This window comes from Schistocerca gregaria, chromosome 1, assembly GCF_023897955.1.
Source record: "Schistocerca gregaria isolate iqSchGreg1 chromosome 1, iqSchGreg1.2, whole genome shotgun sequence".
Lineage (NCBI taxonomy): Eukaryota > Metazoa > Arthropoda > Insecta > Orthoptera > Acrididae > Schistocerca > Schistocerca gregaria.
This window is the reverse complement of record NC_064920.1, coordinates 828,387,251-828,531,429: the sequence shown is the minus strand read 5'-3', so window position 1 is coordinate 828,531,429 and position 144,179 is coordinate 828,387,251. Positions and strand designations below refer to the sequence as shown.

The following is a 144,179-nucleotide window of genomic DNA, read 5'->3' as shown; positions in this document are numbered from 1 at the left end:
TTTTTCCTTATTTTGTTATCTGAAGATATGACAGTCCTGTGTCTTTATATATTGTAATTATTTTACTATTTGTACATATTGATTTATGCATTTATGTCGATGTATAATTGGTTTATTTGTAAATATTATTTGTATTTTTTCGCTGGACCTGGCCTAGCGAAAACTATGTTATCGAACGAAGACATCGTTGTGTCGTGTGGAGGATCAAAGTGTTTAGGATCTTTGGTAGTGTGAACTCGGGAGCGTGGAACGAGGGCAGAGAGAGTCTGGCTGGAGTAGGGCGCTGGAGCAGGTGTGTTGAGCGACGCTTCCGCGAGTTGCCGCGCTTTCGGGGTTTGGCAGCATGTAATTGCGCTCAACTTGCTATGATGTTTCTGATACGGTGTCGCGGACGGGAAACATTAGCTGGCGCACATCAAATGCCCGTTTCGCCTGGTGACCATGTTGAGAAGAAGGCGCGGCAACATCCAGCTTCTAGCTTCTGCAACAGCGACAGCCGACAATGAGTGACTGTCGCCAGCTCCTCGATCGACGACTTCAAACCTTCAATCAATCAACAAGGAAGACTAAAAACACGTCAAGTATTAGAACTGTATGGCAGACCTCAGCTTTTCAAACTGTTCCATATGCCGTCCAAAATTACAGCAACTTAGCTTGAACCTTTGTTGCTCATTCTCCCAATTGCATTACCAAGCAGGGTCCCTTCCTTTTCTGGAGTGAATCCGAGTGTCGTTGAAATTCAAACGCCAGTATTAAAGTAATATCATTCGATTTCACTGCTTTAATTTCAAAGTTCAGTTAAGGTATTCATAGCAGTCTGCAATATTTAGATTACACAAGCACAAATTAAGAGTGCAAGTTTTGTTACCATATTTTAGGTTACCTGTGACTGCAGCTCAGCTGGTATGTACTAAATTTTACTATTGTTAATTGTTCAGAATCATTTAATCCAAGTTCAAATTCAAATCTCTTATTTCTAAATTGCGTAGATTCAAGTAGCTTTTGAAATGATTGTTGAGGTAGCCCAAGACAAACCTTATTTTATTGAATTTCGTAGTGCTTCAGAAACAAAGTTCACTATTAATTTCAGTCATTAAATTAAGTTTCAATATTCCGGTTTTATTAATTCTTGTGCTAAATTAAGTCAGAGTGTAGCGAAATTTATTACTTCTGACAAACATTCAGTTTTCACACAACACATGTCAACCTTCAGTTGCCACGCTTTTAGTGCTAATTATATGTGCATTAATTTTTCATTTTCACTTATTATAGTAGTTGTCCACAGGACTGGCGATCGTAATTTTCCCCAAATCTCAAATACCTAATTAACGCCAGTTAACTGTTAACGTAAAGACCGCACATTTACTTTCTTTATTAACTGTACCCCTTTTCAAAATTAATTTCCACCAGTTTCATTTGTATTTTTCCTTTAATTTAGATGTAACCCTTTCCTCCCTCTTTACTGACAGATTGACTTCGGTGACGATTGCTTTTCCCAATTTTCCATTCGGTACACGCGGTTTAATTTTTACTGTCATTAAGGTCAATAAGTGGGGGGAGAATACACGTGGCGACCTGGTGACAGGACTATCTTCGGATTTGAGGTTGCTTTGGACACGAATTTTCCATTGTGCAAATCTCGTAACAAAGTACTGGTTACGAACAGGTCGATACGTGAGCGAGAATAAGTATTGGGAGCAATCCTAATGAGATTTGAGATTTGGCATTTATATTGAAAATAGGTAAAAATGAGTGAAGGCAACAATTACCAGAATTTCGTAGACTTGGGTACGGAACAATCGGTCGAACAGCGGGGAACGCGCACCGTGGAGCCCATTGTTCAGGGGCAGGCGGCTAGCATTAAAGACGCTATCGCTGAAACGCAACAAAGAGTGAAATGGAATTCCAAACTTTAGAAAATGTTTCGCAATCGGAAATGAAATCAAATCTAAACCAATTGATGAGGAATTGGGGGCACAATTAAAGAGGAACCCGCTACGGAAGTAAAACTGGTAGTTTCCGGGAAGTTGACTGATTATTGAATGTTTTGATTAACGAAATCAAGGCTCAGTCTGCCAAGCAAGAAGCTCAGTCTGCCAAGCATGAAGCTCAGTCTGAAAAAAATTGACAGGAAGCTAGACAATCAGAACAAAGCTATTAATGTTGTTAACAACAATGTTGGAGTTGTTAACACAAAAGTTGATAAAATCAAAGAAGATATTGTTGTGATTAATACCGAAATCGGTAATCATAAACAGGAAATGATAGGCCTTCAGGCGGAAATTGCGAGCATAAATACTTGTTTTGATTCCGAAATTAGCAGAATCGAGAAAAGTGTAGGAGAAGCAGTTGCTCCGATCATCGAGAATAAAGTGACAGAACAAATCCAATTAGTGAAAAACAAGGATCAACAGAAGGTGGAAACCTTAAAAGTTTCAGTGTCGGAAGTAGATACTAAATTGAGGAAGCAGGCTAACACCTGCAAAGAGAAAAAGAGGGAAGTGGAAACGCTTGCGACAACCACTGGCCAAGTAATTACGAGCATGTCGGAATTAGAAAAGAAACTTGACGAAAAACAGAGCTATGTGCCAATCTGTGCACATAGTTCGGAATGGTTGACGAAAGAGGAGCGGTTCGACCCCTTGAAAAAAGGCCGTATACACGCGACGGATTTCATTAAAAATTGTGAAAGAGTTTTACCCAGATCATGAACTAATGACAGAAAAATTAATGCGGTTATTGACGTGTTGGCTGGTGATGCCAAGCGTTGGGGCTTAAACCTCAACATTACGAACCTGACTATTGATTAGTTTAAAAATTTGTTTCTGGCAGAATACTGGTTAGAGCAAAAACAACAAAGTGTCTGGCGCGAATTTGTCGTATCGAGGCCTTTCGAGGCGAATTCGCGTGGCTCGATGAAGGGGTTTTGTGAGGGCTGGATCCGCAAGTTGGAATATTTGCGAAATCGCCGCACGGAAGTAGTCTGGGAAGTCTACAAGAAGCTTCCAGATGATGCAAAACGCTACGTAGGAAGCAATTACAAGACAATCAATGATTTCCTGGAAAGAGTCGAGGATGAGGACAATTTGCGCAATAATCGCGACAGTGGTCGAGGCCGTGGTAACAACAACGGTTAGCACAACAACGATAACCATGGGAATAATGCATTCCGCAACCATGGCAGCAATAACAATAATGGTTCGGACCGTAATGACAATCGGTACAATGCAAGTAATAACAGGAATGTCGGAAACCAGTATCATACTAACGTGATACGGGCTTCACAGAATAGTAATAACGCCAGAGGGTGTGATAAGCCACCTGAGCAGTATCTGGGGAGCAGATCTGCTGGGACGAGACTGGGAAACCATTAGCCGCGCCGGTGAGGGGCCGACCGGGTGTGGAGCAAATGTGGCGGCCCAATAACAGGAGAAAAAACAGGTGTCGTCGTTGTGAAAATTCCGTATGGAATAATCAACGGCGGGAGAGTGTGCCAGAGTTAGTAGAAAGGAGTGCGCCCACAAATAGTAGATCAGCTGTAGACACGGCAGTAGAAAATACATTCACTTCAGTGAGAACAATTTAAGTAGTGTTCCGGAAATCGATTATAAAGTGGCAGCTGTAACACTCACAGCGGAACTGGAGAATGAGTTTAAGAATGATTCCCAAGTGTTGAGAGAAGATTAGATGTCGGATAACACGTCCGTCATCGAGCGAGGGGATGCTGAGAGGGATGAGGTCTGGTTAAGGCAGTTCGGTCGCTTGTACGACGAACTAAGAGGTTATAGGGGCCTGTACGGGAGAAGTGTTTATGGGGAGAGCGGGCAGGATTTGCCGCGTCTCGTCCCTCTGGAAGATAGTGAAGTTATAGAAAGTTCTGGCCCGAACCTGCAGACTTTACCAGAAATAGTTGATGTTAATGGGGAGCACAAGCAAGATTCGTTGTGTTTCGTCCCGCAGGAGTTACATCATGTTGAAGTAGTAAAGGAAAGTTCTGGCCCTGACCGGCAGACTTTACCGAAAGCTATAGTGGTGTAAGTGGCCGACCCATCCGACGCAAAACTCCAGTTTAGACATTTCGAAAGTATTAAGGAGAAAGAGTACGAGAATTTTAGTGATAGCCGGACACGATTGGTAGAAAAGCACGCAGATTACAGCGTGTATGAGGTTAGAGCTGACGTTGTACGGTCGGTCGGTCGGTAGCAGTGTGGGTTGCGCAGATCCAGAGGAAGTAATTGCAGGTACAACTGCGCACATTCCTCCAGGTAGATTGGCAAATGAGATCAATCTGACCAAACAGGAATCAACGAGGGTGGCAATTAGTGAATTGATAGCAAAGCAACACTCACTAGTTGACGAGTTACAGGAAAAGGTTTCGGTATTGGAGGCGAAGCTACAGACTAAGCCTCAGGACAAACGTGTTGAAATCAAAACCGTATGTGAACTGAGGCTGAAAAAGCCGCCAGATAATCCGGATTTAGGATCGAAGCCGGATGGTTTTTTCTGGAATGACCTGGATATAGACGAGGATTTATTGTGAGAAAATAAAGAAACAGCCCAGGACAAGTGTAGACAGATAGCAGTGTCTGTTAATATGCACGGCCTACAACTAAACGTGTTGATTGACACCGGTGCAGAATTGAGTGTTGTAAAAATGGTTCAAATGGCTCTGAGCACTATGGGACGTAACATCTATGGTCATCAGTCCTCTAGAACTTAGAACTACTTAATCCTAACTAACTTAAGGACATCACACAACACCTAGTCATCATGAGGCAGAGAAAATCCCTGACCCCGCCGGGAATCGAACCCCGGAACCCGGGCGTGGGAAGCGAGAATGCTACCGCACGACCACGAGCTGCCGACTGAGTGTTGTATCTGGGAAAATATTTCAGTTACTGAAAGACAGACCTGGTATCGTAGTTATGCCATTAACAGGAGTGAAAATTGTCGGTGCGACTGGGAAGGCCAGTAAACCGGTCACAAAACAGATTTTTGTCAACTTCGAGATATGTGGGGCACGATTTGAACAAGAGTTTGTCGTCGTTCCAGACATAACTACGGAATAAATTATCGGGTTAGATTGGCTATTAAAGTACCGCGCAGTGATTAATTGCGAAAGCAAAACTTTGTCATGTACGTCACAAGATAAAACAATAGTAGTTTCGACGAGGCAGGAGACGGTGTGCATAGGCTATACCAGCCTATACATATTGTTAGCTGGTTGGATGCCATTGACGTAGGCATGAATTTGAACTACTGTAACGTGAGGAAATCGTGTTAGATGACAGAAGTAAAAGTTTAGTGGAAGAGATAATCAAATTCCCTCCACGGATTGACATTAGTATTGGCGTGAAAAAAAGATCGTTTGCAAGAAATAATGAAGCTGAAAACCGATGCTCGCATACGTCGTCATGACGGTAAAGCGCGTTTTGTTAAGTTTGCAATCGGAGACTTAATACTTGTAAAAGCTCATGAGAAATCGAGGGAGATAGACAATGAAATCTCTAAATTTAAGTTTGTTTATAATGGACCATATAAAGTCATTGGTATACCTCACACAAATGCTTACTGCTTAGAGCATCCAAGGTCTGGAAAACTATTAGGTATACGGAACATTGTAGACTTGAAATTGTACCAACCTAGGATTGATTAATACCACAGCTTGAGTAATTTGTACAGTATGTAAATATAGAGTGTAATATTTACGATTTGCTAGGTTGCCATGCTTTTGCCTGACCAAGAGGTCATTAAAGAAGTTGTAATTAATAAGTAATTAATTTTGATTAAATTATTTAAGAGTAACTGATTATTAATTGAAAAATCCAAGCTGCTAGTTTAAGTTTTCAGCTGAGTTACAGCAGATCAAGGAATGTAAATATGATTGTGTAACTAGCTGTAAGATGTCACGAATGTGTGTTTTACTAGTCATTGCCGATGTACTTAGACGCTGTTTTAAGTTTCAGACTAGTACATGCGTGTGATGATGGACAGTGTTGCGTTATCCACTGTGATAGTATTAATGGACTCCTTGGGATTACTCGGAATGAGTTTTTCTGAAAGAATCCAGTGAAACGGAAATGCCGTTACACAGGCGAGTGAGATCAAGCGTGCCGCACAGACGGGCGCAACAATACTGGCGAGGCGGAGCCGCTGTCGGCTATTGTGCCGCTCTCGGAATTCTTTGTACTTGCGAGTACGGAAGGCGGAGTTGGTTTTTCTTCCCGGACAGCTGATGTGAAAGAATTCTGCTGTCAATATTTATGTTTTTGTCGATTTGCTGTATATTATTTTCTTGTTTAGCGTTAAGTGGACTCTCATTACGAGAATATTAATTATGAAAAGGTTATATAAAAATGTGTATTCTATGTAATTAATTATTAAATTACCTATTTTGATATACCTGCTTTTTAAGACCATGTACTCTGGTGAATTTTGTAAATAGAATTCCATATCTCGATACTGTTACGAATTTTGACGATTTTAGAATATCTAAACATTTTTTTATGTTTTCTATGAATTTTAATATGTTGTCAACCTGTTTTCTTTTGTGTAAGATGACAGAGTGGAATAAGGTTAGGAGTGTCTCGACTCAATTAGTATGATCTAAAACTCTGGTGTGTGGTTAATTAGCCTAACGCTAAATTTTCTTGGTGCTTTAAGCATATGCATTTCCGCTGTTTTTTTTCTTTTTGGGACATTTTCTGAGTCTGTTTAGGTTACACGGATATCCTCAGACAATGTGGGGCACGTGTAACGTCGGCAATGCATATCCTTCTATTTCCATCTATTGTACTATAGTTTTTTTCCTTATTTTGTTATCTGAAGATATGACATTTCTGTGTCAATATATATTGTAATTGATATATATATATATATATATATATATATATATATATATATATATATATATGTGTGTGTGTGTGTGTGTGTGTGTGTGTGTGTGTGTGTGTGTGTGCATTTATGTCAATGTGTAATTGGATTGTTTTGTAAATATTATTTGTATTTTTACGCTGGATCTGGCCTAGGGAAAACTATTGTATCAAACGACTACATCGACAGGTCGTGTGGAGAACCAAAGTGTTTAGGATCTTTGGTAGTATGAACTCTGCCGCATGGAGTCTGGCTGGAGTAGGGCGGTGGAGCAGGTGTGTTGAGCGACGCTTCCGCGAGTTGCCGCGCTTTCGGGGTTTGGCAGCATGTAATTGCGCTCAACTTGCTATGATGTTTCTGATACGGTGTCGCGGACGGGAAACATTAGCTGGCGCACATCAAGTGCCCGTTTCGCCTGGTGACCATGTTGAGAAGAAGGCGCGGCAACATCCAGCTTCTAGCTTCTGCAACAGCGACGGCCGACAATGAGTGACTGTCGCCAGCTCCTCGATCGACGACTTCAAACCTTCAATCAACCAACAAGGAAGACTAAAAACACGTCAAGTATTAGAACTGTATGGCAGACCTCAGCTTTTCAAACTGTTCCATATGCCGTCCAAAATTACAGCAACTTAGCTTGAACCTTTGTTGCTCATTCTCCCAATTGCATTACCAAGCAGGGTCCCTTCCTTTTCTGGAGTGAATCCGAGTGTCGTTGAAATTCAAACGCCAGTATTAAAGTAATATCATTCGATTTCACTGCTTTAATTTCAAAGTTCAATTAAGGTATTCATAGCAGTCTGCAATATTTAGATTACACAAGCACAAATTAAGAGTGCAAGTTTTGTTACCATATTTTAGCTTACCTGTGACTGCAGCTCAGCTGGTATGTACTAAATTTTACTATTGTTAATTGTTCAGAATCATTTAATCCAAGTTCAAATTCAAATCTCTTATTTCTAAATTGCGTAGATTCAAGTAGCTTTTGAAATGATTGTTGAGGTAGCCCAAGACAAACCTTATTTTATTGAATTTCGTAGTGCTTCAGAAACAAAGTTCACTATTAATTTCAGTCATTAAATTAAGTTTCAATATTCCGGTTTTATTAATTCTTGTGCTAAATTAAGTCAGAGTGTAGCGAAATTTATTACTTCTGACAAACATTCAGTTTTCACACAACACATGTCAACCTTCAGTTGCCACGCTTTTAGTGCTAATTATATGTGAATAATTTTTCACTTTCAGCTATTATAGTAGTTGTCCATAGGACTGGCGACTGTGATTTTCCCCAAATCTCAAATATCTAATTAACGCCAATTAATTGTTAACGTAACAATTGTGCTCCCTGCCGCCGTTGGATAAGCAGCTGCAGCAGCAAGTCGTATACCCCTAGCTTACTTATTTGTTAGATAGTTTAATTAATTTCTTTGTGTGTTTTTGGGTACTTGCATTGTTTAATTCATATATTTCGGGCGTATTATAGTATTTGAGGGTTGTAGCATCGCGCCTTAGTACCTGAATAGTGCAAATTCGCGTAGTCGTCTGTCTTCTGTTTTTGTTTTGAACAGCCATTGTCGGTTGGTCACAGTCATTGTGCTCCCTGCCGCCGTTGGATAAGCAGCTGCAGCAGCAAGTAGTATAACCCTAGCTTACTTATTTGTTAGATAGTTTAATTAATTTCTTTGCGTGTTTTTGGGTACTTACATTGTTTAATTCATATATTTCGGGCGTATTATAGTATTTGACAGTTGTAGCATCGCGCTTTAGTGTTTACTTCGTAGATTCTTATTTAAATTGTTTGTGAGTTTCGTATAGGAGGTGCAATTTCGAGTTTTAGTTACTGTAATCGTAAATTCAGCAGATTGTAGCGCAGTCGTTAGGCATTTGTACAGGTTAGTTGATACATTCTTTGCGTGTTCTGCTGGCGTTATCTAGGCACGGACTCGTGTTTCGGTAACTGTTGTTAAACATCGATTAGAATGGACAGGGACTGCGATTTCTGTGTTCGGATGAGGGCTGACTTGGCATCCCTTCGCTCACAGCTGCAATCGGCGCTGACTTCGGTCGCGCAGCTTGAGGCTGTTGCCAATGGGCACCACTGTGGGGAGCCGGACTTGGGTATCACGGGGATGTCAACCTCGTCCCGTCTGTCCCCAGATCGGTCTGCCGCTGTGGTTGCCCCGGTTGCTGCCCGCAGTGGGGCTGAGCCCTCGCCTGTGGTTGATTGGGAGGTCGTTCCAAGGCGTGGCAGGCAGCGAAAGGCGTCCCCGGAGGCTGATCAGAAAGCCTCCCCGGTGCGTCTGACAAACCGGTTTCAGGCACTGTCTCTGGCTGAGCCAGATGCAGCTGCCTGCCCTGTTTCAGAGGATCATTCTCAGCCTTCAAGGTCCGGGCAATCGCAGAGGGTGGGCTTACTGGTAGTTGGGAGCTCCAATGTTAGGCGCGTAATGGGGCCCCTTAGGGATACGGCGGCTAAGGAGGGGAAGAAATCCAGTGTGCACTCCGTGTGCATTCCGGGAGGAGTCATTCCTGATATGGAAAGGGTCCTTCCGGATGCCATGAAGAGCGCAGGGTGCAGCCAGCTGCAGGTGGTGGCACATGTCGGCACTAATGACGTGTGTCGCTTTGGATCTGAGGAAACTCTCTCTGGATTCCAGCGGCTATCTGATTTGGTGAAGGCTGCCGGTCTTGCTTACGAGATGAAGGCAGAGCTCACCATCTGCAGCATCGTTGACAGAACCGACTGCGGACCTTTGGTGCAGAGCCGGGTGGAGGGTCTGAATCAGAGGCTCAGACGGTTTTGCGACCGTATTGGCTGCAGATTCCTTGACTTGCGCCATAGGGTGGTGGGGTTTCGGGTTCCGCTGAATAGGTCAGGAGTTCACTACACTCAGCTGGCGGCTACACGGGTAGCGGTTTTTTAGGTTAGAAGGCCTCGGGAAAGTGCGGGATGGGCTGCAATGTCAAAGGGTGCTTGGCAATTACAGGACGTGCTTGGATCAAGGAACAGTCGGAATTATAGTTGTAAATTGTTGTAGTTGCGCTGGAAAAGTCCCTGAGCTTCAAGCGCTAAAAGAAAGCACAGAAGCTGATATCGTTATAGGTACAGAAAGCTGACTAAAGCCTGAAATAAGTTCTGCAGAAATTTTTACGAAGTCTCAGACGGTGTTCAGGAAAGATAGATTAGGCAGAATTGGTGGTGGAGTGTTTGTGTCTGTCAGTAGTGGTTTATCTTGTAGTGAAGTCGAAGTAGATACTCCGTGCGAATTGGTATGGGTGGAGGTTATACTTAACAGCCGAATTAAGTTAATAATTGGCTCCTTCTACCGACTCCCAGACTCCGATGATACAGTTGCGGAACAGTTCAGAGAAAGTTTGAGTCTCGTAACAAATAAATACCCCACTCATACGGTTATAGTTGGTGGGGACTTCAACCTACCCTCGGTATGTTGGCAAAAATACTTGTTCAAAACCGGTGGTAGGCAGAAAACGTCTTCCGAGATTGTCCTAAATGCTTTCTCCGAAAATTATTTCGAGCAGTTAGTCCACGAACCCACGCGAATTGTAAATGGTTGCGAAAACACACTTGACCTCTTAGCCACAAACAATCCAGAGCTGATAGAGAGCATCATGACTGATACAGGGATTAGTGATCACAAGGTCATTGTAGCTAGGCTCAGTACCATTTCTTCCAAATCCATCAGAAACAAACGCAAAATAATTTTATTTAAAAAAGCGGATAAAGTGCCACTAGAAGCCTTCCTAAAAGACAATTTCCATTCCTTCCGAACTGACTATGCGAATGTAGACGAGATGTGGCACAAATTCAAAGATATAGTAGCAACAGCAATTGAGATATTCATACCTCATAAATTGGTAAGAGATGGAACGGATCCCCCGTGGTACACAAAAAAGGTCCGAACGCTGTTGCAGAGGCAACGGAAAAAGCATGCGAAGTTCAGAAGAACGCGAAATCCCGAAGATGGGCTAAAATTTACAGACGCGCGAAATTTGGCACGTACTTCGATGCGAGATGCCTTTAATAGGTTCCACAACGAAACATTGTCTCGAAATTTGGTAGAAAATCCGAAGAAATTCTGGTCGTATGTAAAGTACACAAGCGGCAAGACGCAGTCAATACCTTCGCTGCGCAGTGCCGATGGTACTGTTATTGACGACTGTGCCGCTAAAGCGGAGTTATTGAACGCAGTTTTCCGAAATTCCTTCACCAGGGAAGACGAATGGAATATTCCAGAATTTGAAACACGAACATCTGCTAGCATGAGTTTCTTAGAAGTAGATACCTTAGGGGTTGCGAAGCAACTCAAATCGCTTGATACGGGCAATTCTTCAGATCCAGATTGTATACCAATTAGGTTCCTTTCAGATTACGCTGATACTATAGCTCCCTACTTAGCACTCATATACAACCGCTCGCTCACCGATAGATCTGTACCTACAGATTGGAAAATTGCGCAGGTCGCACCAGTGTTCAAGAAGGGTAGTAGGAGTAATCCATTTAACTACAGACCTATATCATTGACGTCGGTTTGCAGTAGGGTTTTGGAGCATATACTGTATTCAAACATTATGAATCACCTCGAAGCGAACGATGTATTGACACGTAATCAGCATGGCTTCAGAAAACATCGCTCTTGTGCAACGCAGCTAGCTCTTTATTTGCACGAAGTAATGGCCGCTATCGACAGGGGATCTCAAGTTGATTCCGTATTTCTAGATTTCCGGAAAGCTTTTGACACCGTTCCTCACAAGCGACTTCTAATCAAGCTGCGGAGCTATGGGGTATCGTCTCAGTTGTGCGACTGGATTTGTGATTTCCTGTCAGGAAGGTCGCACTTCGTAGTAATAGACGGCAAATCATCGAGTAAAACTGAAGTGATATCAGGTGTTCCCCAGGGAAGCCTCCTGGGATCTCTATTGTTCCTGATCTATATAAATGACTTGGGTGACAATCTGAGCAGTTCTCTTAGACTGTTCGCAGATGATGCTGTAATTTACCGTCTAGTAAGGTCATCCGAAGACCAGTATCAGCTGCAAAGCGATTTAGAAAAGATTGCTGTATGGTGGGTCAGGTGGCAGTTGACGCTAAATAACGAAAAGTGTGAGATGATCCACATGAGATCCAAAAGAAATCCGTTGGAATTCGATTACTCCATAAATAGTACAATTCTCAAGGCTGTCAATTCAACTAAGTACCTGGGTGTTAAAATTACGAACAACTTCAGTTGGAAGGACCACATAGATAATATTGTCGGGAAGGAGAGCCAAAGGTTGCGTTTCATTGGCAGGACACTTAGAAGATGCAACAAGTCCACTAAAGAGACAGCTTACACTACACTCATTCGTCGTCTGTTAGAATATTGCTGCGCGGTGTGGGATCCTTACCAGGTGGGATTGACGGAGGACATCGAAAGGGTGCAAAAAAGGGCAGCTCGTTTTGTATTATCGCGTTATAGGGGAGAGAGTGTGGCAGATATGATACTCGAGTTGGGATGGAAGTCATTACAGCAAAGACGTTTTTCGTCGCGGCGAGACCTTTTTACGAAATTTCAGTCACCAACTTTCTCTTCCGAATGCGAAAATATTTTGTTGAGCCCAACCTACATATGTAGGAATGATCATCAAAATAAAATAAGAGAAATCAGAGCTCGAACAGAAAGGTTTAGGTGTTCGTTTTTCCCGCTCGCTGTTCGGGAGTGGAATAGTAGAGAGATAGTGTGATTGTGGTTCGATGAACCCTCTGCCAAGCACTTAAATGTGAATTGCAGAGTAGTCATGTAGATGTAGATGTAGATGTAACGACCGCAGATTTACTTTATTTATTAATTTTACCCTTTTCTCAAAATTAATTTCCACCAATTTCATTTTTCCTTTAATTTAGATGTAACCCTTTCCTCCCTCTTTACTGACAGATTAACTTCAGTGACGATTGATTTTCCCAAATTTCCATTAGGTACACGCGATTTAATTTTTCACTGTCATTAAAGTCGATAAGTGAGGGGGAGGTTACAAACATTTAAATATTCAGTAATAATGATAATAATAATATGTATTAAAAGTATGTGGAATATAAGAAAAGAAGTCTCATTAACGTTGTTTTAACGATTTTCTGGTTATGTTCTTAGCGAATGTGAGCAATGACATCTAAAAGATATCTGTGGCTGCAGTACAGAAGGAATCAATGTGGAGATGAGGTCGACTGGTGCTGCAGGATGACCATGGGGCTGGAAAGTGGCTGGGATATGTACTGGCGTATACTCTTAACCAAACACAAATCAGTTTGATTAAATAATATAAGAAATTTAATAAATCAGAGTACATGCATGGAAAACGACAAACCAAGAACTAGTACTCAGTTCGTCAAATGATTTCCACACCTAGTATGATAAAATAAGACGCTACAAAACTCTCACCCCTCGGAAGTCATCAACTTTACAAAACGGCCACAAACGTACAACATCAGAAAACTTTAACCTAATAAATAGCATCAAATGTGAAATATTTCGCCACACTGAAACAAAACTTTACAATCAAGGGGCAAGAATTATGATATAAACAAGACACACATCAACAGGAGATCAAGACACTCAGTCAAGGTTCACGTTTCAGAACCAAATCATAAAATGCATCCACCTAAGGTTGACACCTTAAGAGATAACGCAAACAGACACAATCTAAAGTAACAATTACCTTGTTAAAATTATTGTGGTGTTTAAAAATCTCTATCGCCTCTCTATACATACGTGCATGATAATGCGATGTCTTAGCTAGCACGCTTGTCTCGCTAACAAGAAAGAAGAAGGTTTGAAGTTAGATAAAATATGGCGATCAACCTTGCATCAAAGATGTGACAATCGATTACCTTCGATCGAGAGTAATGACGCCAGTCAGAGATAGTTTTTACGGTTGACAACACGTGACGAGTGGTGGTGCCCTCTACCCGCTCTATATATACAGGACCTCCGCGGCTTGGTAGCCAGTCGTAGACTCGCCTCGGAAGATGTTGTCCGCAGCTGGCAACGAAACGTCAGGGAGAAGAAGTTCTACTGTTCGACCACGGCCTCTCAGCCCGGAAGTTTTAACTACTGACGATGCCGGCCGTGAAAGCCTACACGCTATGAATGGAAACATATGTTTTGAGACGCGCTTTGCAGTAATGGTGTCCCTGTATGAGTAACTTGGTAACAGCACAGCTTCGCATTTTGGACAGAGACTGTTTCACATTAATTTGTTTCACAGTGTTGCCACTTACTCACTTTCTGTAAATCGCTATGCTTAAGACAAACAACGTTTGGTCGCCCTCTGTCTCAATATTACTTTGAAGACAGTCCGACATTAGTAAACAGAATGTTAAGCAATTTTCGTTAAATTAGTTCAGTGGTAAAACTGTACTTTAGGAATTATGTCTTGAATCGTTGTACTGGGGAAAACAGGTTGATACGTACACCAGCTCGATAGAAACACAAGATTTGCTCGTCCTGTTATCCGAACCACGGAGGTATAATAATGGGAAATGATACTGCTGTATGTCTCTTTGAAGCCGGCGCTGCCATGTTAGATGTTAGATGCCCCAAAACGTGAGCAGCCTATTGTTTACGACTGTTTCTCGTTCTTAACTTCTGTCGTGTGCACACAACACTTCTTTTAAATATAAAATGTTACAGCGCTTTCGTGAATAGCACAACTCCAGCAAGGCATTTTCACGCGTTTGTCTCGTCTTACATGCGTATTTGATCAAGTAATACTATGCATATCGCCTCGTCAGTATACATGTTTTTGTAATACGTTTCGAACAACAAAGAAGAGAAGCATGTGATATGAAAAGGCAGCTTTCGTAATGCAACTTGTTTCTTAATACAGATTGACGAAACTGATGTTGGTCTACATTTTCTTGCCGAAAATGATGATTAATTTAGTTAAGTTAGTTACACGTTCCGTATATCATTTGGACGATTATTTTATCGTAATCATGCGAAATGAGTCAGTTTACACGATATGTATGCACGATTAGTGTTAACAGTAATGAAGATGTTTTTCGCCCTACTCATGCTAGTATACTTCAAAAGAAGAGTTTTATTTTATTTTTTGTTTCTATTTATTTTTTACTGACAACGAGTTTTTATATATAAATTCGTTGGTGCAAAAGAAGTTGTCCAGGAGAAATGTTTTTAAGTTAGATCTAAAACTTGCTGTGTTATGTGTCAGACATTTTATGGTTTTGGGTAAAGGATCATAAAATTTTCTGCTGCGTATTTTACTCTTTGGCAGCCGCTGACGAATGCAATAAATGGTAATAACGCTAATTTTTCTCTCTAGCGTTGTAGACATGAACATCATCGTTCTTCCCAAATTGTGATGGATTAATTATGAGGAATTTCTATTCTTACTGTTCGCTTTTGTACAATCAGTACTTTCTTTCTAAGTGACAGATTTACCACAGAAAATCTGTAAGACGTTATCGAGTGGGAATATACGAAATATGTCAGAATGTTGGTACGTTTGTTTCCAAGATTAGCTCCGGCCGCGGCGGCCGAGCGATTTTGGGAGCTTCAGTCCAGAACCGCACTGCTGCTAGGTCACAGGTTCGAATCCTGCCTGGGGCATGGATGTGTGTGATGTCCTTAGGTTAATTTGATTTAAGCAGTTCTAAGCCTAGGGGACTGATGACATCAGATGTTAAGTCCCATAGTGCTTAGAGCCATTTCTAGATTAGCAGTTACACGAAAAGCTAAAGTGGCTGAACTTAATTGTTTGGGAGGCTCAGTAATATACTTTTTCCGGTTCAAGTTTTCATCAATTACTCCACCCACAAACTTGTAGCATTCTACCCTACTTTCTGACTCCTTTTTTTGTTTCAAAATTTAGAGCGAGCCCGTTTTCAGAGAATCATTCGACTATTCTTTGGGGAACCTCATTTACCATCTCTTCTGTTGCTTTCTCATTAATGGGATTTATTATAACAGTAGTAGTGTGCTTGTTGAATGTTAAGTGGAAGGTCATTCACATAAACGAGGAATAGAAATGTATCCAAAATTGAACATTGTGGAACTCCCTTTGTGATTTCTGCTCAATCACTTAAATTTTCTATCCTTCTAAAATTGTTTGAATTATCCAGCACAACTTCTTGTATTCTGTTTGTTAAGTATGATTCAAAGCAGCTGTGTGTAAAACCATCAATTCCATAAAACTTGAGTTGGAAAGATCACAAAAATGCGAACTGGCAATATTTTATTATTTGAGCCATGTACTATTTTATGACTGAGTGTATCAGTAGCATTCCAAATTTCAGGTTTTACTTCCCTTCATGGACAACTCAGTGGTCGAGACTTTCGCTTAATGCTTTAGAGCAGCAACTTCTGCGTAGAGTTGTCACTGAGACAAGCAACACTGCGTGAAATAACAGCAGAAATCAATGCGGGATGTACGATTAACATATCCGTTAGCACGGTGTGTTAGTGAGGCTATGGCAGCGGACGATCGATGTTAGTACCTTTGCTAATAGCACGACATCGCCTGCAGCGCCTCTCATGGGCTCGTGACCGTAGTGATTGGACTGCAAAACGGTGACCTGGTCCGATGAGTCCCGATTTCATTGGTAACAGCTGATGTAGGCTTCGAGTGTGGCGCCGACCCCACGAAGCCATGGACCCAGGTCATCAACAAAGCACTGTGCAAGCTGGTGGTGGCTCCGTAATGTTGTAGGCTGTGTTCACATGGAATGGACTGTGTTCTCTGGTCCACCTGAACCGGTCATTGACTGGAAATAGTTATGTCCGCTACTTGAAGACCATTTGCACCCTTTCGTGAACTTAATTTTTATGGGTGACAATATGCCATGACACTGGGCCACAGTTGCTCGCGACTGGTCTAAAGACCACTGGATAATTCGAGCGTACGATTTGGCCACTCAGATCGACCGACATGAATCCCATCGAATATTTATGAAACATAACACGGAGGTCAGTTAGTGCTCATGATCCTGTACCGGTAATACTTTCGCAATTATGAATGGCTATAGAGGCAGCAGGACTCAGTATTTCTGCGGGGGGCTTTCAGAGACTTGTTGATTTCATGCTATGTCGTGGTGCTGCTGGACATAAGAAGATCCGACACGATGTTAGGTGGTATCCTATGATTTGTCACCTCAGTGTATAATCATAATGATTAGTACACTCGTAAATAATGCGAGCTTTTATTTTTTTGTCAAACACTTCCATCAGACGCTAATGTTTTGAGCAAATAACGCGACGGACGACGGCTTCGAATTTATGACGGTGCCCGCCGTGTTGCTTACGCAGCAGCCGCGGTAGACGGAAAGTGGAGATCTCGATACATTAGCGTCCGCAGCTCGTGGTCGTGCGGTAGCGTTCTCGCTTCCCGCGCCCGGGTTTCCGGGTTCGATTCCCGGCGGGGTCAGGGATTTTCTCTGCCTCGTGATGACTGGGTGTTGTGTGATGTCCTTAGGTTAGTTAGGTTTAAGTAGTTCTAAGTTCTAGGGGACTGATGACCATAGCTGTTAAGTCCCATAGTGCTCAGAGCCATCTGAACCATTTGATACATTAGCTTTCTTCCCAGTATACCGTCACGTAGCAGAACGCCGGCATCAGCGGACCAACACGTGTGCTGCTAGCGACTTCAGTTACAGCTATGTAGGCAGAGATCACTCTGCACTACGGCTTTTTACAACCTAACTGTTACAGTGATAATTTGCACACTTCATGTACTGATGAGCTTTCAACGCCACGCATACAAGATGCTCTAAAAGTAATTTGTAAGTGACTCGTTTTCGAACTGCGGTCATGCACAACATAAACCTTACAAAAGTACAAGGTCTGACGCACAGGTAGTGAAGAACACCCACTCAGAAATTTAGTGGGTATGCTCCCGTTCGCCTAACCCCTCTCTCTGTGCTACGCAACAGGGAACGAAGTTGCAACAGCGAGGAGTACGTCATCTACAGAAAAGTGAACAACCGTGCAATCAAGACATACCTTCCAGACTGAATTTATGACGAACTGCGGCAGCAGATCGTCTTTCACTTTACTGTTTAAATATCATTCTCTTCGTGGGCAAAGCTGGCTCCATTACTGTCACGTCTGGGTGCAAATTAATCCTCAAACAGTTACTGCGTCACATCAGCAGCATTTGCCAGGAGTAATCAGATGGTGTGACTGGACCTTCTCGAGAGCCATTGTTGTTACGCCTGAACACGTGGTTTTTGTATGATGGTGCATCAGTCACTTCTCATTACAGTATGGTTCACCACATACAGGGACAGCAGGGCGCACTATGGACAGGTAAAAGTAGATATCGTGGATGTTTGTACGACTTCATCTAAAATGTCTCATATACGTGATCGACACTATAACACTGGGCGAATGGCGATGATGCGCCGAAAAATCCTTCAAGAAACTGAAGGAAGACGTAGAGTCCAAGAGAAGATTCATAGTTTACTTCATTGAGGGGCCTAATGTTACATTCCGTGACAATGATGATGTATCTGTTGCTTTCTGTAATGTTACGTTTGATAGTATGATTAAAAATTTCTACAGATTCTAAAACATAGATGATATTTTACAAACGATTAACTTACGGATCACTGTTCAGAGGTGCTGCAACTATTTTGCTTGTTCGTACCTTACTTTTTAGTTTGTAAGTAATCACCCAGAATCTTTGAAACGTCAATTAAATTTGTTATTAAGATTTGTTAATAAGCAGAGTACTTTAATTTAGTATTCGTTTAGAGTTCTCCATCCTCTAAAAGGGTCTACAGCGGAGCTTACATCGTTCATCTATTTACTTTGTCAGTGCATCATCCGTTTTCTTTTTGTTTGTTGCCCTCCACGATTAGTCCTGCGTCTGTTACTGTCGAGGGCACTCACGGACCATGACGTCGCGGCTCCATGACGTTGCATGAGAGCCGTTCTCCGTGCACGGCCAGGGTGTCACCGGAATTTCTCAAAATTCTTGTGTTATAACCTCCTATATCTGCATTAGTGATAAAGAAATTAATCGATCTTCTCGCTCGTGTTGATGCGGCCACTCCAAGCGGTCACTGCTAATGTTTCTGATGTAGTTGCTTCGATGCTATCTTCCACGAGCATTTTTACTTCGTACACACGCCACGACAAATTGTAACACAAACCAGCGACTCTCTTAACCTCCAGTTGGAAATATTTGTTGGGGTCATAGCAAGTCTTCTCTACTATTCTAAAATTGAAGATCGAAGTTGGAATGAGTGAGTGACTAATAAATATACGTTTGTTTAAATAAAGTGAATCATTAAATGTAACTAATTAATACTGTTATTTAAGCACGTCTTCTAATGCTGAATATACACTCCTGGAAATGGAAAAAAGAACACATTGACACCGGTGTGTCAGACCCACCATACTTGCTCCGGACACTGCGAGAGGGCTGTACACGCACGGCACAGCGGACACACCAGGAACCGCGGTGTTGGCCGTCTAATGGCGCTAGCTGCGCAGCATTTGTGCACCGCCGTCGTCAGTGTCAGCCAGTTTGCCGTGGCATACGGAGCTCCATCGCAGTCTTTAACACTGGTAGCATGCCGCGACAGCGTGGACGTGAACCGTTTGTGCAGTTGACGGACTTTGAGCGAGGGCGTATAGTGGGCATGCGGGAGGCCGGGTGGACGTACCGCCGAATTGCTCAACACGTGGGGCGTGAGGTCTCCACAGTACATCGATGTTGTCGCCAGTGCCCGTCGACCTGGGACCGGACCGCAGTGACGCACGGATGCACGCCAAAACCGTAGGATCCTACGCAGTGCCGTAGGGGACCGCACCGCCACTTCCCAGCAAATTAGGGACACTGTTGCTCCTGGGGTATCGTCGAGGACCATTCGCAACCGTCTCCATGAAGCTGGGCTACGGTCCCGCACACCGTTAGGCCGTCTTCCGCTCACGCCCCAACATCGTGCAGCCCGCCTCCAGTGGTGTCGCGACAGGCGTGAATGGAGGGACGAATGGAGACGTGTCGTCTTCAGCGATGAGAGTCGCTTGTGCCTTGGTGCCAATGATGGTCGTATGCGTGTTTGGCGCCGTGCAGGTGAGGGCCACAATCAGGACTGCATACGACCGAGGCACACAGGGCCAACACCCGGCATCATGGTGTGGGGAGCGATCTCCTACACTGGCCGTACACCTCTGGTGATCGTCGAGGGGACACTGAATAGTGCACGGTACATCCAAACTGTCATTGAACCCATCGTTCTACCATTCCTAGACCGGCAAGGGAACTTGCTGTTCCAACAGGACAATGCACATCCGCATGTATCCTGTGCCACCCAACGTGCTCTAGAAGGTGTAAGTCAACTACCCTGGCCAGCAAGATCTCCGGATCTGTCCCCCATTGAGCATGTTTGGGACTGGATGAAGCGTCGTCTCACGCGGTCTGCACGTCCAGCACGAACGCTGGTCCAACTGAGGCGCCAGGTGGAAATGGCATGGCAAGCCGTTCCACAGGACTACATCCAGCATCTCTACGATCGTCTCCATGGGAGAATAGCAGCCTGCATTGCTGCGAAAGGTGGATGTACAATGTACTAGTGCCGACATTGTGCATGCTCTGTTGCCTGTGTCTATGTGCCTGTGGTTCTGTCAGTGTGATCATGTGATATATCTGACCCCAGGAATGTGTCAATAAAGTTTCCCCTTCCTGGGACAATGAATTCACGGTGTTCTTATTTCAATTTCCGGGAGTGTAGATACAAATTTGACTGATGCTGTCTATAAAGGACGTTCTAAAGTAAGTTTAGTTATCGTTTTTCAAAGAGAAGGTGGTACACCAGGTGACAAAGAAGCGCCATGTGAATCCGGACGCGTTACTGGGTCAACGACGGAAGGGGCGTCAGGGGAGGTGGAATGACGCATGCGCAGAGCGCCGAAGAGGAGATAACAGCACACTGGCGTGCCCCAGGTTATTCGAGTACACAGCACGACGATAGACGGACGTGTATTGACAACGTGGTCTACAACTGCAGTGCGTGCTATTACGCAGTATGAATGTGCACCTGAGGCTGGTGTGACCCATCCATGAACGCCTACAGACCGTTTATGGTGAAAACGTCATGTATCTTCAAATAGTTGGTCACTGGTGTTGCTTGCTTAGAAAAGCACGTTCACCTGGCCCCTGCATTGAAAGCCGCATCCTCGGGACGTCAGTTGCAAACCAATGCCGAGGTGGAACAGGCTGTGAGACAGTTCCTTGCTTCACAAGGCACCGAGTTTTACCAGAGTGGTTTCTTCAAACTAACTGCACGCTACAACATATGTTTCAGGGTCGGTGGCGACTATGTTGAAAAATACTCCAAGTTGTGTAGTCCATGATCCAATGGTGTATTTGTTTTGCTGATTCGAGGCATGCTGCTTCGGGATGGCACGTCCATAAATGTATAGTATTGAAGATATTTTAAATATTTTAATTTTGTCCTTCTCAGTTGAATCAATATTAAATTTTTGCTGCAGTGGTTACCTGACACACTCATTCTCAATCCACACGCCTAAGAATTACAAAGTACGTGTCATACAACGATTTGTTCTTGGCAATATAGTTTCCATGCGAAAAAAATTGGCACGGCTTACTATCAGAATGTCCCTCGCTGAAAAAGCACATCTGACTAAGATTAATAATTTAAGAACAGGTGATTAATGTTGAGTATACACAGGCAACGAAATGCTAATGAATGTACAAGCGCAACGGACTGATAATAAACGCACATCTATCTTGTATATTTAAACGCGATGGAATTTATGTACTGTTATTTAAACGAAAATGGAGATACGGATAACGTCCTGGCTGCATTGAAGACTACACTATCATCTTCTCTATTGTTCCGTATTCAAACAAATTTTAGAGATTCTAATAGCTCTGTAGAGTTAACGAACAAATTTTCACCTAAGTGTGATCAGAGCGATGCTGTGCTACGCCTTGTAACCAATAATCATGCAATGGACTATTTTAGTTCTGTCCACGTGGTTACTATGGTGTTGTCTCATTTGGTCTAAGTATTTTCTCAGTAATTTTCCGGCTGAAATTAGAGATTAATCTGTAGACAGGGATTCCATTTTAATCAAAAAGAAATCGGAACTGTGAACTTAGGCGGCATATAATGAACAAGTGTGAAACAAATCTTCAATACAGGTTAACAAAACACAAGCACATCTAAGATAGATTAGTAATTTAAGAACATGTAAGTAATGTTGAATATACAAAGGCAACGAACTGCCAATGAATGTACAAGCGCGACGGACTGATAATGAACACACATCTATTTTGTATATTTAAACACAATGGAATTAATGTGCCTTATTCGCACGGAGCAAAATTTATACTCGAATTATTTTAAGCTAAAGACACCGGTGTTCATCACATATCAGATACTATTCTGCCCAAGACTAAACATTTAGGAACAAGCGAAATCTCTAACCAAAACTCACGACTTCAGTTTTTCATTTAGATGTTGTATTCAAAAGTTGGGATTAACAACAGAAATTACAAACTACATAATGTACAAATAATACTGTGAGGCAACCTTCAGACTCTGTCGCCTTCTACTCATATTCGCCATAATATGAGAGAGCATCCTTAGTTATTAAAAGCCGCACGGATCTTTGCCTCATTAATCATGCGTGCTATCTTGGGGCTCTCTGTCTACGTGGTACTCAAGATTCCGAATTTACCAAGAATTGCCTCTCCAGGAAGATACGAGCACACCACACATTTCAACGTAATTGCTCTTTTTGTGGCGCAGAAGCGACTACACAGAAGCGTGTAAACTCTCTCAAAGGAAACTCGTACGAAACTGCAACCAACGTTTTGACACGCTAATTTTTCGAAACTTTATATGTACGGAAATTCATCATAATGCAACATTGCAAGCTACGAAAATTGTTGTGGTTGGCAGGAGAGCCAACACCGTGTTACTAGAGGAGGCCGAAAGGCACGCGTTTTAGCTCACGCAGGCTGGCGTGAGCTCTGGAACAGGACAAGGAAATTAGAATTTAGAAACAACGGACGTAGCTGGTGGAATACTCAACTTTAATCCATTAATGACGAACGTCGGTCTTCACGCTACATGATTCAATATCAATAATAACTGATAATGGCGCCTTGCTAGGTCGTAGCAAATGACGTAGCTGAAGGCTATGCTAATTATCGTCTCGGCAAATGAGGGCGTATTTTGTCAGTGAACCATCGCTAGCAAAGTCGGCTGTACAACTGGGGGAGTGCTAGGAAGTCTCTCTAGACCTGCCGTGTGGCGGCGCTCGGTCTGCAATCACTGATAGTGGCGACACGCGGGTCCGACGTATACTACCGGACCGCGGCCGATTTAAAGGCTACCACCTAGCAAGTGTGGTGTCTGGCGGTGACACCACAAAAATCATGTAATAAATGAGCAAGGTAATATTAAAACTGATTAACTGCCTGAGGACCATGTGGCTTTTGAAGAAGCTTCATTCAAGAAAAGATTTTAATTACTGATTTCGCTAATGAATTTGCAGAATTGATTCCAGTAATCAAAAAGCAGAGGAGATATGTAATGAAAAAAGTAAAGTGTCGCTGTCTCACCCAAGCAACGTATCATCCAGGTACTCCAGCAGCAGCGACGAGCTCTGTCACAGATAACGTCTCCAATCACAATGTCTGCATGAGACTCTCTCACCTGTACGACATTGCAGTGCCTGTGTTATTCCGAATTACAACGCAAAGTTCCTTCGAACATACATGCATGACCGAAGGAACAGCCGATATGAAATACATTAAATGTATTCGCAGTTGCGAATATAGACTACCATCAGCTGTATAATGGAATGACGACAGTGAAAATTTTTACTGGACGGGACACGAACCCGAATTTCCAACTTATCGCGAGCGGTCGCCTTATCATAGGCTATCCGAGCACGACTCACAGACGGATCCTGTCCATGTGTCTACAACCTACACTGATGCATCCATTATGTACTATATATAATAGATATATCGGTGCAGGTTGTGGACACATTGTTGTTGCTACAAGCCGTACAGCGATAGCTAAATGGTAAGGCGACCGCTCGCGATAAGCGGGGAATTCCGGATCGAATGCCGCCCAGTAAAAATTTTTTACTGTCGTCATTCCTTTGTACAGCTGATGGTAGTCCATATTCGGAACTGAGAATACGTTTAATGTATTTCATAATGGCTGTAATCGCCGCAGCGCCTGTTATTTCTGACATGCATGCATGTCCAAAGGAACTTTGCATCGCAATTCGGAATAACATGTTGTTGTTGTTGTGGTCTTCAGTCCTGAGACTGGTTTGATGCAGCTCTCCATGCTACTCTATCCTGTGCAAGCTTTTTCATCTCCCAGTACCTACTGCAGCCTACATCCTTCTGAATCTGTTTAGTGTATTCATCTCTTGGTCTCCCTCTACGATTTTTACCTTCCACGCTGCCCTCCAATACTAAATTGGTGATCCCTTGATGCCTCAGAACATGTCCTACCAACCGATCCCTTCTTCTGGTCAAGTTGTGCCACCAACTTCTCTTCTCCCCAATCCTATTCAATACCTCCTCATTAGTTATGTGATCTACCCATCTAATCTTCAGCATTCTTCTGTAGCACCACATATCGAAAGCCTCTATTCTCTTCTTGTCCAAACTGTTTGTCGTCCCTGTTTCACTTCCATACATGGCTACACTCCATACAAATACTTTCAGAAACGACTTCCTGACACTTAAATCTATACTCGATGTTAACAAATTTCTCTTCTTCAGAAACGCATACCTTGCCATTGCCAGTCTAAATTTTATATCCTCTCTACTTCGACCATTATCAGTTATTTTGCTCCCCAAATAGCAAAACTCCTTTACTACTTTAAGTGTCTCATTTCCTAATCTAATCACCCGACTTAATTCGACTACATTCCATTATCGTCGTTTTGCTTTTGTTGATGTTCATCTTATATCCTCCTTTCAAGACACTGTCCATTCCATTCAACTGTTCTTCCAAGTCCTTTGCTGTTTCTGACAGAATTACAATGTCATCGGCGAACCTCAAAGTTTTTATTTCTTCTCCATGGATTTTAATACCTACTCCGAATTTTTCTTTTGTTTCCTTTACTGCTTGCTCGATATATAGATTGAATAACATCGGGAAGAGGCTACAACCCTGTCTTACTCCCTTCCCAACAACTGCTTCCCTTTCATGTCCCTCGACTCTTATAACTGCCATCTGGTTTCTGTTCAAATTGTAAATAGCCTTTCGCTCCCTTTTTTTTACCCCCGCCACCTTTAGAATTTGAAAGAGAGTATTCCAGTCAACATTGTCAAAAGCTTTCTCTAAGTCTGCAAATGCTAGAAACGTAGGTTTGCCTTTCCTTAATCTTTCTTCTAAGATAAGTCGTAAGGTCAGTATTGCCTCACGTGTTCCAGTATTTCTACGGAATCCAAACTGATCTTCCCCGAGGTCGGCTTCTACCAGTTTTTTCAGTCGTCTGTAAATAATTCGTGTTAGTATTTTGCCGCTGTGGCTTATTAAACTGATAGTTCGGTAATTTTCACATCTGTCAACACCTTCTTTCTTTGGAATTGGAATTATTATATTCTTCTTGAAGTCTGAGAGTATTTCGCCTTTCATATAAATCTTACTCAGTAGATGGTAGAGTCAGGACTGGCTCTCCCAAGGCTATCAGTACTTCTAATGGAATGTTGTCTACTCCCAGGACCTTGTTTCGACTTAGGTCTTTCACTGCTCTGTCAAACTCTTCACGCAGTATCGTATCTCCCATTTCATCTTCATCTACATCTCTTCCATTTCCATAATATTGTCCTAAAGTGCATCGCTCTTGTTAACATAGGCATTGTAATATCGTATTTATCCGCTACCGCCGGACAAGCGACTTTCAAGGAAAATGTCTCCCTTGTATGGGAATAGATATAATGCATGTACCAATATAAGCTGTAGACACATGGTTGAGATTCTGGTCGTATGAAAAGTACACCAGTGGCAAAAAACAGTCAATACCGTCACTGCGCAATAGCGATGGAAATGTTACCGATGATGGTGCCGCTAAAGCGGAGTTACAAAATAGAGTTTTCCGTAATTCCTTCACGAAAGAAGGCGAAGTAAATATTCCAGAATTCGCAACTAGAACAGCTGTTAGCATGAGTGACATAAAAGTATATATCTTAGGCGTTACGAAACAACTCAAATCACTTAAGAAAGGCAAGTCTTCCGGTCCAGATTGTATACCAATCAGGTTCCTCTCAGAGTATGCAGACACAATAGCGTCTTTCTTAGCAATCATACACAAGCGCTCACTTCACGAAAGGTCTATTCCTAAAGACTGGAAAGTAGCACAGGTCACACCAATATTCAAGAAGGGAAATAGGAGTAACCCACTGAATTGCAGACCCATATCACTGACCTCAATTTGCAGTAGGATTTTGGAGCCTATACTGTACTCGAACATTGCGAATCACCTTGAGGAAAATGACTTATTGATACATAACCAAAATGGATTCAGAAAATATTGCTCTTGTGCAACACAGCTAGCTCTTTATTCCCATGAAGTAATGAGTGCTGTCGACAAGGGATCTCAGATCGATTCCATATTCCTAGATTTCCAGAAGGCTTTTGATACCGTTCCTCACAAGCGACTATTAATCAAATTGCGTACTTATGGAGTATCGTCTCACTTGTGTGATTGGATTCGTGATTTCCTCTCAGAGAGGTCACAGTTCACAGTGATAGACGGTAAATCATCGAGCAGAGCAGAAGTCATATCTGGCGTTTCGCAAGGTAGTGTCATAGGCCCTCTGCTGTTCCTGGTTTATATAAATGATCTAGGTGATAATCTGAGAAGGCCCCTTAGATTGTTTGCAGATGACGCTGTAATTTACTGTCTAGTAAAATCATCAGACGATCAATTTCAACTACAAAGTGATCTAGAGAGAATATCTGTATAGTGCGAAAAGTGGCAATTAGCGCTAAACAAAGAAAATTGCGAGGTTATCCACATGGGTACTAGAAGAAATCCGATAAATTTTGGGTATACGATAAGTCACACAAATCTAAGGGCTGTCAATTCGACCAAATACCTAGGAATTACAATTACGAGCAACTTAAATTGGAAAGACCACATAGATAATATTGTGGGGTAGGCGAAACAAAGACTGTGCTTTGTTGGCAGAACACTTAGAAGATGCGTCAGACCCACTAAAGAGACAGCCTACATTAAACTTGTCCGTCCTCTGCTGGAATATGGCTGCGCGGTGTGGGGTCCTTACCAGGTAGGACTGACGGAGGACATCGAAAAAGTGCAAAGAGGGGCAGCTCGTTTCGTGTTGTCGCGCAATAGGTGTTCCTTTTTCCCACGCGCCATTAGAGAGTGGAATGGTAGAGTAGTAGTATGAAAATGGTTCGATGAACCCTCTGCCAGGAACTTAAGTGTGAATTGCAGAGTAACTATGTAGATGTAGATGTATATGTAGACGACATTGGGAGTTTAGATCTCACCCTGAGTCGTGCACGCAGAGCCAGCTGGTAGGAGTTTGCTCGTGATAAGCGGTAAATACAGGTACGAGTCCCATTGCAGCACACATTTTCATTGTCGTCGTTCAATTATACAGCTGTAATCCACATTCGCAACTGCGAATAAATTTAATGTGTCTCTAACATTTCGTTATGGGCAGAATTGTATCAGCCGAAAGAGCTTGTAATTTGTTGTAACATGTGATTTATCTGTCTCTTCTTGAGCTTTGCATATGCTAAGCATAGACAATGACGTGACATGAAAGGATTTTATTGCTGCTCGTTTCACTCGCAGTGTTTTAAGCTGTCCTTTCACGTTCCTGCCTAACTACACACTCAGTAATCGCCACATATTCGCAAATAAAAAAAAAATTGTGACAAGGAAGAATATGGATTTTATTGCTGCTCGGTTAACTCGCAGCAATTCAATCTGTCCTCTTAGGCCCCTGCCTAACCACACATTTGATATTCGGAAACAGAGAGCGGAATATTTAATTCAGCCTTCGTTTCCTAACCAGACGAAAGTTACAAAACCGGACAAATTCATTTCTCAGGGATCGCGTATATAGTTAACCAACGTCGAATATTGCATGATTATATTATATGGAAGTTCCACAATGTGTTAAAAACGCTAATAGGTAAAGGAAAAAAAATAGCATACAGCAGGACAACAATCTCCTGCCTTCTACTTTGAAATCCACGTCGTTATCCACTACAAGACGATTATCACATTAACCCAGGGAAGCTTATAATGTTGATGCGTCATTAGCCGACATTTAATTATAAGCATGACGTGTTTATTATAAGTCTTTAACGTGCCGTTGCCTTGGAACAGCATACTGCAAATTATAATACAAAACAGGTAATGTCAAAATCAATATGGAGTCTACTGCCTTGAATGAGACGATATTTTGACATAACTTCCGAGTGATTCCGAGTGAGCGTCTTGTATTGTGTGTACAACATCGAAGCAATTTGTGCAGTGACATTCAGTGACAAAATAATGTGCAATAGTGTGATGTCTATCAACAGCTCCGCCATTACACCAGTGATACAAGTGAAGCAGCAAGAGGATGTAACTGCTGTGAGATACATAAGCAACAACAGGAAGAAAACCAGCAGAAGACATCACTGACTTCGATCTCTATATATACACTGCCCCCCTACTTCCCCCCAAATACCACACCAGCAGCTACAGTAAAAAACAAAGTGTTCTAGGTCAATCTAATTTGAAATTGTTTATTTTAAGTAACATTTCTCGATGTATATGTGTATGTACAACCTCTTGAAAATGAACAAAATATGTTCGAAACGCGTTGCGTTATGTTAGATTAAACATAAAATAAAAAGTGTCTGGTAGCATAAACTTGAAATAAATAATAATGCCAGTATGCTTTCCCTGAAATGACTCAATCGCTGAAAGAAATAGCCGCGCGGCAGAGTAGCAGCATACAAACTGATTTCCGGTGTCTGATTGCTACGTGACTTAACATGTAGACTGTGTTTTGAGGCCGACTGCTTAAAAGATTTCGTGTGAATAGAATTCCCTCTGTTTGTTAGCCTACATGTTTTGGAACTACCAGACCGTATATACAGAGAATGTGCACGAATTCAAGGCACAATCCGTCTGACTCATGGGAGAGGGAGACAATAGCGACTGAGAGCTCCGACAATAGGCTTGGTGATTAGAAGACTCGACAGCCAGCTTTGTGGGCGTAAGAGGAGTGGTGTGGCTGAAACTGGTGCATTAGCCAGAAAAAGGCAGGGTAGGAGGACTTCTTCATTATCACTCATAAGACATCAATTGCGTGTGTTCTGTTAACTTTTACTCATCGTCTGCTTATTCAGTCATTGGTATAATTAATTCACAAGCCACCAGAGTTCGACCTCTCTGTTATGAAAGTTTTTCCTCGTTATAAGTTACCTGAATGCTTACTACGTCGAGAGAGTTGACCACATTTCACTATGTAGGCATAAGGTATATTATAAGCAATTGTTTCTACGAAAGATACCATAAGAACAGATTTTGTAACGATTTTTTATATTTTTTTCAGGATCCGCAGGATGATACTAGGCAACCGTGCGACTGTTACGGTCGCAGGTTCGAATCCTGCCTCGAGCATGGATGTGTGTGATGTCCTTAGGTTAGTTAGGTTTAAGTAGTTCTAAGTTCTAGGGGACTGATGACCACAGCAGTTGAGTCCCATAGTGCTCAGAGCCATTTGAACCATTTGAACTTACAAGTGGAGGCCACGATGTTGGGGGTCTCAGATTTTTTTGGAATTGCCAGAGTAGTGCACATTACTATTTGCACATTTATGTTGTAACAAAAGCCTACTAAAGGTGTACAAATTTTGAAGGAAATCTGTGATCCTAGGGCCATGGCCTCCCCTTGTTATTTATGGAACGAATCAGTACAGTTTACAATATGCTGGTTAGGAAATTTAGAAACATAGGAATTAAGGAAATTAATGGAAAACGAAAAAAGATCAGACAGTTCATCGATCTAGAGCAAAGTTCTCATCTACTGCGAGGATCTCCTGTACGGAAAAGGAGTTCGGCAGTGTACCACACTGAAACCTTTCAGCTTAGGTTTGAAGAACTGGGTTTTCTATCTTTTCTTTCGGTTCTGCTGGAAGCCTACTGAAAATTAAACCTGTTGAATAACGCACACATTTCTGTACAATACTTAAGACAGTTTTCTCACGCTGGACTCGCATTCGGAAGGACGACTGTTTAATGCCGCGTCCGGCCATCTTGAATTAGGTTTTCCGTGATTTCCCTAAATCGCTCCAGGCAAATGCTGAAATGGTTACTTTGAAAGGTCACGGCCGACTACCTTTCTCATCCTTCCCTAATTCGATGAGACCGATGACATCGCAGTGTGGTCTCCTTTCCCAAGTCAACCCAATCCTCCTGTCACCGAACTTCACGAACAGCGTTATCTGCGTGTAAATCAGATTTCTATCTAGTGCTCACTAAATGTATGTCACAGTTTCTTTGAATGATTGAATATTGTCAGCACCAAATACCAAGATGGTGTAGGTGTATGAGGAGGAAAGGGTTAGACTTTGGACACATCTGAACAACGGTCTACATGAAGTACGTGAAATGACCCGATCACGCTTTTATGGGCCAATAGTGTTCTCCGGGAGAGCCAAGGGTAGTCCCAAAATATGACACCATAGGAGATAGTAAAGTTAAAGGAAGCAAAGTAAACCGGTCATCGCGTTTCAGTGTCAGAAGAGTGGAGATTACTCTGATAGTGAAGATAGCAGCGATCAGTTTCTACGCAGCATCTCGAACGAGAGTCGTAAGAATTTGAAATAGGCGACCTCGGTGACGGTTAGACATAAGAGCAATAAAATTTCTCATTTACATACCTTGAAGTTTCAGAAGATGTATGGGTTGTTTGTTGACACACACACGCACACACACACACACACACACACACACACACACACATACACACATACATTTTTATAATGTGTATGAAAGTATTTATACGATCACAAGGTGTCAATGAATCTTTAGCCCATGGCGCCACATTTAATTAAATGAAGCATTTGATATACCGTCAGCGTCCTGGAATATCACCGAATGATGTTATTCTTATCAGAGTTAATTACAGTTTACTCACTTTGAAACTGGTATCAGCTACTGGACAGGAATGTAGTTGCGAAATACATGCATATCTGCACAACAGCCAAAAATGTTTCGAGGGTAATTGGTACATTTTTAGAGACTTGAAGAAAGACATTTTCACGCCTTGTTCTGCAAAGAACGAGGAGCTGTGTTGCTGTAATTCCCGCCAGCAATGGTTAGTTAGTCGGTCAGTTGATATGGTGGAGGAGACCAAACGGCGAGGTCATCGGTCCCATCGGATTAGGGAATGGTGGGGAAAAAAGTCAGATGCGGCGTTTCGAAGGAACCATCCCAGCATTTGCCTGAAACGATTTAGGGAAATCACGGAGAATCTAAATCAGAACGACCAGACGCGGGGTTTGAACCGTCGTCCTCCAGAATGCGAGTCCAGTGTGCTAACCACTGCGCCACCTCGCTCAGTTAAAATCGTTTTTCAGAGGAATAAGTACATAACAACTATCGAGATAATTTTACAGGTAATGTGGTTATCGTACCGTTTTATGATGAGCGGTTTCGCTTTATGAGATAACAGTGCCATATTTCATGCGCATCGGTCACCCATTAAACTCGGATCTTCCATGTAATACCAAATGAAAGAGTAACGTGTATAGGGAGATGCAAAGGTTGCCACGTGTCATGGTGTCGTTGCCAAATGAAACGGGAAAGTAAGGGCATAACGATTCCGCCAAGAAGGCTCCGTCGTTGATAAAACAGAAGGAGATGCGGCTGAAATGTGAGAAAGAAACGCTGCGCTATCCCATTTGTACTAATAAGTCTATCACTGTCTGACAAGAAAATACTATAGTCTCGAAATAATTTTCATCCTGCTTTAGATCTCAAAGACTTTTTCAAACGTCAGTTTCAAATGAACAATATTCCTGAGCTGAGTCACAACCAACCACTGGCACTTGGCTATTTCTAATGTCATGTTCATTGGGGTGTATACTGATTTCGCTTGGAAGACCGAGAGAAATTTCTATTTACTTTCTCGAGATTTCCAGTGTGAAGCGATTTCTTATTCAACTCAGACAAAAAAACTGATGATGTTAAATCAGAGGAACTTGTGTGAGCCTTCTGTTTCAGAGGTGGGAATTAATCGACCAAAAATATTTAAATACTTTCTTAGCAACTGTAAAGCAGTTGATGCGGTAGGTGAATATTCACGCATAAAAACGCTCAACAGCTCAAATGCATTTCATCTGATGGGAGACAGTGTACTCTGCCACTTTTAGATAAGCAGATAAATAACCTTGTAAGCAAAAAATGGTTCAAATGGCTCTCGGCACTATGGGACTTAATATCTGAGGTCATCAGTCCCCTAGAACTTAGAACTACTTAAACCTAACTAACCCAAGGAACACACACACACATCCATGCCGGAGGCAGGATTCGAACCCGCGACCGTAGCGGTCACGCGCTTCCAGACTGAAGAGCCTAGAACCGCTCGGCCACAACGGCCGGCCCCTTGTAAGTAATACTGTTCTCGGACGTCTGGTAAATAAGTCTAAAATTCATTGTAGATCTGTCAACCACTGACCTTCTTAAAGAGTCGCTCAGAATACCTGTTGTTCTTTGTATTAGCTGTTATAGTATCATGTACTTCAATACGCAACCACGAACACTATACGCTAGCATGCTACGTCTATCTTATTACTGTGGCAAACAACACTTCTACCGAGAGCAGTACAAAACAGTGTTCTCCGATTGGATCACAAACACTACTGTATGAAAGAACTTCCACCTTAACAGCGTGTAATCCAATAAACAAATTGTCTACGCCGGATGTGACACTTGAGCACGCATTCCTAATTGGTAGCTCGTATGCGTTTTGGATTATCACGTCATCCCGTTTCACCTAGGCAAATAAACGAGCGTTAACCATAGTTAATCGATTTCTACGAGACGTAGTATTGAGATAAAACTATTCGATTTCAATATTGTGTTACTTGAGACAGTTGCAATCTAACAGCGCTGCGCTCGAGTACTAGTCGTGGCAACTCCAAATGAAGCGCGCGCTCGTACTATAGGTATCACTGTACCTCGATGTTTTGCACTTGGCCGTTGTCGGAAACTCGCGGTGACAATACAGTAAATAACTGTTGTGGTTGCTAAGGAAACCGAATCACACTGTTAATGGTTTCAGGTCTACTGCATATACAATCAATCCCGATTACGCACTGACCCGCGGTTGCCCGACCGAAGCACCCTCACTTCCAGATGCAATAATATTGTGATCTACTTATATTTCCGGAAGAACGAACCACTAAACTTGTGCTGACTGCTTTTCTATTAGAAGATCGCTGGACCTTGCGATCTCTCCTACAGTCCAACTACACTCCTGGAAATGGAAAAAAGAACACATTGACACCGGTGTGTCAGGCCCACCATACTTGCTCCGGACACTGCGAGAGGGCTGTACAAGCAATGATCACACGCACGGCACAGCGGACACACCAGGAACCGCGGTGTTGGCCGTCGAATGGCGCTAGCTGCGCAGCATTTGTGCACCGCCGCCGTCAGTGTCAGCTAGTTTGCCGTGGCATACGGAGCTCCATCGCAGTCTTTAACACTGGTAGCATGCCGCGACAGCGTGGACGTGAACCGTATGTGCAGTTGACGGACTTGGAGCGAGGGCGTATAGTGGGCATGCGGGAGGTCGGGTGGACGTACCGCCGAATTGCTCAACACGTGGGGCGTGAGGTCTCCACAGTACATCGATGTTGTCGCCAGTGGTCGGCGGAAGGTGCACGTGCCCGTCGACCTGGGACCGGACCGCAGCGACGCACGGATGCACGCCAAGACCGTAGGATCCTACGCAGTGCCGTAGGGGACCGCACCGCCACTTCCCAGCTTCTCCATGAAGCTGGGCTACGGTCCCGCACACCGTTAGGCCGTCTTCCGCTCACGCCCCAACATCGTGCAGCCCGCCTCCAGTGGTGTCGCGACAGGCGTGAATGGAGGGACGAATGGAGACGCGTCGTCTTCAGCGATGAGAGTCGCTTCTGCCTTGGTGCCAATGATGATCGTATGCGTGTTTGGCGCCGTGCAGGTGAGCGCCACAATCAGGACTGCATACGACCGAGGCACACAGGGCCAACACCCGGCATCATGGTGTGGGGAGCGATGTCCTACACTGGCCGTACACCTCTGGTGATCGTCGAGGGGACACTGAATAGTGCATGGTTCATCCAAACCATCATCGAACCCATCGTTCTACCATTCCTAGACTGGCAAGGGAACTTGCTGTTGCAACAGGACAATGCACGTCCTCATGTATCCCGTGCCACCCAACGTGCTCTAGAAGGTGTAAGTCAACTACCCTGGCCAGCAAGATCTCCGGATCTGTCCCCCATTGAGCATGTTTGGGACTGGATGAAGCGTCGTCTCACGCGGTCTGCACGTCCAGCACGAACGCTGGTCCAACTGTGGCGCCAGGTGGAAATGGCATGGCAAGCCGTTCCACAGGACTACATCCAGCATCTCTACGATCGTCTCCATGGGAGAATAGCAGCCTGCATTGCTGCGAAAGGTGGATATACACTGTACTAGTGCCGACATTGTGCATGCTCTGTTGCCTGTGTCTATGTGCCTGTGATTCTGTCAGTGTGATCATGTGATGTATCTGACCCCAGGAATGTGTCAATAAAGTTTCCCCTTCCTGGGAAAATGAATTCACGGTGTTCTTATTTCAATTTCCAGGAGTGTATTTCAATGATCGTGATTTCTATGACTTTTGCCTTTTCTATGCTTAACTTCCAAGATTAATTACGCGTTTATTGCGCACGGTTCGTCTAATAACTTCTTCAAAGTATTCAAGGGTATTAGCACACAGGCGAAAAATTAATCTGGTCCTCTCTAATTTTGTTACTTATTACCAAATCGTTGTGCGGAACACCTGTCGTTTAACAATATCTTCCAAACAAGTAAAATAACCACTTGACGAGAACGTAATTTGTTAATGCAACTTGCCTTTATCAGTATGATAATACTCAATCGTCTACATAATGCGTCTAATAGTTTTCTAAACAGAGCCCGTCTTAGGACCAGAAATATGAATAATCAATAATTCTTGCATTTCGTAATTTCAGTGCTAGTCGAACCTAAATGGCGGCTAGCAGCGTACTTTTAAACCACGGAAGATTATATCGCTGTCGATTCACTTCATATAATACCAACCCGTCGATTAAACACTCACGAAATCCAGTACCATCAAAGTAACGTGCTTCAGAGAGGTAAGACCGGCAGTTTTATCAAATGTTCACACAGCAAATCAAGATTAAATATTGTCTGAAATCAGCGATGAATGTAACTACACGCCAGCGATATAACACTAACCAGACTGGTTACAGATAATCTGTTTGTTATCATTACAAAATGTGTCTTAATATTAAGAGTTCAAATCTGATTTTCTTTTCATACGAAAACTATTCCTGATATTTCCTTCAGAATTATTTTAGAATATTTTTAGACTCTAATTTAAAAGATTATTTGTTACGTAATTAATAACTACATTTTAATATATTTGACTGTTCCGCAATTTTCTAGCTGTTTCGGCAAACGTTTCTGATTTCGTAATTATTCTTTCTTAAATTTGTTACTCTCTTTAAGCATTTAATTCCCTTTCTTCTCTTCAGTGGACAGTGGGTGTCAGTTTATTAATAAGTCGTGATGTACCTTTTTTCCTCTAAACAAAGAATGTCTTTTTCTCCTTCATAACGTTGTCACACTTTGATTGTTACGTGGGTTGGCGACAAGCGGACTAAATATGAATAAAATCAGTAAAATAATAAACCACCAAGTGCTACCGCCACTTAGACTCTGAGAGTTAGCAGGTAATGTAACAGTGCTATTTCAGGCGTTGGACTAATATATCACGCAAACTAAAGACGCTAATTTATGTCACTAATAGTAACTTTCCATCCAAAGTGGGTCAGCCAACTGCATTTGCCAAGTCAAATGATCCGTGGTTGCTTGCGCAGTTCCAGGAGAGGTCGAAATTAAACCTTGAAATCTGAGTCCCAAAATTCACTTCATCACCAACTGCTGTTACCGTCCAACGTCCCACACACATTGCCCACAAGTCCACAATAATACCACAATAATTTTAATAGCTTCGATTCAACTAACTCTGAGTGAGCTGGACAGACGCACTACTTTTATTATTTCGGAAGAGTCGGATCTTCGATCCCAACCAAACACCACCAAATAAATCAGTTTAACCTTTTCTTACACTCAGAAAACCAACAGCAGGTGTAATGCATCCAGTATTACTGAATTAAATGCCATTTAATTACCCCGGAATTTATCTTTGATAGACTCAATCCTCGCGTGTGACTTCCGATACACCTTGATGTAAATAAACTCTTAATATCGTCCTATATTAGTAGGCTCTTTACTAATCAGTAAGTCGTACATCTCACATGATGTAACCGGATGAGCAATGCTGGCTTAAATAGTTCGTTGGCATGCCACCACAGTTCCTGACGCCAGTTTCTGACTGCCCACTACTTCTTCCGAACGATTGATTCTCAAGCCAAAACTGAATTATCTCTCAATCTAACACCGTATTGACCGTAAGCCCTATGCCAGTTTCATTCGGAACCATTTTCTAAGCAGTGTTTCGGTGCACATTTAACAATCAAGCGATTGTATTATTATTATCATATGCAGCCGCCTCCGCTGCTGCCGAGAATAACTGCGCTGTTGTTTATTCTGTGCTGCCTTGGATTCTGCTTTACCGCAAATCGTCTTCTCGCCACTGTACGACTACATTAGATTGCATCCAGTGCTACAGCTATATAAAACAAATACTTATAAGAAACGCACAATACATACATCTACATTTAACGCACTTGTTAGGCTCTCATTGGCCTACAGTTCGCCATCTATGCGGCTGAGGCGACCAGTTCGATTGTTAAAAAAAGCTGCTCTTCCAAATTTTGGTCCCTTACACAGGCAAAAAGTTTTGCATGATGCACAGATTTGAAGACATTTCACAAAGTTATTGGTAAGATTCTGCATATTGTAGACCGCACCATGGAGCTTGAAAACTGAAAGCTAGAAGTCATATTCAATTTCAAAGACATATAGGTAGATTTCTATAGCCTGACTAAAAAAAAACCGTCAGAGAAGGCGTACGTATAGAAAATAGCATAAGAAACCTCCGTAAACATACTTATTTTTAAGGTTGCTGGTTTTATCTGTTACAGATGTATACCGGTATATGTGTATGCGCGCAAACGAGAGCGCGCGCGAGCCTTTGTATGTGTGTGTGTGTGTGTGTGTGTGTGTGTGTGTGTGTGTGTGTGTTATCTCATGCGTGCATGGACTCAGCTGTGTGCAGATTGCGTTAGATCCCCTGGTATCTTATCTCTTTCCATATTATCCTTATGGTAAGTACACACTTCTCGATGCGATAATTAGGAGCTGACATTGACAGACTCATGGAGTGTTCTGTGCGCCACGAGCAGATAATGGATACTATTGGAAGGAGACACAGCATTGCTCGTATTTTTTTTTATTTTTTATCCACAAAATCGATTTTCGGTCACTTAGTGACCATCCTCAGTGCAGATGGTGGGTATTATGTATTTTTAAAACCTGTGTTGTGCCTCTTTTCATGTTATTCATATATTATTCTTTTTCATTGTCTTTTCTCTTTTACCTGTCCTGCACTCTGACAACTTATTACCGATATGTTTTATGTATGGTAATTTTGTTTTTTTAAAAAAATAATGCGCCAATGTATTTGAGATGTTTCTGTTGTGGTTGGCAGGAGAGCCAACCGTATGGTTAAAGGAGGCCGATATGCACGCGCTTTAGCTCACGCAGGCTGGCGTGAGGTCTGGAACATGACAAGGGAATTAGAATTGAGAAAAACGGACGTAGCTGGTAGAATACTTAACTTTAATCCATTAATGGAGAACGTCGCTCTTTATGGTACATGATTCACAATATCAATAGTACGGGTACTGGCGCCTTGCTAGGTCGTAGCAAATAACGTAGCTGAAGGCTATGCTAACTATCGTCTCGGCAAATGAGAGCGTAGAAGTCAGTGAACCATCGCTAGCAAAGTCGGCTGTACAACTGGGGCGAGTGCTAGGAAGTCTCTCTAGACCTGCCGTGTGGCGGCGCTCGGTCTGCAATCACTGATAGTGGCGACACGCGGGTCCGACGTATACTACCGGACCGCTGCCGATTTAAAAGCTACCACCCAGCAAGTGTGGTGTCTGGCGGTGACACCACAGTTTCCTTAACCCTTCGTCTGCTATGTGTTCTATATACGTTTAAATTTGAATTACTTTATGATTCACAAATACACAAGAGTTATTCTGTGTTAATATCTCGCAAAACTAGTGATATTAAGTCTTCACGTGACACAGGTCACATAGAGGGCATTCCAAGCCCTGTCACACCGAGGTCTGCTGAACAGGTGCATCTAAACAGCGGCCTCAGTTTATGTGATCACTCTAAGCTTGTTGATACCAGTGCCTACCTATTTGAATTGTATATTACAGATATGTTCCTACCAACTGTTATGTTCATACGCTGGTGTAGTTGTGATTTTCTGTTTTATTCTCTCTGGTCGTTATGTGAAATTTTTTACTTCTAGCACTGAGGATGGTCACTAAGTAACCGAAAATCGGTTTTGCGGATAATAAAACAAAAAAAAAAGACCAACGCTGTGTCTCCTTCCAATCGACAGACTCCACACTGTTTGCAGCATTTTTTTCGTGTGCATTTAACTCGTAAAAATACGATATGCTTATTTTACATCTGTAAACAGAGTAGAATGTCCACCTCCGTTGGTGAGTGGTCAGCGTAGATGGCTGCCATGCGTAGGAAGCTGGGTACTACCAAGGATTTTTCCTTGGTAGAAGGACTGGTACGAGGTGCACTCAGCCTCGCGATGTTCCCCAGGGAAGCGTCCTGGGACCTCTACTGTTCCTGCTCTATATAATGACCTGGGTGACAATCTGAGCAGTTCTCTTAGACTGATCGCAGATGATGCTGTAATTTACCGTCTAATAAGGTCATCCGAAGACCAGTATCAGTTGCAAAGCGATTTAGAAAAGATTGCTGTATGGTGTGTCAGGTGGCAGTTGACGCTAAATAACGAAAAGTGTGAGATGATCCACATGAGTTCCAAAAGAAATCCGTTGGAATTCGATTACTCGATAAATAGTACAATTCTCAAGGCTGTCAGTTCAACTAAGTACCTGGGTGTTAAAATTACGAACAACTTCAGTTGGAAGGACCACATAGATAATATTGTCGGGAAGGCGAGCCAAAGGTTGCGTTTCATTGGCAGGACACTTAGAAGATGCAACAAGTCCACTAAAGAGACAGCTTACACTACACTCGTTCGTCCTCTGTTAGAATATTGCTGCGCGGTGTGGGATCCTTACCAGGTGGGATTGACGGAGGACATCGAAAGGGTGCAAAAAAGGGCAGCTCGTTTTGTATTATCACGTTATAGGGGAGAGAGAGTGGCAGATATGATACACGAGTTGGGATGGAAGTCATTACAGCATAGACGTTTTTCGTCGCGGTGAGACCTTTTTACGAAATTTCAGTCACCAACTTTCTCTTCCGAATGCGAAAATATTTTGTTGAGCCCAACCTACATAGGTAGGAATGATCATCAAAATAAAATAAGAGAAATCAGAGCTCGAACAGAAAGGTTTAGGTATTCGTTTTTCCCGCTCGCTGTTCGGGAGTGGAATAGTAGAGAGATAGTATGATTGTGGTTCGATGAAACCTCTGCCAAGCACTTAAATGTGAATTGCAGAGTAGTCATGTAGATGTAGATGTCAATTGAGGGGCTACTTGACTGAGGAATAGCGGCTCCGCTGTCTGGAAAGTTGGTAAAACGGCCGAGAGAGCGGTGTGCTGACTTCATGGTATGGCGAGGAGCTCGTTAAACAGAACAGCATGGACCACAAATACATACAAACGTGAATTGTTGCCTGTTGCAAGCCACACACCAAACAATTTCTGGGAAGTGGTCAATTCATTATGTACACATGAAGATAATCAGAATGTCTAGAAATATCATTCAACGGCAGACTGACATAACACTGTGAAATGGCTGATGGTACACTTCTTGGAACTGACATTCCTAATCATTTTCCATGATTATTTTTGATCACAATCACTTTATGTAGTTGACTCTGTTGTATTATTAAACTAAAGTATCAGTTCTATTGATTGGAAGTGATAACTTAAATCAGTAAGTTGATGTTCCTTAAGTTGCCTATATGCGTCTTGAAGCCAAGACCTCGACGTCTGAAATCCTTGCCCAATGTCCAAAGGACCTGTTGCTCTCCTACTGATTGTCACTACTAAAATACATTTGCATTCTTGTAAGGGGTTCATTTCCCTTTGAAGTAATTTGTTGTCAAATCAAAAGTTTTGTTAATTTCGAGAAAATTCATTTTATTTTAAGGTGTAAGAATGATATATTTAAATATGTCTACTGAAATTTCCAGTGTTAGTGATTTGTTAAATACATCCCTAACTATATGACTCTTATGTTATTACCTTTGCAAGATTCTGTTCAAAATTCTGTTCATTTGATGCAAACTTATCTTTGATGATTTGTTTGATTCTAATAATTTAAGTAAACCAGGCCTAAATTTTTGTGGAGCGACTTTTGTAATACATCCTATTAGTTGTTCAATTTAACTACTTGACCTTATACGAGGGTTGTTCAGAAAGTAAGTTCCGATCAGTCGCGAAATGGAAACCATAGTGGAAACGACAAACGTTTTATTCGCAACAGTTAGGTACATCTTCCATCTATATCTCTACATAGTCACCGCTCCAACTTCGAGTGTTGTCGTAGTGTTGTATCAACTTTCCAATATCCTCGTCATAGGAAGCAGCCACCTGTGCTTTCGGCCAGTTATCTGCGTTGGTCTGCAGCTCGTTGTCTGTGGAAAATTTTCGTCTTTATTGCCAGCGGTTCTTGTGAACAGAGATGAGACTCAGGGAGAGCCAATTACGGACTGTATTGTGGGTGATCAAACATTTCTCATCGGAAACGCAGGAGCGTGCTCATTGCCCATGCAGTGTCCGGCCGAGAATTGATATGAGGAAGACTGCTTGACAGTTGTGTTATGTGGGCTGCATAACACAGGCGAAATCTGTAAACAGGCCCTCATACTTGGTGGGAGACACTAATCTCTATGCATCTTTGCGTGCTGACTGTTCACTCAAAACTGAAAAGAGCGACATGACACGATCAACGGTCATACTAGAGATACTGCCCAACACATCTGTGCAAAGCTTTACCGGATTTTCCCAGTGGTTTCCATTTCGCAATCAATCGGAACTTACTTCCTGGACAACCCTCGTATTTGCTGCTACATTTAGAAAGTGATCACTAAAATTGTACGAAACTTGTTAGTTATTAGCCAGAGTACTGTCATTCAGTTTAATTGTAGGATTATGTTTTGAATTGGTTGATTTACATGACGATATCTCTAAAAGATTTCACATAGCTTTAACTTTACGGTCAGCATTAATTAATTTCTGTCATGATACACTTATTGCTGACCTTTTGGCAAATTAATTAATATATTGTAGTATTGTAGAATGCAAGTACCCTAGGATATTAATACATTCTAAGACAAAAACGAAAAAAAAAAGAACGCACTACGAGGGAATTTATCCGAATGGGACGTAAATCGGTAGATGTGAGATACATCAAATACACATACAATTTCAAAATAATTGGCTGATTTATGGAAATGAAGACTGTCGTCCACCATGCGGCCCGCCAACCAGGAGGGATGGTCTGGGGCGCCGTTTCCGGCAAGGTCGCCGGATCTCGCTCCAATTGAGAACAGTTGGAGCATTATGGGCAGGACCCTCCAAGGCGATAGTGATTTTGACGATCTAACGTGCCAGTTGGATAAAATTTCACATGATATTTCTCAGGAGTTCATCCGAAAACTCGATGTATCAATGCCAAGTCGAATAACTGCTTGCATGAGGACCGGACGTGGATATAAACGTAATTGACTTGTTCAATTTGTGAATTTCTTTCTCTTGAATCAATCATTAAGTTTTTCTGACACTGTAATCATTTGTTTGTATGTGCATACACGGAACGTCTATCGATTTCCATCCCATTCGGATAATTCCTGCGTGGTACGTCTATTTTTTTGTCTTACAGTGTATATTCTAGCAATTTCTCTTCTACATGGTATTGTAACCTCTTTACTTATTCATGGCTAACTTAGAGAGCATACATTTTTAGGCGTATTGTGGTTGTTTCTGTTGCTGTAGTCGCGGTGATGGTCTTCAGTCCAAAGACTGGTTTGGTGCAACTCTCCTGACTAGTTTATCCTGTGCAAGCCTGCATACTCCATCCATTTTAATCTGCTTACTGCGCTCAAGCCCTCCAAACTTACTTCAATTACCAAGCCGCTATTCCTTGATTTCTCAAGATGTGTCTTATCAACCGATCCCTCCTTTTAGTCAGGTTGATCCATAAATTTGTTTATTACCCTATTTGGTTAAACATCTCCTGATTAGTTATTTGATCTACCCATTTAATCTTCGGCATTCTTCTATTACACCACACTGCAGAAGTTCTAAATATCAAAACAGAAATTAAAAAACAAATGGTTCAGATGGCTCTAATCGCTATGGTACTTAACATCTGAGGTCATCAATCCCCTAGGCTTAGAAGTACTAAAACCTAACTTACCTAAGAACATCACACACATCCATGTCGGAGGCAGGATTCGAACCGACCGTAGGATCAGCGCGGTTCCGGACTGAAGCACCTAGAACCGCTCGGCCACAACGACTGCCAGAACAGATATCATTCACTAAAATTTTATCTTGCTTAGTTGTAACACATAGGCCTAAATCGGGAGCAGCCAAGAATTTGGGCCGCGCGGATTGGCCGCGCGGTTGGATGCACCATGTCACGGATTGCGCGGTCCCTCCCTTCCGTAGGTTCGAGTCCTCCCTCGGGCCCGGGTGTGTGTGTTGTTCTTAGCATAAGTTAGTTTAAGTAGTGTGTAAGTCTAGGGACCGATGACCTCAGCAGTTTAGTCCTTAGGAATTCTCACACATTTGAATATATGAACAAGAATCTGGCTATTGAGCCGTGAGCTGGCACGAGAGCCAGCGCTCAGCGGCGCCACATACTTCCTCCACTGACACGGCACGCTCTCTGAGCGTATGGAGTTGGAAACTGAGAACGCGCCGCATTTAAATGACAGTGCAGTCGCAATACATACGACTTGGTTTTATATTTCAAATTTCTCGACTCATACTCCACATACAAAAAAATTTACAGTACTATTTAGTCACATGCTGAAGATATCACATAATTTTTATCTAGTACAGACTATTAGCCTGTGGATAGACAGACAGATTTTCATACCCTGAGCTTCAAGCGCTAATAGAAAGCACAGAAGCGGATATCGTTATAGGTACAGAAAGCTGGCTAAAGCCAGAAATAAGTTCTGCAGAAATTTTTACGAAGTCTCAGACGGTGTTCAGGAAAGATAGATTAGGCAGAATTGGTGGTGGAGTGTTGGTGTCTGTCAGTAGTGGTTTATCTTGTAGTGAAGTCGAAGTAGATACTCTGTGCGAATTGGTGTGGGTGGAGGTTATACTTAACAGCCGAATTAAGTTAATAATTGGCTCCTTCTACCGACCCCCAGACTCCGATGATACAGTTGCGGAACAGTTCAGAGAAAGTTTGAGTCTCGTAACAAATAAATACCCCACTCATACGGTTATAGTTGGTGGGGACTTCAACCTACCCTCGGTATGTTGGCAAAAATACTTGTTCAAAACCGGTGGTAGGCACAAAACGTCTTCCGAGATTGTCCTAAATGCATTCTCCGAAAATTATTTAGAGCAGTTAGTCCAGGAACCCACGCGAATTGTAAATGGTTGCGAAAACACACTTGACCTCTTGGCCACAAACAATCCAGAGCTGATAGAGAGCATCATGACTGATACAGGGATTAGTGATCACAAGGTCATTGTAGCTAGGCTCAATACCATTTCTTCCAAATCCATCAGAAACAAACGCAAAATAATTTTATTTAAAAAAGCGGATAAAGTACCACTAGAAGCCTTCCTAAAAGACAATTTCCATTCCTTCCGAACTGACTATGCGAATGTAGACGAGATGTGGCTCAAATTTAAAGATATAGTAGCAACAGCAATTGAGATATTCATACCTCATAAATTGGTAAGAGATGGAACGGATCCCCCGTGGTACACAAAAAAGGTCCGAACGCTGTTGCAGAGGCAACGGAAAAAGCATGCGAAGTTCAGAAGAACGCGAAATCCCGAAGATGGGCTAAAATTTACAGACGCGCGAAATTTGGCACGTACTTCGATGCGAGATGCCTTTAATAGGTTCCACAACGAAACATTGTCTCGAAATTTGGTAGAAAATCCGAAGAAATTCTGGTCGTATGTAAAGTACACAAGCGGCAAGACGCAGTCAATACCTTCGCTGCGCAGTGCCGATGGTACTGTTATCGACGACTGCGCCGCTAAAGCGGAGTTATTGAACGCAGTTTTCCGAAATTCCTTCACCAGGGAAGACGAATGGAATATTCCAGAATTTGAAACACGAACATCTGCTAGCATGAGTTTCTTAGAAGTAGATACCTTAGGGGTTGCGAAGCAACTCAAATCGCTTGATACGGGCAAGTCTTCAGGTCCAGATTGTATACCGATTAGGTTCCTTTCAGATTACGCTGATACTATAGCTCCCTACTTAGCACTCATATACAACCGCTCGCTCACCGATAGATCTGTACCTACAGATTGGAAAATTGCGCAGGTCGCACCAGTGTTCAAGAAGGGTAGTAGGAGTAATCCATTTAACTACAGACCTATATCATTGACGTCGGTTTGCAGTAGGGTTTTGGAGCATATACTGTATTCAAACATTATGAATCACCTCGAAGGGAACGATCTATTGACACGTAATCAACATGGCTTCAGAAAACATCGCTCTTGTGCAACGCAGCTAGCTCTTTATTCGCACGAAGTAATGGCCGCTATCGACAGGGGATCTCAAGTTGATTCCGTATTTCTAGATTTCCGGAAAGCTTTTGACACCGTTCCTCACAAGCGACTTCTAATCAAGCTGCGGAGCTATGGGGTATCGTCTCAGTTGTGCGACTGGATTCGTGATTTCCTGTCAGGAAGGTCGCAGTTCGTAGTAATAGACGGCAAATCATCGAGTAAAACTGAAGTGATATCAGGTGTTCCCCAGGGAAGCGTCCTGGGACCTCTACTGTTCCTGATCTATATAAATGACCTGGGTGACAATCTGAGCAGTTCTCTTAGGTTGTTCGCAGATGATGCTGTAATTTACCGTCTAGTAAGGTCATCCGAAGACCAGTATCAGCTGCAAAGCGATTTAGAAAAGATTGCTGTATGGTGTGTCAGGTGGCAGTTGACGCTAAATAACGAAAAGTGTGAGATGATCCACATGAGTTCCAAAAGAAATCCGTTGGAATTCGATTACTCGATAAATAGTACAATTCTCAAGGCTGTCAATTCAACTAAGTACCTGGGTGTTAAAATTACAAACAACTTCAGTTGGAAGGACCACATAGATAATATTGTCGGGAAGGCGAGCCAAAGGTTGCGTTTCATTGGCAGGACACTTAGAAGATGCAACAAGTCCACTAAAGAGACAGCTTACACTACACTCGTTCGTCCTCTGTTAGAATATTGCTGCGCGGTGTGGGATCCTTACCAGGTGGGATTGACGGAGGACATCGAGAGGGTGCAAAGAAGGGCAGCTCGTTTTGTATTATCGCGTTATAGGGGAGAGAGTGTGGCAGATATGATACACGAGTTGGGATGGAAGTCATTACAGCATAGACGTTTTTCGTCGCGGCGAGACCTTTTTACAAAATTTCAGTCACCAACTTTCTCTTCCGAATGCGAAAATATTTTGTTGAGCCCAACCTACATAGGTAGGAATGATCATCAAAATAAAATAAGAGAAATCAGAGCTCGAACAGAAAGGTTTAGGTGTTCGTTTTTCCCGCTCGCTGTTCGGGAGTGGAATAGTAGAGAGATAGTATGATTGTGGTTCGATGAACCCTCTGCCAAGCACTTAAATGTGAATTGCAGAGTAGTCATGTAGATGTAGATGTAGATGTACCACGTCATCATGACTTATTTGATTTCATCATCGAAGAAAGATCTTTCACACATATGCTAATCGAAATATTATCGCCCTTTTGCAACCTCATTATAGATACTTGAAAACTCTACCTAAGGAAAGCAATGTAGGCGTAATGGTAAGTTTTAATGTAAAAGAATTTATCATTAAAATGGGAACTACTTGCAGATCAATTTGTTACATCTTCACGTGCACGGGGTCGCTCTTAACTGAAATGGGAAACACTCTCGAAAACAACTCGAAAACGGATGTAAAATTGGCAGTGTCCTCAACACGTTTAGGAAACTACCTTCGTAATTCTTTCAAGGCCACAATGCATTCTTTAAGCGTCGTGCTTTCTTTACCACCAATGAGCGTAGGGAACCGGGCTGCATTTGTCAGAATGTGCCCCTTGTACAATGCGACTTTCTTTTTAAATGTAGCTGCATCAGATCAGAAACAAGTTGATTCTCACCTTGAAAAATCTTACTATGGACAGTGTGCAGTCAAGTTCAATTAAAATGTGAGGTCTACAATCCATTCCCGATGTTCTAATTTTCGTTTCTGCACTCCGTCTTTCCTCAAGAATTCAACGATAGCCGCATTTAAATCGAAACAACGTTCCAGGCATGCCCCTTGATTTAAACAACGAACTTTGCAGTAGTATGTAAAGTTAATGTACTTTTCGTTGAGTTCCATCGAAAACTACTGCAACTGAGATTGAAATAATGTGTGCGACTTCATAAATTTTGCCGTTGGTGCCATCAATTTCTTCATGTGCTGCATGTCTGAAAATTTAGTACAAAGCGCTTCTTGATTCACAGAAAAATGAATCCCATCATTCGATCGTTGTAATTTTGTACAGTTTCGTTCTCAATTAAATCTTCCAATTGTTTCTGCATGGTTTTTTGTAGTTGTAGTCGTTTCATAGCAAGTAAGCAGCACACGTCACTTACGTAAATTGACAATTCTCATCTCTCACTTCTGTTATTCCCATTCATTTTCAAAGGCTTGTGACGATAGATCACTAGACTACCTCTTCTTTTTTCAACAGCGGCTGGACCTATGAATGTCCTTCGTACCACGAACAAAATAATGGTAACTGGTAAACAGCGCCCAGCGCCGACACCACAATTGTGACGAACTGAAGAGGGTTGTGCCGGCCGAAAAACGTCACATTGCAATACTAAGTGATATGTCCCGCCGTACCGGGTACTTCGGAGAAGGACAGAGCAAAGCTGAGGCAGGTTGAGCCTCGACCTGTACATGACCCTCACGTCAAGCCCGCGCGAATTTTTGCACCCTGTCGCCGGCCCTGGCCTGATCAATATACTGTAACTGTCAAAATCAAATGTGTGTGAAATCTTATGGGACTCAACTGCTAAGGTCATCAGTCCCTAAGCTTACACACTACTTAACCTAAATTATCCTAAGGACAAACACACACACCTATGCCAGAGAGGGGATTAGAACATCCGCCGGGACCAGCCGCACAGGCCATGACTGCAGCGCCTGAGACCGCTCGGCTAATCCCGCGCCGCGCACTGTAACTGACTCCAGAGTATGTTCATTCTGTCAGAGAATGTATTTTAGTCTGATGTGCGACCTGCTCTGTTACAAATGCAATCTCGAAGTTTCCAGAGAAATATGTTGTCACTGTGCTGATTCTAATTACGGCGCACTCGATCGCCTACTGACCTCTGATAAGCCGTAGGCATACGATAGTCTGGCGCAGTGTCAATGAATAGCTGAAAGAACAGCTGTGCTGCATGTCGACACTGCTCTCAACTGACCTAGCGTTGGTCATGTCTGTTGCTGCTTAAGGCTAGCCAAAGGGAGTAGTTCGAAGAGGGGATAAATATTGTAGTTCATACACTATGTGAATTTTCGTTTCTTTGATGAAACTACATATATTACCTGCCTCCGCAACAGTGACCAATAACGCACGCCAGTGCAGTGGTGCTCGACTCTGAGTAAGCCAGTTCCAATCCTGGAGGCGGATGAAATTTTCACTGCCAGCTGCTAACCGGCAAGGAAAGGAGAGGCCGTGGTGTGAAATTCTTGATTACCAGTCTCTGCGCCAGAGTCCCGGATTACATTCCAAACCTCTCTGCAGTGTCTCGTGAAGTGAAGAAATATGACACGTTGATGGTGACCTATATGTCGGATGGCTAAGTTACGCTCGGAGGTCCCCCTGGTGCTCTTCGAGAGGAACAGGCTATGTGCCGACAACGTGTTTCACTGTCTCCCTCCTCTTATCATTATCATACAACACAAACGTAGCACTGCACGATACACGCATCCATTACATTTACCTCCACTTCACAGATACACACACGACACAACTCTGCCATATCCGCTAGGATAGTGGCCAAAGTGCGCGGCTGAACCAACTGCGTGGGATTTCCCGGCCACAATACTGTACGACATTTTTTGCTAAATATGCCTTTCCTAGAAGTAAAGTTACGTTGCCCTAGGCACCTTTAATTATAATACCCTAGCGGCCCATCTCAGTGAGTTGTAGCGTGCCAAGTATTCGTAAAACACTTAGCAAGACGAGAGCTCAATCCATTGTCTTAGAAAACAGGGAATTCCTCTGTCTTCGTCAGAGTAGTCTTTCATTGAGACACATGCTACCGTCGCGCGCTGTTGTACGAAAATTTCACGAGTAAAAAGAAGAAATAAAAAAGTGTGAAATGTCAGCTCCGGCTAGAGTGCGCTCACTTACACTCACTGTTCCTGGCCCTTGATCGTAGCCAGTCGACTATCGAGTAGTTACGAATAGCATGATAGGTATGATATACGAGGGCAAAAGCAGTCTCTCTAAAGAGATTGTAGGCTGAAGGCCTGAGTAAGCGATTAGCGCGTCACCGGTTCATATTTTCGTTCTGTGGGTTGTATATCTTGACATATAATGTAGGTAATCGATTATCAAAGTAAAGTCGATCGCAACACCTTGCAACAGACTCTCTGAACCTAACCTAGCTTGACAGTACGTAAATTCTATTTTTTATTATACACAAGACAAGTTTTTAACAACACAACATTGCTTGCTAATTCCGTAGATACCAAACAAGCGTTCTGAAATTGTATTTTCATATTCGTGTGAGAAACAAATAATCCGAAAGCTGGAACCAGTTAAATCCATCACCCCCAATTTTGCTACCATAAACTAAGGACTCCTAGAAGCTAAGGATCACGACAGAATAATAGGTTTCAGGGGAGACCCAATGTTTTGCCTAATTACAAAATTTTATCGCATATCGACAAAAGAATCTGTCATGCAATATCAAAAGCCAATGTACATGTGGCAATCCAGGTAGTACCATCGTTTTCGGCGTATGGAACTGGTGGATCGTACTGGATCTGTAGCAGCAGCTGGAGCAGCAACTGGCACCCATAATGACCCGTCGATTTGTAACACAGCAGTTACTTCCAGAACAACTACGAGTCAGACGCCCTGTAACGCGCATGCCACTGACCCCAAACATCGGGGGTGTCACACGAGAGCTTAATGGAGGATAGGATGGAACTCTGTTGCGTTTTTTGATGAAAGCTGGTGCTGTCTAGGTGCCAGTGATGGCCGTGTGTTGGTTAGCAGGGGGCCAGTTGAGGGCCGGTAAACAATCCGTTTGTGTACTAGACACACTGGACGTACACCTGGAGTTATGGTTTGGAGTGCAATTTCATATGACAGCAGATGCACTCTCGTGGTTATTCCACTTGCACTGAATGCAGATTTGTAAGTCAATCTGGTGATTCGACATGGTGTGCTGCCACTCATGAACAGCATTCCAGGGGTGTTTTCCAACAGGATAACGCTCATACCACTGTTGTAACCCGACATGCTCTACAGAGTACTAAAATGTCGCGTTGGCCTGCTTGATCACCAGATCTGTATCTCATCGAGCACATATGGGACATCGTCGGACGACAACTCCAGCATCATCCACAACTAGCATTAATCGTCCCTGTGTTGACCGACCAAGTGCAACAGGCGTGGAACACCATCCCACAAACTGATAACCGGCACCTGTTTGCAATGCACGTTTGTAATCTTGCTCTCAACATTTTGGCTGTTATACTGGTTATTAAGGTACCAGCATTTCACGTCTGCAATGGCTTATCTCACACATTAATCTGTGATCTTGCATTGTTAATCACTTAAATCGGTTACTTACACAAACTTATTCCATAAATTTCATGATTCTGCATTTATTATTTTTTGGTGTTACGATTTTTTTACCATCAGCGTATATAGATTATTCCACTAATGTTAAAGGACAAATGATAACCTTTTTGGCATACAACAGGATCCTAAAAACGTCAGACTTGATAGTAAGAAAATATTAATCACAACAATAAATCGTCCATAACTTGTAAAAATGACTCTCTAACAAAATCTAAGACCAGTTTTTGACTGTGCGGCTGGTCCCGGCGGAGGTCCGAGTCCTCTCTCGGGCATGGGTGTGTGTGTTTGTCTTTAGGATAATTTAGGTTAAGTAGTGAGTAAGCTTAGGGACTGGTGAGATTAGCAGTTAAGTCCCATAAGATTTCACAGACATTTGAAAATCTGAACCAGTTTTGGAATCAGCACAACAACTGCTTTAAGATGGAACACTTCACACATCATTTTACTGTCGTTTTAAATTTCGTAAAAAATTACATTTAATTTTACTAAGAAGGTGGAATGAGTCATTGGAGGAATAACTAACTCAGTTATTGTTGCTACCACATTTGTATACATTTTGTCTGATTTAACATCCAAGTGGCAATATCTCTTTTGTTAAAAGTATTATAAATTAAATAGCCGGCTCACTTTTGCTATGAAGTACCTATTTTTACTTTCGTTTTGTTACCTTATATTCCCTGAAGACGTACGGAAAGGCAAATCTATAAATAGATTTTTGAGACATACGAGCGACGGTTCAGGCTCAGATGGCATTGGGGTAGGTCGTGTGATCTACAATTCGTGTATTTTTTGTGACTGTCAGTCAAAATCAAGTTGGGAATAGTGGCACAAAATGGACGATGTTCATTATTGTGGATCTTGTAAATTGTGATATCTGTGAGCTGTGTTTAGTAATAAACCACGTACTCTGAATTAATGTTTCTACTTATTTGTTAATACGTGAAACATAGCACCTTTGCTGCGCGGGGTTGCCGAGCAATCTAGTCGCCCTACACGGTTCGTCGGACGTTCGATTCCTCTCTCGGGCATGGGTTGTGTGTTGTCCTAAGTTAGTTTAAGTTAGATTAAGTAGTGTGTAAGCCTAGGGACTGATGACCTCAGCAGTTTGGCCCCATAGAAACCTACCACATATTTCCAAATAGCACCTTTAGCACAAGTGAATCCAGGGACCAATCTCCTGGAATGGTCTGCATCCAATATAATTAATCATTGTAATCAACGAGATTCGTTATTTGGTTTTGTGGCGTCATTTAATTTTTCTCGGCGCTCAGATTTTAACTGATTTTAGACATCCGGTGATAGGTAATGCCACAAGCTTCTCAGGTCCTTAGTCGCATTTCTTTCTGTCAGTTTTTGTTATCTGTATAGGCATATCTGTTCCGAGTGGTGTCGATCGTTTGCAGCCCAAACAGTATTTCGTCATCCGTGAAGAGCGTACCATGAAAAGGAGAAATAAAAGGTGTGCTATGTTCAGGATAAAGAATGGCTGTGTCTCACCCTGGAAATGCCATGGCAGAGAAACAATGAGAACTTTCCCTCCATCTTGTACACCTTTTCCTAGGAGCTTCAGGATGCTAAACTCGCAATTTTTTACCTTCGTTTACTCAGCCCGCTACGTCCTGTTGGACAGTAGAAACGGTTCAATAGATAAACGCATGAAACTCTCCACTTTTCCCACTACCATAGCTCTCTTCACAAGGATACCATTTTTAATTTGTAACAGACCTAGTTTTTTAATTAATTGTCTCACTTAAAAATTTACATATTAAGAGTTTAATTTAAACAGGGCTGTTATACTGCGGAATAATAACATAGCTATATGTAAGTCCGGTGTTGTGCACGTAACACTATTATTTATAGAAAGCTAGTCCGAGAACGGTATCTTTACGATATTTTCAAAAATAATAGAAAACGCTAAAAAATAGGAAGGCAGTACTTCCACGTTCATAATTAACCATTTCTGATCAATATTATTAATTCGAATCATAGTATTACGAGTATTACGAGTTTTGCTAGTATTTTATGTTCCAGAAAGAATACGCCCAGAATTTCGATACACACAGAATAATATACACATGATTTGGAATGGAGGGCCGATGTATAATATGAAATATTCATGCATGAATTAAAAATTAGTAGACATTCATTACTAAACTCTTTCTCGCATAAAGAATGATTTTTTATCTAATAAAACAATTACTTTACAAAAGTTGCCTCAAGTAATTTATTTGTAGGTATAAATACATATAAATACAATCATAAAGTCTCTGTAAAAACGTACATTGTATGTCTTTTCTATCGAACTGTATAATAAATAACTAATCGATCTCAAAAAGTATCTGGAAATTTAAATGCGAGTGCATCAAATCCGAATTTTACAAAAGTTGTATAAAAATAGATATACACATAGTTGTCATTATATGTATACGAAATGATAACCACACACTCGGAAGTTAAAGTGCTCAGTAAGTGAAAGAGTATGAGGCTGTATTACAGCACGCAATAACGCCGGAGAACAGAAGACTTGTCATGATTCTGGCGTACACAACACATCCAACATTGGCTACCAGCAAGTAGTTTGCTCGAACAGTCCCCCTCTACGTTAAGTAATGGCGTCCAAAACCGCACATGCATCGAAAACTGGCACATGGATTTCTCCCACCCCATCACCTTCACATAATAGTTAATGTTTCCTCACATGCTGTCGTAGTATTTGCTGGCACGATTATGAAGATGGCATTTTGCTTGCGTTATTGCGGTTGGGCTGATTTGACTTAAAAACCACACAGAAACGAAAACAAATAGGAAAATGACCCACAAATACTTGATACAAAAATGGGTGTCTAAACCATTGGGAGGCGTCAAAACATGATAATGGAGGAGTTATCATCATCGGACTAATTATACTTCTGAAATCATTTTAAAGTAAGTAAAACTAATTCTGGATTAATTTTGAACTATGTTTCTTCCTGTATACAAAAGTAAGATACACATTATGTGAGACGACTTGCCTACTTACAATAAGTTACAGGTAACACTGAGATATATGGTATCTGAATAAATCTTTCGACCATTGTTGAAAGTATAATTTCTACATTTTTATGCGAAATGCTTGTTGCTGTTTACAGTATGTGAAGGCACATCTGAAGATAAGGGACTCTCATATGAATAGGTTCTGCATTGTTTCTGTTCTTAGAGCTAGATAGAATTCTGAACTGACATAGATGCTGCAATTATAAAATTTCCTATACTTACTTTTGTAACCAAACATCCTTCTGTTATACAGAAGCAAGCATCATTAAGTAATTGCACCAGTTATAATACGACCCTGAAGAGACGACAGCAAGTCGGTCGTAACGTCGGCTGTTTAGCTGTTATAATAATTACAATGACACAGCCCAGTATTCAAAATTATCTTATCCAAAAATAACACTATTTTGTTAACACAGCATCTGGTTTATTGTGAAGAGCCTTTTAGAAATCACAAATAAATGCTGTATTTCAACTTCATTGCGACATTTACGTTAAATGACAAGAGCAAAAATTTATTATCATTTTAACAAAATTAAAATAACTTTAAAATGTTAAATGATTTGAAACATTTTCCGTTATTGCAAATCGTACTGTCTTACTTTAACAGTAATTAATGACTAAAAAGAGTTGCTTATGGCTAGGATGAGATTCCTATCATGAAGGTTAAGAGAATTTTACCACTTTACAAAGTACTTGTTTTAAATAGGTGAAGGCAAAATCATTTGCCATGACGTTAACGGTTCAAGTACACAAACGATGTCATATGTACCGTCGTACCAAACGCAAGCGGAATGAGAGTAAATCCGCTATCGGCAATTGCTGAAGTTCTTGGTGGAGGTAGGGCAAGCGACTTGATGCGAATAAATTATACGACTGCCAACTTTTGTGGCTGTCGTGACAGTTGTCGTCAAATGTGCCAGTCCAAGGGTATTTTCATAAACAAGTTTCTGGCAGGAACAGTATTGAGGGTACCCATGTGCATGTCTATTGAAGCATGATCTGAAGATCTGTATAGTAGTAGCGTATCCGACCGAGAAGACACCTAGCTGTGTCAAGCAGGATGTGGGACAGGTCGCTTCAGGAGGCGGCTGTCTCCAGTACTCCTCGCTCCGGGTAGGTGGGCAGTGAGCAGCTGCTCAGGCGAGAAGCGGAGAGCCTTCATCTTGCTGTTTCTGCTGCTGCTGCCGCTCCTTCCTCGCACCTCTGTTCAGGAAAATTCCAATTCTGTAACAATAATTGTATTCTAAAACTTCGTACCCACAATTTCTTGATAATAACTTACACTGTTGGCCATCAAATTTGAATCATCTTGAAGGCGGCATGCAACAAACGTCAAATTGGCAAGAGGAGTATGCGCGCTATGGTATGCTAATTATTATCACTTCAGCACAAACGCACAAAGTAGTCATGAGTACCGCCAGTTTCATGCTGTACATAAAATCTTCGTTCCCTGCGTTCACACGTGTGGACCGTGGACCTTCGTTCACTATTGTTTTCTCCGAAAATTGGCGTACTTTTCCGCTTGTAGACCGATGTTCTGCGAGTGTGGACCTCCTGGTTCTTAGCCTTAAAATCAGGGCGCAAAACTTGCAAGGTTCGATTCGTGTTATAGTTTACAGCTGGTGGTATGCAGAAAATGGTTACTTCTGCAAATTGAAAAGGTATGCTTATAATTATTTTTGGTACTTTTGAATACATTGTGGGAGTGAACACTGATCAATGTTGTTACAAATATTTAATATCAAAAACAGTGTTTATTACAAATTATTTATTCCAGCGACCTGATTCGACCACACCTGTGGTCATCTTCAGACCAATGAGTAAGAACCTCCTTCTGGTGGTAAATCATTACTAGTGACTGAGCACTAGTGATTTACCACCAGAATGAGGTTCTTATTCATTGGTTTGAAGATGATTTCAGATGTGGTCGAATCCGGTCACCGGAATAAATAATTTGTGATCAAGTACTGTTTTTGATAGTAAATTATTTTTGTGCCTAAATGTTAGACAGAGAATCTGCTTTTTTTTTTTTTTTTTTTTTTTTTTTTTTGTTAACGTTCGCTGACTATTCTAGACGTTGAGAATTAATTCAGACTTGTATACATTTTGATCGTTACTCTGAAACAGATCACTACCTGAACGTCCTCTTACGTAGGCCTCAGGTCTCAATACACATCTGCTAATTTCAATTTGGCCTTCGATTATGGAGCACTGAAATGACTGTCGTATTTACATTCTACAGCAATGCATGAGATATTAAGTAATCAATAATTTGAAGTTCTTTTTAATGACAGCAATGCGGAATTCTCTAATCGGAGACTGAAGAATTTTTTGATCAACTTGTAATGACTAGTAAACAATAAGAACATTAAGATACGGCAGTAGCTAAGAGAAAAGGACTCCCTTATACAGTGAATTCCTCTGACAGTGAAGACTTAGATAATATACAAAATACGAATAAAAGGCCAAGAAGAACGATATTGCAACCACTTTCAGTAACTAGGTTTTAAAATTTTGGCTAACTATCAAATCTTCATGGGCTAAGGAATGGCTCAAAATGCAGGAAACAAAAAAGAAACATGTCTTCAAATCTGGAATGTATTTATACATTGTGAAAAATAATTGTGTTGTACCTTATTATAAAACTTACCATAAAGATATACTTACTGGAATCAGCAAATTATTACTTACTGCATATTACTACATTATTATTATTTTCTTGTATTCATGAAATTGTTTTAGAGCATCAACAAAAACCTCTATTAGAAATCATATAGCCCAAAAATATTAACATTCAGAATCTTATTTAATGTACTATACGTATATAGCATATACAGTTGACTGTTTCAGAAAAAGATTTTGCCGAATAAAATGTTTTTATCGAAGAAGGGCGAAAGACAATACAAAGACTAGTAAGTTTTCACGATAAGAGAGACCTGATGTTCACATATGTGGACTTCCATTTATATTTCATTTACGTTTGTGTCATCCTTGCTTTGCTGGAAAATATGAAAAGAAAAATTTCCTGCGAATTCTTTTTATCTCAAGAGTGAAGAGAATAAGCAAAGATTATACAACGCATTAAACAGTAATGCATTGCATTTGATTGTTCTTTCTTTGTGAGAAGATCGTGTTATGGCTCGTATAACAAAGAATTTGGGATTCGGATTGGTGACCTTTCGAAACTGCAGTTTATCGTCTCGCAGTATTGGTGCTCATGTTGACGTTGAGCGCATTATCTGTCATATGAAAGTGCAAATGATAGGTGCAGGAGAGCCACACTCAAGCACACGGAGAATCTCAATGGAATAAGTCGATTAGCTCCCGAGAGGACAGACGTTAGTCACTTGTTTGCAGGATCGTACAGCCACATCACATATTGATTGGTGCATAAGTTCGTAGCGTTTCTCCGTGAGTATAATAAACGTAACTGATGCACGTAACAGAGACTTTAGTCATCAATAATATATTCTCCTTCACTATTTACAACAGTTTGCCAACGCTGGCGTAACTTGGGCATCCCCGCTACTTGTAAATGTCACACGATGGTGGAATGATCAAAGTTCGTTTCCAGTTCTCGAGTACACTGACGTGAATCGTTGTGGATTAAGGTGTTTAAAAGATCTTCATCAAACCCTGAAGATCTTCCTGACCGTGGAGAGTCACTAATGTTAAAACGATCCTACTTGAACCGAGAAAACCATTTTTTTGCCTTGCTCTTTGCAATGGCATTGTCACCATACAGCGCAAATGATTCTGGCTGCCTCCGCTGCCGTAAGCCTCTATTGAACTCCAACAGAGGAATATGTGGGAAATGTTTCGATTCCTCAGCATAGTACTCCATTTTCTAGGGTCCACAGCTCTGTTCAGTATCTACAAATGAGAAAGAGACAATATGTAAGCCCAGATAGGAACAGTTAACTACAAATAAAAAATAACAATCGGTAAATAAACCCATGGCAACCGGAATATCAAGATGCAAAACAAAAGCGTTACGAACTTATGCACCAAACTAACCCTAATACTTTGAGTTAGGAAATGGCCTTGTTTGCAGCGAGACCAATATCCACACGGACAGTTTGACGACTTTCGGAGCAGCATGGACTGGTGATGGGATTACCGAATGATGTTAACAACATATTGGCCGGTCGATTGTTTTTCATTTAGTCCGTTTTCAGTGGAATGAAACAATCGAATGAAACTAGACTCTACGGCCATGTTACCTATTAGAATGTTTTCACTCACTTCCTGGGCTTAAGAGATTTCACTTAAAATGTGACAACCGACTGAGACAAGTCTCTGAGCGTTACAGCTGTTATGTGAATGTTTTCTCTCAGTATTCGGGTTTGAATTATTTCATTTACGAACTTTATCAGTCTTTTTTTTTAGAGACAAATATTTTATGGAGAAGTGAGTAAAAAGCATATTTATAAAAAAGTACTATTTTCAAAATTTATGTATTTATTTACTCAAGTAAGGGTTTTTCGGATTTTGTGCATTAAGTATGGACTTTTAGTTGGTTTTAAAAGGTTAACGATTGGTGCTACATTATAAATTTATGTTTAAATAACTGAACAATTACTTTTTATTTAAATTTATTGAAGCACTGACTCTCTCTTCCCACTACTTTGCACCTGTCACTGATAATTCTATTTCGGTAAATACTGGTGTGACATGAACCGAAAGCGTTTATAGATATATATATATTTGTTTGGTGATTTAATCACTTGCTTTTCAAGCACCTATTGCCGTTTGTCAATAGGTTTTCTCTTTTTTTCTGAAATATTTGTCAACATTCATTTATTTTCTACGAATTTCTTAAATTAATCTAGTTTCATAATATAAATCATCTTTGCAGATACTTTATTTCGCATTGAATTTATCTTTAAAAAAATGGCTCTGAGCACTATGGGACTCAACTGCTGTGGTCATCAGTCCCCTCGAACTTAGAACTACTTAAACCTAACTAACCTAAGGACATCACACACATCCATGCTCGAGGCAGGATTCGAACCTGCGGCCGTAGCAGTCGCACGGTTCCGGACTGCGCGCCTAGAACCGCGAGACCACCGCGGCCGGCGAATTTATCTTCAGGACCACTTTTTATACAGTCATATGATACCTTCCATTCCCACTCCACTGAGCGTTTCGGTCTTCTGACACAATTCACTATTAAAAAAAGGACTGTTCGTGAACACGAACCATAAACAGAACTGAAATCCGCTTATTGGTACTCAGCCGATACGTGAAACTACGGAATGGACAGTTTTCATTTGACTGAATGGACAGTTTTCATTCCGTTGCTCCCACAGACTGATTTCACCGAAATGGATGAGTGTACTGTCCGACTGATACGTAAAGCTACAACAAAGAGAATCTAATGTTTTCATTCAGTTGTTGTCATAGACAGGGTTCACATATAAGAACCGCTACGGTCGCAGGTTCGAATCTCGCCTTGGGCATGGATGTGTGTGATGTCCTTAGGTTAGTTAGGTTTAATTAGTTCAAAGTTCTAGGCGACTGATGACCTCAGAAGTTAAGTCGCATAGTACTCAGAGCCATTTTGAATAATTCAACCTATACGAGAAATTAAAACGAAATGAGCCGATTGTTTATCAGAACCAACTGAATCGATTGTTTTCAGTCGCTTGGTCCCACCACTACCATGGTCTGTCGGCACAACGACCACTGTTGCGGCTTCCCTTGGTGAGTTCAGCACCACGAGGGATGTATCCATTGTATCCATGTGTGGAGGCTCAAAGAAGAAGAAACGTTGCAAGACCACAGTCGTCATCGTCATGTGGTCCGAGCACCAGAAGTGATGGTATGGCGTGCCTCTCGGTATACAACACAAAAACAGGTATGGGGTGCTGTTGGGTATACAAGACGACCATCTTTAATTCGCATAGCCGGTAAATCGGAACAAGGTAAAGGAAGACTGCATTTTGCCCTTGCTGTCGTGGCTGACTTAGTACAGAGAGTGTTCCACAGTTCCCCTGGTCAGAACGTTCTCCCAGTCCTTCATACACTTAAAAAACTTACTGAGAGACTGTCCAGCCTCCAGTGACCAACCACTTTTGCATGGAGCTGAAGCATCAAGGAATGACACAGCTGTAACCGTAATCCTAGCTCCGTTCTTCGACTCGATGTCCAGCTGGGCCAGAGCCAGAGGTGTGTAAAACATTTCATAGAATGTATATTTTTAAATCGCCTACAAATTTAATAATGTATTCCTCAAACTATATAATTTCGATATCTGCTATCCTTCCAGGTGTAGCTACAACAGTGATAATTTTTTATTGACGAATGACTTTTCCGAGGCTGGGATACGAAATCGGTCTCCTGTTCACAAGGCTCTAACCACTACGCCACCATGACACAGTGGCTTTGAACATCTGCTTGGACTACCCTAGCACGCCTCCCTCCTCAGTCCAAATTCCCATTCACGCCTCAGCGCACTTGGCATTCCTCCTAAACTCGAAAAGCATTGCAGAGGCTCTCCAACTCTGTTGGAATAGCACGTTGTCATCAAACAAAGTGGGGGCAAAGGTGCTTTAATCAAATGAAACTATATGGTTCCAGAGACCTTATGGCCACTAAAGCGGAGAATGAAAATTTGTACGAGGGCCTATGTTTGAACTCAGGTCTCCTGCTCATTAGGTAGATGCGCTAACCACTACGTCACTTTGGAACAGTGGCTTTGCACAACTGTATTGACACCCTAGCACACCTCCCTCCTGAATCCAAATTCTTATTCATGCATCCGCCCACTTAGTATTCGCCCTAAACTCGAACAGCAATGCAGGACCCTGGTACATTCATTGCTTCATCCTACATATATACTTCATAGGTGTCTGAGACTTGAGAAGATCTTTGTAGAGATATAATTTAATTCGAACGATTTTCCTTCGTCTTAAGGGCCCTGTCGTTATTAATTTATTAAAGATTAATGACTTATGACGTTTTGGAGAATTATATTTGGAGTCACATGTCCCAATTTCTCCAGGAAGATGAATTCATAGGTTGGTTCTGGAATGAGATAGGAGGAAAGAGAAAATAAAGGTACAAGAACTGTCGTTCTCTCTCTCTCTCTCTCTTTCTCTCTCACTCTCTCTCTCTCTGTGTGTGTGTGTGTGTGTGTGTGTGTGTGTGTGTGTGTCTGTGCATGACAGACAGAGAGAGAACTATTTAAACATATTTACAATGCATCTTCAAATGTTGTGGTTTAGTGTAATACATATTCACATTTCTTTTTGTGTACAATAAGTCCCGATGTTAAAATATCTATGAATTTGAAGTTTGAAAGTTGTAAGATTTTCAACGTAGTATCACAGACCTGTGAATGAGACTAATTTGTTGCATGGCGTTATTTCAGTCTTGATAATGGGAAAGATTGTGGGTACTAAAGATACCTGCCCCTGTTTCAATCGCGAATGGCGCGTGGGAAGAATAATCTCTAATTTCTCTAATTTTATCGGAAATGAACTGCGCCTTTTTCCAGTCGCTAGGTACCATTCGTTGATCCAGAGATCCACGATGAACTGCTGCTACGAGGGGAGCAAGTACCTTCGCATAATCTACGTAGAATATCATGGGCATCATTTCGAACTTCGTACAATGATTGAAAAGAGGGGCCGTATTGCGATCTTCCACGGTGAAACAATTTGGAATACCGAATTCTGTATTTCGGTCTTCTCTCTGTCATTTTCCGTTTCTGCAGTTATTGTCGCTGAGTGTCTGAATAGATGATTTCGAATCACTTACTGATTTTACGTAAGACCCCATTACAACTGAACGATCAGGAAAATTACTAACGGAATTACCCAAGTTCTCTGTGAAGCGTTTTACCACTCCATCTCCTTACATTTTTGACCAACGTTTGAAGCCTAACAACACCCAGATTAATTTACACCAAATCAGTTACATTCGGAATGTGTGATAACTTCGACAGAAATTATCGACCTCCTTGCTGCAATAAATACACTACCACCATTGGCGACTAATCTATCCTTACGATAAATATTCTAATTCGAATGTAGGAAGTTTGTTGCTATATGCTGCCGTTTCCAAGCACCTTACAGTTCGTGATATTATCGCATTATAACCTTCAGTAACGAGTACTAATTCTGGGACCTAACCATGGATGCTCCTTCAGATTAATAATATCATATTGTCCTTTTCTATATATGATCTGCGGGAGCGAAAATTCTCAATAATGTGGCTGATATATTTTCGATTTAGACAGGTAGTTCATTTCTGATACCAAGGGGGGGGGGGATGCCTCCAAGCTGAAAACCCCCATGTACACGGCACACTTCCCCTTCTACTGTAGTAACCGCTTACTGCATGTAGTGTACGCCTGACCTATTAAGGGGAACTCTACAACTCTCACCCGATAGCGGAGGTCGGGAAATTAGTATCAGATACCGTCGCAGAATCGTCTGTACCTCTTATTTAGGCTTTCGACTCTGCTCCAAACCTGAGGACCGCTATCGACCCTGGCTAAGTTGCCACAAATAGTGAGCTCTGCGTACTACTTCACCAAATCAGCCATCTGCCTGTAGAAACTCAGGATCGCCTCAGAACCCACACACAGTAATGACACTAATCAACTTATAAAATGTAAGAACTGTGCCTTAACTATATATATCGCCAGAATTTCATCATTTAGTCGTCACTCAGGGCACCAACTGAAAAATATTGTTCCCTCGTTATATCAGGGTTCTCCCATGATATGCATAATACATATTTGTACTGCAAGTACGCATATTTTCATCAGTAAACTACAGTGATTAGTGCACTTAATAATCAGTTAACAAATGTAAAATTTCCAGACTCACATCACTGCCTCTTACTTACTTGAAGGAGTTTCACAAAATTCTCAGACATTTGAAAGATGCGCGGACATTGCGTTCTGAAGCGGTATTTCCGCATGTTAAGAAATGGGACAGTATGTGCTCGTCCAACTTGAGTATTGGGATTCTTATACCATTATCGTCGCACGTTGCTTTGCTGTGTTACTTCTTGTTAAACAACCAATATACTGTTTTCTGTACAGCAGGTCTGTGCATCATACAACTGCATAGCATGTTACGACTACACTAACAGTATTATAATTCACCCTTGGCGTGAGCAGTGTTCGACCTAGATTATTAGCTTGGCTTGCTTCAGTGTCATAACGATGTGTCGTACACAAGAAGTTTAAAGCCCAAGAATTTACTAAGAACTGACCCTTAGATCATTATAATATTACGAGGTGGATCCAGAAAGTAAGTTCTGGTGACCGATAAAGAAAACAAAACATTGCTAAGTAAGACATATTTATTGGAATATTTACAAAGACCGAACGGCTACTTCTCAACATAGTCACCAGTATTGTTGACGCATTTATTGTAATGGTGCACCATCAACTGTATTCCCATGTCACACGAGTGTGCCGTCAACGTCCGGAGCCCCGAAGTCACTACAGAAAGTCACTTCAAACTGCACCTCGACGTTTCGCAGTGGAAACGTTTTCTACCAGAAAACGCTTCGTGAGATGGAAGAGGTGAAAGTCACTTTAGACGAGGTCGGGGCTGTAGGGTAGATGTTCCAAGATCTCCCACCCAAACTGATTCAACACATTTTGCGTGACGTTGGGTGTATGAGATCCTGTATTTTCATGCACAAACGTAGTGCCTCTTGTCAACGAACCAAGTCTCTTGTTCTGGATCGCCCTCCTCAGATTTATCAATACCTGACAATACTGATCAGCGTTTACGACCTTCCGTCATGGTAAAAACTCATACAGGAGGACACCGCATCGATCCCAGAAGAAAATGCATACAATTTTTTGGCAGAGACTGTCTGATTGAATTTGGTCTTCACAGGTGAACCAGTACGCAGACCAATGCGTGGATCGTTGTTTTGTTTCTGGTGGCACGCGATACACGTTTTCATCCCCAGTGACAACGTTGTCGACAAAATCGTCATTTTTCTCTGCATACCACTGTCGTCAATGCTTTTGCCAGACGTTTGGTTTTGTGTTCATCTATAATTTGCTTTGGCACCCATCTCGCACACACTTTATGAAAACTGAGTCACCGGGAGACAATTTCGTGCAGCAGCAAGCGAAACATCTGGGGAACTGGATAGAGAGTTCTGAAATTGTGTAGTGCAGGTTCTACAAAATTGCTTGCCACACACTTCCCATCAGGGATACTTGGTCACTACGCCCTCTGTCACGAATATTGGTTCGTCCTATAGCGAACTGCCTGCTCCGTCTTCTGACCATAATGTCATGTCCATACACAGGGCACAATTGATGATGGATCTCTGATGGAGACTGCTTCTGAGCGTGCAAAAATTGGATAACTACACGAACCTCGCTGTTGGCGGGGGATAGCAGCAGGGTAGCCATTTCATCCTGCCATTGTGCGGTAACCACTGTTACGACAAGACTTAAGACCAGTTCCCATTAGAGTGCGGCAGCGTGGCCCTCGGCAACGGCAGCGGCAAGCATTTTCCACGGTGACGCGGCGACTCGCGAAATGGGTGTTCTTTCCTGGAAGCGGCAGACGCTAGCGGCAGCCAATGACGGATCGCTACTAAGATATGGGTGGGGACCCGCTGAAATGTGCAATGTGCAATGCTTTTCATTAACTATACCATGAACCTACACGAAAGAAAGACGAAATTCGATGAAGACATAACAATTTTTATTTCCTTTGCGGTATATTCTTTCACGTATTTCAGTATTCATGGTTTCTTATATCACCATAAACAGATTTGATGAATTGTCATGCATGATTGTTCTCTATCTCGCTATTAAATCGACAAAATTTAGAACACCGTTCGCCTTAAAACAAAAACTTGCTGTGACTCTCACAACAGCTTTTAGTGTTACAGTTTGCAATTCCTAAATACAGTTTACTATAATGATAGTACATTACCTTCCATACGTTTTGTAACTGAAGATGACTGACAGTTGATCCTCAGTATTTACAATATTAAGAACATGTCTTTTAAAAACTCCGCGAGTGTGAGTTATCGAGGCAATCAATAAAGTTCTATCACAATACTCAGATCCATCTTTAAACTGCCGTTGACACAATCATAACCAAGACAGACATAAAGCCAACACCCATCCATCACGACGGAACCAGTTCAGATGCCTATCGTCACCACAGACGACGGACAGATTGAAACAATGTACGATAAAGTGGAAAAGGTTATCCAGACAGTTAAGGGAGACAAAAATTTAAAATGTCATGAGAGACGAGAATTTGTTAGCAGGGATAGGAAGTGAAAATAGTAGGAGAGCATGGGCTCAGGGAATGGAATGAAAGGCGTAGCTCCCTGGTAGAACTTTGCGCAGGGCATAATTTAATCATCGTTGACACTTTGTTTAAAAATCACGGAAGACATATGCATACGTGGAATAGAGTTTTCGAAACCAAATTTTAAATTTTCTGCATTTCAAGACGCAAATGCGCACTGACTGAACTGGAGATTACAACTAAACAGATAGTAAAAGGTAGCAAATTGAGGAGATGGAACCTGAATAAATTAAGACCCTGAGATTGTCGATGATCTGAAAGGGATCATTAGGCAACGACTGACTGAAACGCAGAGAAAATACACTACAAGAAGAACGGATGCCTTTGAGAGAAGAAAAATTTAAGGCAGCAGAGGCATGAAATGGAAAAAGGCACAGTAGAAATCCTTGGATAACAAACGATGCACTGAATTTAAGTAACAACAGGGAAAAATATAAAAATACTGTAAATTAAACAGGATATAGGGAATACGGTTGTCTAAAAAAACACAATCACAGAAAGTGCAAAATCACAAATCAAGAATGGCTAGGAGAAAAAGTCAACAACTTTAAATTTCCTCCTAACTACTCTTGTTTTGCGATTTTGCAATTGGAAGAGATCTACAACTATACAGGGTGTTACAAAACGGTACGGCCAAACTTTCAGGAAACATTCCTCAAACACAAATAAAGAAAAGATGTTATGTGGACATGTGTCCGGAAACGCTTAATTTCCACGTGAGAGCTCATTTTAGTTTCGTCAGTATGTACTGTACTTCCTCGATTCACCGCCAGTTGGCGCAATTGAAGGAAGATAATGTTGACTTCGGTGCTTGTGTTGACATGTGACTCATTGCTCTGCAGTATTAGCATCAAGCACATCAGTACGTAGCATCAACAGGTTAGTGTTCATCACGAAATTGGTTTTGCAGACAGTGCAATGTTTACAAATGCGGAGTTGGCAGATGCCCATTTGATGTGTGGATTAGCACGGGGGCAATAGCCGTGGCGCGGTACGTTTGTATCGAGACAGATTTCCATAACGAAGGTGTCCCGACAGGAAGACGTTCGAAGCAATTGATCGGAGTCTTAGGGAGCACGGAACATTCCAGCCTATGACTCGCGACTGGGCAAGACCTAGAACGACTAGGACACCTGCAATGGACGAGGCAATTCTTCGTGCAGTTGACGAAAACTCTAATGTCAGCGTCAGAGAAGTTGCTGCTGTACAGGGTAACGTTGCCCACGTCACTGTATGGAGAGTGCTACGGGAGAACTAGTTGTTTCCGTACCATGTACAGCGTGTGCAGGCACTATCAGCAGCTAATTGGCCTCCACGGGTACACTTCTGCGAATGGTTCATCCAACAATGTGTCAATCCTCATTTCAGTGCAAATGTTCTCTTTACGGATGAGGCTTCATTCCAACGTGATAAATCGTAAATTTTCACAATCAACATGTGTGGGCTGATCAGACTCCGCACCAATTGTGCAATCACGTCATCAACACAGATTTTCTGTGAACGTTTGGGCAGGCATTGTTGGTAATGTATTTATTGGACCCCATGTTCTTCCACCTACGCTCAATGTAGCACGTTATCATGATTTCGTACGGGATACGCTACCTGTGTTGCTAGAACATGTGCCTTTGCAAGTACGACACAACATGTGGTTCATGCACGGTGGAGCTCCTGCACATTTCAGTCGAAGTGTTCGTACGCTTCTCAACAACAGATTCGGTGACCGATGGATTGGTAGACGCGGACTTTTCCATGACCTCCACGCTCACCTGACCTCAACCCTCTTGACTTTCATTTATGGGGGCATTTGAAAGCTCTTGTCTACGCAACCCCGGTACCAAATGTAGAAACTCTTCGTGCTCGTAATGTGGACGGCTGTGATACAATACGCCATTCTCCAGGGCTGCATCAGCGCATCAGGGATTCCATGCGGCGGAGGGTGGATGCATGCGTCCTCGCTAACGGCGGACATTTTGAACATTTCCTGTAACAAAGTGTTTGAAGTCACGCTGGTACGTTCTGTTGCTGTGTGTTTCCATTCCATGATTAATGTGATTTGAAGAGAAGTAATAAAATGAGCTCTGACATGGGAAGTAAGCGTTTCTGGACACATGTCCACAGAACATATTTTCTTTCTTTGTGTGTGAGGATTGTTTCCTGAAAGTTTGGCCGTACCTTTTTGTAACACCCTGTATATTGCTATATATGACAATTAAATTAAAAGAAACTTTGGAGCAAAGAGAAGCAACTGTACAAATAACAATACCTCAGTCGGAAGTAAGCAAGTCGGAAATAAGCAAGCCGGAAGTAAGTAAAGAAGAGAAAGCTAGAAGGTGGAAGGAATATGGAGGGGGTGGGGGGCACGAGGTAGGGCTACATAAACGAACTTGAGCACAAGGTTAGTTTCCTGTGATATGTCTGAACACGTGAAGAAATACTGATCCTACCACTAACCTTAGTGGTTAGACTGAAGAAAGACAAACTTGTGTATTTGTCATTTGTAGATTTAGAAAAGGTTTTTGACAATCTAGACCGGAATACACTCTTGAATCTGTAGAGGTCTGGAAAAAAATACCCACATATTCACAAGATTACCTAAAAATTGAACAGAAACAGGACCACAGTTGTGAGCGGTCAAGGACTTGGAAGGGAAGTAGTAGTTGAATGCTCAAGATTAAATGTGTAGATCATATAACTAATGAAGAGGTACTGAGTCAAGCTGGGGAAAAGGAAGTTCGGATACAAAATTGTAGAGAAAGACCAAAGGCTTAACAACGGTAAGCAGATTCGAATGGATGTAGGATGCAGTAGTTATGTAGAAATGAAGATGCCTGCACAGGATAGACTAGTGTGGAGCGCTGTATCAACATGATCTTCAAGCTGAAGACCTCAACAAACAAGTAATGGGACGAATTGTTTTTCTTGTTAACGCAACCCAGCAGAAACTAGAAATGCCTTTCATTAGCCAGGTCAGTTACATACTTACTCCCAGAATATTTGTTTAGTACAGTCTCTACTACATTTTACTTGTATTGTATTTGTGTATACATGTCAATTACTCGCTGCAAACAGTCTTATGTTAGGAAAAATTTACAACTTGAGTGCAGTTTTGGAGGAAGAGCTTATGGACGCTCAGCGCCGAGATTATCAGGGCAATGCAGTTTTCTTATGGCGATTGTCAGCAAATGATGAGGCTCAATTACTGTGTTTTGGCTACCCTGCAATTTGTGGTACTTTCCAGAAGATACTAATTTCTTCATAAATCAGCAACCAATGACTGTCACACATTATCAATGACTATTCAATGCAGTGACAAATCTCAAACTGTGTAGAAGTCATCGATAGCAAATATATCGAAATATAGTTCTGAAAATGTGTATTTTAAATATCATGTGGCCATTCTCAGGCCTACTAAAGGATCCACAAACGCCGTATGCAACTATTTTAAATTACAGATTAAGCTTATACATTACGGATATTTCATAACCCGTGGCTGCAAAGGAATGTAAATACATAAAACTGCAACAAGGCACTTTGTTAATAGTTATATATTATTCCATGAACCGGTTTTCGAACCTTTTCAGGCTCATTTTCAGTTGGTTTTCAGGAAGTTAGATATCTGTTTCTAGCATAATGCTTGGTGCTGGCTCTGTGACAAGAAGATGGGACATGTTTTAATATACCGTCACGGGTATTGTTTATCTGTCGATGTGGATCCAAAACGTATTTAGTTTTGTACTTACAGCGAGAGTATGGACGGAATTTTTCTCTTAGTGTCCATCGGTCTGCTTCCAATGTGATGGTCAGTTGGTACATCTCTTCACAAACTTTTACACTGTAGGTATGCATTTACACTGTAATAGCGAAACTTTGCCAGCAGTGCTATACAACTGTTGCTGTTTACAGTATTCTTGACGCGAAGATATGGAATCGGCCTATTTTGGTCAGAGATGTTAATTGTTTTTGTTTGCATTTGTTAAAGTCAATATATGGACAAAAACTTTAATTAGAACTGCCATTAGGAGGAGGGCTCAAAATAAAATGAATAAAACAATAAATTACTACAAGAACCAACATCAAGCTATCTGATATCTTATTTCTATTCGTATATTAACTTATAATACAGTCAATTTATGAGCAGATACTTTAATCAAGGTTGGCATTAACGTGAATGCCCAGTAAAAAAATTATACAGAATTATACCATTTGCAACGAAATTCAGATGTTTGTATGACCATGAACTTTATATTTAAATCCAAGAACAAAGTTCAGATGAACTGTTGAATTGCTTCTGTTCTTACATTAACGTGATCTTGAAAATTACTAAAGGCAGATTCTGTTTACTTCAGCTGGAGCCATTATTTATGAAAGTTATACTACTGGTAATGAACTGCAGCTGTTTATACTGTTTAAATTTAAAACAAGAACAAAATTTCATATGAATTGTTGACTTATTTCTGTTCCAACATTAACATGCTGTAATACTAGTAAAGGCAGATTCTGCTTATTTCTGCTACAGGTATTATGTATGAAAGTACTGATTTGTGTTAACAGAAGAGGGCTTCAACATTTAGAAATATTGTACAGGTTTTATTCTGTGGTAGAACATTTATGTAGACACCAGTGCAGTTAGGATGTAAAGAGAGGGATAGGGGGTGGTTAGGGGAGGAGGTTATAGGGGAGAGAGTTTTGGGAGGCGGTGTACGGTTTATTGACTGATTACTTGTTTTGAACTAGTAACTCTTCGTAGTTCTGAAAGAAAAAATTGTTTCGAAGTTCAGTTTGGTCATCCTATATTTGTCAGATACTGTATTTGTGTTGATAAAGATTTCAGTTTTTTCAGGAAGGTCAAATATAATGTCTTTGTTGGCAGATTGGAGTATCTGGAGGTTTTGTTCTATGTTGTTTGCAGAACGATTGTGCTGAGCAAGGTGTGAGACAAACCTGGATTTGTTCAGGTTGTTAAGATGGAGTGAATCCGTGTGTTCTTTAACTCTTGTTATGAACCTTCTACCAGTTTGTATAATGTAGGAGCTTGGACATGAGTTGCAAATGAGCTTGTACACACCTGACTTTTGATACTGTGGTATAGTGGTTTTGATGGTGTGTATGATTTTTTTTGTATTTTGTTGTTGGTGAAGAAGCTTTTTTCGTATTGTATGTCTTGAAGAAGTTGGCAGTTTGGTGAGAAATCTTCCTAGGAAAGGCTGGCTTATAAATGTGGTCTTCTCTTTAGTGGGTGACTGTTCAGCAGTCGTTTGATTTAATTTTGTTGTATGGAGTTGTAAATGTACTATCTATTATAGCAAGATTGTACCCATTGCTGGAGGCATTGATTTAATAATTTCTACTTCTCTTTGTCTTTTACTTGTGTCCACTGGGTTGTAATGTCAAAGTGTGTCATAATTAGAGCATCTAGACGATTATTCAAGATCTCCCATTTCCTGACCGATTTGTTTTTCATAACTATATCTATAATCTAACAGTGTCACAGGCATCTTACGAGAGTAACATATTAACGCCCGCCCGGTTAGCCGTTCGGACTAACGCACGGCTTTCCGGATTGGGAAAGAGCGCCTAGTCCCCGGCACGAATCCGCCCGGCGGACTTCTGGCAAGATCCTATGAGCCGTCAACTCTGTGGATAGTTTTTAGGCGGTTTTCCATCCGCCTCAGCGAATGCGGGCTGGTTCTCTTTATTCCGCCTCAGCTACACTATGTCGGCGATTGCTGCGCAAACAAGTTCTCCACGTACGCGTAAACCATCATTAGTCTACCACGCAAACTTAGGGGTTACCCTAGTCCACTCGGGGCTGAACCGTACAATAACCCTGGGTTCGGTGTTGCGCGGCGGAGGGGTGAAGTGGACTGCGGTAGTCGTCGTGGGGTTGTGGACCACTGCGGCTGCGGCGGGGACGGAGCCTCTCCGTCGTTTCTAGGCCCCCGGTTAACATACAATACAACATGTCAACATGTACACCATCGTTCGACAACTTTTAGCTCTTTTGAAAAAGTTTGAGTGTTTCTTTCATGTTTCTTTTACGTATAGAAAACTTTGCGTACGTTAAAATCGCTGTAAGGTGTCAACGTTCAGAGTCGTCAACATATTTTTTTTATCTAACCCAACCACAGATTTTTAAAAGAGCGATACAATTTCTGAACGTGCAGGGACAAAGTTCAAATAAGGAGTCATGCAGAGTCCTCCATTTTTTACGTTGTTAAATTCAGCAGATTTCTAGCAAAAGTAGTTGTGAGATACTGGTATAAGTCACGCACAAAAAATATTACAATTCCTATACCACAATTGTAGTGAAATGAAGGATGATCTTCAAACGATCTTTGCTTGGTGCTGAGAACGGAAACTGACCCACAGCATAAACAAATGTAACGTACTGCGCGTAAGTAGACAGAAAGAGCTATTGTTGTACGAGAGGTGTCCCGTGAGTAACGCATCACATTTTTTCCTTAGCCTATTTCGGTTGAAACAATGTAGTATTTATTGTGTGAAATCGTGGAATAATCACGTTTCAGTCCCTATAGTTTCATGAAGTTTCAATTGGTGTCGATGCTATAAATAGTCTTCAACATGGCGTCTATAACATGTGTGTTCAGGAAGAAAGCTGACGCTGAGTGCTTTTGCTGGAAAACCAGGACATTCAGATATTCATAGGCACTTACAGAATGTCTACGGAGACCTGGAAGTGACGAAAGGCACGGTGAGTCGTTGGGCGAGGCGTCTGTCAGCCTCACAACAAGGTCACGCAGACCTGTTCCATCTCCCACGTGTCGGCCGGCCGCACAGAGCTGTAACTCCTGCAGTGTTAGAACGTGCGGGCACTCTTATTCAAGGTAATCGACGGATCACAATCAAATACCTCGCTGCTCTACTGGACGTCTGCAGTGGTGACACACTCGTCAACCAGTTGGGGTACTCAAAGGTGTGTACCCGCTGGTTTCCTCGCCGCCTAACAGAAGACGCTAGAGAGCAACGATGGACCATCTGTGCGGTATTGCTTGCGGGTTACGAGGCTAAAAAATTTACTGTCTAGAATTATCACAGATGATGAAACATGGTTTCATCACTTCGAACGAGAAATCGTACGGCAATACATAGAGTGGCGACACACCACCTCTCCTGTGAATAAAAAGATCAATTTCGCACCCTCAGTAAAATTATGGCGACAGTCTTCTGAGTCTCTGAACGCGTTATTCTGTTTCACGTCCTCCTTTACAATCAACTATGAAGTGTATTGTGGTACCCTCAAGAACTTGAAGAAACGACTTCAGCACGTTCGTCGTCGCAAAAATAGAAACGAACTTCTCCTTCTTCATGACAACACAAGGCCTCACACATGTCTAGGCACCGAGAGGAGGTCACAGAACTTCATTGGTCTGTCCTTCCTCATCCACCCAAGAGCTCGTAACTCGCACATTCCGACTGCCATCAGTTTGACCCGATGAAGGCTGCACTACGGGAAGCAGTACTTGGATGATGGGCGTTGGCTCCGACGTCAAGCAGTAGAGCGGTAAACAGTCCCTCCCCGTAAGATAGCGTAAGGCCGTCGCATTGTCCACGCCTTCTAGTTTGTGTGTTTCAATGGTGTAATTAAAGTCGAACAAATCTGTGCTAGGTGGTTGGTGTAAAGAATAAGCCATGCTAAGCATTCATCGGGACGCATGTGCTAAACCTTCTAAAACGACAGTAAAACTGGCTGATATAACCGACTTTACAACTTAAGATCGAACCAAGACAGATCCCGTGTGCCCAATTAGACAAGTTGAGCAGTTATAGCAGTGTGCTGTAAAACTTCGTAGTCCTATACCTATGTGCTGAACGGCGTTGTCGAAATTTTCTCAGTGATGATGACATTTCGTTTAGGGTGCTTAACAGCATGGCCATCAGTGCCGTTACTGCATACCAACATACACATGGTTTGAACGATGTCTGTTTTCACAAGCGAAATTGCTGCGACGGTTCCCCAGTTTGACACAAATATGGGCTTCGTCACTTACAAAGTCGATCGATCATATATCCACGAAGCCTTTGGAGATAACCTCGTTGTGGCAGGCTGAACTATGACTCTTAAAACATTCAGCTCACTGTTTCTGTAGAGGCTGATTAATTAGTGTCTCCACTCACAGTAGCCTTTTCGTAGTTGAAAAAAACTGTACTGATCCAGACGTGAGATGTTGTTTAATGGAACGATAATCAGCAATATAAAATAAAGTGCCTGTTACATTTGACTGAACAAAACAAACGGGCCGAGTTATCCACTCAGAGCTCATTGACTCCCTGCCTCCAAAACTTTAGGTAAGAGACCTGATACTTCACAAAATTCTAAAATGCATGTTGCACTGTTGTCATTGTCAGTTAAGATGGTGCATGTATCTCCAGCCACGCAGAGGGTTGCGCAAAGGTCAGCATATGAAACACATGTAGCTAAAATATGTTGCACCGAAAATGGTATTCCATAAGCTCCAACATTTCGGTAGTCCCCGAGCCGGAGAAATGGACAGTGTCCTATTCTTAACAACTGACTATCACTTCCTTTCATCGGTGAGACTGGCATTAGGTTCGCCGTGCCTGTGTGCTCGATTTGATTGAGCGCAGTTTGCCGACCACTCGTCGTCTCACTGATCGCATGATCCTTCGCCCGACAATGAGACGTATCATGCACGAGGTTGGCGCACCGAATCGCAACCGCTCCCCTACACGTTTCCCTGGCTGCTTTGCCAGCTGCGTTATTTTTCCGTTTCCTAACACCCCCGCTACCCAGTAGAATAGCACTGCTTTGTTTTGTTTTTGACTCTGTTGTAAGTCTATATCAGTTTTTCTACTGAAGTTATTTATTGTACAGATTGCAAGGCACTGCGCGAGCAGATGAGAAATTTTCCAATAAGCACGAGGCTAACTGAACATGAGAGATATATCCGCCTCAAACAATATAGCAAATCAGCGGTGTCAGAACATCATGAGCAATGCAGGATGAACATCGAATTTCGAGAGGCCCGAGTACTGGCGAAACAGCCGTTTAGTTTGAGGAGGAAGATTAGAGAGGCTATAGAAATAGCCAAGCGACCTGATAATATGAACAGAGAAGACGGGTACAGACTTCCAGCGTCTTGGCTGCCTGCTGTGACAGCTTTGCGGAAGGACAGCTCGCGCAAAGCAACAGGCGTGCGGTAGGCCACAGCGGAGGATGGTACACAGAGCGCTGACGCGGCCTAGTCGATACTAGGCAGTTAGTAAACAACGCTACGCTGCAGTCGCCGCTAAGTCTCCTATTCGCCGATTTCCACCAATGGCAGGCAGTAAAGGAAACTCCAATGGAAAACGCCTATTTCCGCCAATAACAAGACGCAATGCAAACGCCAATAAAATGAACTCCTAGTACCCTTCCTCCTCATCCTCGCATCGAATCACAACACTCTTCCATGGTATATATGTATCCATACTTGCGCGCATTCAGCAGTTAGCAACACACCCTGAGGAAGGCGTCTTGCAACCAGATGCCGAAACGTTGGAATTTTATAAATGACAATGCGGTCGCTAACCCAGAAGAATTTTATTGACAGAGAAATTTTCTGTTGCGATAGCGTCTCACCTGCTCCTTTGCTTTCAAGACTGCTTGTACTGGATCAAAATTACTTATTTGTTTGGGGAGGCGAGTCCTGAAGACCCTACCACGGAAGGCAGCTCAACAGTCGTGTGTATACTGCTGCTTAGGGCCATCCCTGTATATGACCATAAAAACTTGACGCAATCTTAAAACTGAGAAAAAGGAAAGAAGCGTAATGTGCAGTACTCGATTTCTTTATTTCTGCCAGGTTTCAAATCACTTAGATTCTCTGAAGACTCAAGGTGGCAATTTTTTTCATCACTGTTTCGTTACCATAAGATCTGATACGTCTAGGTCGATAAGACATTCCTGGGTGGACTGGTCGCATGTGGCGGCCTCCTGAATGTCCGATCAATGTTTTAACGATGCGTCACACTAAATAACAATGACTGGGGAAATGATAATTTTTTCATGGCCTTTCTTGCCGTGGGGAGCCGTCTTCGTAGACTTCATTAGTGAAGTGCTGATCCATACGCATCGCTGCCACAGTCTAGTCGGGTTATTAAAAAAGTTCTATAAAACTGCGCTCGACATGATCTGTCTGCGCCCCAAATATTTCTGCAGATACATCCAAAAATAGTATTACGCCCTTTGTTCTTAGGTGTTTTAGGTACGATAGCAAGGTTATTTTTGTGCCGAACATTAGGCCCAGGTATCACACATATTCCTTAACACTTAAGACATTGTTATCCATTTTGAGAGATGGTTGGTTATTACTCCGACGTGAATGGTTAAAATTTACACAAATAGTTTTCTCTGATGAGAACCCTAAACCATTTGCATTAGCCCATTTTTCTAACCTCGTAATTGCCAGCTGTAGTTGCTGCATTGTGGTTGTAAGATCGAAAAAAGAAAGGAAAATGGCCAACTCATCCACTATCAACGGACTTTTGACAGGCGTCTTGACTGCGGATGTGATGTCAACGACAACAAGTGTTACACGTAGCTCACTGCCTTGGGGATCTGCATTCTCCCTAACGAGAGCGATCTGATCTCTTCCAATTCCTGTCGAGTTCGAGATGGCGTCAATTTCTGGGCACATATTTTTTCGAACATGAAGAAAATTTCATGCTGGTTCGTTTATCACTTCTACCGAAGGAAATCGAATTTTCTGTTTCTGACTGATACACTTAAGCAGTCCTCATCGATAAAATGGCAGTGTCTGTCTGTGTCTACTAAACTCACACTACCATGTAAAACTTAGTATAGCCTCAGAAAGCCGCTGTGTATCTGATACATGAATTGACAACAAGCGTCCCTCTGTAACGAATAAATTTTATGGCTCTGGAAGTTGGTTAGTGTTCTTCTGGATGTTGGCGACAGACGTTGCTTAGTATACTACTACCACGTTTGTGCTGTGCAAGTGACAGAGGAGAGATGTCTCCAGAGAACTATAAGGGGCGATCAATGAAAGCGAGATCGATGGAAAAATGTGCGTAAACTGTTTACTATTTCACATATAATAAGCCGGCCGCGATGGTCTAGTGGTTCTAGGCACGCAGTCCGGAACCGCGAGACTGCTACGGTCGCAAGTTCGAATCCTGCCTCGGGCATGGATGTGTGTGAAGTCCTTAGGTTAGTTAGGTTTAAGTAGTTCTAAGTTCTAGGGGACTGATGACCACAGCAGTTAAGTCCCATAGTGCTCAGAGCCATTTTTTTGAACATAAACTAATGGCCGTAACTGTTAACACATGGGGTGGGTAAAGTGTAGTGGCTACACTGTTGTATTTCATACTAGACTTTACTTGACACACGTTCACAGTCTTACATACTCACAATATAATCGCCTCGCATCTCGATCACCCCCCCCCCCCACACACACACACATGGAAGGTCTCGTGTACCGTCAGCGCGTCCGTCTCTTTCGAAGTCTGGCAAGAACCTCCCTGTGATACGGACGATGTCTTCTCTCAATTCGGGTACTGAACGCAATGATCGCGGTACAACAGTGGCAACGTTACGCACCCGCAGTGGAATTGCTCAATCGCTACAGCAGGGAAGGCGAAGACGGCTCGGTATTACGAACGACGATTAAAGCGACAATCCAATGAATGGAAACGCCATGGTTCTCATCGCCCATAGATGAGCTTGTCGCAAAGTGATTGTTATTGTGGCTTACGATATCCGTGGGTTAAACCTGCAATACGTTGTACTGCATGGGCAGACGGTCACTGCCGCCTGCTGCTGCGATTTCTTGTGACCTCACCATTTACCCGCTCTAAGAAGAAAGCCACGGCACCATTTGACACTGCATCCATCATCCATTATAACAGTTCACGATGCCACACGGCGAACCCCGTGTATACTCCTGTATACGTGGGGTTGGGAGATACTGGAGCATCCATCGTTTCACCCGATATCAGTCTGTGCGATTACGACCTGTCCACCAAAGGAAAGAAACCTTTCTGTTACACGTGCTACAACGCAACGCAACGTGCTATACGGCGATCCTTGCGAGACATCGACAGAGAAGAACGCGCTGACGGTGTACGAGGCATCCCATCTATGTGGGGGAAGGAGATCGAGATGCGGGGCGATTAAATTGGTTCAAATGGCTCTGAGCACTATGGGACTTAACATCTGAGGACATCAGTCCCCTAAAACTTAGTACTACTTAAACCTAACTAACTTAAGGACATCACACACATCCATGCCCGAGGCAGGATTCGAACCTGCAACCGTAGCAGTCGTGCGGTTCCGGACTGAGCGCCTAGAACCGGTCGGCCAGCGAGGCCGGCGCGGGGCGATTATATTAAGGGCATGTACATGGTGAACGACTGTCAATAAAATCTGGCATGATTTATACAAGTAATAATGTTGCTGCTACTTTTTATCCAAACCGCCTACATTCATCTCACTGTGAGAGAATACAGTCAACGCCTTCACTGAGAAATGTTTGCGGTTACCTACGGAATAGTGATTCTTCTCGGGTGTACAGCCTCTATCTCCGATGCATATCGATGTGGCCACGAATGTCTTCCTTCAAGGCTCATAACACATGGATAGCGCATGGGAAGAGTTTGGATACAATTACGGTTCCGTAGGCGGTCGCAAACATTCTTCCATGAAGGAATTGACCGTCTTGTCTCGGAAAAAAGAAAAAAAAAGAAAAGTACCTCTACATGTAGTTGCATGTGTAGAACTATAAAATTTCAGTAATATTAACATTAGAACTATTCATGTGTGTATATATCTCTTGTAATCTAACTTGTTCCACATCATATCGATAAAATAATCGTGGAAATGATCTACGGAACATGACATAACTAAACTAAAATAAGCTAAACTAAACTAATAGGATAAATGTATTACTAGGTATGACTACCAATTTTGGAATAATAAGCATTTACTTACTTTTTTCTATCAGTCTCGTTTTCATTTGGTTGCCGCTTTCAGAAATTGACTCCACTTGCTAAAGAGTAAGCGGACGGTTTCGTTTCTAAAGTTCGATATTGGCCTTCTGCAAACGTTCGCAGTAATTATCATTGTAGCATGACACTGAAAGCTCGGAGACGAAATAAACGGTGTAATTTTCTGGTCAGAGAATTACAAACAACTTTATTTATTTATTTAATCGTATGGCTAGGGACCCTCTTCGGGCAGGCCGTTCGCCGGGTGCCGCTCTTTCAGCTTGACGCCACTTCGGCGACCTGCAGTCGATGAGAATCTACACCTACATCTACATCTAAGTACATACTCCGCAATCCACCATACGGTGCGTAGCGGAGGGTACCTCGTACCACAACTAGCATCTTCTTCCATGTTCCACTCCCAAACAGAACGAGGGAAAAATCTACATCTACATCTACATCTACATGACTACTCTGCAATTCACATTTAAGTGCTTGGCAGAGGGTTCATCGAACCAGAATCATACTATCTCTCTACTATTCCACTCCCGAACAGCGAGCGGGAAAAACGAACACCTAAACCTTTCTGTTCGAGCTCTGATTTCTCTTATTTTATTTTGATGATCATTCCTACCTATGTAGGTTGGGCTCAACAAAATATTTTCGCATTCGGAAGAGAAAGTTGGTGACTGAAATTTCGTAAAAAGCTCTCGCCGCGACGAAAAACGTCTATGCTGTAATGACTTCCATCCCAACTCGTGTATCATATCTGCCACACTCTCTCCCCTATAACGCGATAATACAAAACGAGCTGCCCTTCTTTGCACCCTCTCGATGTCCTCCGTCAATCCCACCTGGTAAGGATCCCACACCGCGCAGCAATATTCTAACAGAGGACGAACGAGTGTAGTGTAAGCTGTCTCTTTAGTGGACTTGTTGCATCTTCTAAGTGTCCTGCCAATGAAACGCAACCTTTGGCTCGCCTTCCCGACAATATTATCTATGTGGTCCTTCCAACTGAAGTTGTTCGTAATTTTAACACCCAGGTACTTAGTTGAATTGACAGCCTTGAGAATTGTACTATTTATCGAGTAATCGAATTCCAACGGATTTCTTTTGGAACTCATGTGGATCATCTCACACTTTTCGTTATTTAGCGTCAACTGCCACCTGACACACCATACAGCAATCTTTTCTAAATCGCTTTGCAGCTGATACTGGTCTTCGGATGACCTTACTAGACGGTAAATTACAGCATCATCTGCGAACAACCTAAGAGAACTGCTCAGATTGTCACCCAGGTCATTTATATAGATCAGGAACAGTAGAGGTCCCAGGACGCTTCCCTGGGGAACACCTGATATCACTTCAGTTTTACTCGATGATTTTCCGTCTATTACTACGAACTGCAACCTTCCTGACAGGAAATCACGAATCCAGTCGCACAACTGAGACGATACCCCATAGCTCCGCAGCTTGATTAGAAGTCGCTTGTGAGGAAAGGTGTCAAAAGCTTTCCGGAAATCTAGAAATACGGAATCAACTTGAGATCCCCTGTCGATAGCGGCCATTACTTCGTGCGAATAAAGAGCTAGCTGCGTTGCACAAGAGCGATGTTTTCTGAAGCCATGCTGATTACGTGTCAATAGATCGTTCCCTTCGAGGTGATTCATAATGTTTGAATACAGTATATGTTCCAAAACCCTACTGCAAACCGACGTCAATGATATAGGTCTGTAGTTAAATGGATTACTCCTACTACCCTTCTTGAACACTGGTGCGACCTGCGCAATTTTCCAATCTGTAGGTACAGATCTATCGGTGAGCGAGCGGTTGTATATGAGTGCTAAGTAGGGAGCTATAGTATCAGTATGACTGCCTATATGCCTCTGTACGAGCCCTAATCTCTCTTATCTTATCTCTGTGGTCTTTCCGCGAAATATAAGTTGGCGGCAGTAAAATTGTACTGCAGTCAGCCTCAAATGCTGGTCTCTAAATTTCCTCAGTAGCAATTCACGAAAAGAACGCCTCCTTTCCTCCAGAGACTACCACCCGGGTTCCTGAAGCATTTCCGTAACACTCGCGTGATGATCAAACCTACTAGTAACAAATCTAGCAGCCCGCCTCATAATTGCTTATATGTCCTCCCTCAATCCGACCTGATAGGGATCCCAAACGCTCGAGCAGTACTCAAGAATAGGTCGTATTAGTGTTTTATAAGCGGTCTCCTTTACAGATGAGCCACACCTTCCCAAAATTCTACCAATGAACCAAAGACGACTATCCGCCTTCCCCACAACTGCCATTACATGCTTGTCCCACTTCATATCGCTCTGCAATGTTACGCCCAAATATTTAATCGACGTGACTCTGTAAAGCGCTACACTACAAATGGAGTATTCAAACAGTACAGGGTTCTTATTCCTATTCATCTGCATTAATTTACATTTATCTATATTTAGAGTCTGCTGCCATTCCTTACAACAATTACAAATCCTGTCCAAGTCATCTTTTATCCTCTACAGTCACTCAACTATGACACCTTCCCGTTCACCACAGCATCATCAGAAAACAGCCGCAAATTGCGTCCACCCTATCCAAAAGATCATTTATGTAGAAAGAAAACAACAGCGGACCTAGGACACTTCCCTGGGGCACTCCAGATGATACCCTCACCTTCGATGAACACTCACCATCGAACACACGTACTGGGTTCTATTACTTAAGAATTCTTCGAGCCACTTACGTATTTGGGAACCAATCCCATATGCTCGTACCTTAGTCAGGAGTCTGCAGTGGGGCACCGAGTCAAACGCTTTCCGGAAGTCAAGGAATGTGGCATCCGTCTGATACCCTTCATCCATGGTTCGCAAGATACCGTGTGAAAAAAGGGCGAGTTGCGTTTCGCAGGAGCGATGCTTTCTAAAGCCGTGCTGATGCATGGATAGTAACTTGTCTGTCTCAAGGAAATTCAGTATATTCGAACTGAGAAATTGTTCGAGAATCCTGCAACAAACTGATGTTAAGGATATTGATCTGTAGTTTTGAGGATCCGTCCTTCTACCCTACTTATATACAGGCGTCACCTGCGCTTTACGTTGAGCAAGAGATTCGCGATAAATGCAAGCTAAGTAAGGAGCCAATGCAGTAGAGTACTCTCTGTAAAACCGAATTGGAATCCCATCGGGACCTGGCGATTTATTTATTTTCAACGCATTCAGCTGCTTCACAACCCCAGAGATGTCTATCACTATGTCCTCCATACGGGAATCTGTACGAAACTCAAACAGCGGTATGTTTGTACGATCCTCCTGCGTCAAAGATTTCTGAGATGCTAAATTCAAAATTTCATATTTCGTTTTGCTGTCTTCCGTTGCCAGGCCAGACTGACAAGTGAATGACTGGATGGAAGCCTTCGACCCGCTCACCGATTTTACGTAAGACCAGAATTTCCTTGGGTTTTCAGCAAGATCTTTTGCTAAGGCAGGGCTTCCCAACGTGTGGTCCGCGGACCCCTTAGGGGTCCGCCGGCTCTTTCTAGGGGGTCAAATTTCACCAATTCGTGTAAAATAATGTGTAAAATAATTGAATGAAAATTTGGAAATCAAATTCATCACTATTTTTTGTGTGGAAAACATGCGCACTTTTACTTCAGGCCGTATTTCAAGCAGCCTTTGCGGTTCCTAAGTGAGAACTCGTACATAGTTTAGTGCCGGAGAATGCGGCTCCTCTGATCGACTGCTTTCCAACAATACGGGGGTCGTTTGTGCGCCGGCTCACGGCCCTGGATGCGCTGAAACCTTTTACGCATGGCAGCTTGTCAACAGCGAACAGTCTGGACGTGACGTTGATTGCTCTTGGAGGAAGGCAGCACCAACGCGTGAAATGTCAATTGCCAAGTAATTTTAATCAGGCTATAGAGTGTTGAACAAAGGGAGTAAATCCACTAGTAAGTGTTTGGATGCAGCGGGAATGCAAATTGGATCGTTAATTTCAAGTTCTTTTCATTCATCTCTAAACTAAAGACTATTGATACTTCAGGGTGGGGGAGGGGTGGGGGGGGGGGGGTGGGGGGTCATTCGGAACATGGCATTAAGAAGCTTTCAGTTCCCATGAGTTTCGCTCTCAAATTTGAAGTTAGTGTGCTCCTTTTTCGACTGAAGAAGGGGTCCGCCAGCTGAAGAGGTTGGGAAGCCCTGTGCTAGGGTATCACGGTGGTAGTGGTTGTATGTTTCGCGCATCGCTCTTTTTACAGCAGCACGAATCTCTACTAACTTTTGACTGTCCTCATTCTCCCGACCAATCATGTACAGCGAATGCAACTGTCTTTGCTTCCTGAACATTCTCCGAATTGCGCTGTTAAACCACAGTGGGTCTTTTCCGTCCGTAACCCACTTTTTCGCACATACTTTTCGAATGCGTGATTTACAATGTGTTTAAAATTTGTCCACAATTCTTCCACGTCCATCGTACCGGAAGTAAATGGAGTCGATTCATTTACTAAGTGGAATGCTAACAACTGCTTATCTGCTCGTTCTAGTAACAATACTCTCCTAGCCTTCTTGACCGATTTTTTACCTTTCGTAACCATAATCGTAATGACAACATCATGATCACTAATCCCTGTCTCAACACTGACACCGTCGATGAGGTCTGGTCTGTTCGTGGCTACCAGATCTAAAATGTTTCCATTACCCATTGGCTGTCGATTTAGCTGCTCACGACAGTTTTCAGATAATGTGTTCAAAAGTAATTCAACGACGGCTTGTCTGTACCACCTGTAATGAATCCATAGACATCCCAGTCTATACTAGGTAGGTTGAAGTCGCCTCCGACTAATACAGCATGATCCGGGTACTTCTGCGATACAGAGTGTAGACTCCCTTTGAATGATCCTAGAACTGTCGCGGTGGAACACCCAATAATTAACTTTATTTCTCTTAGCCCTGTTGAACTTGTCCAGATAACTTCACAATCACACTCTACTTTGACCTCAGTAGACACTATATGTTTGTCAACTGCAATGAAGACACCACCTCCTACGGTGTGTAATCTGTCTTTCCGACATACGTTCCAATCCTCACAAAATATTTCAGAACTTCCTATCACGGGGTTCAGCCAGGTCTCAGTCCTGAGAATGATAGGATGATGATGAGGAATGCACAACACCCGGTCCCTGGGTGCAGAAAATTCCCCGACCCAGCTGGGAATCGAACCCGGGCCCAGATGATTGACAATCCGTCACGCTGACCATTCAGCTACCGGAGGCGGACGACAAGCAACTGAATCTAATTTAGTGAGCAACTGAAAAGGCCATACGCAGTGTTCCACATCACGCTAGACAATATAATAACAGAATAATCTAAACCAGTAGTTTAGTAGGCTCACAGTTAGTTCTGCATATACGTGAGAGTCCTCAATAAAAATTTTGAAGATACAGTCTGTACTGCAAATACAGGCGAGTGGGCGCCTATGAACAAGACCAACTTTATACAGCATTAGAAAAGAATTTGTGCTCGTCAACAACAGAGTAGCGCTCTGTAATGATAGGGTGCTTAATTCTCTAATTGGAGTGACAATGTTAAGAGCGAGATAAGCAGCAATTACGAGAATTTTTTTCTTCGACAATTCTTTATTGAACAAAATGAGAATTAAACAAACAAAGGAATGGTGTTTTATCTAAAGATCATTTTTTACACATAATCACCATCACGTTCTGTGGCATCCCTCCAGCGCGAAACAATGGTGTGTATGTCCTGTCGGTACCAATCCTTGTACTGCTGGTAGAGCCAGTACTTCACTGTGTGAATCACCTCCTCATAGTCCTCAAAATGTCTTCCACGAATGACCTTCTTTAATGGCCCTAACAAGTGGAAGTCCGAAGCGGCTAAGTCAGGGCTGTAGGGTGACAGCCGTGGATGGTCTCCACGACCGCTGCAAATCGTGCAGCTCCGCCGAACCGCCTTCTGGTGACCTCATCCTGCGTGTGGAGCGACTAACTGTACTTCTGTTGACAACAGATGCTCCATAGACTTTGCACAAGCGTTTGTCAGTATTCACCACAATTTCTTTCTCTGCAGTGAGAAATTCAAGGACGGCACGTTGCTTGTAACGTACATCATTTACAGACGCCATTTTGAAACTGTACTGCAGCAACGCTATCCCTCGGAAGTCACGGAAACTTGGCGACCTCACTCAGGAGACTTCAAACAATACATAAGTAACGCATTCATAGCAGTTTTCGGCTGAGAAAAAGATGCGGTGCATTACTTTCTGGAAAACCATCGTACTTAAAATATGCAGGATGTAACTCGTACAAGAGCAAATATTTTTATATTTGACGCATTAATATGTACACACGTCGGTGTGTTGGTTGTTTTCTCTCTTTGACGAACAGTCTTTCCACAAACACGTTAAAAAATGGTTCAAATGGTTCTGAGCACTATGGGACTCAACTTCTGAGGTCATAAGTCCTCTAGAACTTAGAACTACTTAAACCTAACTAACCTAAGGACATCACACACATCCATGCCCGAGGCAGGATTCGAACCTGCGACCGTAGCGGTCACGCGGTTCCAGACTGTAGCGCCTAGAACCGCTCGGCCACTCCGACCGGCTAGGGCGGACAAGCGTGGTGTAAGCAGTCTCTTTAATAGTCCTGTTGCATCTTCTAAGTGTTCTGCTAATGAATCGCAGTCTTTGGTTTGCTCTACCCACAACACCATCTATGTCATAGTTCCAATTTAGGTTATTTGTAATTGTAATCCCTAAGTATTTATTCGCATTTACAGCCATAAGAATTGTGTGACTTATCACGTAATCGAAATTTAGCGGATTTCTTTTAGTACTCATGTGAACAACTTCACTCGTTTCTTTATTCTGTGTCAATTGCCACTTTTCGCATCATAACATATGCTGTTGTTGTTGTGGTATTCAGTCCTGAGACTGGTTTGATGCAGCTCTCCATGCTACTCTATCTTGTGCAAGCTTCTTCATCTCCCAGTACCTACTGCAGCCTACATCCTTCTGAATCTGCTTAGTGTATTCATCTCTTGGTCTCCCTCTACGATTTTTGCCCTCCACGCTGCCCTCTAATACTAAACTGGTGAGCCCTTGATGCCTCAGAACATGTCCTACCAACCGATCCCTACTTCTGGTCAAGTTGTGCCACAAACTTCTCTTCTCCCCAATCCTATTCAATACTTCCTCATTAGTTATGTGATTTACCCATCTAATCTTCATCATTCTTCTGTAGCACCACATTTCGAAAGCTTCTATTCTCTTCTTGTCCAAACTATTTATCGTTCATGTTTCACGTCCATACATGGCTACACTCCATACAAATACTTTCAGAAATGACTTCCTGACACTTAAATCTATACTCAATGTTAACAAATTTTTCTTCTTCAGAAACGATTTCCTTGCCATTGCCAGTCTTCATTGTATATCCTCTCTACTTCGACCATCATCAGTTACTTTGCTCCCCAAATAGCAAAACTCCTTTACTACTTGATGTGCCTCATTTCCTAATCTAATTCCGGCAGCATCACCCGACTTCATTCGACTACATTCCATTAATCTAGTTTTGCTTTTGTTGATGTTCATCTTATATCCTCCTTTCAAGATACTGTCCATTCCATTCAACTGCTCTTCCAAGTCCTTTGCTGTCTCTGACAGAATTACAATGTCATCGGCGAACCTCAAAGTTTTTATTTCTTCTCCGTGGATTTTAATACCTACTCTGAATTTTTCTTTCGTTTCGTTTACTGCTTGCTCAATATACAGATTGAATAACATCGGGGAGAGGCTGCAACCCTGTCTTACTCCCTTCCCAACCACTGCTTCCCTTTCATGTCCCTCGACTTTTATAACTGTCATGTGGTTTCTGTACAAATTGTAAATAGCCTTTCGCTCCCTGTATTTTACCCCTGCCACCTTTAGAATTTGAAAGAGAGTATTCCAGTCAACATTGTCAAAAGCTTTCTCTAAGTCTACAAATGCTAGAAACGTAGGCTTGCCTTTCCTTAATCTTTCTTCTAAGATAAGTTGTAAGGTCAGTATTGCCTGACGTGTTCCAGTATGTCTATGGAATCCAAACTGATTCGCGTTAGTATTTTGCAGCTGTGGCTTATTAAACTGATAGTTCGGTAATTTTCACATCTATCAACACCTGCTTTCTTTGGGATTGGAATTATTATATTCTTCTTGAAGTCTGAGGGTATTTCGCCTGTCTCATACATCTTGCTCACCAGATGGTAGAGTTTTGTCATGACTGGCTCTCCCAAGGCCGTCAGTAGTTCCAATGGAATGTTGCTCTGTCAAACTTTTCACGCAGTATCATATGTCCCATTTCACCTTCATCTACATCCCCTTCCATTTGCATAATATTATCCTCAAGTACATCGCCCTTGTATAGACCCTCTATATACTCCTTCCGCCTTTCTGCTTTCCCTTCCTTGCTTAGAACTGGATTTCCATCTCAGCTCTTGATGTTCATACAAGTGGTTCTCTTATCTCCAAAGGTCTCTTTAATTTTCCTGTAGGCAGTATCTATCTTACCCCTAGTGAGATAAGCCTCTACATCCTTACATTTGTCCTCTAGCCATCCCTGCTTAGCCATTTTGCACTTCGTGTCTATCTCATTTTTGAGACGTCTGTATGCCTTTTTGCCTGCTTCATTTGCTGCATTTTTATATTTTCTTCTCTCATCAGTTAAATTCAATATTTCTTCTGTTACCCAAGGATTTCTACTGGCCTTCGTCTTTTTACCTACTTGATCGTCTGTTGCCTTCACTACTTCATCCCTCAAAGCTACCCATTCTTCTTCTACCGTATTTATTTCCCCCATTCCTGTCAATTGCTCCCTTATGCTCTCCTTGAAACTCTGTACAACCTCTGGTTCTTTTAGTTTATCCAGGTCCCATCTCCTTAAATTCCCACCTTTTTGGAGTTTCTTTATTTTTAATCTACAGGTCATAACCAATAGATTGTGGTCAGAGTCCACATCTGCCCCTGGAAATGTCTTACAATTTAAAACCTGGTTCCTAAATCTCTTACCATTATATAATCTATCAGAAACCTGTCAGTATCTCCAGGCTTCTTCCATGTATACAGCCTTCTTTTATGGTTCTTGAATCAAGTGTTAGCTATGATTAAGTTGTGCTCTGTGCAAAATTCTACCAGGCGGCTTCCTCTTTCATTTCTTTGCCCCAGTCCATATTCACCTACTACGTTTCCTTCTCTCCCTTTTCCTACTACCGAATTCCAGTCACCCATGACTATTAAATTTTCGTCACCCTTCACTATCTGAATAATTTCTTTTATTTGATCATACATTTCTTCAATTTCTTCGTCATCTGCAGAGCTAATTGGCATTTAAACTTGTACTACTGTAGTAGGTGTGGGCTTCGTATCTATCTTGGCCACAATAATGCGTTCACTATGCTGTTTGTAGTAGCTTACCCGCATTCCTATTTTCCTATTCATTATTAAACCTACTCCTGCATTATCCCTATTTGATTTTGTGTTTATAACCCTGTAGTCACCTGACCAAAAGTCTTGTTCCTCCTGCCACCGCACTTCACTAATTCCCAGTATATCTAACTTTAACCTATCCATTTCCCTTTTTAAATTTTCTAACCTACCTGCCCGATTAAGGGCTCTGACATTCCACGCTCCGATCTGTAGAACGCCAGTTTTCTTTCTCCTGATAACGATATACTCTTGAGTAGTCCCTGCCCGGAGATCCGAATGGGGGACTATTTTACCTCCGGAATATTTTACCCAAGAGGACGCCATCATTTAATCATACAGTAAAGCTGCATGCCCTCGGGAAAGATTACGGCCGTAGTTTCGCCTTGCTTTCAGCCGTTCGCAGTACCAGCACAGCAAGGCCGTTTTGGTTATTGTTACAAGGCCAGATCAGTCAATCATCCAGACTGTTGCCCCTGCAACTACTGAAAAGGCTGCTGCCCCTCTTCAGGAACCACACGTTTGTCTGGCCTCTCAACAGATACCCCTCCGTTGTGGTTGCACCTACGGTACGGGTATCTGTATCGCTGAGGCACGCAAGCCTCCCCACCAACGACAAGGTACATGGTTCATGGGGGGAGGCCTAAATCATTTTAGTATTTGTTTTAGTCATCTGATGACTTTACAAGACGGTAAATGACAACATCAACTGCAAATAATCTCATAGGTCTACTCAGATTGTCTCCTATGTCGTTAATATAGATCAGGATCAATAGAGGGCCTGTAACACTTTCTTGGGGAACGCCGGATATTACTTCTGTTTTACTCGATGACTTTCCGTCTATCACTATGAACTGCGACCTTTCTGACATGAAATCACGAATCCAGTCGCACAACAAAATTGATATTCCATAGGCATGCAGTTTGGTTAGAACACGCTTGTGAGGAACTGTATCGAAAGCCTTCTGGAAATCTAAAAATATGGAATCAATCTGACATTCCCTGTCGATAGCACTCATCGCTTCATGAGTACAAGGGGCTAGTTGTGTTTCACAAGAGCGATGTTTTCTGAATCCTTGCTGAATATGTATCAATAAATCGTTTTCTTCAAGGTAATTCATAACGTTCGAACACAGTATATGTTCCAAAACCCTACTGCAAATCGACGTTAGTTTACTATGCGATGTTTTCTGCACAGTCGTTACTTCATCACTATGTGAACTGTACCTGTCAGCATACACTAACTGTTGGGTGTGCGCATGTCCACACTTCAACATAGATCAGGAGCAATAGAGGGCCTTTAACACTTATTTGGGGATCACCGGATATTACTTCTGATTTATTCGATGACTTTCCGTCTATTACTACGAACTGTGACCTTTCTGACATGAAATCACGAATCCAGTCGCACAACGTAGGCAATAGTGCATAGGCACGCAGTTTGGTTAAAAGACGCTGGGGAAAATAAACTTGTACTTTGAGGTACTAACCGACCTAAAATCATACGACTTGTAATACCTATACTTAGTTAGCAAATGACGCAAATACTGACGTAACGTTGTTCGGTACTCTACCCCCAGGCACCAATAGAAATATCTGCACTTGCACACCCGTTACACAGTTTATATTTCTGTGTTTTCACCAAACTGGAGAGTATTGTGCGAAAAATGAAAATAAATAGTTCTATTTTTCGCACAATACATTTACTGTTGTTGGCGTCGTCTCCCACAGGCGATGTTGCAAGTGTATTACAAGTGCTTGCTGCCTTGAGTTCTCCCAGACTGTGCAGAAAATGGAGTCAGCTCAGCAAAACATTCTAAAATGTATCTTATAACAATCAAGCTCAAAAATCTGTGTAAGACAACCCTCCCTCACGGCCTTGGCTCACTTTTGAACACGCGGACTACGTTTTCTGAACGTGTCGTCATTTCACTGTTCGTTCGTTGGGGCGAATACAATAATAGTTTGACTCACAGGAGCAGGGTGAGGTCGAGCGCCATGATGACGGCGGAGAGCAGGTGGAAGGCGCCAGGGAAGGAGTCGATGGACGCCTTGAAGACGGCGCTGTAGACGGGAGGCCCCACCAGTGGACACAGCGACTCCAGCGTCACCGCCAGCGCGAACACTCGGCCTGTGGACACACAAAACAGGCGGGCGTTGCTCATCTGTCTCTCCACAATTCGGTCACATGGATACAGTGGCCTTCAAGCAGCATCTTCATTCCTCACATTAAATTTCAGCAGCCTTCTGTAACACCACAACACAAATCCTTCTGTTCTCTTCTTTACTGTGTTTAGCATTGTCCATGAGTCCAAAAAACCAAAGAATGTTGTGCTCCAGACATATCTTCGTCAGGAACGTCTTCCTCAAATCAATGCTTATGTCCGATACTAGTCGACTTCTTTCCTCGGGGAATGCTCTCTTAGCTTGTGTGGTAGTCTCCTTCTTAATCCTCTTTTATTGGTCCATCAGGGTCTTATTCTCTTGTTTTTCCATGGTAGAAAAATTTATTGGAATGGACGCTCTGTACTCTTCACACCGACAACTTATTTCCTCTTCTATTAGTTAAGCACACAAGTCCAAAACTTCGTAGAGACACTCAATGCACCTTTTCCATCAAACCGCTCTTTTCTTTGTCTAAGGGTAGAAATAGTGATGTCTTTGGTTTTAAATTCTCCGAAAATTTTATCTGAATTTATTTGTATTTTCTCCTTTTGTCGATTAATATCAGAATTTCTTAGTTCACCTATTATCCCTTCCCAGTTATCTTTCTTATATCTGTATTTGTCCGTCTAACTACTGTGATTTCCGCTTTTAGTAATGACGATTCATCCTGGACTAACTAATACAATAACATTAATTACTCCAATAGCTACAGCTTTAGAGATCTGGAATCGTAGCTCATCATTCCTCAATGTTTCAGTATCCCACTTATTTCCACAATGATTCTCGCCAACAAATCTCTGAATGTCGAACCTATTCAAATGGTTCAAATGGCTCTGAGCACTAGGGGACTCAACATCTGAGGTCATCAGTCCCCTAGAACTTAGAACTACTTAAACCAAAGTAACCTAAGGACAATACACACACCCATGCCCGAGGCAGGATTCGAACCTGCGATCGTAGCGGTCGCGTGATTCCAGAGTGAAGCGGCTAGAACCGCTCGGCCACTGAGACCGGCGAACCTAGTCCTCACAATTACTAAATTATGATAAGAGTCTATGTTTGCTCCTTGGTAGGGTTTACAATCTAATATCTGATATCGAAGCCGGCCGGGTGGCCGAGCGGTTCTAGGCGCTACAGTGTGGAACCGCGAGACCGCTACGGTCGCAGGTTCGAATCCTGCCTCGGGCATGGATGTGTGTGCTGTCCTTAGGTTACTAGGTTTAAGTATTTTTAAGTTGTAGGGGACTGATGACCTTAGAAGTTAAGTCCCATAGTACTCAGAGTCATTTGAACCATTTTTCTGATTTCGAAATATCCGTCTGACAATGACGAAATCCAACCCGTGTCTTCTTGTTATTTTTGAATAGAAAATTTGCAATTACCAGTGGAAATACGTTGTAGAACTCAAGTCTTCTTCCTCCTGTTTCATTCTTATTGCCGAACCTGTATCCCCCGACAGCTCAGTCCTCTTTTTCTTCTTTCTACTATAGTGTTCCAAGGCCCCTTGATTATTAAATAAAATTTTCCCTTTATGTATTGTGTACCGCGTTCACTTCCATCATAAATCCCTGCTATCTCGTCGTCTACTGCTTGTACTATTGGCAGTTGTAACTGAACTGTAATTGTTCTGCCGGCCGAGGTGGCCGAGCGGTTCTAGGCACTACAGTCTGGAACTGCGCGACAGTTACGGTCGCAGGTTCGAATCCTGCCTTGGGCATGGATGTGTGTGATGTCCTTAGGTTAGTTAGGTTTAAGTAGTTCTAAGTTCTAGGTGACTGATGACCTCAGAAATTAATTCCCATAGAGCTCAGAGCCATATGAACCATTTGTAGTTGTTCTCTTTCATTGGGTTTAGGTTCTGTTGAGAATAATCCTATCTCTGAACAGTTCAGAGTCACTCACACCTTGCCCTGCTCTAGCAGCCATAATGGATCTTACTCACATTACGTCATTTCCTGACGTGATCGACAGTACCAAATTTGTTTTGACCAGATACCTTCATCCTCCTCCCATTTCAATTCACTAACAAGGGACTCCTTGAGTGCGAGGCCGCAAAACGCCAGTGATGTTTACGGCATTCGACGCCCCACGTATTGTCTGCCATGCAACCACAAATATTGGATGCTATTGGCGACAGGGTTTGGGACTGGAGGTATCAAACTGTGAGCACAGCATGACGCTACGGAGAGTAATTGAACTGTTCATTCGATGAGTAACCCAGAACAATGTTACAGGGCTAGTGGTGTTGACACAAAGCAGAGCAATGGCAACGATAAACAAAGCAAACATTGCGTTATATCTACAACGACAGTTGCCAAAGTTAACATATCGTCATAAAGGACCCCAACGAATTTCGAAGAGTGAGAAAAAAAGAGACAAATGAAGTATTAGTGCTTCCGCAAGAGGTGTCAATGGAATATGTGGTGTTATATACGCTCAACTGTGAGGACAATGTACGTGAGGAGTACAATGATGACGACGTGTGCTTAACAAAGGAAATTAATACTGAAGCAGGTGTCAAATGATGAAGTCATGTAGTTCACCATCCTTCTCGGACAGGGAGCCACACATCTCGTTGAGCCGTGGCTGGCTCATGCTATACGCTGGATAAACCTTCGTAGCGATTCTGTTTTTAGTCTCTTGGGGTTATCGCGATTATGCTGTTATCCTCTCCTTCTGTGGGTGGCTGGAGCGGTGTATCGATATTGGCACCTTGGACTATCTTTGACCTGGCGCTTATAGTTTCCAGCTGCGCGATGTGCGACCAGTCGGTCGGTCGGCGTGGAGCAGCGAGAAATTCTCGGTGGGACGTAATTTGGCCAGGCCCGCTGGTGGTCTCTACGCAGTGTCGGAGTGTGTGGCGCTGTTCCCATTGTTATGAGGTTGGTGGCTCACCGACCCCGGACCCAATAGTTGAGGTTTGATTTAGCCTACCAGCAAGTCAAGACTGTTCACATTGTGTCGTTTGGTGTTTGTTGTTGGCTGCTGAGATATTCCCACTAGCAACAACTTGGTTTTCAAGTTGGAAAATTGTAGCCACCGTCAGGTGGAGTTTCACTGTATTTGGTTATTCGAATTGAAGTGCACCAGCGGAACCTTCTGCCTTGTGACAGTTAACGTTCTGGTTACCTGCCCTGGCCGTTGACGTAAATTTCAGAGAGTGTAGTTTGCTCATCGTGTTGTTTCTGTCCAGCACGGTGTGTAGTTTGACAGCTCCAGGTATGATTGGTTGTGGACGCCAATATCTTCTACGTTGCTCTGTTGAACTCCCTGTAGTGCCCTGGTCAGGTGAAATGGAAGTTATCTTGTCGGTGGGTCCATTGACTGTCGGTCCGTTGGGTTGTCGTCGGATCGTGAATGGTTGGCCCACCTGCCTGTCTCACCTAAGCGAGCGTTAGTGTTTGAATCCCAGGCCGACCCTCGAACATCTGAGCGCCCTTGGGTGTACTGCCCTATTTTAAAATTTTTTTTATTGTTGTTTGTTCTTCTATGGCTTCTAGCTGATTTTTTTCTTTAAATTAGAGTTGGTTTGCTCTTAAGGCCTTCAGCCTAGTTTAAGGTGTTGTTCCACATAAGCCCGTTGGCATTTTAAAAATTTTAATGTTGTTGAATTTTTAAGTATTGCGCCTTCAACCGATTTTGAGTTTGAGTTGTTGTGCTCTTAAGGCTTTCTGCCTAGTTTAAAGTACAGTTTCACGTATGCCCTTTGGCATTTTAAAATTTGTAATGTCATTGGATTTCTAAGTCTTGGGCCTTCAGCCATTTTGGAGTTTGAGTTGTTATGCTCTTAAGGCCTTCAACCTAGTTCAAAGAACTGTGTCACATAAGGCCTTTGGAATTTTAGAAATTTTAATGTTGTTGAATTTTAAGTCTTGGGCTTTAGCCGATTTTGAGTTTGAATTGTTGTGCTCTTAAGGCTTTCAGCCTAATTCGAAGAACTGTGTCACGTAAGGCCTCTGGTATTAAAAAAAAATAATGTTATGGAGTTTTAAGTGTTAGGCCTTCAGCTGATTTGAATTTAACTTGTTTACTTCAGCCTAACTACAGAACTGTTTTAAGATAAGGCTGGCCTTTTAAATTTCTGATTGTGCTTGCGTTTTAAGTTATTGGCCTTCAGCCGTTTTTAAATTACAGTGGCTTTCAGCTGGTAATTAAGTCCCAAAAATTAAAGCTATGTGTTTAAAAAAATATATGTTTTGGGCTCTTGTAATGTTTGATAAAAAAAAACGTTTATGTTTGAGTGTAACTGACAGCCCCTTATTTTGGCCGCTTTCCATAATTTAAGTTACCTATCCTGTCCTACGAGTTTAGCTGGGCGTCTCACTGGCCTCCAGTGAACCGTACTAAAGGATCATTGTTGTCCAAAGAGGGCTTACTAAGCATAATTACATACACGGAAGATCAGCCGCAGAATAGTAAAAAAAAAAAGAAAATAATTATGAATAGATTTCTGTTAAGTCCATAGCAATATGACCGTGTAATATGGTTCAAATGGCTCTGAGCACTATGGGACTCAACTGCTGTGGTCATCAGTCCCCTCGAACTTAGAACTACTTAAACCTAACTAACCTAAGGACATCACACACATCCATGCCCGAGGCAGGATTCGAACCTGCGACCGTAGCAGTCACATGGTTCCGGATTGCGCGCCTAGAACCGCGAGACCACCGCGTAATACATAAGAAAAACTACAGATATTCAAGGGAGGGCAAGACGCACTTGTTACAAAAACATTTCAAGGACGCTCGATACAATTACAAGATGTGCATGATAGTGGCCTACTACGTTATGCAAAACACTTTGCACAAGACATAGATTACAGCTATTTCAAGGGAAGCAGTGGATGGTGGCATAACTTCAAACAGCGCTACAGAATTGGAAAACCTAAGGTAGTGAAATTTCTAACCAAGTCTCATCTTGACGATGCACAGAAAACTGTGAAATTGACGCGAAAATTTGTAGATGAGATAAGAAAATTTATTCTGTCGTTCAGTAAGAAATTTGTTTCCGACTCCGACCAATCTGGATTTCAAGAGGAAATGCATATGAGGGGAAACTTGGAAATCAGAGTATCAAGAGTATTGCATCAATGTCAACTAACATCAATGCCTTAACGTATTCGTATACAATTATGCCGACTATTGATTTGGATGGCAAATTGGCTGTAAAGTTATTGATTGTGCTGTGAGAAGTTGGAGGTTCTTTGCTCCCTACGATTCTTTCTCGTATGTGTGATCTTGCTAGGGCAGTAAGGAATATTTACATCACATCAAGTAAGAGTGGGAAAATGGGCACTGCTTTTGGCCAATAGCCGGTCAAAATAACTTGTTTTGCTTGGTTCATGGTGCTTATACTCGTAAACATCACACATCCCTTCTAATAAGTGTGTGAAATTGCTGTTCATACCACGGGACAAGTTCAGCATCTGGATGTTTCTATTATTCGTGACCACAAAACATACTATCGCGCTGTCTGCAGCTAGGCATTAAAGGAGAGTCAGTTTCACGATAAGTTCCACGACAGACTGTTTCGTATTCGGTTTCATGCCATCACATCCCATTACTTCTCATCACCCCGTTACACCTACATGATTTTATATGCATTCTTTATGAGTGGGTACATGTCTGAACGTCCTGTGCAGTTTGTAACTCGCAAGGAATTCGACTTCGATCTTGATACTGCAAACCTCTGAGATTACTGTGGCACGCCATTCTTCATTCGGTGTTCATGGTGCAACTTAATGGTTTGTTTTGAACATTTCTTGAATATCGACGATGTCTATTTTGTGAAGTGTAATACAAACATTCCATAGAAGTTCGATCTCTGCATCTCCCAGACACACATTTCCTGGCGTCCTCCTGATGCACATGGTGACTCATTAGCAGCTAATTTTTAACACAACGCTTTCTAATTGGCCGAACTGAAGATTGAACTTGAGACCTCGCACTCAAGGGGTTTCGTGTAAGCCCTAATAGATCTATTCCATTTTCTGCTGTAACATCTGTCTTATTACATTCCGGTTATGGCACTCAAAGCTCCGAATGTTGCCATCTCGTTTGTCTTCCTTTCTTTTCCTCGTGGTTACGTAACAGTTAGCTAACAAATCGTAAAACTGCTGTTATAAAGGGGAGATTATTTCTGAACTGCACTCACCTATCTCGTCCTTGGCGACCAGCCTCGTCAGCATCGCCCTTACCAGAACCCAGATCAAGGCTCCGAAGCAACCGATAGCTCCGCCTGCAAACAAATCAGAAAACATTTCACTGAGACGAGACCTATAGTGTCGGAATGGATGAGGAGTGCAGGTATTGACGATGAATACAGTTGGTCCATGTTTTCTCTGAATATACCCGGTATAATAACACAGAGAGAACATAGCAAATGATATACAGAAACAACATATAGGAGGAACCCACGTAACGTAAACACTCCAATAACATAGAGTTGGAGTAAGGATAGTCATAAGTGCTAATAAGGACATAACACAGCGAACACAAAATAAAAATTCACAGGATAGCTGACAACTTACCCAGAAACATGTACCACGACTCCGGTGATATGGCGTGGATTACGGATGCAGAGATCTTGCAGGAGAAAGTGATGAAGGCTATCCATCCGTCGCCCAACTTGAGCCACCGCACGAACACCATCACCCCCACCAAGGTTCCTGCAAAGATGGAACGCGTTGTCTTGGAACAGTAACTCATTTTGCGATCCATCACAGCTGTGTGCGGATTTTAGTAAACATTACTCTTGTAGTACTTTTTCTGGTACAACTGTATTCGGAAACCTCTTACCAAAAAACAGTCTGTTCTACAATAGAACATTTTTAATGACATATTTTAAACTCGACAAAAGAAAGCTCCTTAAGGAAAAGCAAAACCGGAGAAAATTTCTAACGAAGAGACATATAAACTTATCTATAGATCACCAACACCGTAGCACGCATTGGAAAACTAATTTAAACGGTTTTACTGGATACTCACTTGCCGCTGCATTAAGCGCGTTGAAAGAAAAAGCTAATTTCTGATCAGTCCTGTTGAATAAATATTTATTATCTATCTCTTTTAGGAAGCGTCTTCAGCTGTTTTAGTGTTACATCTGTGTATTATTCTCTAAAATGACGTCGAGTACTTTGGGACGTGACAGGAAGCGGAGCTAACGTGCAGAGCCTCACCTGCAGCAGTGGTGCCATTGCTGAAGAATCTGAACAGCAGGTTGTCCTCCATCGTCCACTGGAACTTGGCGTTCACGAACTGGTAGTAGACAACGCCTTCTCCTAGAAACGCAGAACACACCACTGCACGATGAGTGTTTCCAGATACTGATCCCAGTACGCATTGAAATAAACTCCTATGTAGTTTCGGTTTCTATATCGTTTCTGCAGATGAATGCAATACCTTTTGCATTCGATATCACTTGCTCACTGAATATCATCTGAACAATTGATAAGCGCTGTTGATAAAACTACCTAGTACAAAGAAACAACTACTAGTTGTAATTCAGTCATCTGCTTCTATCTTCTCTACTAATGGTAAGCTACACACAAGGGTAAGGTTTCTGAAAATGAATGGATGCCAAGCATCAAAATGTATTCAAATGAAAAGTACCAGTCAAGTCGGGACGAGGGGCCAGCACACATGTAGTGAGAGAAATTACTTCATCCTTCGACATGAAATTCATACTACATTACTTTTTGCTTCGGTAAACAGCTGCTGCGCTGTATTCAAAATTGAGGACAAGGAATAAAATGATCTTTGACTTCATCATACCAAGTTTCAAAAATAACGCTGGCAAGCTCCTACAGAAGCAGAGAGTACGTAAAAGACGCTGATACGAGGGGTTCCATTTTATATACTCCAATTGCTACACCACGAAGATGACGTGCTACAGATGCGAAATTTAACCGACAGGAAGAAGATGCCGTGATATGCCAATGATTAGCTTTTCAGAGCATTCACACAAGGTTGGCGCCGGTGGCGACGCCTACAACGTGCTGAAATGAGGAAAGTTTCCAACCGATTTCTGATACACAACCAGCAGTTGACCGGTGTTGCCTGGTGAAACGTTGTTGTGATGCCTCGTGTAAGGAGGCGAAATGCGTACCATCACGTTTCCGTCTTTGATAAAGGTCGGATTGTAACCTATCGCGATAGCGGTTTATCGTATCGCGAAATTGCTGTTCATTTTGGTCGAGATCCAATGACTGTTAACAGAATATGGAATCGGTGGGTTCAGGAGGGTAATACGGAACGCTGTGCTGGATCCCAACGGCCTCGTATCACGAGCAGTCGAGATGACAGGCATTTTATCCGCATGGCTGTAACGGATCGCGCAGCCAAGTCTCGGTCCCTGAGTCAACAGATGGGGACGTTTGCAAGACAACAACCATGTGCACGAACAGTTCGACGGCGTTTGCAGCAGCATGGACTATCAGCTCGGAAACCATGGCTGCGGTTACCCTTGACGCTGCATCACAGACAGGAGCGCCTGCGATGGTGTACTCAACGACGAATCTCGGTGCACCAATGGCAAAACGTCATTTTTACGGATGAATCCAAGTTCTGTTTGCAGCATCAAGATGGTAGCATCCGTGTTTAGCGACATCATGGTGAACACACATTGGAAGCGTGTATTCGTCATAGCCATACTGGCATATCACCCGGCGAGATGGTATGGGGTGCTATCGGTTACACGTCTCGATCACCTCTTGGCAGATTGAGGGCACTTTGAAACAGTGGACGTTACATTTCAGACGTGTTACGACCCGTGGCTCTACTCTTCATTCGATCCCTGCGAAACCCTGCATTTCAGCAGGATAATGCACGACCGCATGTTGCAGGTCCTGTACGGGCTTTTCTGGATACAGGAAATGTTTGACTGCTGCCCTGGTAGCACATTCTCCATATCTGTTACTAATTGAAAACGTCTGGCCATTGGTGGCCGAGCAACTGGTTCGTCACAATACGCCAGTCACTACTCTTGATGAACTGTGGTATCGTGTTGAAGCTGCATGGGCAGCTGTACCTGTAAACACTATCCAAGCTCTGTTTGACTCAATGCCCAGGCGTGTCAAGGCCGTTATTACGGCCAGAGATGGTTGTTCTGGGTACTCATTTCTCAGGATCTATGCACCCAAATGTCGTGAAAATATAATCATATGTCAGTTCTAGTATAATATATTTGTCCAATGAATACTCGTTTATCATCTGCATTTCTTCTTGCCTCATTAGATCGAAACTGTATCCTTACTTTTTGTCGACTACATTCTGTTCACTGTGAACAAAATAATATAATATATATATATATATATATATATTTCCAGAGTATTTTAGCTTTGTGATCCCGCGAAATCTATGTAGAGAGTTCATCTTAAATACACTGACAGAAAAGAAATCGGAGCACCAGGAGGAAGTTGTGCGTCATAAACGAAAGATGGAAGGCTTGTCTCTACATCTGAAAGATAATGTCTCATCAAATTCTGCACCAGTCACATAGGAGTGGACTTAGTAGCGCCACTATGAGGAGGCTTTGAAACCACGTTGTACCAGACGTGAGAGTTAGTTACCTTTGAGATTGGAGGTGACGAATTGATTTTTGTCGAGAATACTTTTAAGGCGACAAAGACGCAATTTTCAACACCTCACTGAGTCTGAGCGAGGTCGTGTAATTGGCCTACGAGAAGCCGGATGTTCCTTCCGTAATACTGTAGACACTTGGCAGGAGTGTAGCCACTGTACACGACTGCTGACAGTGATGGTCACGAGAATGTACAGTTGCAAGAAGATCGGGCTCTGGACAGTCACTTGCACTTCAGAGGTGGAAGACAATCGTGTTTGGTGTATGGCTCTGGCGCATCGTACTACCTCTGCAGCACCAATTCGAGCAGCAGTTGGCACCACACTGACATAACGAACTGTTAAAAATCGGTGGTGTCAAACGAGAGCTCATCGGAGGGCAGGGTGGAGGTCTGTTGTGTTTTATGATAAAAGCTGGATCTAGCTCGATCCCAGTGATGGTTGTGTGTTGGTTAGAAGAAGGCCATTTGAGAGCCTGCATCTTATCTGTCTGCGTCATAGACACTCTGGCCCTGCACCTGTCTAAGGTGCGATTTCGTATGACAGCAGGAGCACTCTCGTGGTTATCCCACACACCCTGACTGCAAAACTGTACGTCAGTCTGGTGATTCGACCTGCTGTGCTGCCATTCATGAACAGTATTCCAGGGGGTGTTTTGCAAAAGGATAACGCTTGCCCACATGCGGCTGTTGTAACCCAATATGCTCTATAGAGTGTCAATATGTTGGCTTGTTACACTCGATCACCAGATCCGTCTCCAATCCAGTAAATATGGGATATAATCGAATGACAACTCTAGCGTCATCCACGAACAGCATTAATCGTCGCTGTATTGACCGACCAAGTGCACAGGCATGGAACTCCATTCCACAAACTGACATATGGCACACGTACAACTAAATGTATGCACATTTGCATGCTTATAGTCAACTGTCTGACGGTTATTTGTGTACCGGAATTTCACATTTGCAATGGCTTATCTCGCTCTTGCATTATCCTGTGGTCATGAAATGTTAATCACTTTAATATGTTGTTGTTCTTGTGTTGTTGTGGTCGCCAGTCCTGAGACTGGTTTGATGCAGCTCTCCATGCTACTCTATCCTGTGCAAGCTTCTTCATCTCCCAGTACCTACTGAAACCTACATCCGTCTGAATCTCCTTAGTGTATTCATCTCTTGGTCTCCCTCTACGATTTTTACTCTCCACGCTGCCATCCAAGGCTAAATTGGTGATCCCTCGATCTCTCAGAACATGTTCTACTAACCGATCCCTTCTTCTAGTCAAGTTATGCCGGTCGCGGTGGTCTCGCGGTTCTGGGCGCGCAGTCCGGAACCGTGCGACTGCTGCGATCGCAGGTTCGAATCTTGCCTCGAGCATGGATGCGTGTGATGTCCTTCGGTTAGTTAGGTTTAAGTAGTTCTAAGTTCTAGGGGACTGATGACCTCAGATGTTAAGTCCCATAGTGCTTAGAGCCATCAAGTTGTGCCAAAAGCTCCTCTTCTCCCCAATTCTATTCAATACCTCCTCATTAGTTATGTGATCTACCCATCTAATCTTCAGCTTTCTTCTGTAGCACCACATTTCGAGAGCTTCTATTCTCTTCTTGTCTAAACTATTTATCGTCCATGTTTCACATCCATACATGGCCACACTCCATACAAACACTTTCAGAAACGACTTCCTGACATTTAAATCTATACCTGATGTTAACAAATTTTTCTTCTTCAGAAACGCTTTCCTTGCCATTGACAGTCTACATTTTATATCCTCTCTACTTTGACCATCATCAGTTATTTTGCTCCCCAAATAGCAAAACTCCTTTACTACTTTAAGTGTCTTATTTCCTAATCTAATTCCGGCAGCATCACCCGGTTTAGTTCGACTACAGTCCATTATCTTCGTTTTGCTTTTGTTGATGTTCATCTTATATCCTCCTTTCAAGACACTGTCCATTCCATTTAACTGCTCTTCCAAGTCCGTTGCTGTCTCTGACAGAATTGCAATGTCATCGGCGAACCTCAAAGTTTTTGCTTCTTCTCCATGGGTTTTAACACCTACTCCGAACTTTTCTTTTGTTTCCCTCCTGCCTGCCCAATATACAGATTGAATAACATCGGGGATAGGCTACAACCCTGTCTCCCTCCCTTCCCTACCACTGCTTCCCTTTCATACCCCTCGACTCTTATAACTGCCATCTGCTTTCTGTACAAATTGTAAATAGCCTTTCGCTCCCTGTATTTTACTCCTGCCACCTTCAGAATTTGAAAGAGACTATTCCAATCAACATTGTCAAAAGCTTTCTCTAAGTCTACAAATGCTAGAAACGTAGGTTTGCCTTTCCTTAATCTTTCTTCTAAGATAAGTCGTAGGGTCAGTATTGCCTCACGTGTTCCAACATTTCTACGGAATCCAAACTGATCTTCCCCGAGGTCGGCTTCTACCAGTTTTTCCATTCGTGTGTAAAGAATTCGCGGTAGTAATTTGCAGCTGTGACTTATTAAACTGATAGTTCGGTAATTTTCACATCTGTCAACACCTGCTTTCTTTTGGGATTGGAATTATTATATTCTTCTTTAAGTCTGAGGGTATTTCGCCTGTCTAATACATCTTGCTTACCAGATAGTAGAGTTTTGTCAGGACAAGACAAACGTATTCCTGTAACTTCCTTACTCTACATTTATTATGTATTGGTGTTGCGATCTCTTTTCCGTCAGTGTATGTAGAAGTCCAACAACTTTAAATACCGAGATAGTTCTGGAGCAGACTTGCTGAACTGTGCTTGAATATACCAGAAAATATCGAGTGTGAAGGCAATGTGATATTTCACTCCGACTTTATTCTCTAGTGGAACATGTACGACTCTTAACAAAAATAAGCTCGTAGAGATTTTTCGTAGGTCAGTGCGTGAATGTGGACATACCTTGGGAGATAAGGACGCTAGTGACGGCCACGAAGATGACCATTAGGATGGCTGTGCGGCCGTGGTGGGGCCGCTTCATCAGGGACGTCTTGAGAGCGTCGCGCACCAGCTGGGGGTGGAAGATCCCCTTGCAGCAGCTGCAGCTCCCCTAAGCACACGAGACACGTTAACATTAGTTTATGATAAATATGTTACAGCTCTCCTTGTTCAGTGGTGCGCGTAAAACAGGCTACCAACTCACGCCTTGTGGTGGTGTGTAGCGCGCAGTGGTCTCTGGCAACAGGAAGATGGAGTACAGCAGACACAGCACCATGAGGCCGGCAGCCAGTTGGTACACGCCTCCGTAGTTGAGGCTCAGGAACAGCGGCGTGGACAGCCCTGACCCCAACATCACAGCCAAATACTGCGACACGTCCAGCAATCCTAGTCTGCAAGGAGCAGTTTCAGGATGTCACGAGAGCTTTGCTCTTGAGACGTGGGCACTGCTACGAGACGTGTTCAATAAGTAATGCAACATACATTTTTCTGAAAGTAGGTTGGTTTTATTCAGGATTCCAACACACCATACTATCCCTCACTCTTTTGGCTACAATACCCTATTTAAACATAGTCTCCATTCAATGCGACAGCCTTACGCCACATTACTGGAAGGGCTTGTATCCGGCATAATATCACTATATTGGTCGACTGCGGGGCCAACATCTTGCTGCATCAATAACTTCCACATCATTCGTGTGGAGTGCATCTTTGATTGGGCCAAACAGATGGAAGTTCTTTATGGTCTTCTGTTAGATGGCGAGGAACCAAGCAGACACACACCCTTGAGTAACCCAACTGATGGACGAGTCTGTCACCACTACCAATGGAGATGTACAGTTGAGCGGCCAGGTGGTAGTTTGTGATCCGTCGATGACCTCGTAATGAGTGTCCACACGTTGCAACGTCATTCTGTAGTTTTCCCCCAAAAGAAGATCAAGGACAGTTCTGAGCCTGGAACACGCCTCTGTCACAGACGCCATTTTGGAAGGATACGTATAGCGCCGCCATCTGTCGAAACCAGAGAGGCTGAAGCTGGAATATTCTACGATGTTCCACAGGCAATTCCACACTTTTTCAATCGAAATTTTCCGAAATAATACGTGTATCGCATTACTTATTGATCAACCTCGTACATTAAAAGTAATGGGTCTCTTGGTCTTCAGATCTACATCATTGTCTCGCCATTACTATTGCTGTGGATCGTGATCACATTAAGTCTAAATTAACCTGATCGTAAACGTTAGCGCTAGCAATACAAATATTGATACATCACGTATAACTGCCACATTAAATCAATTACCAGTGATGACAAAATCGTCTGCAAGAAAAGACGATGTCCATTGGCTTAATTTATTAATCTTGAACACTCCGCTTGTGAAGCGCCATTTTGACCCAGGCTTTGTGTGTGTGTGGCTGTGTTTTGCATTGTTTTTTATTTTAATTTCTATATTGTTTTTCTTTACATTATGTTTTTTTGCAATTTGTGTAATTTATATCTGTGTATTTTAGATATGTATTTGATTTCATTGTGATTCTATGTCTCGCCCGTATAAGAGGTTTAATATCATTGCTTAATGTTAATAACGCAGTGAGTGAGACAGTTGAAGGATAGTTCAAAAGTGGCTCTGAGTACTATGGGACTTAACATCTCAGGGCATCAGTCCCCTAGAACTTTGAACTACTTAAACCCAACTAACCTAAGGACATCACACACATCCATGCCCGAGGCAGGATTCGAACCTGCGACCGTAGCGGTCGCGCGGTTCCAGACTGAAGCGCCTAGAACCGCTCTGCCACCAAGGCCGGCGGTGAAGGATGGTGCAATGTGGTCTGTTGAAGGTGCAAGAAGAGAACGTATTCGCGATATATTTCTTCTATGGCTTGTAATGACCAATAGTTCAGACTGGAATGCGAATTTGCAAGAGGAGAAGATCACAAGAGGAGAAAGAAGCAGAAGAAAGAAGATTTGGAAGAGAGCAAGGAAGATTCATCGTAAAGACGACACAATATACTTTGAACATACTAGAGCCTCAGGAAGTTCCAGAGACAGTTGGCAGTAAACTGGAATAATTCAGCTGTGCCACAAATCATCCTGGAATACACAGAATATACGAGTACAAATTACATCAGAAAAGCGACTCTTAAGCTGTCTTATACAGCCGAGATATATATGCTGAACTAACATTGTCGTGTAGTAAAGCGTATTGTTTGGTTACATGCAGCTATGATTGATATTGTATCTACGTGCGGAGCGTTAAATACTGTTTGGTTTTGAAAAGTACGAATAAATGGGCGAACTTCATAACAAATAGTATGTTAGTCAGTGGCCCTAAATTACTATTGAGTGGTGTTTTCTACATCAGCAGTCAGTTGCGTCTTGTCACGTTTTACGATGGAGCAATGAAAAAAGATTTCTTTTTTAAGTGCGTTTTGACAGTTTGACTCTTCGGAGAAGACGTTGCAGTATTATTATGTTCTGGAGTCACTCCATATGATTTACGGAATTTAGCGTCGCTGTATTTGCTCCAGACCAGCGATGAATGAGCAATGAGGCATCGACACCAAAGATATCGCAAGTCATCCCAGGTAAGGAGCAGATAAAAATATATCTATGCAATCACACCGTAAGATGTTAATTGGCATTTGTCAAAACAAGATTCCCCAGTAAAAACATTTAAAGTGTGTCACATAGAATAATGTCAGCTTTCGGCTTATCTCTTTTATAATTAACTCGCAGTAGCTCAGCAGATTAAAATTACATATCTATTATAAATGACCAGTAAATTGCAAGGACTTAACATAATTTTTCACTCAACTAAGTGTTGAAATAGTGAAGACACTAGTTTTAGTACTTCACTACTCTGCAGACATTACAAAATTGTAGTGTAAAGAATGGTTTTTTATAAAATTGTTGGAGGTAGACTGCTTCCTCGCTGTATTGATACTTTGGAGCACTGTCTGACAACATTCACAGGCACATTTCTTAACACATCAACACTTACTCTGAAATATTAGTATACAATTTATTTACATTTATTTACTTGTGTGACTAACTTACATGTATTCATTTTGTGTGTGGAATTTGTGTTTTGTGTAGAAACTTTGGTCAAAAGGGTTTAAGAAGTCTAGCAAAATGATAGATGTTTGTTGGATTGTAGGCCGTTGTAGAATAGGATGCACAGCTGGGCTAGAGCAATATTAACTGTTCATATACCAGAAACAGCGATAGGTACCAGTTACAGGAAATAAGAAGCAGCTACGAGCGTTTAATATGTTCTCCTCATTCACACTGACGTAAGTCACAGTTCAGATTTCGATGGTATGTTGAAAAGTAATGCCTCCGAATTTTTATGTGAAAATACTTAAAACTTTTTAAATAAGACAAACGTTATTAACATTTTACAGCTTTATTCTTCATGTCTACATATAACGTCTGGGGCTAATACATATCTCTTAACGAGAGGCCAGTTTGTTGATACCATCACTGTAGAATGTCTGACAGTGTTCACGGAGCTGCTTCTTCTGTGCTTGCACCGCTTAATCGCTATCAAAGTGAAGTCGTCGAGATGTTCTTTACGTTTTGGAAACAGATGAAAACGGACGGTGCCACGTCGTGATTGTGTGGAGGAAGATGGATGACAATGAACCAAAGGCGTCGGATTGTTGCAGATGTCGAAGCGCTCGTGTGTGTCTGGCATTGTTATGCTGAAAGAGAGGGTGCTCCATTTGCGGACGAATTCCTCGATTTTGAAACTCGATTACAGCGCGCTTTCTCTCACGCACCGACATAGATGCGTTACACACGTCATGTTACACGCTACAATTCGGAGCCCTCTAACGGCATAGGGTTGTCGACACCTCGATATAAATAATAAAGGTATAGAATGCTAATAACGTTTGTTGTATTTGAAAAGTTTTAAGATTTTTCACATAAAAATTCGGAGGCGTTACTTTTCAGTCCCCTCCTGTACATTTATTCCACAGAATTCACAATTTGTACGTAATGGTTCAGCGTGAATCTCATTATATGAGTGGTAAGCTCGTTTATAAATTATGCTTTTCGCTGGTGGTCAAGCTAAAGATGCGTATTAATATGAATCGCGTGAGATTACGTCCGGTTGCATAATAGCTTCTGCCCTCGATTTCTCATCTCCTCAGAACTCTTCGTATTGTACACGTTCATCATATAACACACCCCTCGATATAATTGCTTAAATGATTCCTACTTTGAGCTTCACATGTCATTTCCCAGGACTTTTTCCCAAGGTGTTAGCTAACTCAAAACCATTACTAGCGCTGCTCATTAGTAGTGAATGTTAGAAAAGAGAAAGGCTTGCAAACTCTTGCAAGTTATTAAAGTACTTAGTCTAATTAACGATTAAAACATAAATAACAATAATTCACAAACAAACATAAGAAAGAAAGAACAAATTTTGACCAGATAGCCACTACAGGGAACGAAGAGTGTATTTGGTCTGAGAAGACGAACCAGGCCTCAGCGCCACACAAGCACCTGGCACTCTACCCCACTCCAGCCCTGTCTTTCGCGATTGTTGCAGTCATAGTCTGGTAGATACCCGCAAGGACTCGCGTACGCACAACACAGAGATCCCACTTTGATAGACCCAGTTCGGGGACGCTTCTGGCAGACTGCGGTGGCCAGGTTCGTCTCCAGTTTACTGTGGATGAGGTGGTTCTTACTTCCTCGATGTCCTGGTGCAGACCACGAACGGCACTACCGACGTCTTCGTGGTCGTGGTCGTATTTTAAGGTCTTATCCTGGTGGCAATACTCGTGGCGCAGCTCGTCGCCAACAACTTTGGCATCGACGCCGTTGGCAACGCCGCCTTTCACCACCACGATGTCAGGCTTCTGGAGTCCTCTTGGTGTTTGGAGGTGGGGCTCAACGAAGATGTTGAACTCCTTCTTCGCCAGCTCCACACCCCTCACCCCCGCGATGTAATTGACAGTGGCGTCATATTGTTTCACGCGGAAGCCATGGGTCCTGCTGCGGGTCTGGACAACGTGGTTGGTGGTCTAGATGGCACTGCATCCTGTCCTGTGTCTCCTCTCGACCTCCCGGCCGCGACTGCAACGGGCCAAGGATGGATGGACGTTAATTCCACGTTAATACGATCACGTATCGAGTTGATGTAGGCGCGGCCGGAAAGAAAATGATTGCTGTCCGCGACCCACTGATGCTAGCCAGGTGTTGCAGCTGTGGACATCAGCGTTGCACCGTTGAATGACACGTGTAATCGTGCCTGCCACATGTCTGCCAGCTTTATCGTCGTTACCAGCGAGTGTCCCTCCCACAGAAGGTGTTTCTCGAGGGCGCCAATCTCCAGTTGTATTTTTTCCCAGTCCCCATCGTCCACTGGTGGCAGGGTCTGCTGCAGTGTCTGGAGGCGTCTTCGTCAGAGGAATGCCGAGGCCCTAGTGCAGGATTTGGGTGTGGAAACACCTGATGGGAGTTGCAAGGTGCCTCTTACGTGAGGAAGACATTTTAACCAGTTTTAATAAATTATTGTCGCTTATTGATGTATTCACGATAGTTAGGAAGTGCTGTAGTCAGTAGCCGGCCATGAACCGGAGAGCATTTCCCACGCTGGCTGGCTGGGTGACGAAGCGACTCTATGTCGCACGTAGTGGGGTGGGGCCCGGCGCTGCACCATAGCAACAAGCGTCAGCCTGGGAAATATACATGACGGGAAGTACCGCCATAATTAAAGGCATTTATGACAACATGAATACTAGGAGGAGCCTCTGGATGTTCACAACTATTTATCATAATTTTGTCTCTTTAAAATTCACACCTGTTCGTTAACAAATGCATATCTTACTACGTACGAACTAGATCGGAAATCCACGAACTGTGACGAAACTAGTACGAGATACGGACTGCGCGCCAAAGTTGGCAGTCGGCGTTAAGAGCTCTTCCTGTCTTGTTCGATGGTAGCTATGCTCTCGGTATGCTAGTGCAATTTAAAGATACGAGAGGCGTTCAGTAAGTAAAGCAACACATTGCTTTTTGTAACCAGTTTGGTTTTATTCAGCGTTGTAATAAACCATATTATTTCCCACTCTTTTGGCTACAAAACCCTACCTATCAACACAATCCCCGGTCAATGAAACGGCCTTACGCCACCTTACTGGGAGGGCCTCTATGCCCAAATGTACGACTCTACTGATCGATGTCGGAGCCAACGTCTTGCTGCATCAATAACCTCCCCATCCATTCACGTACACCTCCCTGCAGAGTGCATCCTTCATTGAGCCAGACAGATGGGAGTCGGGAAAGTGCTAGATCCGGTCTGTAGGGTTTTTGTTTCCGGCTGTTTCATAGCCTGTGACAATGTTCGAAAAAAATTGTCACGATCAGCATCCCGTACGGACGGTCTTTTGTTGCTCTTTATCGTCTCTTGTTATGCAGTGAGACACCCAGAAGGCACAGACCTTTGAGTACCTCTCACTGGTGGACGAGGTGTCAGCACAATCAACAGAGACGTCCAGTTGTGCAGCGACGTATTTGGTTGTGATCTGACAGTGACGTCGAATGAGAGTGTCTGCAAGTTTCAACATTACAGGAGTCACAACTGTGTGCAGCGGGCCGGCACGCGGGAGCTCGAACAGGTCTGTGCGATCTTGTTGCGATGATGGCAGACGTTTCACCCGTCGACTAACCGTGATTTTGTTCACTGTCAGGCCTCCGCAGACATTCTTCGAGTGCCTGTGAATATCTGCGATTCTTTCTGCCAAAAGAAACTCAATCACAGCTCTGTGCTGGGAATCTACCTCCATTACAGATGTCAGTTTTGAAGGTTACGTTTAGCGTCGCCACCTATCATAATGAAACTGTTGCGGCTGAAGCGGGAATATTCCACAATGTCCAACAGCAAATTTTTACATTTTTCAACCAAAATTGGCAGAGAAAAAAATATTGCATTACTATTGAATGCCACTCGTAAAACAGAGCTGGCCATTAAAATTGCAATAGGAGGGAGAATAGTAATTAACAAAAAATTTACTTACTGTGCATATGCAGTACAGCAGACTGAGTATATGGCCAAGTTTGTAAGTGATTTAATGGTATACAGAGCTCGATATTTCGTATCCAGAGATGCCATGTCTAGCAGCAACAATGACTTTAACCCGGCTGGGTAGCGAGTCTACATGAGCTTAGAAGACAAGAGTAGGTACGTCAATTCATGCTGCTTCATCGTTATGCCAGAGCCTCAGTGGCTGGCGACTGGCACCAGTCAGTCGGGAACTGTAATTGATTAATTTTTTATTACACTGCAAAGATAAAATTGTATAATACCATTGCAGTTATTCTACGACATCGTTGGGTGATTTTCGATTCTCAACTTTATAATGAATTGAGGCACGGAATGCCTCTTAACTTTTAGTCATCTTCTTCTGTCCAGCAAAATGTAGGGATTCTCTTTTGTATTACTTTATTTCAAATAATAACCGTTCAATCTTTCGACCAACTTTGTTGTCTGGGAGCGAAAGCTGGGTGGATTCAGGTTACCTTATGAATAAGGTTGAGGTTACGGATATGAAAGTAGCTAGGATGATTGCAGGTACTGGTAGATGGGAACAATGGCAGGAGGGTGTCCACAATGAGGAAATCAAAGAAAAACTGGGAATGAACTCTATAGATGTAGCAGTCAGGGCGAACAGGCTTAGATGGTGGGGTCATGTTACACGCATGGGAGAAGCAAGGTTACCCAAGAGACTCATGGGTTCAGTAGTAGAGGGTAGGAGGAGTCGGGGTAGACCAAGGAGAAGGTACCTGGATTCAGTTAAGAATGATTTTGAAGTAACAGGCTTAACATCAGAAGAAGCACCAATGTTAACACTGAATAGGGGACCATGGAGGAATTTTACAAGAGGGTCTGTGCTCCAGACTGAACGCTCAAAGGCATAACCAGTGTTAAATGATGATGATGATGATGATGATGATAGCTATACATGTCAGCATTTCGTGGTCCCATTGGTTAGAGTTGGTGACTATCACGGCGCCCTGAGATCGATTCCCAGCCGATTCGGGGATTTTCCCCGCTGGGAGCTGGATGTGTGTGTGTGTTGTGATCACCATCGTTTCATCATCGACACGCAAGTCGCGTAAGTGACGTCGAATAAAAAGACTTTCACAAGGCAGCCGAATATCCCAGATGTGGTATCCTGGCCAGTAATTCCATACACACATTTCATTTCATTCCATAATTACATAAATATAAATATTGATTTATACTAATCACTTGAGATCCTTTTGCCAATGCAAAGTCCCAAAATTCTTTGTGTTTCAGTTTTGAGAAGCGACTGGTTTGGTGACCTGTCGATTTGCCCACCATCCGCCCGCTATTCCTGCAGATTTACACTCTACATAAAAAATATCGAATGGTGCAAACTAAATTTCTTGTTACAAAGTCAGATCAGCGTCCTTTTTTTAAATGCAACATATTTTGTAGTATAATACTTCATACACTGACGGAAAAATATAGCAATACCGAGAGGGAGTTGTGCGACATAAACGAAAGTTGGTAGACGTGTTTCTACGTCTGAAAGATTTGGCGTCAGTCGCATCAGAGTGGCGTTAGTAGCTCTACTCTGAGGATGCTTTAAATACATGCTGTAAAGGTCGTGAGCGTTAGTTAACTTTGAAATTGGATTTGGTGAGTTAGTGTTGGTCAAGAATGCATTTAAGGAGACAAAGACGCTGTTATCAGTACCTCACTGAGTTTGAATGAGATCGTTTAAGAGGGATAAGAAAAGCTTTACTTTCCTTCTGCGATACTGCAGATAGAATTGGCAGAAATGTAGCCACTGTACACGATTGCTCGCAGTGGTGGTCGTGAGAACGCACGGTCTCAAGAAGACCGGGCTCCGGACAGCCACGTGACACTACCGACAGGGAAGGCCACAGTGTTCGGTGTAAGTTTCTGTTGCATCATACTGCATCTGCAGCGGCAACTTGAGCAATAGTTGGCACTACAGTGACACAGCATCTGTCAGAAATCGGTTACTTCAAGGGCAGCTCTGAACCAGAAGCGCTGAAGCGTGCATTCCACTGTCCCCAAGAAACTGCCTTTTGCGACTTCAGTGATACCATGCGAGAGCTAATTGGGGGGCAGGGAGGAGGACTTTTGTGTTTTCTGATGAAAGATGCTTTTGTCTCGGTGCCTGATGGTCGTGTGTTGGCTAGAAGGTGGCCAGTTGAGGGCCTGCTACCAACCTGTCTGCGTGCTGAACACGTTGCATCTACACCTGAAGTGGTCTGGGTTGCGATTTCGTATGACAGCACAGGATCATGCTCGTAGCTATCCCACGCACACTGAATGCAAAATTGTAGATCAATCTGGCGATTTGACCTGTCATGCTGCCATTCATGAACAGTATTCCAAGGGTGTTTTTCAACAGTATAACGCTCGCCCACATAGGGCTGTTGTAACCCAACATGCTCTACAGAGTGTGGACATGTTGCCCTGACCTGCCCAGTCACCAGATCTGCCTCTAGTCGAGAACATATGGAATATCATCGAACGACAAAACCAGCGTCATTCACAAACAGCATTAGCGTCCCTGTATTGACCGACCAAGTGCAACAAGCACGGAACTCCATTCCACAAACTGACATCCAGCACCTGTGCAACACAATGAACCCGCATTTGTATGCTTGTATTGAACATTCAAGCATTTACACCGGTTATTAATGTACAAGGATTTCACATTTTTAATGCCTTATTTCGCGTTTGCATTTATCTGTGATCATGCAATGTTAAACCCTTAAATATATTATCTAGACGAATGTATTCCCGTGTTTTCATTATTATATATTAATTAATTTCTGATGTTGGGGTTTTTTTCTCGTCAGTGTGTCATCACGGTCCACCGTCAAGAAACGTATCTGCTCCCTTCGAACGACTCTGAACCTGACGACCACGAAAGCAGGTAACTGAAGCGTTTAATTTGACCATTAGATTAGTATTTCATTTAAAACTGAATTCACGATACTGTATCTTTCCTTTTTCTACTCCAGCAATGATCGCTGAGCCGGCCTTTGTGGACGAGCGACTCTAGGCGCTTCACTCTGGAACCGTGTGACCACTACGGTCGCCGGTTCGAATCCTGCCTCGGGCATGGATGTGTGTGATGTCCTTAGGTTAGGTAGGTCTAAGTAGTTCTAAGTTCTACGGGACTAATGACCTCTATGTTAAGTCCCATAGTGCTCAGGGCCATTTGAACCATTTTTTGATCGCTGAGATGTATCCCTACTTAGAACAATTAGTTTACGGAAAAATTGAGTACACTCATTATTTCTCAATCATTTTTCAACTTTTATTTTCAATAGGATTCATTTCAGAAGCCATGAGCCGATATTTTCCATGGATTAGAGATCTCGGTATAAGGATACAGAAGTTAATGGAAGCACTGAATTAAAGACACATAATCCGTATCGACAGGAAATGTAGCTTGTAAATGAAAAGCATCATGACAATCTCTCCTTCGGCAAAACATTACGGATTAGTTCCACATTCGGAGTAGCTCCAGGAGGAGACTATCAAAGGACAGGTGATAATGAGAAAAAGCTTGAAAACCGACGAAAGGATAACACTCTAAGATTCAGAGCGTGTAATGTCACAAGTCTGAACATGTTAGGAGAGCTGGAATATACGTAAAATGAAATGCAAGCCCTAAATTTAAAGATAGTGCGTCTTAATGAAGCGAAAGGGAAAAAAATTGATAAAGATATCTGGGCACAGGGATACAGGGTAGTTTCAACAATAACAGAAAATGATGTAACGGGAGTAGATTGGTCATGAATAGAAGGCAGGTCAGAGAGTAGCTACAGTGAAGAGTTCGCTGGCAGGATTGTTCTCAACACGATCGACAGCAAACCATCATCGACAACAATAGTTCACGTATTCGTGTCCACGTCACAAGCAGAAGCTAAAGACATAGAGAAAGTGTATGCGGACTTTGAATGAGTAATTCAACATGTACAGGTAGAGGAAAATATAATAATCATACCGGACTGGAACGCTATAGTAGGAGAGGAAACAGAAGACAGGAGTTGCAGAAGAATATGAGCTCTGTAGAAGGCAGACATAGGTACAGTGAAATATGGGTTCGGTAGAAGGTGATGATGAATACTACAGCAGACAGTTCATTTAATGAGAAAAGGACATTTCTAAAAAAAAAAAAGAAGCAAAACACAGAAGTTGGATACATAAATAAGGCAAAGGAAATTGTGAAGAAACCTCGGATAACAGAATTACTTCAATTGTCGAAGAAAGAAGAAATTAAAAACTGCTCCGGTTAAGTCAGGAACACAGAAATATAAATCACTTAGAAGCTAATAAACAGGAAGTACAGGAAAGATAAAGCAAAGTGACTGAAAACAAAGTGTGAAGAAATCGAAAAAGAAATGGTTCTCGGAATAAGAAGTAATAACAATCTTCTGTGAAACTGAAGACATGGACGTCAACATTGAGTGTGCAAGAGATGTTCTACTGTTAACTGCAGAGGAGAGAGCAAGCAGATTGAAAGAGTATAAAGAATATATTTACGACGGGGGAGGAACTGTCTGATGGCGTCACAGAATAAGAAAGAGGAGTTTATGTGGCAGAGGGATGACACAACACTAAAGGAGAGTTTAACAGAGCTTTTGAGAACTTGTGACAAAATAAGGTGGAAAGCATAAATACCATTTCTACAGGATTTCTGAAGCAATTGGGAGACGTGAGACGTGTTGTACTACTACTTTCCCAAATCAGTATTAAGTTATTTGCAGTCAGGCAAGCCAGAAGGCTACCCACCACATTTCGCCGTGGAAGCCGAAAGGTGCTGTCCTGCCAAGACAAAAACCTCTGTTCTGGTACAGGAGTGACCTCAGTTACCATAGACCAGGTCCTGCAACTTGCTGCCAGGACTGGAACATTTTCAACATAGCATGCAACAAGGGCCGGAACGCTGCAGTGGTGACATTGATTACAGCTTGCCAGGACCTGGCGCTGTTCTGCTTCTGCGGTATACATCTACAAACGCGATGTCCTGCCATAACAAGTTGGTAAAGAGGCCGTAAATACCACCTGCCCAAACCACGAAGTTTCTGTCGCCAAGCGGAGCTTACACAGCGAAGTACTCGTCGCCAGTCACAGACCTAAGGTGAGTCACCTCATCTCAGCTAGAACTAGATGATGCCTCTGATGACCGCCTCTAGACCTGATGCTGGCGACAGTTGAAATTAAACCTCCCACACAAGTGTCTCTGGCACAGCACTGTGAGATGTTGGCTTGTCGCTGCAATTGGACCTAACGCCGTGACCAGTCTATACAGGAATTTTCTGCCTCTGTGCGCTTGACGTCAGCAGGTCTGACGCCGTTCTGTGCCGCCAGATTGCTGACTCTGCATCTTCTGTAACTGCCAAGACTGGCTGGCGTCTTCGTGCCAGTGACCGTCTGCTGCTGCTGCTTGCTGAGCCCGGCAACTAGTGATGCTCAAGGGCACACGCGCCGCTGGGGCGCCCAATAAATCCTCTCATTATTTTCAGTGCATTATGTTTCCACGACGGGTGAGGGACTGATTCTCACACCTGTTGCCCTGTCTACCATTCTGCACGGTCTTGGTTATCTTTTACCACAGCAACACACGTGTTCGTGCTGTGCCTCAGACAAGTGAAAGACTGTTACAATTTTTGTGTAGGATCTATGACTGCAGACATATTGTCAGACATTCGAGAAATACCTGTATAATCCACACAGTCCCAGAGCTAATTAAAGCAGGTAAATGTGAAACTATTGGACATTCAGTTTAATACGTGATGCATCAAAGTTACTAACAGTATTAATATACAGAAAAATGGAAGAGAAAATTGAGGGTGTTTAGAAGATGATCCGTTTGGCTGTGGGAAAGGTAAATGCACCAGAGAGGCAGTTCTGACGCTGCAGTTGGTAATGCATGCCGGCCGCGGTGGTCTCGCGTTTCTAGGCGCGCAGTCCGGAACCGTGCGACTGCTACGGTCGCAGGTTCGAATCCTGCCTCGGGCATGGATGTGTGTGATGTCCTTAGGTTAGTTAGGTTTAAGTAGTTCTAAGTTCTAGGTGACTAATGACCACAGCATAGTTGAGTCCCATAGTGCTCAGAGCCATTTGAACCATTTGATAATGGATGCAAGACTTAAGAAAAATCGGAACACCTTTGCAGGATTTGTCGACCTAGGTAAAAGCACCAGAGAGCCATTTCTGGAAGCAAGACTTAAGGAAAGTGAGAAGACCTTTGTGCCGTTGCGCGTGCGATATCTTTGCCAACCTATTACCGATTAGTCTCTGTACGTCCATCTTTTCACAGATGTTTGCGGGAGTTCGGCTGTTCAGCATAAAATGTCAAATCAAACACCTTTCAGCCGTCTAAATTTCAGGTTGTTATTTTATTGGGCTACCAGTTTCGGCGATATATTACGTCGTCTTCCGGCCCCTGACCGACGATTAGGAAGATCCCCGCCTCTGGTCCAGTCAAAATAGGGACCATCGTTCAATGGCTGTTATCTGTAGATTTTTGAGACAGCTACAGCCCGCAAGTCATTTTTGAAATGACTGCTGTCTCAAAAACCTACAGATACCAACCATTGAACGATGGCCCCTATTTTGACTGGACCAGAGGCGGGGATCCTCCTAAACGTCGGCCAGGGGGCCGGAAGATGGCGTAATACATTACCGAAATTGGTAGCTCAATAAAAAACAATTTGGAAATTTAGACGGCTTAAACGTGTTTGATTTGACATTCTGTACTGTCGATTACATCTCCCCTACGTTTGTCTCTGGCCCGTTGCTGGGAGAGGAGAGGACGGCTGCCAGCTAGACGTCGCGTAAGCTGCGACGGGTGCCGATACAGCAGCGTGCTTGGTTAGCTATGGGGAAGCAACTTGTTGGCAGCAGTGAGTATATGGAGGTGCGTGTTTATCAAAGACGTGTGGGCTGGAAAGCTACGGCCTGGCCTTTGGAGTGTTATTGGCGCCACCACGTCAGTTGGAGTATAGCTGTCAGCTACTTGACCGTTAAAGGAAGAGAGCCTGCCTGTGAAAGATTGCGAGAGCGTGTTGTGGACTATATGGTGAAGCCTTTTAGTAATGACACTAATTTTGTTGGTAACCTATGTGTGAGCTACCACAGCCTGGTTTCTTTCGACCCTACTTCATTTTTTTGATTCCTTCAATCGCCGTTTGTATTCTGATACTCGGCCGTATTCGGCAGATTTTCTGGACCCATATTCGCTATTTGTGACGAACGTGTATCAGATTTAAAATTTTGCTGTCTGCTCGCCACGTTTCTGAGCATTTTGTTTTTGTGCTCAAGACGTGCTATCTGTCATATCATCCTGTAGTTTAACTATTTTTTACTTATGCTGTGATTGCCTAGCCTTCTTTAAAATGTCTCGTTTTTTATTAAATAGTGTTTAAGGTACTTAAGGTGAACTGTAAACCACCTATCTGACGTATTATATAGTGCCTTGTATTTTATGAAAAGAGGGGTTTATTCCTTGCTTTCCAGCCTTTAATTGATTTCATTATAATAGTGATTGAGCTTAGCTCTTGCTCAATAGGCTTGATAGTTGGGATCCAGTATTTTATCATAATACTGTTTAACACTTTCAGTGCTTGTGAAGCTTGGTTCACGCATTAGTTTTATATTTAATTAAAACAGTACTTAATTCTGCTTACATGTGTGTATTACTGGACACATTAGCCACTATTTAATGCATTATTTATGAATGGATTCCTTGTATGTCATTATTTAATGCATCATTTATCAGGGGCCTCCCTGTATTCCATTATTTAATGCAGTATTTATCAGGGGGTCACTGTGTGCTTTCGTCGATCTGGTGGGATTCACCATTTGTGGAAATGACAGCAATTTTGCTTAGACATACGGCCACCTGATTACATCAAGTCCGCATTACCTATCATTTTACGAACTAGTCGCCCACGTGATAATTATCTTGTCATTAGTTTATTTACCGTTGCTGCCACTGGGCTCAGTTAATCTCGAAGATAGAGCACAGTTATGGTCTAAATTGTTAATTATGTGAAATACAGGTTATCGTCTTGTGTTCAAAATGTAGCACCAATCCGTCATGCCAACTGCCGGACCTCCATGACTATGACAAATGCTTATTGGCAACGTCTCCTCTCCTCGAAGTCTGGAAGCATGGTTACGCCCATCGTGATGCGTTACACATAATCTATAGTCGTCTCAAGAGACAACATGGTGTCACTCCGGTGTCGCATTCTTGTCGTTGATAGCCTCTCTCTGTTGCTTAGTCAACGGGAGCCACAAAAATGGTCGCCGTGTTGGCAGCCCGTAGTGCTCCAGACATTGTTTCGTTGTCTGTATTGCTACAAACAAGCCCATTTCCTGACTCGAGGTACGTCACGTAGCTGTACGATCCTGCACGGCACAGCGAATGATACCTGTCTTTGCGGGATCTAGTAACATGAAAACGCTGAGAACCTAACTGATCAGCCAGAATATTATGACCACCTACCTAATAGCCAGTATGTCCACCTGTGGCGTCGTGGCATGGAAGCAATGAAGCCTTGATACGTCACTGGAAGGAGTTGGTACCACATCTTCACACGCAAGTCATCTAATTCCCGTAAATTCCGGGGTCGACGAGCTCTGACACCACGATATCAATCACATCCCAGATGTGTTCGATCTGGTTCAGATCTGGCTAGCTGTGGCGCCAGCACATCATCTGCAACTCGCCACTGTGTTTCTCGAACCACTCCACCACATTCGTGGCCTTGCGACATGGCGCATTATTTTGTTGAAAAATGCCACAGCTGTCAGGAAACATGATCATCATGAAGGGGCGTACGTGGTCTGTAACCAGTGTACGATACTCCTTGGACGTCACGGCGCTTTTCACGACCTCCACACGACCCATGGATCCCCACGTGAATATTTCCCAGAGCAAAATGGAGCCGCCACCAGCTTTCATCCCTCCCGCAGTACATGTGTCAAGGAGTAGTTGCCCTAGAAGACGACGATTTCGCCTCCTCCCATAGACACGATGAAGAGTGTATCGGGTTTCATCAGACGATGCAACGCTCTGCCAGGGCGCCAACATCCAGTGCCAATGGTCACGTGCCAATTTCAGTCGCAGTTGCTGATGTCGTGGTGTTAACACTGGAACATGCATGGGCCGTCGACTGCGGGGGCCCATCGTTAGGAGTATTCGGCACACTGTGTGCTGTCCTCTGCCCAGCACTAAAGTCTGATGTTAGCTCCGTCACAGTTCGACACCTGTCCTGTATTACCCCTCTGTCCAGCCTACGACATCCGATATCTGTAATGAGGGGAGGCTGCCCAACCCCACGACGTCTGGACGTAGTTTTGCTTTGGTTTCTCCTCGTGTTGAAGACACTCACCACAAAACTCCTCGAACACACGAAAAGCCGTGCGTTTCCGAAATACTTTTGTCAAACGTCCGGACTATCACAGTGTGCCCTCCGTCAAAGTCAGATAGAACGCGCACCTTCCTCATTCATACACCGACAGCAAGCTCACTGATAGTATATTTATCATGCGTGTGTCTTAATAGCAGGCACTCCGCGCCAGGTGACCTGGACGGGTTTATAATGTTCTGGCTGATCAGTGTACACGGTGTTAAGTGTGGCTGAGCTGTCCCCACTGATTCGATATTCACATGACAGTTGTGGAAATCCAACACAAGCTGCAGCATCACAGAACGGTACACAGCGTTAAGTGTGGCTGAGCTGTCCCCACTGATTCGATATTCGCATGTCAGTTGTGGAAATCCAACACAAGCTGCAGCATCACAGAACGGCAAACCAAGACTCAATTCGGCCATAGCCGGCCGCGGTGGTCTCGCGGTTCTAGGCGCGCAGTCCGGAACCGTGCGACTGCTACGGTCGCAGGTTCGAATCCTGCCTCGGGCATGGATGTGTGTGATGTCCTTAGGTTAGTTAGGTTTAAGTATTTCTAAGTTCTAGGGGACTAATGACCACAGCAGTTGAGTCCCGTAGTGCTCAGAGCCATTTGAACCAATTCGGCCACTATCCTACCACTGACGAATTCCGCCTCGTGCTCCTAGCCGTTTCTCCTCCTAACGCGAGGCATAACATATATTCTGAAAGAGACAATCATATGTATAATCAACCAAGTAATACACCCAATCCATGACAGTTTATCGTTTGGTACATGCACCCTTCATGGTGTTCTAATTTTAACTACTAATACTGTATTAAGTACTGGCATTTGGTAACTGACCAATAAATCGATCCGGTCGTAGGCTCGAATCCTGCCTCGGGCATGGATGTGTGTGATGTCCTTAGGTTAGTTAGGTTTAAGTAGTTCTAAGTTCTAGGGGACTCATGACCTCAGAAGTTAAGTCCCATAGTGCTCAGAGCCAATAAATCGATCGTCATGCAACGATTTTACCATATAAAAAGACTAACATAGATTATGAGCTTTATTATTCTACAATCTGACGTTAGATTAAAGTATTTCTTGTATTGTTACTCCGTACTGCCAAACTGTTATCCACTAAAACATGAAATATCAAACTCAAGTTGCAAGTACTTCATTAATAAAGTATCTTTTAGTGAATGCCTTAACCAATTAAGCTGTGAACACTTACCTGAGCTCCTTCTGCCCCTCAGGGCTAATGTCAGCTATGTAGATGTTTGCAACAGCCATGAGGTTCATCATGCCGCCACTGAAGGTGGTCACTACAGACGGCAGCAGCAGCCACTCTGGCGCTAGGTCTTTAATCGCAGACAGCCCAGAGAACAGACTGTACGCGATTGTGTTCCCTGCAATTAGTTACGATTTTCAGTTTCTGTCAGACATAAATAACGATACGAATGGACAGTTTTTAAGGAGGTGGCACTCATACCACGAACTACTAAAAATGAACGAGTATTGTTTTTCAAATGTGGAGGTCCTTCGCACCTGTGTACACAGCGACACTCTGCAATTGTTGGAAACATCTGTAGCCATAGAACAAAGGTGCCTGCAGACCGTGGTATTTTCAACTGTCACGAAGAATGACGAGGAGTGGCATATGCGAGCTGTTCATTGCGTTATACTGGATAGTGAGATACGTCGTAGGGGCACAGCGTTTTTATCACACTCACACAATTCTCAACAAATACTGAATACGTCTAGAAATAAAGAATAGGGCTCTTATGTGTCAGCGTATGTCAGTAGTGAACACTGGAAGTTGGTACTGGTGTGAAGGGACGTCTGTTCAGTAAGCATGGGTGAATGGTGAGAGACTCGTGCTCTGGACATACCAGCAAAGGACCAGAGAAAGATGGGCCGCCGGTCGAACTTGTCGCTCCAACTGCCGATGAAAAGCGACACAGCGGCGGGCACGATTCCTTCGATGATAGCCTTCCAGGTGAGAAGCGTGCTGGAGTAGGTGCGGTCCTCGTTGGTGCACATGTTGGGGTCTCTGGAGCCGCATACTCGCTCCAGGAAGAGCCCGCTGGCCACCCACTGTGTCACGACGTAGGAGAACATGAACAGCAGGACAAGCGGCTCCACCGTCGGACGGATGCGCCACCACTTCACTGCAACACGAAGCTCTCGTCACCACTTGCTCGTTTTCTGCTTCATCTCGCGTAAACAACTGCATTCTCAGGACGTCTTCTGAGAGGGTAACACGGCCCCAACACATTTTAAGAATGACATGGTTTCCACGAGGCTGTTATTTTAAAATAGTGCTTTATTAAGAGCTACGAGCTACTCTGCAGTATGTACACATGTGGTGGAACTACAAATAGTTGTGTATAAGTTCGTTTTGTGGCTCCATATTCCGAGGTCGCGCATATTAACAACCGTGGTATACCTATCTGTATGTGGCATGTGATTTCTGTTGTTTATAAAATGAAGGCTTACACGACCGGATGACCATGCTGCTGGTAAACTTCTTGGGGTATAAGGTCGTGGTCTACGAAACTCTTCTGTTCGTAATGTTTCATCCAGAATACACCGGACGTCTTCAGAGGCGTTACTCCTCTGTTGAGTCGGCAAGACTGTTCTCTGTCTTCGAGATCAACTCGATATCAACTGAGCCCAGTGGTAGTAACAGTAAATAAACAAATAACAAGATAATTATCACATAGGCGACTAGTATGTAAAACCTCAAATGATAGGTAATGCGGACTTGATGTAATCAGTTGGCCGTATGTCTAAGCAAAATTGCTGTCATTTCCACAAATGTGTTAGAAAATCGTTTGGTGGATCCCACCAGATCGACCGAAGCGCACAGTAAGCCCCCTAATAAATAATGGCATACAGGGAGGAGCAACGCCTCTAAAAGTGTCTAGCGCAGTTCACGACAAAACCTTACCAACAAAAGAGTTTCGTTGACCACGACCTTACACCACGAAAGGTTTACCAGTAACAATTTCTGTTCTTTACTCCGTATGAAGATGATGAATCTACATCTGATTTGCCCTTGATTATGAGCAAGGTTCGAAAGTAGCTAGTTGTGCTTAACGAAGCATGGTGGGAAAGACGCCCTTCTTCAACGTTGCATTCTCTCCAGCAAGTGTGCAATATTCACATCGCCGCCTACAGCGCAGACACGATGTTTCTGAAACCATTATCTGAATTGCCACCAACAAAAATTGCAATATCACAAATAGCAAAAAACACCAAGTTGGTGTGAAGTATGCTACATGCTTGGATATGCAAAGAATTATCATTTCAATGCGGCCTCATAAAACAGGCAAAAGCATCGTCAAATACATTTTATATATAAATATGACGTTCGCAGCTGGTTTCTTATTCAGTCATCGCAGTTGAGTATTGGTTATTTGTGAAAGGATGGTGTAAGAATGGGTAACGACTACCAGCACGTTTCGAAATTTGACAGCAGCAGGATCGTGCCTTAACCACACTGTGGTTCATCGTTCTGGCGTACGGTTGCTTGCATGTCGGAATCCCACGACTGTCATTCGAATGTGGAATCGATGGGTTCCGAAGGGCCAGCCTAAACGCCACTCAAGATATCAGCGGCTCCACGCGTCTAGCGCGTGAAAGAACAGACAGACGAGTTAGTATTCGCTCGGCCGTGCATGAGCTATCAGCCACATCTCCTACCTTGACTCAGGAACGGATTGCATCAAGACACGTATCAACGTTAATAGTGCCACGCTGCCTAGGGCACCACAGATTAGCAGTACTGCGGCCAGTGCTGAGGCTACCCTTGTCTCGTCAGGTGAGAGAGGCGCGACGACCGTGGTACAGCCACCGACAACAAAGGACAGAGGAGTGACACCAAGTTCTCTCTTCAGACAATTCCCGATTGTGTGTGCAGATTCCAGGGGGAACAGACACTGCCCTCGTAGCATTCGTCAGTGTTGTATGGAAGCTGCACCTGGCGTGATGGCATGACTCTCTAAAATGACCTCTGCTTCGCACAGCCACTATGTATAGTCCTTGCATTTTTGACATGTTAAGGTGAATAGGATTGTGGAGAAGAGAAGTTTGTGGCACAACTTGACCAGAAGAAGGGATCGGTTGGTAGGACATGTTCTGAGGCATCAAGGGATCACCAATTTAGTATTGGAGGACAGCGTAGAGGGTAAAAATCGTAGAGGGAGACCAAGAGATGACTACACTAAGCAGATTCAGAAGGATGTGGGTTGCAGTGGGTTCTGGGAGATGAAGAAGCTTGCACAGGATAGAGTAGCATGGAGAGCTGCATCAAACCAGTCTCAGGACGACTGACGACCACAACAACAACAACAACAACAAAGTGAATAGCTGTGCCCTATGTTCGAGGTCTCCGTGACTTTATCTTTCAACACGACAGCGTAAGAGCGCACGTTTCCTGTACTGTCCTGAACTACCTTGATACAGAGGGAGTTCGACAATTTCTCTGGCCAACACATTCTCTAGATCTCTCACCCATGAAAAAGCCTGGTCATAGATCACTGACACGATCGTTGGCCACTATGATTATTCCACTCTGAAACAGATTGAAGCGACATGGAGTGACGTCCTCCTATCTGTCATCCAAGCTCAGGTCGACTCGTTGGCCAGCCACTGTTACTGCCAGAAGTAGCAGCCTGTGAACAGAACTTCGCCCCCTGTATAACCCGTATCACTCACAAATTTAATGATGTGTTCATTCTGCTATATTCTTTGTTTCGTTACTTGTTATTTTTCCCGAACCTGAAATTTTAATGGCCAACAGTGTAATAACTGGCTGGTTCTGTCCTTGTCAGAGTTTTCTCTTTTTGTGGTCGAAAGTGACGCCAAATTAAGGTTCTTACTCCACCCAGAGTCCAAACACGAATTGCCTTATTGATAATGCTAATATACATTGTTTTATAGTGGAAACTACACATTGCTTTGACAGAACTATATAACGAACTCTAACTTTATCAGCGTTAATTAATGCACATTCTTGGTAGTCATCAACGATTGAGTTTTTAGTTGAAGGTTGTTGAACACCATTCACTCTGTTTAGTTCAGTTTCTTTTTTCAGACGAGGCTGCGTTAACTTTACCTCTGAATTCAATGAGGTGTTTAATAATCTCAGCAGATAATCTGTTTTTCAGTGAACCTATTATTTGTTTCATTGACACATTTTTTTGGGGGATAACTCAAAGCTTCCAACCATCTAAATTTATCACTTTCAATAACATCATAAATACGTACCTTACATACATAACATATATAACATATTTAACATATATAACATCATAAATATATATTTAAGGTAGCTACGTGATATATTATGCTGTCTGAATTTTAACAACGCCATTTTCATGTTTTTTGCTAGTAATTTTTTCAGTTAGACATAATGAAATATTGCAACATTGTTCTTAGAGATATGAAGCCATTTCCACAGCTATGAGTGTGTCAGAAACAATGTCAAGTTTACTTAGTTCAACAGCAGTTAAATGTTCTTTAATTAAGAATCTCTTCTCCGAATTAGGTCTATTAAATCAAGCAGCAGCTCCATATACACTTCTCACCGCTTTACTAGCTTCATTTCTTTGCTTTTAAGTTGGTTCTGCGTAGTTTCACCAAAAAGACACTATTATTCGTAAGCTTGAAAAAATTCTGATTAAAATGATTTTTTCTGTCTTCATTTTATCCATTGTCCATCGTTCCTTAATTCCTTCAAAACACGTGGGAGTGTATTTTGCCAGTAAACCACAGGCGCTTTGTTTTTTGCCATAGGCGTTCCACTTCTTTTATCTGTCAAGCATCTACAGGAGCCTGCAATCCATGTTTCTTTTATGTATGTAATAAACGCGTTGTGTAGTGGTTCCAAATATGTTATTACATAACGTTTTCTCTTGCTATTCAATTGTTTTTCAGGTTAGAAACAATTTATGCAACACAAGTTTTGTGGAGTTAAATTACCATTTAGTGCTACATTCGATTCCTGATGCTGTTAACCCATGTATGCCGTCTTCCAGATGTGTTCAGTCTTCTCTGTTTATCCTGCGTCTTTTGTTTGCGTTGTGGTATCTCAGTGTATTTTCATATTTTTTCGTTTGTGTGTGTGTGTGTGTGTGTGTGTGTGCGTATTATAATGTGTGTGAATGTGTTACTCTGTGTGAGTGTACTTCTTTTATTTATTTGTATGTGCGTGCGTGCGTGCGTGTGTGTGTGTGCGTGAGAGAGAAAGAGAGTATTTTCTTATTTTGTGTGGTTATGTTTTACTTCTCTGTTTCTTACTGTCTTAGTGGCTAACACGATCACTGAGTTATTGCTTACGTTGACTTGGTCATTAATTACTTTCTTGCTCACTGCAAGGGATCTTTGTATATGAAAGTATTCCTTTAATGTCAAGAGTTTTTTTGTTGTGACTGTTCACTCTAATAATTTTCATCTCTTGTTCCATGTCAGATGGTTGCAGTACTTCTTTTACCAGGCGATCAGCAACATTTCAACTGGTATGAACCTACTCCTGGGTTTTATCTGGTTTGCCTATCGCTGTTCGTAAATGTTAAATGTTAATAACTGTATCTGCATTCATCCAAGAAGCTTGACAGGATGATAATATTCTCTGAATGTTGCTTTGAATAAAATTATTAATTAGACATCATTTAATTATCTATAGCGAGTAAAATTATTTTCATTATTTTCAGGGAAATCAGTTTTTTGGAACTTCTGGCTCGCTTGATAGTGACACCATTTTCACTGAGCATAGGTAGATCAGAGTGAAGATTAGAAGATTTTCTGGACATCCGGACGTGCTTCTAATGCGTGTTCTATGTAAAATTATCTGGTACTGTCATTACATCAAAACTTTGCACCACTTTTGGAGGCAGCCTTGCAAACTAGATAGTGTTAGGTGTTGCATTTCTCGCAATCTGTACATTCTATTTACATCAAAATGTATTACATAAGATTTATCAGAGCTTTTTATCACAGTGTGACCTAAGCCCACTGTTTGCAACAGTATTCCTATGAGAACAGTGTACAAGACCGTCCCTGATGACGGTCCGACAAACTGTAATTGTTATGCATTTATGAACCAAACCATTATGACCACTGCTAACAGAGAGACTGAATGTCTTTTTGGGAGTTATCTGGTACTACATTCGCCTGGAAACCTATGAAGCACCTGTCGAATCGATGCCACGCAGAATCACTGCTGTACAGCATTGTAAAGGAAGACCAACGTGCTTTTAAGCAGGTGATCATAATGTTTTGGCTCATCAGCGTTTGTCCATAACAAACGACATAAATAATTTTCTGCATAACAGCCCTCACCAGAATAAGTGAAGTGGTAGATTGAACTGGACAAATTTCGCATGTTTATCGAAAAAAATCGAACAGCTGCGGTTTTCTAAAGGAAATGAAAGTAATCTCCTAATGTTTAATAAATGGCTGTATGGGGAGACATTGATGATGATTGACAATCGTTGAAAATTAGATCGAAATAAATTCGCCGAATGCGAGTAATTTGGTGTAGCTGTATTACGTAAGGATGATCTACCTGCTGTAACTGACCGGGACTCAAACCCGAGAGTTTTTTATCTACCGATAAAATGGCAAGGATTCCTATGTCTCTTATCACATAGTTTCAATCTTTCCTTGCAGATGAGTCAGTTTTGTGCTACTGGAATAGCTACTTCCTCTACGAGATTAATATTCATCTGTTTGCTTCGCAACAACAAATATTCTATGTGACCTCAGCAGTCAGATACAGCTCCTCTATGGATGCATTTTAGTACAGTAAGCGCCGTCATTTGTCTTGTATCTGATTCAGTCCTTCCTTCGTTAACAACTGAGAAGGACTACAGAAAACTGCCCATGTCAATTTAGGAATGAATGCGATATTTACGTCTAGGAGACCTGTGTGCTGCGCTACCCTACCGCTGCGATGTGAAAGCAGCAGGCGCCAAGTTGCGCCTCGACACCCTTGGCGCGGTCAGCGATGCACTCACCTGCAGGGGGCGTGCGGTCTTCTGCAGGCCCGCCCTTCACGCCTGTCTCGCCATCAGACATCGCTTCTTTTGGGACAGCAACTTCCACAGTACTTTTCATCGTAATAGTTGCCCAGCACACTGGAAAACAAACAGAAGAAGATAATTGCTACTTGTCTTTCAGTTAAATCGATATTACAGTACTGCTACCCACAGCAATGGGGATAAAGCCCCTTGATAAAATATGTGCAGTGGGTAGTACCATAATATTTCATCCTGTATGTTCATGGAAAGTTTTTCTTTAACTAAAATAAACGTTACGTAAGACTCCTTCATTCGTAATTGCTCTGTAACGGTATTTAAATGAACCTGGGAGAATGTTCTCCTTCACAGTGGAACATAAAAAAAGAGGAACACTGTGAAAATGTGAAAATGACATAGATTTAATCATTTCAGTTGCTGATGATATCCTAATAAATATTCGAATTATTGCTTGCAGTTTCAATTCAGTAAGGTAGCAGACCGTTGACACGTTCACAGAGAGATGAGAAACTATGCATGTGATGTCTCATTCCAACTCAGTCTAGCTCTTGCTGACGTTATAGACGGAGTGTGCCTGTTAGGTTTCTACAAAACACTCCCGAGCGCATGAGTGTCAGCTTGACCTCTCCCCCTGTGAGAAATATGCAAATACTTTTGCTTATGTTACTAATCGAGTGAAGGAATTTTCGTGCCTTGTATGTGTGTGTGTGTGTGTGTGTGTGTGTGTGTGTGTGTGTGTGTGTGTGTGTGTGTGTGTCTGTGTGCGTTTGTGTATGTTTACGATTTCTTTTTTTAATAAATGGCGCAGTGGGAAATACTGTGGATATTTTTGAACATGACAGGCTTTGCCAAGAAGTACGAGGGTTGGAACTTAAATAGTGACAAATATTTATTCACAACGGATGTTAAAGAGTTATATGTCTGCACCTATTACTGACCTTCAAAGTCTTCACCAGCGTTGTGTAGAAACCGTTGCCAGCGATGTGGAAGGCGTAGTATGTCGTTAGCAGAACCTGTCCTGTTGGTGGTGCGAATGGAGCGGTCTACTGGCTGTCGAATCTGTGGAACAGTTCTGAAGCGAATGCCACGAAGTGATTCCTTCACCTTCGGAATCAAATCAAAGCCACAACGACTTAAGTTATATTACTGTTCGTTTCTGGAGCATCACTTGCAACCAACTTTGCGAAGGAAGCGGCGACACATCCTGTGCTACCCACCCATCATTTTGCACGACAATGCGCGGGCGCACACAGCGCAAGCTGTGGCTGCTCTGTTAGGTCGATGGGACTGGGAAGCACAGTATTATCCACCATACTCCCCGGACTTAATTAGTTTGCATCTTTGATTTGATTCCGAAGATGAAGGAACCACTTCGTGGCATTCGCTTCAGAACTATTCCAGAGATTTGACAGGTAGTAGACCGCTCCATTCGCACCATCAACAGAATAGGCTCTACTAACGGTATACTTACGCCTTCCACACGCCGGCAACAGGTTCTACACAACGCTCGTGACTACTTTGAAGAACAGTAACAGGTGTAAACATGTAACCCTTCTGAATCGGTTGTGAATAAATAGTTGCCACTATTTAAATTCCAACTCTCGTACTTACTGCACTGTCTTTGGCTGTTTCATTTTGATGAATGCTAAATTTTTTCCCTGCCGCCGCTGTCTTGCATTTTCTTGAGTTCGTGATTGATTAAAGCTTTTTCCACCAGAGCCATCTTGCATCCTTTAAACGTACTGTCATCTTGAGGATGTCATCGGTTGGAGGCCACTGATGAGATCATTGTCCCTAGCATGCAGGCAACTCACACCAACAGCTGCACTTTTCAAGGCCAAGTGGCCACCATCTTTGATTATGATCTCAGTGGTATCGCATACGTCAATACAGAATTTAATTGCAAAGTGTTCCGTAAGCACTATAGCATTTCTACTAATTATTAATAGACGAAGATCTTGTAGAATTTGCATTTGGACTATGTGTTACATTTCTTCAAGACAGTAGGGAATTAAAAGCTGTGAAGTGGGACTATTTTAGGTCCTGTGACCTTCTATACACAACTGGATAAAAACGTTAAAGATTTATTTTCAGCTGTAGCTCACTTTCACTTGACATATTTGGAAAGTAATTTTTTATTACATTCTGTTTTCTTAAAAACAGTTTATTCTTATTCACGGGCAATAGCACATTCTGCAATATGCAATATGCTTATATACAATGGCAATAGCGCATTCTTCAATATGCAATTAAGAATGAATCTTTAATTGACATTCTGATAAAAATGAAATAAACATCACAGTATTAATGCTGGCAGAAATCTAGCGAAAATGTGTGTATATCGTTTCAGACCATACACAAAGAAACAAAAAAAATCAGAGACTAGCAATATGGCCTAATGCAAATTAAAGCTGTCATGTAATTTGAAAATACTGAGACAGTTAAAGGTGTAACAAAAAAGCAACATAAGGTGTCACATAGTTATTCCATAGAAATTCAGGGGATGTAGCCGGATGACGACTTCTTGGCATGATATTTTGGCTGACAACTGGGCAACCATCTTCACATGTATTATTACAAATTGAAATCGCTAGTGTACATTAATAAGCTCATACCAAACATCGGTACATTGTCTCATTTTCGTAGGTTTCGTTTGCTTGTTTGCTCATTGTTAAATTTAACGCTCTCTGTCAAGTATTGTTCCATTTGAGGCTCACAGGCGTGTGCGAAACGATTTTCTTGAATGCATGCCCTCTGCAGACTTGCGGGCCCACTGAATTAAAATACAGTGTTCAAACTAGTACTATTAACTGATACTGGAGGTGAAATCATAAATTATTTTACTCTGCAAAGAAATAAAAAATTACACCCAACTGAAAGTCATCATCAGCGTTAATAAGGGCTTCTGCCTAATGTATTCCCACAGATTTCACAATAAGCGAATCCCAGATGGAATCTCATCTTGACTAAGATTTTTTGTGGCAGAATAATCCGTAGTATGATCCTTGGAGATAGAATGCTCAGCTGTGGTTGCACTACTGAGTTGCGAAAGACGAGTGTAGCGATCATGTTCCATGTACCTTTCACGTGTGTTATGTCAAATGTATTTCTACATTGACATTGTATTCAAAAGACTCCAGCCTTCCACAAACCAAAGTCATCCTTTACCCAGCTGAGAACGGAGGTCTTTTTAGGTGGCCAGAAGATTACACAGTTCATTCAGTTTTGTTTAAGGCAAGATATATCACATTCAATAGAATTTAGTCCGAAGAAAAGGCAATATGTTAAACTGTATGCGCATCGTTCATGGATGGGCATATTAAACTGCACTTGAACTGGAAATCACACAGACCTTCTTAAACCCTTGAGTTCACCAACGGTTGCTCTAAGGGTAATTTCTAATGTTGTAGATGAAACTGTCAGAAAAGTATGTTACTTTCCATAATTCCATTTTCTGATGAATTATAGCATAATTTTACAGGGAACTTCCACACACAGCAACTAAATATTGCCTACCGGAGTGACCGAGCGGTTCTAGGCGCTACAGTCTGGAACCGCGCGACCGCTACGGTCGCAGGTTCGAATCCTGCCTCGGGCATGGATGTGTGTGACGTCCTTAGGTTAGTTAGGTTTAGGTAGTTCTAAGTTCTAGGTGACTGATGACCACAGAAGTTAAGTCCAATAGTGCTTAGAGCCATTTGAACCATTTGAAGTAAATATTCATTACACGTAAACCTGTTGTGAGGATATAATCTGGTATCCATTCACGATTTACAGGTAGTAAACTTTTTAAAAACTACGTATGCTAACTACTTCTACTCTCTTACGAAGTCTGTTGTGAAGAATCAGGCAATATTTTCAAATAATAGTGGCATTTATAAATGCAACTCAAGGAACAAAAATAGCCAACACTATCCGCAGCACAATTTTACTTTTGCACAGGAAGGGGCGAAGTATGCAGCCATAAAAATATTTGGCCACCTCCCTAGGTTATTAAAGGTGCTGACAGATAATGAAAGTTAAAAAAAAGCAGGTTGAAATCATCTATACTTGAATCTTCTATTCCATAGATAAATTTCTCAGTGGATAGTGCTATGTGATAGTGTTACACTTATTAGATTTTTTTATAGATTAATATAACGCAGATTACAAGTGTGTAGGCTAGTGTCACGAATTTGATATACGGAACACACTGAAAACTAAATTAAATTAAAGTAAGGTTGTCCCTCCCCCATTTTTATCCTACCTAATTTAGACGAAATATTTCCCACATAAGGGGAAAGGTCTGGGACATCAAACGCTCCTTATCGTCTTTATCTTGTGATTCACCACGTTTAAGCTGTTTAAACCTAACGTGAATAATATCCATTTTCCTTGAAGACTGTTCCAGCTACTTTGCAGGGCTGTCCTGTACCTACAAGAGCTACATGTTAGCTCAAAGGAAACTCATAACTTGTAATGGGTGGCCGCAGCTACGCTCTTGCAAATTCAGGAATACCCTGAGAACCCTTTCACTTTCCTATTGACTCAGACATGTAGTAATGACGGACAGCCATCTTTTCCCATATCCAAAGTAAACTAGATGTACTTGTGGATTGAATGTTTTGTAAAATTCGTGACAGGTTTTCCTCAGCTTGGGTCGAGAAATCTTATGCTTTAAGTTCCACTGACTGGAGTGCTCTCTGGTCAAAATCTTCCATAAAAGTTTGCCAGAAGAAGGGGCAGGGGATATCCATGGTAACATCGTTAATTTGTTCAAAATATTCAGTGTTGAATAAATAATAAATTGAAGACATCGCATGACGGAACAGCTTTGTTGTATCTGCTGTAAAGTAACTGCCTATGAGTGATAAATAATTCATCAGAGTGATTCTAGTCCAGAGTGAGACAATATCAAAACTTACTAGCAAGTCCAATTCATTGAGAAGTAGAGACGTCAGTCTCTGAGAATTGCTTACATGATGTGGGCATTTTCGCACAAAAAGTTTCAGTAATGAGAAAAGATGTTTTGCTAAGTCATATGTAAGAACTCCAAAGTTGCTCACAATTACCCGTATTGGGAGAGTTTCCTTCCGAATTTTCAGAAGACCGCAAAACTTTGGTGGAATAGAATTGCGGGGCCTTAATTTTTTTGTAATTTCTTGTGTGATAGAAGAAGAAAACTTACAATATCGATAGTTTGCTTTCAGCTCTGCCTGTAGCTTCTTCATCAGTTTTGCTTGCGTTGGTTCACTCAACAGGCTGCAGAACTACCTGTATACATGACGTGGAAACAGTGCAGCGGCGTTGCACTTATCCGCTGGAAGGACCACTGTGTTAGCATTTCTTCATAGTGCGGTCCTTTCCTTGGAGTAAATATTTTTCTGGGGAGGCACTCATGTAAGGGTGCGGCATTTTTCACACCTTATTTCTTCTACTCCGTCACTTGAAAAGGCATAACAGCTTTTTCAATATTACTGATAACATCCGTTAAGGACACTGTTATAGAAGGAGGTGCGAAGTTAAAACCGTTTTCAACTAGAGACAGCGTCGCGTTGTTCAAGACCTTATCCTTGAAATCGGCCAAGGAGCATGGGCAAGCTGCAGAAACAATATCGCAGGATGGCATCGACACACGCTTATTATCTGCGCGTAGTATATTGTGTACATTAGTCGAGTGGACGAGATGGATCATTAACTTCTCTCTTGCAGTCTCATCTTGATTCGCCTCATCGGTATTACTGAAAGTTAAACATTTATACGAGTGTATAAATATTCGGTAAATGATTCGTGGTAGTGTGCTTCCTAAAAGTAGCAGTTGCCATTAACAGAGCCGTGAACATGATTTCTCTCATCATATATACAATTTTATTACCCAAAGAAATTTACATAAGTCAGAATATTAACATTAAATAATCAGCACCGTTTCACGATAGTTGAAATAACTACTCACGACTGCAGAGTACCTGGTATACATCAAGAGAATGATCGAAACACTATTCCACGACTGTAAACAGAAGACTGTGCTACCTAGCATGGAACACGCGGAACTCCATTAATTCAGGCCGTAGTCATTTATCACCAATGGTACTGCCCTTTGACGATGGCTGTTTTCACGTCCACATCACATGAGTAGTTCAGATCGAACTCCCATGAGTTCATTGTGTATGCGTTGTGTAGAAATTAAACATAACAGTTTTATGTAGGGGTATTTAGAACTACGGTTATGTAAGATACCGGTATACATAAGGCCTGTACTACATCAATTACGCGACTGATTATCTAAGCAAACGTTTGCGGTAGCCGTTGCGAAATACCATGGGTACTCCACCTTGCTTTGTGTTGAGCATAGTTCGTTGTTTTCTTTATTTTAACGAATGAAGAGGCTGCTCCAGGTCTATCGCAGGGTTCGACTTCCACCACCCCAGGAAGGATCTGCGACAGCTATCACTGTCTTGTCAATCCTATTTTCGCAGCAGCATAAAACGCGGCAGCACAGAGATAGGAAGGTGGAGCTTATTCCGAAAAGCTACTCTTCCCCTCTTGGTGGCTCAATTTGTCGTTTGTTTACTCTCGCAACCAACTGCTTCATGAAAGAGTCCTCACTACAACAGCTCCGTTTCACAACAGTGTTTGCTGCGCTCCCATACACTCGTAGTTAGCAGCTCCATTTCATAAAAATCAATTTTTCTAAGTTTAAGTCTTTACTATCAATCCGTTAGTCGCTGTGCATAGGTGAGTCGACATTTAATTAAAGATTTTACTATTCTGCGTTCTCAACTCGTCATTTATCCTAGGATGTATATATTGTTGTCTCTTCAGTCAAGAGTAGTTTGGGCACCTCTCCATGCTAGTCTATTCTGCGCGAGCCTCTCCATCACTGCATACCTACTGCAAGCTACATCCATCATTTCAACCATCTTACTGTAGTGAAGGATTGGTGACCCTCTACAATCCTCAGAATATTCCCCCCCCCCCCCCCCCCCCGCACTCCCCCACAACCAGTGACTCCGTCATCCAGTCGACATCTTGCCACCTTTTCATTAGGAACACTATTTCTTCTATAGTCAACGGTTTATGTGACCTTCCCTTAAGTTCACAAATCACTGAACAAGAGCTTTCAATCTTGAGGCACATTATTAGAACCAACGGATACCATACTAGTTTGGTAGACCAAATACACAATAAAATACCTCTGAAAACAGCCTCATCTTCGACGAAAGGGCCACTACTTCTAAGACTATCTACGTCTCCTTACCTTTCACCGGAGACAACTCTTACTGACTCGCCAACCTTCTTAAAGGTCATCAAATCGAGATAGCTTTCACATTTAACGATAAGGTTCAAATGGCTCTGAGCACTATGGGACTTAACATCGTAGGTCATCAGTCCCCTAGGACTTAGAACTACTTAAACCTAACTAACCTAAGGACATCACACATATCTATGCCCGAGGCAGGATTCGAACCTGCGACCGTAGCGGTTGCGCGGTTCCAGACTGTAGCGCCCAGAACCGCTCTGCCACACTGGCCGGCTGTCGTTCGCTGTCTGTAACCTTGCTGTACCACTTGCGTGTTTACAGCGGGTGAGGGCACGGCAGTGTCACCTCATTCAGTTTGATGGTTGTGAACGTGTACCTACCACTGCTTTAGCTTTTCTTTCTGCTATGGTGAGTTTTAATTACAAGGCACTTTCTGCTTTATTATTTTTATATTTTATTAACCCCTCCCCCTTCTCTGCACTTCTACATACTCAGTGTTTCTGATGTTTATCTTCTGACCTTATTACACGGTTTCCTATTTTAACTTGCAGTTTATAAAAAAGGGTGTTTTCCACCGCCAATTTACACGACAGCCAGGCTCTATACTTACCGCTTTCAGTGCTCAGTCGAGTCAGTTTTAAGGTTTTTCAATTAACTCACCTCTTAGCGATATTAGATCCTCTGCTCACTATAGCTGAATCTGCACAAGTTGATCCCTGACAGTTCCAGTGGGCTGGGTGGGTCAGCTTCGCGGCCTACCTCCAACAATAACGCAACGCGATTTTGTAAACGTCTATATGACAACACCTCACTGTTATCACTACTCTGTATACAACTGCTGTTTTCGCTCTACAGCCGTTAGCGCTTCGCATTTGAAAGTCGGCAACAGCGCTACGGGCTGTCAGGGATCTACTGACGCCTTCTCAACTATAGGTTCGCGTATTTCAGCTGTAACTATTTCCTTATTTTCGAGTCCTATGATGCTCTACCACGTGAAACGCATAATTATAATTAATAAAACAATTACATAATTGCAACAGAGACTGTTCGCTCATCGTGAAAACCGTAATTAGAATTAATAAGACAAATACAAAATTTCAACGGAGACCGTTCACTCATTTGGATATTGATATACTTTTTCTTCATCTGCCGTAATCGAATGGAACAGAATATCAATGTCAGCAGTGGTGCTTAATATGATCGAGATTAGCTCTGAGAGTATTGAAACATCATTGGCAAACCTCAAAGATTTTATTTCTTCTCGCTGATCTATGATTCCCTCTCCAGATTTCTACTTGGCTCATTTGATTGCTTACTCAGTGTATAAATTGCATAACAGCGGGGATAGGCTACCACGACGTCTTTAATGTCCTTAGGTTCTTAAAACTTCAGCCTTGTTTCTGCACAAGCTGCAAATAACCTTTAGCTTTTTTGCATTTTATCCCTGATAGATTCAGATTTTGAGTGTATTACCGGCAGGATTGTCAAAAGCTTTATCAAAATTTACACTATCTACATACTATGTTTGCCTTTCTTCAGTATGCTTCTTAAGACAAGTTGTAGGGTCAGAAAAGGACTTGGAAGAGCAGTTGAATGGACACCATCTTGAAAGGAGGATGTAAATGAACATCAACAACAGCAATATAAGGATAAGGGAATGTAATAGAATTAAATCAGGTGATGCTGAAGGGATTAGATTGAGAAACGAGACACTAAAAATAGTAGATGAGTTTTGCTATTTGGGCAGCTAAATAACTGATAATGGTCGAAGAAGAGAAGATATAAAATATAGACTAACAATAGAAGAAAATGCGTTTCTTAGGAAGAAAAATTTGTTAAAATTGAATATTGAATTAAGTGTTAGGAAGTCTCTTCTGAAGGTATTTGCCTGGAGTGTATGTATGGGTACGAAACGTGGACAATAAATGGTTCAAACTAGAAGAGAATAGAAGATTCTGAATGTGGTGCTACACAAGAATGGGAAGGTCGTGTAATTAATGAGGATGTACTGAATAGAATTTGGGAGACAATAAATGGCACCACTTGACTAAAAAATGAAATCGGTTCATAGGACACATTCTGAGACCTCAAGGTATCACCAGGTTAGTACTGAAGAGAAGTGCGGCTGGTAAAAACCGTAGAGGGAGACTAAGAAACGAATACAGTTACCAGATTCAGAAGCATGTATGGATCTGTAGTTATTCGGAGACTGAGAAGCTTGCATAGGATTGAGCAACATGGAGAACTGTATGAAAGCAGTCTTCGGTGAAGACGACGACGACAACAACAGCTGGATCAGTATTGCCTTGCTAGTTTCTACACTTGTCCGGAGCCGAAATTGATCTTCTTCTAGGTCCGCTGTTATCAGTTTTAACATTCGTCTACAAATAATCCGTACCGGTATCTTGTAACTGTGGCCTCTAAAACGGATGGTTCCATAATACTCACAGCTCCTACTGAATAGAAATTATTTGCATTCTTCTTTAAGTTTGACGGTATCCCGCCTGTCTTATGTAGCATGCGTCACTTTTACAGGGATCTGAATAATTCTGAGGGAACGCCTTCTACTCCAGGCGTCTTGTCTCCACAGGTCTTTCAGTGCTCTGTCAAATTATTCTCGTAGTATCACATCTCCCATATAATCTTCATCTACTTCCCTTTCTACAGCATTGTCTTCAACTTAAATGCCTTCCAGTCTTTCTTTGTTTGCTTAGTACGGGGGAGCTCTTTAATTTTCATGCATGTCTTTCGCTATTCTCTATAGATCTCTTTAATTTTTCTATAGACAGCATCTACTTGTCTCATGCATGCTTCAACGATTTTTATTTTCTCCTCTAGGCATTCATGTTTTACCATTTTGTACTTTCCGTCAATCTCACATTTTAGACGTCTGTATTCCATTTTACCTACTCCATTTATGTGATTTATCTTTTCATCAATTAAATTCGCTTTTCGTGTGTTACCCCAGGATTTCTACTCGGTGTTGTCTTTTTGCCCATTTGACCCTCTGCAGCTTTCACTATTTAATCTCTCTCATATTCTATACTTTTTCCCTGTGTCAGTCAGCTGTGGACTAATGCTCCGTCTGATACTCTCGGCAAGCACTGGCTCTTTCCATTTACGTAGGTCCCATCCCTTAATTTCCTACATTCTGCAATTTCTTCAGTTTTAATCTGCAGTTTATAATCGATAAATAATAGTCAGCGCTCACACCTCCTGGAAATCTTTTGCACTGCAAAATCTGGTTTCTAAGTCACTGCCCTACTATTAGATAGTATATCTGACACGTTCTGGCGTCTCCAAGTCTCTAGGTCCTGCTTTCATGGTTATTAAAATAAGAATTCGCAGCGATTAAATTGGACTCTTTCAAAATTCTAACAGCCACTTTCCGCTTTCATTAATTTTCCCCAGTCTTCTACTAATTTCCCGTCTCTTCCATTTCAGACCCTCGAATACCCATCCTCTTCTCCCTTAGTGTTCCGAATGATTTCTTTTATCTCGCCATACATTCTTTCAATTTCTTCGTCATCATCGGAGCTAGTAAGGATAAAAACTTGTGCTGCTATGGTGTGTGTTGGCTTTGTGTCTATCTTGGCTACGATAATATGTTCAATATAGTATTCATAGAACCTTCCAGAATTGCTGTACTCTTATTCAACATTAGATGTATTCGGCATTAGCCCTATTTGATTTTTTATTGATAATCTTGTAAGGTGTCAGGCAAATCCAATACCTTACATGAAAATCCTGACATGATAAGCAAATCCAGTAGTATGTCACATAGCTCGGAATAAATCGTGACATTAAATTAACCAAAGTAATACGAGTAACGAGTGAGCAAATGGAATACCACAGACTAACACAAGAATGCCTAACTGCATGTCGTACCTTCCCACCGTGAGGCAGACGCAGTTCCGAGGGGAGAAACGAGGACAGAAGCCGAGAGCAGAACCGTGTTAAGCTAGAAAAGAGAGGGGCTGGGCACCCACGCCGCGAGCCTACCTGAACAACTATACAACCCGCACGTTTTAGCGTGAGGCTTTTTCGCGTCTCAGGTATGTCAAGGACAACCCCCAGCCCATGTTAAAAACTAGAGCCCTCCAGAAAAGCAGTATAGATCTTACGATAACACAAAAAGGGCCACTACCACCCGCCACCACCGTGAGACTTTTTCGCGTGTCTGTTACATTAGGATCACTCCCCAGCCCATGTTAAAAGATAGAGCCCTCCAGAAGAGCAGTATAGATCTCACGATAACGCTAAAAGGACCACACTAGCTGCAGGTTTTAGCGTGAGACTTTTTAGTGTCTCTGTTACGTTGCAAACTTTAAAAACATTGCCCCCCCCCACGAAAAGTATAACGTTTCCCATTGGATAGACAGAATTTTTGTAGGCGGAGCGTAAGGTTAACATTGAGACCCTGATTGGTCAGATGAAAACACAGCCAGATAGCTTTTTTAAACTAACTTCGGTAAATTGTAGTAAGGAGAAGTTCGAGAGTAGAGTTGGTTCCGAGACGGCGAGCTGGACGGCTGGTGCGCCGGCCGCTGTCGCCCTGACGCTGCTTAAACACCGACAAGGTAATGAACGCACGCGATGCCGCATTTTTGAGCGCATAAAGCTTCACTCAGAACTGCAGAAGTCTCATCTGCTACACCCCCTTTTTGCGTAATACTAGTGTCGATCGTTAATTAAAACTCATGGTGTTCACATTTGCCACTTGAAGAACAGATCTGAAACGCGATAATTTTTCTATTTTTATATAGTTATTGAGAAGCCACATCAGCCACTGTAATTTACGACAAGTTAGATAAGTTATTAAAGATAATTGAGGGTCACTGTAGACCATTTTGATAGTTTTCTCTTTTGTGAAACTTAATTTAAACCTAGATTATAGATGTGATATGGCATAGGTCATCCTTCGATCGATTGTAGAACTTGGAAACCCATTTAGGGAATATTCGTTCACATTTTTGTTGAACGCAGTTCGTTTTTACCATCCTGTATTAAAACATTTCCTTTTATCAATAGTGCAATTTATAAACGATGTTTTGTGATTAGAATAAATTTCCAATGGTAAACGTAACTGCTTTTTCGACGTTATTTTACCAGCTAACTAAAAATAGGAAAGCCTTGAACCCTTTCCACTATATTTAGTTAGAATTAAGATTCTTTTACAGGGAGTGCAGTGGAGCTGATGCTGAGATTTAGTATTTGGTTATATCATCGCTAGTCTCACTGAACTCTTCTGAATTCTACATGTCATGTGTGGTCTGGCGTCTCCTTACCAGCAACAGGTCCCAGGTTCAAACTAGTTAATTCCCTAAAAAACACGCTCAGAGCGTCGTTGCGCGAAAGTGGTAGGGAGACACGATATAGAACAATCAGACACCACCATGAATGTTTAGAATCTTGTACTCCCTCGCTGACCAGAAGTTCTTCCTGGTACTACAATTCACTGATTCCCACTGTATCTAACTGTAAGCTCTACACTTCTATTTTTACTCCTAAATTCTCTACCCTAGATACCCAATAGCATTCCACGCCATGAGCAGCAGAACACAAGTTTTATTGTTCCTAGTGACAGCATCCTCATGAGTACTCCCTGCCAAGCTATGGAAAATGGTTCAAATGGCTCTGAGCACAATGGGACTTTACATCTGAGGTCATCAGTCCCTTAGAACTGAGAACTACTAAAACCTAACTAACGTAAGGACATCACACACATCCATGCCCGAGGCAGGATTCGAACCTATGACCGTAGCAACCGCGCGGTTACGGACTGAAGCGCCTAGAACCGCTCGGCCACCGCGGCCTGCCAGCTATGCAATTATTGGACTATTTTACTTCTGAGATGTTTCGCCCAAGAGGCTATACAGAGAACAATAGCAAGAACTACCTGTTCACATTAAAGTATCATTCTCCCATAGAAAATCAAATACAAAATACAGCTGACCAACCAATTTCCAGCTACAGAACGAATGATCTATTATCAAACTGTTCAACGGTTACTCTAAATGAACTTGCAATGTAACTATCTTCGTCCTGTGCCCAAAAGCCACGTACGAGTAAGGCCAATACCTGTTATTTTTTCTGTACTCTGCAAACTAAACCACCAGACAGAACATTCAAAGCTGCCTCGGTGTTGATAACCACTACAAGGTTTCTTTCTCTTATATTGCTTTTATAGCAGATTGGTCAGTCTCATTCGCTACGCACATTTTCAATTCCTTTCTATGTTTATGTTATACCTTCTCCCTTTATTTCTCTTCTTCTGCCCATACCTGTACCTCCGGTCAGTGTTTTGCGGCTAATATTGACCGTGTATAGATTTCCGATTCCGTTACTGTCGGTCCACCCGTGTTCGTACTTTCATTGTTCTGATCCCGTCCTTGTTGGTAATCATCGTCTCTCTTCCTCGGTTTTCTCCAGAGATATTCACTTCTGTATCCTGAGATAACGTCACTGCCACTACCTTCTATTGCTGACGTTATCACGTCTCGGTCGCAAATTTCGCCCATTAAAGTCTCCAATCTTTCTCTATCATGCCTATACTCTCTAGAACCGCCAGAGTTCTACTAACGTCGTTGTCTAGTATCGTTAATAACTTCTCCTTAAGTCAGAAGGGCAGTTTACATTTGAGAATCGGTAGAATATTGGCTGGTGGTTGTAACGTTCCCTCTTTCTGTTTATTTAGGTTTGATTTGTTTGATTGTTATTCTTTATTTCTATTATTCGGAATCTTTTTTTTTTTTATTAAATTGAGCCTGAAACTTAGGTAATAAATACTTCGCGTGAAGTACGATTTGCAGCATAAACAAAAATTAATTTCGGAAATGTAATCCACTGAATATTAAAAGTAAAGCTTTTGAACAACGCGCGTGACTGACTAGATACATTCAGAGGGTACATACATTCGCGTGCGAGTGGTTGCGGTCTGATGAGAAATTTTCATTGTGAAATAATTTCGTCGCAACACACTCGGAGATTGCGAACGTACATTCGGAGTAGAGGCACGTACGTTCTATCATTCCCCGTGGCCTGGGTAAAAGAATGGCAATTATTTAAATCTAAGAGTATTTCTTTTGCATCGGACTAGTATTTTTATAAGAAAAAGAAGATTGCAGGTTCTGAATGTCTCGGCAAAACGAATCGGAAGTAATTTTAGCGGCCACGAAAGGAAAGTAGAGAGCACAATCACATACCTCTATTGTTGAGCAGCGCCGTTTTGAAGATCTTCGGTTCCATCTAAAACTCGCCTTCTCTGCTTAACATAAATACTCCATAGGCATGGGAATAAGGCTTGTTGTGCGATGAAAATAATATAAAACACATCTTGCGTCTTTTAACTCATTCATTTACCACACACACACACACACACTAGTAATTAGACAGTACGACATCCCACCAGCCCATAAGAACAAAAAGTAGTCGTTCATACAAGAAATAAAAAAAACGAAGGGCGAAATTGTTCCTATGTCTCTCAAAGATAAAAAGTTTACCAGATATTTCTCTGGTATGTCACTGGAACAATTTTTCAGCACCTCTGCGATTAAATCACAATATTTTCAGTTCCTCTACATGGTCTATGTTGCTCCGAGTACTTTGCTTTATCGAACTATTTCTCAAACAACCTGCGATGCGGGCTTTGCCTCAATCCGTATGGCTCAGTATTGAGAGACTTTTTGCGGAGTTTCTTCTCCACTTCGCGTGACCAATATTTCGATAGGGGCGTTCGAATTCATATGTTTGACATGTGTCAGTGGATACTGTTGCCCATTATGTGGCGTGCGTAATGGCATATAACCTCTGACAGACATGACCTTCGGATTCTCTGTCCAGTTTTGGGCAACACATTGTGGAAAGATTTTATGAGAACCATTGGGTATACCTTGTGCGTTATGGGTGCGAAAGTGCGAAACTGACGACGCCGTAATTTACTGGTTTCCAGTATGTTAGTCGTTACAAGTGATATTGCCTCCTCGCCAATGGTGGTTCTAGCAATATTTCCCTCATTTATAGCATTTACTATCCGCTACATCAATTGATTCGGTTCACACTTGTATCTTCTAATGCCGATCCAGTGACTTTGGCGTTTTAACATTTATTTATTTCACCATGGTTTCCATTTCGCTGACTTCCTGCTTTAAAGTTTTCATGGTAGGTTTTCCGTGTCAACGGCTTCGCGGAACCTGTGCGTTTTCGCTGATATCTCGCGCACGCGTAAGCGTTTTCCTCTAGCTTTTCAAGTGAATCTGTTTGTTTTCTGATAACTTGTGCAGAGCCAGCCGTGACAAAACTCTTGCTTCGGGTGTGCAAGATCTATGACACAGGCGAATGAAGAACGTAATAATTCCAATTCCAAAGAATACAGGTGTTGACAGGTGTGAATATTACCGAACTATTTGTTTAATAAGTCATGTTTGCAAATTATTAGCAAGAATACTCTACAGATGACTGGAGAAACTGGAAGCCGACCTCGGCAAAGATCAAGTTCGAATCCGGAGAAATGTGGGAACACAGGAGGCAATACGACTTCTCTTAGAGAATAGGTTGAGGAAGAGCAAACCTACGTTTATGGCATTTGTAGACTTGGCCAAACTTTTGACAATGTTGACTGGAGTACTCCCTATGAAATTCTGAAGTTAACAGGGGTAAAATACAGGGAGCGAAACTCTATTTACAACTTGTACAAAAACCAGACGGAACTTAAAAGAGTTGAGGGGCATGAAAGGCAAGCAGTGGTTAAGAAGAGATTCAGACAGGGGTACGATGTGATTCAGTCTGTACATTGAGCAAGTAGTGAAGCAAACCAAAAAAACGCTTGGAGTAGGAATTAAAGTTCAGAAAGAAATAAAAACTTTGAAGTATGCCGATCGCATTGTAATTCTGTCAGAGACAACAAAGGACTTGGAAAAGCAGTTGAAGAGAATGGACAATGTCTTGAAAGGAGGACATAAGAAAGCAAAAATGGATAACGGAATGTGGTCGAATTAAATCAGGTAATGCTGTGGGAATTAGATTAGCAAAAGCGACAAGTAGTAAGTGAGTTTTGCTTTTTAGGGAGCAAAATAACTGATGAAGAGATGGTATAAAATGTAGACTGGCAATGGCTGAAACAGAGAAATTTGTTAACATCGAATATAGAATTAAGTGCTAGAAAGCATTTTCTGAAAGTATTTGTGTGGAGCTTAGCCATGTATGGAAGTGAAACATGGACAATAAATAGTTTAGAAAAGAAGAGAATAGAAGCTTTTAAAATGAGGTGCCATAGAAGAATGCTGAAGACTCGATGGCTTGATCATTAACTAAAGTGAAGGCGCTGAATAGAATTGGGGAAAAAATATATTTATGGCACAACCTGACCAGAAGAAAGGATCGGTTGATAGGACACATCCTGAGACATCAAAACTCTCTCCTCCGTCCGAACAGGCCTCGTAAGGATTGACGGTACCGACCGACCGTCGTGTCATCCTCAGACAACAGGCATCAATGGATGCAGATATGGAGGGGCATGTGGTAAGCACATCACGCTCCCAGCTGTTGTCAAGCACATCACGCTCCCAGATGTTGTCACTAAGTGCTCGTCTTTTTACTCCATCCACTTGCCAAATTACGTCTGTATTGCTTCCACTTGATGAAATTCTTCGACCAAACCTTTTTCAGTCTTTTATACTTTGTGCCACTATTTACTCAGTTTATTACGTCTTTACAGCATGCTGTGAAATGGCTTCCACTGTCGCTTACAATTCTTTTCACGATTCACTCATGCTACCGCCTTTCGTTGATGAATCCACAGTGGTCATGGTCAAATTATTTAATTTTTGTATTAGTTTATTTATCTACTCAGCCATAATCTTACTACCCAGTGTTATTTAATATTAGTACGAGAAATAGCTGCCTTATAATGTTGTAAACGAATCTAACAACTTTGTTACACATCAATATGAAGATTAAAATTACGTCCACGATAGCACTACAAACTCGATCACAATTGTGTCTCCAACAGCAACATTATCTGACATGCTTCGCCTAACTACGCCTACTCAGTTACAAGAAATAGAAAAATAATGCATGCACTACCGTCACTAAATCTACGACTAATCATTCCGCCCGACACTTCCTTCCTTCTTTTTATTATCTGTTGTAATACACTCCGTGAGTGTGTTTGACAATGAAACAGAAATTTACAAGAAATAATTTAAGATGGAAATGCATCTGTTACAATTCAATTTCTAAAAACAAAATTAACGTTTGAAGCTGAACATCTTACCTGTGGCCCAGATGGTCGACTCTGCAAGACTTTCTCCTGCCTGCTGTGGCGGAGATAACTGAATGTCTCACCACATTGTTCCCCGATCACACCAATCTCCGAGATAAGTTTGCACGTGACGGTGTATCAAGAATACTGGTACACGCTTCTTTTCCTCGCTTTCGCAACCACTTCCAAAAACATCGCCACAAGACGGAATGGTTTTGGATTGGAAGCATCGAGTCCCATTTCGACATCACATCAACAGAAAGTATT

At 42.4% G+C, this 144,179-nt stretch overlaps 1 protein-coding gene across 1 annotated transcript; it reads right to left on the bottom strand.

Annotated features, from left to right (window-relative positions):
- Positions 1-52,659: 52,659 nt before the first annotated feature.
- Positions 52,660-143,969, bottom strand: LOC126271921 (proton-coupled folate transporter-like). Its single transcript, XM_049974321.1, has 11 exons — positions 143,925-143,969; positions 126,391-126,510; positions 120,259-120,537; positions 119,601-119,775; positions 102,133-102,319; positions 101,892-102,039; positions 96,571-96,672; positions 95,923-96,060; positions 95,547-95,630; positions 89,202-89,358; positions 52,660-54,696 (listed from the first exon to the last, which is right to left on the bottom strand). The coding sequence occupies exons 2-11, from the start codon at positions 126,488-126,490 to the stop codon at positions 54,609-54,611; spliced, it is 1,458 nt and encodes a 485-aa protein (XP_049830278.1). The 5' UTR covers positions 126,491-126,510; positions 143,925-143,969; the 3' UTR covers positions 52,660-54,608.
- Between the last annotated feature and the right edge of the window lie 210 nt (positions 143,970-144,179).

Excerpts from the sequence above, each read along its gene's own strand:
- LOC126271921 (XM_049974321.1), bottom strand. The coding sequence starts at position 126,490 with ATGAAAAGTACTGTGGAAGTTGCTGTCCCAAAAGAAGCGATGTCTGAT. Across the intron at positions 120,538-126,390 it reads AGACCGCACGCCCCCTGCAG|TGAAGTGGTGGCGCATCCGT; the intron begins GTGAGTGCATCG and ends TTCGTGTTGCAG. Across the intron at positions 54,697-89,201 it reads CTCGACCTCACCCTGCTCCT|AATTGGAATTTTCCTGAACA; the intron begins GTGAGTCAAACT and ends TTATTGTTACAG.